The 144,179-nt window shown below is 34.5% G+C and overlaps 1 protein-coding gene across 2 annotated transcripts; it reads left to right on the top strand.

Moving 5' to 3' along the window:
• The first annotated feature begins 32,623 nt into the window (after positions 1 to 32,623).
• LOC145241528 (uncharacterized) lies at positions 32,624 to 129,025 on the top strand. Of its 2 annotated transcripts, XM_080104572.1 has the most exons (15): positions 32,624 to 33,865; positions 38,625 to 38,787; positions 40,315 to 40,402; positions 45,031 to 45,178; positions 56,890 to 57,015; positions 90,583 to 90,663; positions 91,248 to 91,362; positions 93,513 to 93,660; positions 100,973 to 101,110; positions 107,827 to 108,048; positions 111,548 to 111,618; positions 114,633 to 114,759; positions 117,825 to 117,974; positions 119,079 to 119,228; positions 128,667 to 129,025. In XM_080104572.1, exons 1-15 carry the CDS (start codon positions 33,810 to 33,812, stop codon positions 128,888 to 128,890), a joined length of 2,007 nt encoding a protein of 668 aa, XP_079960698.1. In that variant the 5' UTR covers positions 32,624 to 33,809; the 3' UTR covers positions 128,891 to 129,025. The 2 variants fall into 2 exon arrangements, with proteins under 2 accessions (XP_079960698.1, XP_079960699.1); XM_080104573.1 differs by lacking the exon at positions 119,079 to 119,228.
• The last annotated feature ends 15,154 nt before the right edge of the window (positions 129,026 to 144,179 follow it).

Here is a 144,179-nt window from a genome sequence, read left to right as displayed (position 1 = left end):
CTTGACATTTTAGATATAGGTTCCTCGGACATGGATCTAACTTAATAACTTGATTTGAGCTCAAAACAATAAGTTTTAAGGGATCATAATAAAGGTCAAGTTAAAAAATTGACCGTTTTTTTTTTTTTTTTTTTTTTTGCTCAGCATACACCTCCAAACACTCGGGCAACGCCGCGCCGAAATGCTAGTATATCTATAAAAGGGAACGTGTCTGGGTATCTGTGTGTCTGTCTGTGTGTGTGTGCGTCTGTCTGTGTGTCTGTGTGTCTGTGTACATTTCCCTACGCAATAATTCTGTCAATTTTTAGTCTACAGACTTGAAATTTTATATTCAGGTTACTGAGATTTGAGAAAATTTATGTGATCGGGTTTCGGCCAGAAATTTGGCTGTTTAGGTGTCAAAGTTCAACGATTTGACAGTTGAGAACTCTACCAAACGCCTCAGACAATTTGAGGTCTAAACACTTGAAATTTTAGATATAGGTTTCTTGGACATGGATCTAACTTAATAACTTGATTTGAGCCCGAAACAATAAATGTTAAGGGATCATAATAGGGGTAAAATTTTTAAAAAATTAATCTTTTTTTTTAATTAAAAATTTTTTTTTTTGCTCAGCATACACCTCCAAACACCCGGGCAACACCGAGAATCCATGCTAGTATATCTATTAAAGGTAACGTATCTGTGTATCTTTCTTTCTGTGGATCTATCGGTCTGTCTGTTTGTGTCTGTGTACATTTCCCTACGCAATAACTCTGTCAATTTTGTGTCTACAAACTCAAATTTTGATATACAGGATACTGAGATTTGGGAAAATCGATGTGTATGGTTTTCGGCCAGAAATTTGGCGATTAAGGGGTCAAAGTTCAACGTTTTTACATTTGAGAACTATACCAAACTCCTCCGACAATTTGGGTCTAAACACTTGAAATTTTAGATATAGATTCCTTCGACATGGATCTTGATTTGAGCCCGAAACAATAAATGTTAAGGGGTCATAATAGGGGTGAAATTAAAAATAATTGATCGTTTTTTTTTTTTGTTTTTTTTTTTGCCCATACACTTCCTAACATCCGGACAACGCCGGGCACCCACGCTAGTATATCTATAAAAATGAACGTGTCTGTGTGTGTGTGTGTACATTTCCCTACGCAATAACTCTGTCAATTTTTAGTCTACAGACTCGAAATTTGATATATAGGGTACTGAGATTTGGGAAAATCTACGTGATCCGTTTTCGGCCAGAAATTTGGCTGTTAAGTGATCACAGTTCAACGATTTGACCTTTGAGAAATCTACCAAACTCCTACGACAATTTGGGGTCTATACACTTGAAATTTTAGATATAGGTTTCTTGGACATGGATCTAACTTAATAACTTGATTTGAGCCCAAAACAATAAATTTTAAGGGGTCATAATAGGGGTCACAGTTGAAAAAAAATTGACCTCTGTGGTCTCTACCAAATTACTCAGATAATTTCTGGTCTAAACATTCGAAATTTGACATAAAGGGTATTCAGAGATAGGACAAGCATTTTAATCGGTTTGGATCGAAAATTTTTAGTTACCAATATATAAGTGTATTTATGTATGTACGCTTGCATGTGTGCCCTAAATTTTCGACAGAGGCAACGGATTTTATCAAGATCAGTATCGTTTTAAAGTCCGACCTTTCAAACGACTAATATCGAAAAATTGGCTAAAAACATTAATATATTCACCTTTAACTGGGAACTTTTCTACAGGGGGTCGCTTTTTTCGCCGATATTTTTTAAAGTCATCCTCTACTTTCGATTGTCTAGCCTTAATTTTAAAAAATGTCACTTCGGGTTTGGCGGTGGTTGTAACAACATAGACGCCAAGTTTTTTCGCCCGTTCTTTTCCTCCTTTGCGGTACGGATTCGAGCCTGCCTTCCTACTACCACTTTTTTTTTTTTTTTTTTTGCTCAACAGACATATCGAACATCCGGGCAACGCCGGGCTGAAATGCTAGTATATCTATAAAAGTGAACGTGTCTGTGTGTTTGTGTGTCTGTCTGTGTACATTTCCCTACGCTATAACTCTGTCAATTTTCAAACTCCTCCGACAATTTATATATATATATATATATATATATATATATATATATATATATATACATATATATATATATATATATATATATCAGTGCGACGAGTAGAGACAGCTATTATAATAGTGTACTAACAGTACGATAGACATGAATATCAAAATCACATGTGTAAAATAACTCGTTAAAGTCATATAAAGTTTAATGTAATACAAGATTAATTCACGTCTCCTCTGCCACACTGTAATGTCGATTTATTTGAAAGACGGATCCTTTGTGAAACGAAGTGTACGTTCCTTTGTTTATGCATCAAGCATAGAAAATATACAACTATTGATGCGATCGAATCTTGGGTAAACGAGCCTGTCAGTATGTAAATAGGCACTATTACGCATGCGCAGTAGCAACCGACATTGCATAAGAATGCGCAGATACGTGCGCAGTCTTGCATAACACGCGCGATGACACTTTTAGATCCACGGCTGTTCTCACTCTGACTGATCCTGAATCCATTCGCTGTTCCTTTTACCTTTTTTTTGGGGGGGGGGGGAATAAAACACGTCATCTCTCACCGATCATCTGTGTTTATCATCCTTCTTTGCTATTGCTGTTACATCTTTGTCTTGTGTTTATTTTATTAGTTGTACGGTAGATTGGCATCTTCACACCGCCTCTCGGCAACAGTATATCCTTCCACTATTCGTATTAACTCATAGAATTAAACCGTTAATTTATTTTAATATGTAGTCATTATTGTCATTGCTGATGAAATAAAGAAAATAAAACACGTGATTTTTATTTTATTTAGGGTAAGGAGTATTTTTCTGAATTAATTTTAGATGACGAGTTTGTCAATGTTGCTTTTTGCTTTTCAATATAAGTTCCTCTAATAATTTTATATTTCAATATAAGTTCCTCTAATAATTTTATATTTCAATATAAGTTCTTCTAATAATTTTATATTTCAATATAAGTTCCTCTAATAATTTTATATTTCAATATAAGTTCCTCTAATAATTTTATATTTCAATATAAGTTCCTCTAATAATTTTATATTTCAGTATAAGTTCCTCTAATAATTTTATATTTCAGTATAAGTTCCTCTAATAATTTTATATTTCAGTATAAGTTCCTCTAATAATTTTATATTTCAGTATAAGTTCCTCTAATAATTTTATATTTCAGTATAAATTTCTCTAATAATTTTATATTTCAATATAAGTTTCTCTAATAATTTTATATTTCAATATAAGTTCCTCTAATAATTTTATATTTCAGTATAAATTTCTCTAATAATTTTATATTTCAATATAAGTTTCTCTAATAATTTTATATTTCAATATAAGTTCCTCTAATAATTTTATATTTCAGTATAAATTTCTCTAATAATTTTATATTTCAGTATAAGTTCCTCTAATAATTTTATATTTCAATATAAGTTCCTCTAATAATTTTATATTTCAATATAAGTTCCTCTAATAATTTTATATTTCAGTATAAGTTCCTCTAATAATTTTATATTTCAATATAAGTTTCTCTAATAATTTTATATTTCAATATAAGTTCCTCTAATAATTTTATATTTCAATATAAGTTCCTCTAATAATTTTATATTTCAATATAAGTTCCTCTAATAATTTTATATTTCAATATAAGTTTCTCTAATAATTTTATATTTCAATATAAGTTCCTGTAATAATTTTATATTTCAATATAAGTTCCTCTAATAATTTTATATTTCAATATAAGTTCCTCTAATAATTTTATATTTCAATATAAGTTTCTCTAATAATTTTATATTTCAATATAAGTTCCTCTAATAATTTTATATTTCAGTATAAGTTTCTCTAATAATTTTATATTTCAATATAAGTTCCTCTAATAATTTTATATTTCAATATAAGTTCCTCTAATAATTTTATATTTCAGTATAAGTTCCTCTAATAATTTTATATTTCAATATAAGTTTCTCTAATAATTTTATATTTCAATATAAGTTCCTCTAATAATTTTATATTTCAATATAAGTTTCTCTAATAATTTTATATTTCAATATAAGTTCCTCTAATAATTTTATATTTCAATATAAGTTTCTCTAATAATTTTATATTTCAATATAAGTTCCTGTAATAATTTTATATTTCAATATAAGTTCCTCTAATAATTTTATATTTCAATATAAGTTCCTCTAATAATTTTATATTTCAATATAAGTTTCTCTAATAATTTTATATTTCAATATAAGTTCCTCTAATAATTTTATATTTCAGTATAAGTTTTTCTAATAATTTTATATTTCAATATAAGTTTCTCTAATAATTTTATATTTCAATATAAGTTTCTCTAATAATTTTATATTTCAATATAAGTTCCTCTAATAATTTTATATTTCAATATAAGTTTCTCTAATAATTTTATATTTCAATATAAGTTCCTGTAATAATTTTATATTTCAATATAAGTTCCTCTAATAATTTTATATTTCAATATAAGTTCCTCTAATAATTTTATATTTCAATATAAGTTTCTCTAATAATTTTATATTTCAATATAAGTTCCTCTAATAATTTTATATTTCAGTATAAGTTTTTCTAATAATTTTATATTTCAGTATAAGTTTTTCTAATAATTTTATATTTCAATATAAGTTCCTCTAATAATTTTATATTTCAATATAAGTTTCTCTAATAATTTTATATTTCAATATAAGTTCCTCTAATAATTTTATATTTCAATATAAATTTCTCTAATAATTTTATATTTCAATATAAGTTTCTCTAATAATTTTATATTTCAATATAAGTTCCTCTAATAATTTTATATTTCAGTATAAATTTCTCTAATAATTTTATATTTCAATATAAGTTTCTCTAATGATTTTATATTTCAATATAAGTTTCTCTAATAATTTTATATTTCAATATAAGTTCCTCTAATAATTTTATATTTCAATATAAATTTCTCTAATAATTTTATATTTCAATATAAGTTCCTCTAATAATTTTATATTTCAATATAAGTTTCTCTAATGATTTTATATTTCAATATAAGTTCCTCTAATAATTTTATATTTCAATATAAGTTTTTCTAATAATTTTATAGTTCAATATGCTACTACTGAATTATCGCAAGTTGAAAACAAATACGAGTCAGTTTTGATAATCTAAAAAAAAGAGGACACATCACTTGGTCTTACTTTTATTATGTTAGTACAAAAAAAATTTCGTTTTTTGACATTCAACTTCAAAAGACAATAATTCCTTCCATAATAAACTTTATTAATCGAAATAAGAACCATTAGAATCGACATATTTTTGTCAACGAGAAATAAGTTTATTGATACCATTAGCATAGAAATCCGGAGTTCTTGAAGTGATGAAGTCATTGAAGGCCAATTCGGCATCATCTCAGTTTTTGAAGCATTTTTCGCGCAGCAAGTTGTCGAGATGCTTGAAAAAGTGATAATCGCTGGGCGAGAGGTTCAGTGAATATGGCGGATGAGGCAGAGTCTCGTAGCCCAATTCGTTCAGCTTCTGCAGGGTCAGTTGAGCAACATGCAGGCGAACGTTATCATGGAGGAGAATTCGCCCGTTCATATTGACCAATCTAGAGCACATGCGTTGGAGTTTCTGTTGCATTTCGTTAATTTTGTCGGCAGTAATTCTCCGCCATAATCGTTTCGCCTAGATTCAAGAAGCTGTGATATGTGAGACCGGTCGCAGACCACCAAACAGTCACTATTACCTTTTTTGTGTAATTTCGGCTTCGGGAAGCGTTGTGGAGCTTCTCTAGCATCCAACCATTGTGCCGAACGTCGCCAGTTGTCATAGAGGATCCACTTCTCATCACACGTCACAATCCGCTCGAAAAATGCACCGTTTTTGTTACGCATAAGGAGCGTAGAAGACACCTCAAGATGACGATTTTTTTTAATTATCGTTCAATTCATGCGGAAACCATTTATCGAACTTTTTTGACTTCTTTATTTGCTTTAAATAGCGAATGACTGTTGAGTGGTCAACTTTGAGTTCAATAGCAACTTCTCCTGTGGTTTTGCGAGGATCGGCTTCAATTAAGGCTTTAAAATGTTCGTTATCAACCGCAGTCGGACTGCCGCGACCGTCTTCATCTTCGAGGCTCTCGTCACCATTGCAAAATTTCTTGAACCACCGTTGTGTCGCATGTTTGTTTGTGGTTCCTGGGCCAAACACATCATTGATATCACGATCTGTCTCGGCAGCTTTTCGGCCTAGTTTTAATTGGAACAAGAAAATCGTGCGGATTTGAATTTTGTCCATGCTTTCAAAAAGCCTGCAAATAAATGAATGAAGAGATTGTAGACGGTAACGAATAACACGATTCGATAGAGCGAAAGACGCACTTCCAAATGGTATATAACACGGCTATATATATATCCATGAATTAATTCAGAAATTATATATAAAGTAACATGTGTGAGAAAACGATATTGTTTTTACACTAACCTAATAATATTTTCTTCATTAAATGAGGTAGGGCGCGACTAGACATGAAAAGGAAAATAACGCCAGATTTTTAAAATATGCTTCGAATCTCCACTACTATCGATTACTATGATTCTGATACTGTACACTCTTTAGCCCTTATCCTCGAGTGGCCCCTGGGCCTTGATAAGTGGTGACTCCTGTGAAAAAAAAACAACAGAAGTCAAATGGTTTACAAAGAACAGTGGCTGCTCATATAAAAAACACACGAAAAAAACTAAGTGATAGAAAAGTGTTTTTTAAGCGAAACGTCTATATCGGTATGTATAAATAATGAACGATAAAGGAAGAAGCCGTTATAGAAACATATTTACTTTTATCTTATTCCTCAGGCAGTATTTTCTATTGCAGGACAGATATATATTTATAAATATTTACTCCATTATAGAAGAGATTGACTACTGCTGGCACACAATCCAAGCTGTCAGCTGCCCTGCGACTGCTTTTATTTGTTACTATTTCATCCATAATGAATAGTTTGTTACACGGTTTCAAACTTTAATGATATTTCCAAGATATAAGCTTCTTTTCAAGTTTCTCAATTTTAGATTAATGTGAATATTGTGTTCGGCCAAGGATAATTTTAATCTAAATTTGTACCTTTTCATTTGTAGTTTGTTTGAAGCATTGTGCATAACGTATAGATAGGTTTTATATTTTAGAAGACTAGCAATGCAAAAGTCAGAGCACTGGATGGAGTAAATTAATGGGTGAGAAAAATGAGTTATAAAAAATAATACAACAATGACATGTAATAATTTATTTTTTATTTATTTTTACAATTTTAACTTCGATCCATAGTAAATTACATGGTGTCAAAGTTTACTGATATATTGAGAAATAAACCGGGCTTCCCCACGTCTGGTTTATTCCAGCTGAAATTCGCAATAAACCCGAGAGACCAGAGGTTGCAGTGTCGACTCCAAGTTCATTTCTATCGGAGTGAGGTATGGATCCGCTTAATCCTAAGATATATCCACTCCCAGCCATTATCTTCTGTCTTTGATGAGGGGTTAGTTTGATGAGCTACTGTCGGAGAACGCGACGACTCTGTTCATATACTCAGTCAGTGTACGCGCTCAAGCGCACGGGTCTTTATCTTCTATACACTTGTCGGCCTTGTGATACGTTTTTCTCTTGTGGGCAGTGTAAATCCACCCATAAATATTGAATTCTGTTGGCACACCTCACAACAAATAATTTCAACGCGGACACATTATAATGGGAATTAGCTCATAATGCAGCGTTTTTTTTTTATAATGTTTTACATTTGTTTAACACAATAGCACATTTTGGTTTTATTTTTACTGATGAATCACCACTAATCAAGGCCCTGCGGCTGATCACACAATAGACAAAGGGTAAAGAGATCGCATTTTCCTGTAAGTAAGAAGAACATTAGATAAGTAGAAAATGAGATTAGGATAGACCGAGATTCGAACTTTGTTAGCAAGGTTCAGAAATAGATTCAGAAAATGGAATGTTAGAATTTCGCATTGTTAAATTTCATATAAAATAGTTTAGATATGTTTTTTTATTGTAAAAAAGTATTTAATTGTGCATACTTTTATGGAAAGTGAATTAAAAAGGTCAGCTAAAAAAATAATGAACAATGCAATTTAAAAACATATTGAAAAATAAGTTAGGTTGAAAAATAGGTTAGTGAGAATTCTTTGCTGCAGAAGCGTGTTTTGGAAATGTATGTTTAAGCCACGTGAGTCGATCACGTTTAGAGACACACATATGACGTCATGGCAGAAAGGGAATTTCTCAATATAGGAGCCAGGATTAGCAGATTAGTCAAAGATCGGAGGTAGTCGAGTCCGGATCGAATGCCAGCAGAGTCGGTCGGATAGAGCTGACATGATCAGAGGAGGGTCCCCTCAGAGGCGATGGGGTAGAACATTAAACATGTAGAAACGACTTTGAATTCCTTGACGTCATCATCATTCGACCGGTCGATCTGATAATTAAAAAAGTTATCGTCAGTTTTGTAAAACTGTGTCGTGTCATCGTTCAACAGCAAAAGGTAATGTGTAATCATTAATATGAACTTGTCTCCCTCATCGTTATTAGGAACTTTATGTAACTCTAACAAGAAATGTATCTCTCCTCCCCTCTTCCGTGTTATAAGAATTGATCACCCTCTCTCTCTCTCCTCGCTATATGTGTTAAGAAGAAACACTCCAGAACTGTATAAATGTATCTTCCCCTCATCAATATGAATGTCCCCATCCTATCGCTTAATATGAAACCCCGGCTATACAACAAGTATATGACTGGGGAGAACATCAAATAAGAGGAATTGATTTTCCAATAAAACGGCTTAACAAGTATTTGTTTACATTAGACTTGAGAACGACCATGCTGCTGTCAGTTGGTAAGCAGATTAGTGGTATCGTGTTCCATGGATGGAATGTTCTGAAAAAGAAATTTTGTTCGTGTGAGTTTCATTTGGTTTTTAATAGGTAAAGAGATAAGAAAATGCCTAGCTGCACTTGTGATTAGAGTGTTCTTACTGTGAGTGCTATACAGAGGAGGGGTGGTTATAGTTCAGTCGAGCACTTACCATGAATATAACGATACAGTATGAAGAGGCTGCCAACATCCCTGGGTTAAAGAGGCTATAAAGACGAAGCTTGGGATATCAATAACATGAGCACTAATTTGGAGGGGAATAGACAATTGTTTTATGACTTTGGTGTAAGCTAGTTAAAAATCAAAATGGCTGGTTGATGTAAAAAGAAAATTGGAGAAACCACAAAAGGTGATTAAGATACAAAATATATCTAACTATTACTATGCTGAATGTGAATTAATCACAGTTTGTTTGTTTCTTCAAGTCGTTTGCCCTGTGATTGTTGATTATAAATATACATGTTATATATGCGCTAGTTTTGAGCATTAAACTGTGTGACAGATAATTCTATTCTAATTAATTGTAATTTTTAGTTTGCTAAACAAGTTACCCACTTCTTTTTTTAATTACCTATTACGCACTTTATCTTTCTATGAGCATTTACAGAAGTGACTCTTGAGAAGGAGATTATATCTCTGAAATATAAATAAACTTTGACATCCGATAACATACTATTGATCGAAGATAAAACAGTAAGAAATAAACGGAAAATTGTACGTCTTTTTATATCTTTTAATCGACTTGTTCCTCATATATTATAGACAAGAGGTGGAAACAACACGAATTTTTTTTTTAATTTATCCTTTTTATCTTTTCGTTTTACTCCAATTCTTTCATTCACACAATACTCATGACTTTGCATTGCTATAACTTAATGAAATCTACTACATATCTCTACACTACGACACAATACTTCAAGAATGCTACAAACGAAACGACACAAATTAATATTAAACCTACTTCTGACTGACATACAATATGTACATTGTTCTGAAATAGAGATACCTTGAAAAGGAGGTTATATCATCGAAATATCAAATAAACGTGGATACACTATGGATCGAAGATAAAAGAATAAGGAATCTTTTAAATGTAGAATTTTTTTAGGTAAAACTAAATATCTTTTAAATTTGAAGAAAGTGAAGACACATTTTACTGCAGCATTAATATATTACCGAATTCCTATTCGAAGGATGAATAATTATAAAGTGAACTACACACACATTTATGATAGGTTTTCTTCCTTATATCGTAATAAAACGCCAGTCGAATAGATAAGGTGGTTGATTTGCATTCAAATCTTATTATCTACGTCTTAGTTTAAAGCTATTAGGAGCAATCTCTATTGGGCGATGTCTTACTTATCTCCCATAAATTATACTTAGTAACGGAAATACACTCCCCAGTTTTCAGAAATTAAACTATATAATTTCATCTCTGTGGAGAATATAGAATCCTAATTCATTATCTTTCTGTCTCGAAGGGCCTAGCAATAGGATAACTTTTGGCATACCAAGTACAAACCTTTTTCAAAAGTCATATTCACCCCACTTCTAACCGCAGCCAGAATTTTACCAAGAAAGTGAAAATCATTTTTCTTTTTACATTTTTACTTCATATATTTCTCTATTCTTTGACCCTAGTATTAAATGTTCTTTATCGATTGTGTTGGGCTGTTAGTACAGCTTTTCTTCTATTAAGTACATCTATGTTTTTGACCCGTTCATACTCAAATCATTTTTAATTGGATGGTTTAAAATTTTCGTTTTATCTTATTTATTTTTTTTTTTATATTTTATTTTTTGTTCAACCGTTATTTAATTAATAGTGAATAAAAATCTCTACTATTATATAAAGTTACTTTTTTATGTGTGTTAGTTCCTTCCTCATGGGTTCCGAAACGGCTGAGCGCATCTTTTGCAAATTTCACACAAAGGTAATTTATGCCTGGCAGTGTTCATTAATATGTTTCTTACAGAAATTCATCTGATAAGTATCGAAAATTGAAAAAATCTGATCCTAAAAATAGTTTTTCTTATAGATAAAAATAATTTTCATGGGGGAATATTTTACGTTACACCGGCCAGGGAGATAATAACATGTTAACAAATCAGTTCTTCTTAAAAAACATAGAATGATTGACATCTGGAAATATAGTTCAGTGGTAGAGCATTCAACTACAGATCGAATGATCACTTGTTCAAGCTCGGGTGTACCTTATCTTTTTATTTTTATTTTCCTTATTTATGAATTCAATTTACGATAGAAGAAGAGGTACCATTTAAAATCGCCGCAAATCATTTCTTTGTTTGCATATTTTAAAACTAAACATTAATCAGAAGTGACTTTTCAAGGAGTTCAGCGTCAAGTCCGAATATAAGCTGACGTGATATTGTAAACAAACACAGACGGAATTTGATGAACGGCATCATCATTATCATTTTGTAATTGTTTTTATTGCGAATTGTTCCACCGGGCAAATTATTCCCCTTGATTCAATAGAGGATTGATTCTATAATCATGATACATATGCCATCTGCATAAATTAAAATATTATGTTTAAGCGTATTATACGACCGGGCAACGCCTGACGTACAGCTAGCTAAAGTATAATTAAGAAAGTAACGTTGACACGGGAAATAAAGACACAGAAACACGCGAAGGATTCAAAATCTCACGGTGATTTTGAACACTTTTAAGTAATCACTCTTCTGCCATATCCAAGTTATCTCCTCTGGGTTATACTTTCTTGTTGAAGAATACACTCCTCTCTTTCTAGAAATCAAAAATATCTAATATCACTCATATGAGGAATAGACAAATCGGCTGCCGTTTCTGATTCACACACCCAAGCAATCAGATGTAATTGAAACAGCTGCTATCAAACAATGGTCAAGTCGTCTGCAAACTCTTTTTTCTAGTCTCAGAACATCATCAATAAAATGTAAGCTGCATTTATTTATACATTATTTATGCATATCATTCTCTAGTTCTTTACCCTGGCAGTACATGTTTTTCTTTTAGCAATTACGCCCATGCTTTTCATCTTTTTATGTAGAATGTATTGTATATAACTCTTACGTTTGTCAGTGTGTCAATGAGAGAATGAAGACATGTGTGTGTGTGTGTGTGTGTGTGTGTGTGTGTGTGTGTGTGTGTGTGTGTGTGTGCAAATGAAACTGTTTATTCTGACTCCTGTGTTTACAATACAACACACAAAATGGCGACCTCGTGTTAAAGATGCGGAAACACGTGTATCTCTGAAAGACGGTAAAGCAAGAATATCACATCTTGAATTCCTCCCTGTCGGTGTGCTTAACCAATTCCCGGACAGAAAAAGACGCGGTTGGAGTGTGCATAATCCTTCTTCGTTATGTATCATTTAACTTTTTTTATCTCGAACACCGGTGTTTGCGAAGTGATCTTATTTTAGTCTACAATCTCCTTAACAGCCATTGTGATACATCTCAGGACCTACTATTCAGTCCTGTAACAGAAGAGATTTGCACAAGTATTACCAAAAACTGTTTCCCTGCCGATTTCTCTTTTTTTTTTAATTACATTTTCACCCCAAACAAGGCACATTGCCACTCAGGTGTAGGGGGCTACTATCAGGGTCAGCAACTACGGGGGCACTATGTGGGGATTTGAGCAGCAAGATGTCGGTTCACGTTGCACTTGAACTTCTGCATGTCAGTACAGTTAGGGAAGCAGGATCCTGGAATGGAATTCCAGAGTCTAGCGGTTCTGGGGAAGAAACTACTGGAGTAGAAGGATCTTTGCATCTAGGGATCTCTACTGTGTGGGGGTGGGATTTAGCTGCCTGTCGGGTTTGTCGAGGGTGTCTGCGACGTGGGGGCACAAGTGTCTGCAGTTCGTCAGAGCAAAGCAGAGGGATGCAACGTTTCGTCGATGGGACAGAGGCTGAAGCTTAGATGCCAGTTCAGGGCCTATCAGATTGGCGATTCTTTTTTTAACCTTGTCTAGGAGTGAGAGACTAGTAGTAGACGCACCAGCCCAGATGTGACAACAATACTCCATACATGGGCGAATGGTGACCTTATAGAGATACAGGATACTTTCAGGTGTCAGTAGTTTTCTAGCACGGTAAAGAGAGCCTACCTTTTTTGCAGCGGCCCTGGCAATGTTTTCAATATAATTGTTCCAGCTCATGTTTCCTGTGAACGTTAGGCCAAGCAGTTTGAAAGATGTATCTCAGACAGGGAGTCACTGGCCATTGCTATTGGTGGCAGAGAAGGTTTCTTGTAGTTATTGAAGGAAACCAGTTTGGTTTTGGCAGCATTGAATGTGACCATCCATTTATGTCCCCATTCCACTACAGATTGGAGGTCATCCTCTAGTGTTTTTGCCATTTCTTTAGATATGTGTTCATTTGTTTTCCTGTCATGCCTTTTATAGAGTGTAGTGTCGTCAGCATATATACCCATCTCAGAGGCAGTTTTGTCGGGGAGGTCATTAATAAATATCAGGAACAATAGAGGTCCAAGAATAGACCCCTGAGGCACTCCCGCATTTATATCACACTGTTTAGATGTTCGACCGTCGAAAACAACCTTGATTTTTCTCTTGTCTAAGAAGGATTCAATTAAGCTAAGTATTCTACCAGTGATACCGTATGATTTAATTTTCCTGAGGAGACCCTTGTGCCATACCCTGTCAAAAGCCTTATATATATCTAGAGCTACCGCTCTGCCCTCCCCCGCTTTATCCAGTGAATGGTATATACGTTCAGAGATTACAGTGAGAATGTCAGCTGTGGAACGGGCTTGTCTAAATCCATATTGTTGGTCAGTCAGAAGTTTAGCATCTGTAAGGTGCCGGACTAGAGCATGGTTAATTATGGTCTCAAATATTTTGGCGAAAAGTAGGAAGAGGCTAATGGGGCGATAATTTGATGGGTCAGTTGTTTCGCCAGAATTCTTGAATATTGGTACCACAGAAGCGGTTTTCCAACAGCCTGGAAAGCATGATTCATTAAGGCATTTGTTGAAGAGTTTGGAGAGAACTGGAGCTATTTCGGCTGAGCACTTTTTTAATAGCACAGCTGGAATGAGATCAGGTCCGCATGCTTTGGAAGTGTCAAGATTTATTATGATAGCATGTGCCTGAGCAGGGGTGATTTTTAGATCGTCTAGCGTGGCGTCTGTCCGCAAATGAAATTCAGGTAGGGGGTGGTTGGTAGGGTCCAGTGTGGAGTTCGAGGCAAACCGGCTGGCAAGCATATTAGCTTTGTCCGTTGCTGAGCAAACAACCTCGTGATTGTTGGTTAGTGGGGGAATTGTTGATTGCCCATTGTTTACTACACTGTTGTAGATTTTCCAGAAGTCACGATTTCCTAATTTTTGTGCTTCGATGCGTTTTTCAGTGGTTTCAGTAAATTCTCTCTTAGCTGTCGCTATTTCTTTCTTAACGTTATTTCTCGCTTCTATGTACTTCTGTTTGTTTGAACTGGACTTATGTCGGTTAAATATGCGGTATGCATGCTGCCTTTGAGCAATGGCAGTTGCGCAAGTCGAAGTAAACCATTGGGGAGAGTGGGGCTTGTTATAAAATTTCCGCACGGGAACATGTGCTTCCATTGCTGTTTTGAACCATTCAGTGGTCTCATTTGCGCACTGTTCGGCAGGAAGAGAAAAAATATTTCCCCATGGGGCATCTCTGATAAGATCTCTGATGGCTTCCCAGTCAGCCTTTTTAAAATATCTCGTTGTTTTGAGCACTGGCTCTTCAGTTTTGGGTCTTGAATTTAGGGCGATTTCTACCATTATCACTGTATGGTCAGCGTTCCCGAGTGGGCTGTTAGCATTTGTTGTACAATCCTCTGGAACTGTAGTCAGAAACAGATCTAGAAGTGATGCTTGTTGTTCTTGCTGGTCAGGGAAACGGGTTGGAAACGTAACCATTTGTGATAGGGAGTGAGATATAGCAAAACTATGTGTTGTGCTGCCCGCTGCATCTGTGTGAGTAGAGAATCCAAGCCAGTTTTTGTGGTGAACATTAAAGTCGCCAAATACATGGACTTGGGCGCTATTGTCAAGGGAGAGTGCTGTGTCTATACTGTCGGAGACTTTGTTTATTATGGTGCAGTCCTGGGTCGAGGGAGAGCGGTAGAGAAAATAAAAGTAGCTAATTTCTATTGACCCGAAGCAAGGTTGCTTTCTTGGTCAGGATGTACGGACCTTGAAATGAAGTTCAAGTATATGCGCCAACAACGCAGCCAATGAAAGCGACATTTAACAGGTTCTGGATCACTATATCGACCTATGTAAACTTGTGACACCATCTTCTATAATATAAATCTTACCTGTCTGTTTAAATGTATGTATGTATGTTTGTATGTATGTCTAGCTAAAACGACAGAGGCGACGAATTTTCACGAGGTCGGTATCGTTTTGAAGTATGACAAATATCGAAACACTGCGTAAAAACATTAATTTCTTCACCCTTAACTGGACATTTTTCTATAGAAGGGATCGCTTTTTTCGCCAATATTTTCGAAAGTCATCCCCTCTTTTCGATTGTCTAGCCTTAATTTAAACCTACGTCACTTTCGGTTTGACGATGGAGGCAACAGCAAAGGCGTCACATTTTTTTTCATGTTCTTTTCCTCTTTCGCGGTACGAGTTCAAGCCTGTCTGTCTACTGCTAATTCTTTTTGCTCAACACACACCTCCAAACACCCGGGCAACGCCGGGCACCAGGCTAGTTTTCCGTACGTAGCAACTGAATCATGCTTGCTTTATTTTTTCTGCTAAATTTATTGAATCTGATTAAATTGTCGTAAAGCACAACCGCAGCAACAGGACGGGCGTAAAAGATATCGGAAAACGAAATCATCATAAATGATGCTCAGAACAACAAAAACATCATATAAAGCTTTTCAGTTAGTAAATATGCGAGCACGTCGGCTTATTATGTTAGCTTATTTCCTATATGACGGTTGCCATATAGGAAATAAGCCGGCATACATGCACACACTCTAAAAAATAAAGTACGCTTTTTATTCGTATTTCATGCATAATAGTAAATTGATTTTAACGCCAGTATGTTCAGCATGTCATAATCTTTGTTTTAGATAATATTTCTGAGTTTCTGTATAACTGATAAAATTACATGGGTCGGGCGACTTCACGTTTACCTTTTTGCTTTGGTTTGCTTAGTTCTAAAAACGTGTACGAAGTGTGGCAGTCATAATTTAGATCAAGTGCTAATATTAGTACACGCACACTTTGGATTGTAAATACTCACATTAAAGTATTTAGACTTTAGATAAGATAATAAACAGGAGATAAAATTTTCTACTGATCAGAATTTGATTGATATCGAAATATTAGAAGGGTTAGTGGGTTATAGTTTATTGATGTCAATCTGAAATCAAATGTATATCTATAAAAATTCATGTTTGCTGTGTGTTATAAAAACCGACAAACAAACAGAATATTCAAATAAATCTTACATTTTTTAAAACAACGTAAAAACATGATTGAAATTTTTCTTTCATTATATTTAGAGTCACTAGAGTCAATTAGTGGTTTAGTCTATAAAATAAGATAAATATATTATAACATAAAGAAACAAAATTCACATTTTTAAATAGATTTTCTTAAAAAGGCACCAGGTGCGCTTGAAATTACAACTACAACGTGTTGTAATTTGGTTTTCAAGCGCACCTGATGCGTTTTTTTTATTTTATTAAAATTAAATCAATGCTTCTATAGCGTAACACACACCTTTATTACAATGGCAGAAGTAATAGTCAATTATAAACGAACCATAAGCCTAGAAAAAAATTAATACTAATCTTTATATAAATAAAGTCGGCCTTTTTAGTACCTTTTCGCTCGTTATCATTCTTTAAACGTTCATTCCAGTCTTTCAAAACCTCAAGTTTGTTAAAATTTTAAAACTTTAGTTATTCATGATGATAACACTGCAGATACCACTTAAACAGTCCAAACACAAACTTATAAAAATATGTTCAAGTCAAAATGGTTTATTCCGAATTTCTCTCTAAAACCAAAACCAGCTATTTGCTAGGTTAAAATAAGAATGAAACAATATCACACATAATAATGCATAACTGGCTCATAAGACTAAAAACTTCATTTTAACACAAAACAACATTGACTGTAAGATATGGTCCCCCATAAAACAAGCAAATATGACTGACATGAAAGAAGAAATACGAAAGTTAGTAGACAAGAAGAAAAAGAAACGAAGAAGTGACTCACCGACTGAAATATCCTTTCTTTTTTTTTTTTAGTTTTCCACTCTCGGCTTTATTTTATGTCCATATATATATATATATATATATATATATATGTGTGTGTGTGTGTGTGTGTGTGTGTGTGTGTGTGTGTGTGTGTGTGTGTGTGTGTGTGTGTGTGTGTAATATATATATACACACCACTTTTTGCCGACTATAGAATGAAGGCTCGTTGGAAAAGTAATGAATTGAGTTGTGTAGTGAGCTATGTGACATTAGTCCTAAAGGAGGCATATTAAAGGATCATCAATCATCCAGAGCTTAAGTTTTTGCACCTTTTTACAGCCATAAAATCTTTCAATAAGTCATTTGTTTTCCTAGTTTTGCATAGGAATTAAAAAATATCTGATACTTCCCCAAAACCTTTGGCATTGATGGAGGTAAAACTAAAACTTGCTGTTATGATTTCAAATAATCTGAAGTAACAGCAAGGGGAAACTTGATTCCAAATATTTCTCATATATTATTTCGCCCCTCTCTGGTTTTCATACATAAAGAAAATTTAATAGTGTATAAGCCTTATTTGATACTCGAGATATTCATAATCGTGCCCTGTTTTCCAAAGGGGGTAGATATAATGATATATATATATATATATATATATATATATATATATATATATATATATATATATATATATATGATATATATGAAAAATATCTGGAACGTATGAGAAATATTTGGAATCAAGTCTCCCCTTGCTATTATTTCAGATCATTTGAAATCACGGCAGCACGTTTTAGTCTCCCCTACATGAACGCCAGAGGTTTGAAGGAAATTATATACAGATATTTTAAATAGTCTATTTGGTCTTATTGTATCTTTTATTTTATTTCCATAGCAATTGATTTTTACCTTTGCAGATGAATGTATCTTAAGATTTCTTATGTTGCATGTTTATATTATTTGTAGTAGTGACCCTGTTTCAATGTCGACTAGGTTAGCTAGTATAGATTTTGACATAGTTTATGCCATGATGACCCAAATTTGCAAAACATAATTATTCCTATGGTTGTAAAACAATTACTAGACGAAACTGTGACGAACAAGAGAAGTGGCGGCATCAGACAAGGACGATAAAAGACACAGGAATATATAACGAACACTGATTTTATTTATTGAAAACATAATCGTAATTCCCAATGTTATTATTTACATAACAAAATTTATTTTATTCTTAATTATTATCTACCTAATCTCATTATCTATATATTTTAAATATTTATTCCTTAACTTAATTTCTTTTTGCTTTTCTTTTTTTCATTTTAATTCAATACTCTGATTCTCTTAATTTATTGTCTTTTTAAAGTTGTAAATCTGTAACGTATTTCAACTTTTTTTAGCGTTCGACACCAGATGTTGTGTGTGATCTTATGTCAGAATTTTCAAATCATGCTACATTTCTTAATACTGGACTCAAACAGTATCAACACAAAAGTGATTAGTGATTGTGCAACTCTTGCTTCACAATTCACTGTGTGTCATCTATCATTCCCCTGGTATAATAAGATATTTACCGTTGTTCTGACCAGACGAACATCCCATAAGTGAATTCTACGAAGTGGTAAATTGTATGTGCTTAATTGCTGCGTGTTACGACGTTTTTTTTTTGGGGGGGGCACACTAAACAAGACATATTGCGAGTTGAAACGTAAGCGGCTACTATTTGGGATCGTGTCAAAAAGGTGACTGTGGCGAGTTGAGCAGCGACATGTCTGTTCACATGACATTTAAACTTCTGCAGGATAGTACAGTCAAGAAGTAGGAGACAGAGAGATAATTCTAAAGTCTAGCAGTTCGAGGGAAGAAATCTATTAGGGTAGACGGTTTTGCGACATTTGGGGGCCTCAACGGTTGAGGGATGTGATTTTGCTGCTTTTTAGGTTAATTGGAGATATTTACGTCGATAGGGCAGAAGTGCTAAGAGTTCATCGGGCCACATTCAATTAAAGTACTTGTAAAACAGGAACAAGAATGCGATGGAGGTTGGCCGACAGTAAGTGACCTATTAGATTTGAGACTTTTTTGGACCCTGTCAAAGAATAAAAGATTAATGGCAAATGCCCCAACCCAGATGCATGGGTGAATTATGGCTTTGTGAAGATATAGGATTCTCTCTGGTGTGAGTAATTTTCTTGCACAGTAGATGGAGCCCACCTTCTTTGCAGCAGCCTAGACAATGTCCTCAATATATTTGTTCTAATTCATGGTGTATGTAGATGTTAGGCTGAGCAGTTTGAAAGATGGACTCTCAGTTTATGACCTCTGTTTACGTGTGTATGTAAATAGCTTGGCATGTCATGTTATTTCGGCATGTGTATCTATGTGAGTTTCTTTTACTGGGGATAAATGCATAAGTTTTAAATGTATGAACTTATAGACTCTTGTCTCTTCATGTATGCTATGGAAGCCTGTAGTTTTCTAATATGTACGCATTGCACTTGAATATTGTTGGCATTTATTTTCAAAGATATTGAATACTTTCGGGACGGACCACGTGAAGGTTGCCAACATCCATAAGTGAAAGTGTTTCTCGTGAAACAAACCGGATTTGAACTTGGCACACCTAGGGTGTCAGCCAATGTCGTTAACCACTTAGCTACCGTCACTTCCCATCGTGAAGGATTGCGCCTGAGCATAGAGACATAAAGAATGTCAATACAATCAACAAATTATGTTATGCTGATTGACTGGGTGCAATTGTTTACGTCCGTTCTTTACTGAATCACATAGCAACGATTTATCAAGTCCGGCGGCTTGGGTGTGTCCAGCTCAATATTTATCCTAATTAAAAAACACATCAATTATAACATTATGCCGAGTATGCGTTATATCTGTTCATCGATTGTGATTCTTGTTTGCTGATTAGGCTTAGCTGATGCCGCCGTACTCCTTATCATATAACATGCAACTGCTTGACATGGGTTATATGGTACCAGTCACAACAAGCAAACTGCCAACTCACATATTTTTTCTGATTTGTGCAGTTTACGTATTGATATGTAATGTCTATATATATTATTTTTAATCACAAAATTACCAAATCCATTTTAACACTACAGTCAAATTAGAAGCTGAATAAAACGGATTTAGCATAACACTGTATATTACGTCCACACGAATGGCACGATTATTTAAAAAAGATATATTTTCGAATTGAGTTTCTCTCAGATATCAGAATCGTTTCCATGAGACACATAGTACACACACACCCACACACACACATATATATACACTATAATATAGACCAATATGGCTTTATAAATATAAAAATATACTTTTATACAGTCACTCAAAAGGTAGTGAGTGAAACACATGCTATTTTCTAGTCGCTGAATGACACCGTTTCCAGTGGTGATTGAAGCGAAAAGTAAATTGCATGTCAGATGACAACCTCAGATTTATTCCCCTGCTTAAAATAAATCGACAAATAAAATAACATAAAAGGTATTTAAAAAAAAATAACTATTACGTCAATGCACTATTCTCTCATGCATTAAAACATGACTATTCTTTTAACTTTTTAATTTATATAAACAGCATATTGCTTCTACAACTTATCCTTTTGATCAGGAAATTTATATTATTTTATGTGAGTACAGTAATGTCTTGCTACGATGTGCAGACCGTTTCGATCACAGTTGATCTCATCAGGCAAGAAAATTTAAAAATTAAAAAGGTTCAAGACCATTTTTAATTTTAGAGGAGAGAAAATATACTATGCCATGACTGGCGTGAAGCAAGGTTAATGTTCTTATGGATTTAAATTTAATTACAAAAATCAAATTTCAGTTAGAGAAGAGGGTGAAAGGATAGTCTTGGGGAAGGATTAGAGAGAGTGATAAGCAGAGAAAGTGTAACACAGAGATATAGAGGGATATGAATTCACTAAGAGGGAGAAATGGAGAAAGGAAAGGTAGGAAGGAGGACATACAAAAGAAAACAGTTGACACGTAAGGGCGAGGGTATCAGGAGGCGATATTTACTATTTTAAAATTCAAGTCATTTGAAAATGTCTCGACCATGGCAAATGGTTAACTGAATTGGGTCAAATTGTCTGTCTATAAAACACTACGTTTGTCGTTCAATTTTTTTAATTTATTATTTATTTTTATTTTTTTTAATTATATCTTTTGTTTTGACATTAACACTGACTTTTTAATATGAGATCAGATTTGGCTTTCCAAGTAGCCTGGGCTAGACTTAATTTTTTTATGTACTTTCCAATTATAACAAATTGAATATTTATTTCTTTAATTTATATCTTAATAACTTAATATAATTAAGTTTATCAAATGGTTGTTATTTCAATTTTTATTTTGTTTCTACATATACACATAGATATAAATACATACATACATAATACATACATACATAAATACACACATATAGACACGCACATAAACATTAATGTATTTATTATTATTTTTATTTATTAATTTTATTTTAATTCATAATTACTGATTTACTTATTCCTTTTCTTTTAAAAAACTTGTTTATTCATCTTTATAAATTCTTCTTAATATTTTGTATATCTTTGAAATTATGTAATTTAAATTATATTAGTGGGATTCTCTAGTTGGATATTTTCCAATATATGTTAGGGAATAGGTACAGTTAACTATTTAAATTGATATATTAAGTGCAGAAATAGCGATCAGATTTTGGGTATTTATTTTATTGGGGGTGTTCTAGTAATTTTGGTTGGCTTGGTGTAATTATGGAAATTGATATTTTAGGCTTATTTAGTTGTTAGTGGTGGATTCTTAATTTTTGGATATCTTTCTACCTGGAATGTCAGTCCCGTTAAGAAACTCGTTTCTTATCGTTAAGCACCTTCATTTGAGTTAAGTCGGTCAAGTTAGCTCTTATGCATAGATCACTATATAATGATTAAATCACTCTGACTGACATAAAACAACATTTAAAAATGAAAATGTTTCATTTCAACGTTATTTCACATTATTTCACGTTATTTCACGCGGGTAACGGTGGCCGAATGGATACGATCTCTGCTAATTAAGCCAGAGATGGCTTGTGTTACCGGGTTCGAATCTATCGATTAGTGCTGATCGTGACACTGAAGATTCCCAAAAGGATGGAACACTAGTATCTGTAGGTATTAAATTATTATAGTAAATAATTATATATATATATATATATATATATATACATATATATATACATATATATATATATACATATATATATATTCATGTTCAAAACTTGCTACCTAGTTCCACTTACATATCCAGCACTGCCAGAGTAAATAGTGAATATATTTACATAAAATTTTACGTAGATACATTATATATATATATATATATATATATATATATATATATATATATATATATATATATATATATATATGTATATAATTATGAAGATATATATGGCAATTAAGTTACACAGGGCATTCCACGTTTTATCCTTGGGATAATACGTAAAACTCATGCGAAAAGTTGTGGTTATCGCGCATTTTTCTATACGCACATGGTATTGATTTTTTAGTTAGTCAATCAGCTTCTTAATTGTAATCGCGCCCATCATAATCAGCCAATGAGTGAACACTTACAGGACAAACGTACAGTTGACCCCAGATTCACCCTTTTCCTTGATGTGTTTTTATGGGAAGGGTATATATTAGGCACCGCCAAAACTGGGGGGGGGGCAGGTCAGTACTTTTTGACGGACCGTCTTTTTAAAAATCTACCAAAAATCAGGTAATTATCCGATCAATACGAAATTTTCAGAGATTATTAGGAGAAGAATGAATTTATAACAGTGTACTTATTTTTCATAAACGATATTTATATATATTTATTTTTTTGCTTACAAAACCCCCCCTTGTTTTGAAGTGGGAACAAATATGCTTAAAATTATCATCTGAAACTGAACACAAGATATTGTGTTGTTGTAAGGGACAGAATTATAGATTAAAAAAAAATTGTTTGCATACCTTATTTTGACGTTTGAATATCAGAACTTCGATTGTGTTTAATTATCCCGCTTTTGAGTTTTGAAGTGTGAAATTCGGTGAATATGTTAAGTAAAATAATTAATTTAAGTTAAGCAAAACAAAAAACTTTTTTTTTTTAATATTTATACGAAAAAAGCCATTTTAAAATTTTTGATAAATAAATTAACAATTTTTTTTAGCGAGCCGAATAATGCATGACCATTATTAAACAGGGCATGCTTTGAATAATCGATACCAAAAAAAAATTGATAAATATTGTGCCCTTTGTGTTAAAAATAGCATCATTTTTTTCGATCCCGTTTGAAAACGTTTGCCGCCTTTCAACTACGGTGGACCAAACGCGCTGAAATAATTTTTTTTTTATTCTGCTTTAAATTGCCCGATCCCCCATTTTGGGGAGCCTGGCCCCCACACACATACACATTAAAAACCAAACTCATACAAATGGTCACCCATCTGGTACTGGCCAGCATCAGCTTAATAGTACATTGAAATTTTCGTCACTGAAAAATAAGTTTTTTTGGCCTGTTTGGTCTTCCATAGTTTTCTTCTTAGCAAACGTAAACAGTGTCGATTTAGACTCTAGATGGACGCGAAATATCTAGTTACCTATATGAATAAGTGGAATTATTTGAAATTCAGGTACTTATATTATAATATTTTTGCATATTCTCATAGAAAATCATCCTAAATCTTAGTTAGACAATAAATAAATAAATTAATTATTTCGAAAACCTTTTTTTTTTAAATATTTATGTACGTTTTTTGTGCAAGACAAAAAATGTCAATTGTTAACTTTTTGGGGAAAATTTAACATTTAAAATTTAATTAAAAATAGCAGAAAAAGTTTTACATTATTCTGTTTCCTATATGATAAAATTCAGGGTTTTATCTTTCTGGAAAAAAAAAAAGTTACTCAGAAATAATGGATTTTAATAAATGTAATTTCGTTTTAAAAAACAACAACAACTTGATTTTGCGGCCATTTTTGGCGGTGCCTAGTATATATCGTTTTGTGAGTAGTAAGCTGACCTACTTTCAACCTAGCTGTACTTAGATGTCATTTTGTGTTTTGGTTTATATTTCTGATATTATGTTTTTTTTGTTTTTTTTATATATATAAATTATGAATATGTATGTTTATTTTTATTTTTTTATTGTCAATTTAAAAAGTATTTTTTATCGCTATCCTAGGGTAAAGTTTATACTGTGCACACAGTTGTTTGCTAATTCTCTACTACAGTTTAATAAATATTGCGGTCTTTAAAGAATAGGATCGCAAATTTTTCATTCAGGCATAATCTACATGGATCGTCTACTTCCCTACATGTACTTGCTTGTCTTGGTATTTTTCATTTGAGTATCTACGAACGTCCACTTTGGTCAAAACGGACATCGTTCTTTAATCGATTTTTTTGGATTACCGATTTTCAATACTTATCAGACGCATTCCGATAAAAACCGACTTAGGAACTCTCCCAGAAATATAAAATACCTTCGTAAGAATTTAAAAAAAAATTGGGCCAGCTGCTACCGAGTCCATACGGAACTATCTATCTTTCACATACGCACAAACTTCTTTTATATATATATATATATATATATATATATATATATATATATATATATATATATATATATATATATATATATAAACTCAGCTAAAATTGAAAATTACACGACAAAAACTCATAAATATGGTATTTAACCTTATATTAAACATATTCAGCAAATAATTTTTGGGCGTCAACTGGCCACTTATATCATATTGTGTTATGAAGACATATAAACATACTTTAATGTTATTATGTCAAGGGAAGTAACTCTGATTTTTTCACAGGATCATTTATCATGTAAAATCGAGTTGTGTATATCCATAGAGAGAGAAAGGGGTTGGATGAAGCAGCTAGAGAGAGAGGGATAAAAGTTATATTACATTTTTGCTCTGAGCAATGCCAGGTAGCTCTGCTAGTATATATATATATATATATATATATATATATATATATATGTGTGTGTGTGTGTGTGTGTGTGTGTGTGTGTGTGTGTGTGTGTGTGTGTGTGTGTGTGTGTGTGTGTGTGTGTGTGTGTGTTTTAGATACGTATATGAATTCATGTTGTGATTTTTTTATAATAGAGTATTCAGAGGTTGGAGCTTAGTCAAGCAGTTGCAATGAAAATAATCATATGAAGAGGAATGATGTTTATAATGCCTATAGTACCAATTGATTTAATATATATAAGTTACAAAAGAAAATTCTTAATCACAGTTATTGCTACCGGAAAACGCCTAGAACAAAACATAATGACGTTGTTATAACAAGGGCTGGAATAGCAGAATATTCTTTTCATTGTTTTGACTCTCAAGTGTGTATCCGTTGATATCTTATATGCTTTTATATAGAGTGATGTGGTTCTCGGTTGATTAACTGTGTCTAACTGTGTCAAATATATACTCGAGAGTCAAAATAGTAAAAATAATATGCTTTTGTCGTAAGCCTTATAACAGTGAAACAAGATATTGGAGCTCAGTTAAACACTTATGAAAATAACAATAGTTTCAGGAAAGGCTAGCAAGGTTTCTCCTATGGAAAATTGTGTTCTGAGAGACACCGACAAAAATATAGCAGTAATACACCATCTTAGAACGTATTTGCTCTTATACAGGTAGATGATTACGTTAAGAGTCAAATACGGCCAGTATGCAAGTCTTCTAGACCTTTTCTCACAACTTGCCCTGAACTGTATTCAACTTCTGTCTCCACTTGGATCTTCCGACCACTCTGTAATATCAGTTAAGATAAATATGAAATGTAATAAGTCTTCAGATGTACCTCTCCATCGTACAGTATATCGATACTCTATGGCTGACTGGGATAGCTCCCGTACATTTACATCAGATCTACCTCTGCGTTCCATGTTTAAAAAGGATGTGTCCTCTATAGCATCAGACCTGACGGAATGGTTAATTGTAGATATAAACCGTTTCATACCCTCGAAAAAATTCCAACAAAAATCTAACAGCCAGCCGTGGTTCTCTCCAGAATGTGTTGCTGCCATTGCGCACAGAAATCACCATTGCTTCCAACGTAATAGATGTATTGAGACTAAAGCCGCTTTCAGGATTGCCAGAAATCATTGCAAGAAAGTAATAAAGAACGCAAGAGAGTTGTATGCTCAGTCCGTCAAGTCCAAAGTAGCTGAGCAGCGGCTTGGTTCCCACCAGTTTTGGCAAATAGCAAACAGAATCCTGAACAGAAGCGTGTGCTCTATCCCAACTATCATTAATGGACCTGAGGTAATCTCGTCGGCATCAGACAAAGGCAAACACTTTGCCAAGAACTTTGCAGCCAATTCTAACCTTTGTGACCAAGGCCATCAACCCCCAATATTTCCTCCTGTATCAGAAAACACGCTATGTGATATACAAATATCTGTACGTGATGTTGCCAAGCTAATCAAAAACCTTGATTCCAGTAAAGCAACCGGCCCTGATGGTATTCCAATTATAGTACTCAAAAAACTTCAACCAGAACTAGCGCCCATACTTACAAAACTGTTTAAACGTTGTCTTAAGGAGAATTGCTTCCCATCACCGTGGAAAATCTCATCAGTATGCCCTGTATTTAAGAATTCAGGTGATCGTTCATCCCCCTCTCAGTACAGGCCAATGTCTCCTATCCATCACGAGTAAGTTGCTGAAATCTGTGTTAAATAGAGAAGTAGTCAACCACCTCAGAAAAATAACCTTCTTAGTGACACGCAATATGGTTTCCGTTCTGCTAGATCTACAGCAGATGTGCTTACAGTTATATCTCATAGGATTAGCGAATCTCTCGACGGAGGATACCTTTCTAGGACAATTGCTCTTGACATATCAAAGGCCTTTGATAGAATATGGCATAAAGGTTTACTTCATAAGATCTTCAGCTACGGTATAGATGGAAATGTCTTTTCAATTATTAAATCATTTCTCTCTTATAGGTTCATAAGAGTAGTGATTGATGGGCAGAAATCAGAAGATCTCAGTATTAATGCTGGAGTCCCTCAGGGGTCCATCCTGGGCCCAACTCTCTTCCTGATCTGCATTAATTATCTTCCAAATCACATCCTGACATCATTCGTAGACATTTATGCTGATGACACTACTATATATGGTAGCACATCTAAGACCGTAAATAACCAAGTTCTCTCTGATTCTCTCTCCTCTGATCTTGAAGCAAGTAGTACAATGGGGAAAGAGGTGGCGTATTACTTTTAATGCATATAAAACCAAGCTTTTATCTTTACATCATCAACGCTCTGATCCCCATCTGGCATCAATTGAAATGAATGGCTCTCGTCTTGGGGAGGCCTCATGTTTTGACAAGTTTCTGAGCTTGACCTTTACTCCTGATCTTAAATGGAACACATACATTAAATCCGTTGCCATGTCCGCTGGAAAAATGGTGGGATCCTTCTATCCATCCAGTAGATATCTCACTGCTGATGCGATAAAAGCCAGGTACATCCAAGGATGTAGTACTGTTACCACATTTGGGCAGGAGTTGCTAGAAAGGACTTATCCTGCATTGATAGAGTTCAAAATAGACTTCGTAACCTCGTAGGGGATGTCCTTTTCTCTTCCCTGCAACCTCTTTCTCACAGAAGAGATGTTGCGACTTTGTCTGTGCTTTATCGTTATTTTCATGGCAAGCGCTCGACTAAGCTCCAATCTATGGTCCCCCCTCGCCAAACTTTCACAAGAAACACTCGTCTAGCTGTAAACACTATCAATAATTTCCCCCATTCTTTATCTATGCCTAAACCTAAACGTAGATTCCATGAGCAAAGCTTCGTTCTTAGAATTGCACGCCTATGGAATTGTCTTTCGTTTTCCTGCTTTCCAGCTGACTACAATATTTTTGTCTTCAAGTCTAACGTAAACAAGTTTTTGATGAACCGTTCCATATAAGTTAACAGATTTACCGAATTTCCATTACTAACGATTTCTATATTGTCCAATTTCTACTGTACACTCTTTCACCCTTATGTGGATAAAGAAGTGGCTTACCGTTAAAGCGGCTGCGCGTTTGTGTCTGCAGAGCACAAATTGAGAATCAAGATGGCGCCCGCAGGCTTTTATGTGGAAAAAAGTCTCGTGGAATCTCGGGGAATCTCGGAGAATCTCGTACCCTGGTTCCATAAATAACGAGGAAAGGAAAGCGGGAGGGCAGACGATTTTTAATCACTAAAGCGAACGGACGTGTGTAAAAGAAGAGGTTGAAGAAAAGAGTGTGGTGAACGAAACAAACAACGACTCGGTTGAAAGTAGAGTTGTAACGAACACACCTTATCCTCTAGCAGCCTCTTGGCCTTGATAAGTGGTGATGCCTATGTAAAAAAAATACTTTCTGAAGCGGCAACCTTGCAAAATTTTTGTTGTAAGTCTTCCATTATAGTTTGAGATTGAAAGTAAGTCCCTGTGTTAGATATTGACCGGGCCACGCCGAAAGGTGTGCTAGTTGATGATTATTATGATTATTTATATCTAAAAGTTTTGGCCGCTAAACTATGTTTTAGAATAATAAAAATATTTATAATTCATATTTATTTACATTAAATTATGAATGATAAATTAAAAATGTTATCATAACAATTTAGCTGATAACTTGGAAATAATGACGTAAAAACATCAGGTGATTATCTTAGTGACGTATACTAATGATGTCATTTGGAGAAAGAGATGGTCTTTTTGAGATACGTGGAAATTAATTAGAGAAAACAGTCGAAGTCGGGAGAGAAAGAGAGAGAAAGAGAGAGAGAAAGAGAGAGAAAGAGAGAAAGGGACAGAGAGATGATCGACAGATGTGATAGATGCGAACAGAGAATATTAGAAATGGCGAGAGTCAGAACGTAAGGGGGGAAAATACACTCTGGAATAAAAAGTTGTTAAGAATAAAACCCGAGGCTCTGTCATTCTTGGGCAAAATATTTATCGCATCTTTCCGTCAAGACAAGACTCAAGATGGACCAGATATGTTCCCGATTGGCCAGATGTTGGAACCCCAAATAAATGTTATTTGTTCTTTGTATTGTAAAGATATTTATGTATATAATTGTCCCGTCATGAATTGTATTTAAATGTACATACACACACAATGAACTTTATATAGATGGTCACACGTATATACGCATACTTGCATACAGTTGTAACACAAGACGATCATATATATATATATATATATATATATATATATATATATATATATATATATATATATATATATATATATATTCGTTTTTCTTTTGTGTGTATCGATATTCATATTGTATTTATTTGCTTCCCCCACCAGAGCAAATTAGGCACAAGGCCGTTTTTAATGTGGGGTAAAACCAGCTCTCCTAAAAGTAGGCAAAAAGGGGGCATTCTGGTTACCAAAAATAATAATTGTCCCAGTATAGAGGGTTTCCCCTCAATTGACTGGTACAAATTATCTCAAGTGCGGCATCTGCAGAACAGATACTACACTTTGATCTCGGCCCGAAGGCCAAGATATTTATTTGCTCCCCCACCGAGCAAATTAGGCACAAGGCCGATTTTTAATGTGAGGAGTGAAGGGGAAATGGGGACCAACTCCCCGGAGAGTAGGGAAGCTGGATAGTGACAATTAGTATGAAGGGTTGCCCCTACATTGACCAAGGTCTTATATGTGGGTTGCCCCCACATAGGGTCTTTGCTTGCAGTATCTGCCGGAACAGATACTACACTTTGATCCCAGTCCGAAGGCCAAGAACAATAGAAAAAAGGCAAGCCTCTTTTCTATTTATTTACAAAGAAAATACAATTTTTTTTATTCTTTTTTTTTTATGGGTTGTTAAATTGAATTCACTAGCAAAAGATCTAGCTAAATTGTATATTCGTTTAAATATTCATTTTAATTAATTCCCTATTAGTTGCTTCGCTTTTTAGTGGGATAATCATCTTTAGTTAATTATTATGTGTAATTATATCCATGCAGATATTCTACATGATTCATACTTGCATAAAAAGTTTATAGCAAACACAAAATTGTTTCCATATATATTTATGTATACGTATATATTTTTGTTTAACAAATTTTGCCTACCAAACTCCCCCTAGAGTTTTTGGTCTACAGACATGAAATTTCATATATAAGGTATTTGAATCCATGCAAAACTTTATATTTGGGCTTTAGCCCGGAAAAATCGATGCAAAAGTGTGAAAATTTTTAAAAAAAATGAAATTTGTCAGGTGAAGGTCGAACGCCGGCATTACGAATGCATAACGTAGTAACTATTGGTTGATGTTTTAATTTTTAGCCTTGCAGTAAAAATGTTTTCATAGATCAGTCATGGACGGCAGGGGCAAAATAAATCATGAGCTGAACGTTTTGGTTTCGATTCTCGGTGGTGGCGCATGAGTCTTTTTTTATATACTTTTTAAATCATTACTATATATGGCATCCAATCTATCTATGTATGTATGTATCTCTCTCTCTCTCTCTCTCTCTCTCTATATATATATATATATATATATATATATATATATATATATATATATAAGTGAAAATGTCTATCTGTCTTTTCTCTGTGGTTGTTAAGGAAGACTATTATACAGAGAGGCATTACTTTACATATTCACACTTTTTAATATACATATGCACATAAACTTATGAACAGTACATAGGGCCCGAGCAAAGCCGGGCGGAACTGCTAGTATATATATAAAAGTGAACGTGTCTGTGTATCTGTGTGTGTCTGTGTGTCTGTGTGTGTACATTTCCCTACAAAATAACTCTCTCAATTTTAAGTATACAGACTCGAAATTAAAGGTACTGAGATTTGAGAAAATCTTTGGGATCGGTTTTCGGCCAGAAATTTGGCTGTTAAGGGGTCAAAGTTCAACGATTTGACCTTTGAAAACTCTACAAAACTCCTCCGCCAATTTTGGGTCTAAACACTTGAAATTTTAGATATAGGTTCCTTGGATATGATCTGACTTAATAACTTGATTTGAGCCCCAAACAATAAATGTTAAGGGGTCATTACAGGGGTCAGTTTTAATTTAAAAATGACCTCTGCAGTCTCTACCAAATTACTCAGACAATTTCTGGTCTAAACATATGAAATTTTACATAAACGGTATTCAGAGATAGGGCAAGCTTTTTAATCGGTTTGGGTCGAAAATTTGAGCTACCGATATATAAATGTATGTTTGTATGTTTACATGTCTGCCTAAAACTTTCGTTTTGAAGATCGACCCTTCAGACGACAGATACCGAAAAATTGGCTAAAAACATTAATTTATTCACCCTCAACTGGGCACTTTTCTACAGGGAGGGGTCACTTTTTTTCGCCGATATTTTCGGAAGTCCTCATCTCTTTTCGATTGTTAAGCCTTAATTAAAACCTACGTCACTTCCGGTTTGGCGGTGGTCGTAACAGCAAAGACGTCAGGTTTTTTCCCTGCTCTTTTCCTCCTTCACGGTACGGGTTCGAGCCTTCCTTCCTACTACCATTTTTTTTTCTTTGCTCAACACACACCGCTAAACACCCGGGCAACGCCGGGCACTCATGCTAGTATATATATATATATATATATATATATATATATATATATATATATATATATATATATATATATATATATATACTCGTTATACAACCAGGAGGCTATGAAAGGTAGGAGCTTCATAAATACGAGATCCATGGAGTTCCAACTACGTAGCGGTCACATGTTAATTGATTTAATCACGTGGTCATCAATATAAAAAGCGTGACTCGGTACACACTCCCAATTTCCTTTCTTTCGTTCCTTTTTGGTCGTCTTCAAATGCCATGTTAACAACTTGTCATAAACCGTCCTCATAAGTAATTAATTTTTTATTATCTTCAGTCCTCTCGTAATATTCTTCATCACTCAACTGTTAATCTATCCAGATCATTAATCTTTATCTTCGAATGGTGACTTATTCGTATGTTTTTGGCCACTCGTTGTTTGTAATACAAAAAAATGACGTTTATGCAAGAATTGACCACCATTTATTTTTATTACTCACGCCATAAACAATATTGATTATTGATTTCCTCCACTGAACTCAGATCGATAATCATCAAAGGTGAACAGTTATTTGCGCAGAGAACCTGCTATTCGAGACTTCAGTGGGTCGCTTAATAGAAAAGGAAATCATATTTGAGGGTCTGAGTTCATTTGAAATTACACTCAGTGGAACAGAACTTAATGGCCAGTTGCCGACAAAATAAGCGAATGAATGTTTTAGTCACATGTTGATCGTTGGATCAGTGCGCGGCGTCAAAATATACAAGCACGTTAATTACCAATTATGCATTTCTGATGAGTGAATTGTATCAGAATCCGAGAACGAAAGCCTGAAACTATGTGCTGATGCACGGAGAGTGATTTCTGGCGTTTCAGATAGAAAGAACAAAAGCAGATAAGAAAGGTTATTTTATAGAAGAGTCCCTCTAATCTGAGCGTGGAGCGATGACAATGCTATGCAGATGGGCAGACAGGACATCTTTTTTTAAATACATGAAAATGCCATTTTAAAAGTTAGCTTGACCCAGGTAGACTAACGGAAATTCTATTTCAAACTTAAGCTTGACAAACCAACGAAAATTCTATTTCAAGACCGACGGATATTTTATTTCCACTTGAAATGGCAAATTAAACATAGACATAACACATCAAAGAAAATTGTTTTGTTTTTTACATTAAGCGTGACAGATCGAAGGATGGCTGCATCCATTTATAAAGATGATCTTGTGTATAAAAGTTGAATGTAACAAACCAACAAAAATCATATTTAAAAAGAAGCCGACAAAAACATAAATGCCATAGACGAAAGAGAATCCTATTTTCAATTTAAGCATGACAGATCGACTGACCAACTGACCGACTGAGTAACAAGAGACCGATCGAACATTTTACACATTTATAAAAAGAATCAAATAGAACCTAACGAAGAAGTTCCAAAACGGATTCTTGTGAATAAACAACTAAATGAAGAGTTCTATCTTTACAAGCATAAACTGGAGAGTTACATACCAAGGGAGGTAATTTATTTAATATAACACGAATCGAATTATGAAAACAGAGTTTAACAACAAAATAACAAACTAATGGAATAGCAGCTAAAACGGGCCAAGATGATCTGAAAAAAACACACATAAAAAATGTACCGCTCTACCAAAAAATGACTTGCTTAACTGAATTTTCCCAATGCTAATCAAGAGTGATAAAGATTTTAGACTATTGCAAAATAACTTATAAAATCTTTCAATATGGAAATTGAAGTTTTTTACAGCAAAATTGATAATAATGATAAAAAATCATCATCATCAACAGCAGCAGCAGAACCAGCAGAATCAGAAGCAGCAGCCGAATCAATATCATCAAGCTATTAAAGATTGGAGATTGTTTTGAAAAAAAAGGAGAAAAACACAATAGAGAGGGGTAATAAAATCTTTATAGCTGGATCGTCTATACTAAGGAATTTAATATGGATGCCATTTTAAAGAGGGACTTGCCACACGCGGAACGTGGAATTTCATACAGGTTAGATATTTTCATTTTTTAAAACATATATATATATATATATATATATATATATATATATATATTTATATATATATATTGTTTCTTTAATATAAATATCCACCATATTAATATATATATGTATTAATATATATATATATAAATATATATATATGAATATATATATATAAATATATATGTATATATATGTGTGTGTGTGTGTGTGTGTGTGTGTGTGTGTGTGTGTGTGTGTGTGTGTGTGTGTGTGTGTGTGTGTGTGTGTGTGTGTGTGTGTGTGTGTGTGTGTGTAAACATGGAAAAACCTAGGTTGGATCTTTTTTTTTTTTTTTTTTTTTTTTAATTCTTTGTTAAAATACAATCCGGTTGAAAACAGAATTCCACATGGCAGACGAATGAGTTTCCTGTAATTACCGGAGATTTATTTATTTATTTATTTTTTGTTTATTTTTTATTTATTTATTTATTTATTTTATTTATTTATTTTGTTTGTTTGTTTATTTTTTTATTTTTTATTTTATTTATTTATTTATTTATTATTTATTTTTTTATTTTTTTATTTTTTATTTATTTTTTATTTATTTATTTATTTATTTATATATTTATTTGTCTCTTTAGATGAAAAAACAAGCCAACAAAAACAAAACAAATATACAATATATAACTATTCTAAACGCAATAAACTTTACTTTTCTGTCTAATTGAAATGAGAAATGTACAACAAAAATTTAGTTATTAGAGTTCGATGATTCAGGACTAAGTCATATTAAATTTTGGTTGTAACCAAATCGTTTTGTAAAAAAGAAAATGAAATTAAAATAAAAATGGTTTTAAAGATTTAAAAAACTAAAATCATTACTTAGGTAGGTAGAAAAGTAACTTTTATTGCGTTTGATAACAGTTATTTGTTGTTTTTTGCTCTTTTTTGGTTTTTTTTTTCTTTTTTTTCTCTCATTTTTTCTTGTGAACCACGTTGCAAAATCGCCGTCCATTCAAAACAAGATATCGTTTTACAACTTAAATCACTGTGTGTAAATTGTCGAAATGTCATTCATAAATTTGGTTCATTCATGCGTATCACTTATTACCACATGTTATCGAGATATGATCGCAATGTTTTGTATATGGATATTTGATTTCAGAATGCGTATTTTAGCATATAACTGCGACCCCCCCCCCAATTCCTCCAAATGACCGTTGCTTGTCTCAAAACAGCGTATTATAATAAATGATTTAGATTCTTTGGACTACTGTTCTTATTTTCACTTTCAATTAATGTAACCTCCGACTTTCTTCAAGAGTGTCTTGCCGAATTCGGAAGTATTTCTACTGAGTAGAAGTTATAAGTAATTCGCAATTGTAATTTGGATTATTACCCGCATTAAAGATTGAACCTTCAACCTTCAAAAGAATGTAACTTGCAATTAAATTTTATCAAGTAATAAGAGCCAGGTACGTCCAAGGATGGAGTATTGCTGTCACATCTGGACAGGAGTTGCTAGGAAGATATTATCCTGCATCGACAGAGTTCAGAATAGACTTGGTAGCCTAGCGGGGGATGTCCTTTTCTCTTCCCTACAACCTCTTTCTCACAGACGAGATGTTGCGGGGCTGTCTTTGTTTTATCATTATTATCCTGGCAAGTGCTCGTCTGGGCGCCAATCTATACTCCCCGCCCTTACCAAACTTTCACAAGAAACACTCATTTGACTGAAAACATTATCAATAATTTCCCCCACTCTTTATCTGTGCCTAAACCTAAACGTAGATTCCATGAACAAAGTTTCTTTCTTAGAACTGCACGCCTGTGGAACTGTTTTCCATTTACCTGTTCTCCAGCTGACTACAATATGGCCATCTTCAAGTCCAACGTAAACAAGTTCTTGATGAGCCGTTCCTATTAAGTAATCCAATTTACACTTCTAACAATTACTATGGTATTGTCCTTTTGACCACTCTACACTCTTTAACCCTTATCCTCGAGTGGCCTTTGGGCCTTGGTAAGTAGTGATTCCTTTGTAAAAAAAAGTACTTTTTGGAATAGTTCAGTTCACAGTTCAATTGTGACTTACTTAGGACGGCTGAGAGAAGACGAACATGCTACGCTTATGCATTAAATAAAAGTTATGTGCGAAATGCAGATTTCTAAGTGCGACAAAAAGATTCCCATTTTTTTTGTTTGTTTTTGTATATGTAAATCGCATCAGACAAAGCATGAAGCTTAAACATGGATTCCATGAAAAAAGCTTTTTTCCTAGAACTGCTCGCATGTGGAACTGTTCCGCTGATCTGCGTTCTAGCTGACTACAATAACATTATCTTCAAGTCCAACGTAAACAAGTTATTGTTCAGCCGTCCTCATAAATAATCTAATTATACCAAATTACTTATACAAACGATTATTGGGCCACTGTTCCAATGACACATTAAGTTTTATCCTCGAGTGTCCATCAGGCCTTGATATGTGGTTACCTCTTTGTAAAAACATTATATATAAAGAGCTAAAAAAACATCTAAAGATTAAAAACTAGCCAGTATTATTATGGATAGATTCCGACACAGAAAACAGCAATTCTTGCCTCTTTGTCCGGTACATCATTCATGGAATGTGAGGACTAAAGAACAAAAAAGGGAAGCGAAAGTTATGAGTTGGAAACAAAACTGAATGCTGCAAGTGGAGAATCTAATAATGACGTCTAATATAAAGTCAAGAAATGAAGGCAACATACAAACCACGAATGAGAAAAGTGTTAACGGTGTCAACGTGTCAATATTTATTCACAGAATTATCAATATCATTTTTTTACGCATGAAGAAGGTCGGAGGCGACATCAACCGAAGTGTTGTGAAAATATCACTCAATATGAGAATAGTAGTCCAACGAATCGAAATAATGCGAATTTTCAATCCTCATCTCAAAAATTAAAAAACATAAATACATCTTTATAGTACAAGATGGAACGATAAAGTTGTCGCCCTAAAGAAAACAACACTGCAGCTTTATTTTAACACTTTTGTTGAAAAAATACATTCAAGTAACTTGATTATGCAGACGAACTGACATCTATTAAATGTAGCCGCCTTCAGCCTCAATCACCACCTCGATACATGTCCGGGAATGGGAGCATGCCTTTTCCATAAGCGCTGGTGGGAGCTCGGCGAGCACTCAGCAGATGGTGGCGATCAGGCTGGCTTTGGTGTTGTGGGAGGTCATGTTGGTGATGTTCTCGACGTATGACTAAACGAAGTAGTCCAACGGATTCAGGTCGAGGAGTGAACGGTACAAAATCGTAGCACTCCTGCTGAAGCCAGACCTTAGTCTCTTCGAACTTGCCACGCCCAGGGTCTGCCAGCTCTCACGTGATTGCACCAGAGGATCACCACACTCTTCAGCATGTGCAGGTACACTTTGGTGACTTTCAAACCTACTTCGGAGATGTGAGGTGACATGGCCCTCACTTGAAATCACACCAAAGACCATAACCATGGCTGGAAACTGTTTTCAGCACCCTGAGAACATCCCTGTTATTCGTGGCAATCCAGCGATGCATTTGGGATGCTGGCAATGGTCCTGTTGTCATAATTTGGATCGGTAGAGAGTAAAAGTTATACAGCAGCGCATCTCCGATCTCGCTCGTTGAATATTGTGTCACTTTCAGACATGATAGAAGGCTCCTATCGCTTTTAGTATTTGCACATAACTGGCCAACTAGTAGACGATCTGCAACAAAAAAAAGAAAAACGGTTTTCATCAAACGGAAATGGAATCATATCGTCTTTTTTAGGGCGACAATGTTATTTTTCTACTCTGTATATAAGGTTCCTTCCTTTATTTCCTGAAATAGATTATCTCCCTGAAATCACTGAAACGTAAGGGTTTACTGTAATAGGGACAAGAATTATAAGGGGAACATTTGGTCAGCAATGTGTTGGTCATATTATATTTAAATTTATGTACGTTGGTATGGTCGGGGAAACAGAGGGCAAAGAGAGAATTCCAAAAGCAAGCGATAGGAGCAATCTAGTATCTGGGGATCTCTACAGTGAAGGTGTTGGATTTTGCTGTTAGTCGAGTGGGTTGAGGATATTTTAGTTGAGGGAGGGTTAGGGTTAGGTTTAGGTTCATTGGGACAAATTTCATGGGAGTACTTGCGAAATCAGCATAGGAACTCAACACTGCGGACATGCGATAAGAATGGCGATTGAAACGCTATTGGATTAACATTTTTTACCTCATGTTTTGACTTCTAAAATAGACTTATTTTATTGGATAAGACCATTCTTACTGACCAGACATGTTATTTTGGCGGGATAAAGGCAAGCAGCCTTCTCATACGAACAAGACGTGTTTGCCGAGCCATCCCGTCCTATCGTTAAAAACGAACCTCATTTCTCAAGTATCATCAAACTTAATCGGATATGTAAGTGCGGTATCAGATGAGTTGATCTTTTAATTAAGCATCAAATATTTTGTTTAAGATAACTCCACCGATTTAAACAACAGATGAAAAAAGGGTGGTAATAGAACAATATCTACACCTGCGAGATTCTGAAAGTTTGACTGCTTTTATCATTTCAAAATTGATTTTAAAAAGGATACTTTATTAAACAGGCCTTATGATAAATTTAATTTCTAGTCAGCTTGACAATTATTGGACGTTTGCGTGGGTATCCACTCTCTAAATGCTATTATTTATTTTTTTAATAATTCGTTTTCGTATGATTTCTTTCTTTTTTTTTTTTTTTTTTTTTTTTTTTGAAGGCGTTTTCAAAGACCTGAATACGATGTCTTCCGGCGATATGTATTCTACCAAACATCGTGGCCACTATTTCGTTGCCAACACGACCAAACGACCCCTTGCCTTCCGCTCGAATTTGCAAAGATTCAACGGGATGAGGTTCTTCGAAGAAGATACTATTACCAAGTAAACCTATTTTGTAATATCAATATCAATATGCCATTTGGTTTTCTTTTGCACACATATCATTCCAATTTTTCAATGTAAACAAAAATACCACCAACATCATAAAACAATAAAAAATTTAACCAATTATGTTTACGTCAATATTTTTTATATAATATTGAAGTGCGGGTGTGTCAAAATAAGATTACACTGGGCATTTTCCACGTAAGGTTAAAATTTTCCACTGAGTAGAGCTAAAACTACCTTTCTCGACAGTTACGTCACAGACAGAAAGTCGTTAATGCAACGTGGAGAATAAGAAGTTGAGATCTATCTCTTTTTCACTGATTCGACAGACAGAGAGAGAAAGAAAAAGAGAGAGAGAGAAGGGAATCGTTGGGTATTCACTGTGGTTAATATGTGTGTATACATCTATACTATAAAAAAAATCAATGAGATATTCACAGTCAAGCAAAAGAAAGTCACGGAGCAAGAGTGATAGAATAAGAGTATATATATATATATATATATATATATATATATATATATATATATATATATATATATATATATATATCATAATTTAGGAATTTAAAATTTGTGATTTGAAAAAGTTAAATTTAAAATAGAGAAATTTTATTGTATGCAAGACAAAGAATACAGTATAGTAAAATATATTTCCTTAACCCATGAGTTTTCGATGTTTATACACATCCTCGGAGGAATATAATAGCAAATATTATAAAAGGTTTGCACCTAATTTGCTAATGGTAATAAACATAGAAAATTAAATTAAATGTTTTTAAAGTTTTTAAATCATTTTAACTACATAGAATAAGGGAAACTAGATATTGATACAGCAAAAAACAAAAGGATATTGAACTTCAAATCGAAAGTGTATGCTAAATCCTGTAATGGAAGCTCTTGGTATTCGGCAGGTAAAAAGATCCAACGCGTATTGTAATGAATCCAAGAAAGAGAGAGAGAGAGAGAGAGAGAGTAAGAGAGAGAAAGAGAGAGAGAGAAAGAGAATGAACAAAGGGAAAGTCACGGAAGCAAGAGTGATAGACATAGTATAGAATATGAGTATGTGGTATCAAAGTACATATAGCGATAGATAATGAGAGCGATAGGGCTTTAGTAAAGAATAGACCATGTGCTGCGTTAATGGTTAATAACTTGTTACATTCTATCGAACATAAATATCCTAATTCATATCCGACTTTCAAAAGGTTTTAATACAAAATGTAAGTTTTCAACTTGAAAATAGAATTTTATTTACCTTTGTCAATTTGTTTGGTTATTTTGTTTTACAGTATATCAACCTTTTTCACGTGACTTAATGCCAAATTCATTCATTCTTATACAAGTCTTTCCGTATATAGATCTTAATATAGTTGCACGTATTCAATGTGTTTGCTTTACTAACCTATGTAATATGGACATATAACTGTACACAACTAGCTGCAGTTTCATGCTATATCCAGAATTGGTTCTATTTAACTAATAGAGAAGATTTTTATGAAGGCCTTGCTTTCCAATTTTCAGAAACGACTTGATGAAGAGAGATCTGAGAGAAAACTACACGAAAAGACAACCAAGTGTGAAAATCGTGCAGTTTCGACTTCAAAAGATGGTACGTTTCATCTTATTTTATTTTAATTTCTCATTGAAATAGCTCCAGACAATGTATAAAGCCTCATGATGTTAGGAGTTAACAAGAAGAAAAGATGATCATCGCAAATACCGAAGATGCCTAAGGACCTTGTTCTTTGCAAAATCAAAGCTGTAGTAGAAGGAAAGGGTTACTACTGGAATAGGAAGCTGTATTACAATGAGAAAATAATGTATGTGTAAAATATAAGTTGTAGTTGTGAATTTCTTCGGGGGAAAAACTGTGTTCAATTTCAGGACAGCACGACAAAGAACAAATCAAAAGGCATGTGTCCCTTTTGGCTGATGCCAAGCAGACGAAGGTGTTTCGTCTCTTTATAAAGCCACTGTCGATGAACTGTTGTGGGTCCTGTTTGATCAAATGTGTCTGTCTGTGTAATTGTATATGTGTAAACACTCTCAGGCAGCCGGTCGCTTAATGAACATTATACACACAGAAATGGGTGAACATTATACGTACAGAAATGGGTGAACATTATACACACAGAAATAGTTGAACATTATACGTACAGAAAAAGAACATTGCAATACAAACTGATAAGTATATACACTCATATACAATTACATCCACTAGACGACACGGGCCGCTAAACACACACACACACACATACATACATACATATACACATTATATTTGTACATACGTACATTCCAGAGACACTCGTTATATAGAAACTATATTACAATAGTAAAACGCGAGCATGAAAAATAATAAGGTTAAGCTTAAACATGGAAAAGTAAAGGACTAGTTGTTAAAACCGGAAAAGAAAAAGACATGATGCTCTAGTAATAAAATATAATAAATTTGTAACTTAAAATATTGCAGCATGAAGAATTGATTATATAATGTTATGAATTGAATTTTAAAAAAATCTTATATCTGCAATACTTTAAGTTATAAATTGATTATATTTTTACTAGAATATCTTGTCCTTTTCTTTTTCAGTTTTAACAACTAGTCCTTTGCTTTTTCATGTTTAAGCTTAACCATATTACTTTTCATGCTCGCATTTTCGCATTGTAATCTATGATTTTTCCTTGCTTCCAGTAAATTCACTTGTTCTTTGTTTAATTTCAGTCTTATCTCTTTTTACCCCCATAAACATAACATACACATATATAAGGCACTCGTCTGCTTTCAATAAAATCCCCCAATTATCTGCCTTTCATTCTTTCATTCTCTCTGTTTCATTTATTACTTATCTTTTCGCGAAAGCGGCGAATTGATAGCAACAGTAGTCGCTGAAGCGACGTGGTTGCTATGGAAACCAGTCATAAAAAGCGTCGCTCACCTCCTTGCGTCTTGTTACGATTTTGAACATCAGTAAATTCATCATAACTTTTGTTTTACTGAATGAAAATTGAAAAAAAAAATTCACAATAAAGCTGAGAAGGTGATTTATAAACTGTACTAATTGTTTGAAATTTGATCGAAAAATGAATGAGCGGTGAAGCTTTAAGTTAGTTCTAAATGACTAAAACTGCCACTTAACCATATATTCAAACACTACCGGGTTTGAATGATAATATCTACAACTTATCAAGAACCATCAAATTAAAATAGAAATTCACTCGTCGAAATATGACAACGGTACATACAGTAGATTTGAATAGATGACGTAGAGCAGAAAAAATTGTGAAGCCAATATGGAATCAATACTTTAGTCAGTTTTTGTGATTATATATATGTTAGCCCAAATGTAACGATATCATCTATTCCAAACAGACTCTCATAGTTGACTTTACATGGTAGTATATATATTTTTATCTCTTGGACTAACGTACTTTGTATAGGGATCGTTATTATAGGCTCCCTCCAATAGAGCTACGTGTGTGATCTAATACCAATGTCGGCATGCGTTCCGATCGATTGCTCTGTCAATTGTTCTACGTTGTGTTTTAAACAACAACAAAACGTTGGTGTTGAAGCAACTTGGATACTTGTGTAAATGGTGGTTTCACTCAGCAACCCATAAACAAAAAAAAAACGCACTGAAAAACAGAAAACATTTATTGGAAAGCGGCTGTGTAAATATAATAAAACGAAAAGTTATTTTGAACATTTTTCACTAATGTGTCAACACATATCATGTCCGAGTGCCACTCGAGGATACAGGTTACAGAGATGGTCAGTTCGACTATGATATCCTTTACGAGAAAGCCGGAAATAATGAGTTGAATGGGTGTGACGTGACCGTCCCAGGAAGTAGTTAAGCTCTCCACTGGGGGGAGACTGAGATTTCTGAAGTACTGGAGAAAGCCGGGCAAATATGATATTTTAATTCTTTAATTATCATCGGTGTGCCCGGGCGACAGCGAAAACCCCTGCTGAGAGAAAAAAATAAGGTTTGTGATTTTCATTGTTATGAAAATCGCAACAATGTCATTTTTTGAAATTTGTACTCCGAAACTGGAATGACTCAGGGTTCTAGACTGAGGATGTTTATAATTTAACCGCAGTGCGCCGACGTAGAGGGTTACGGAGATGACCTCACGGGGTTATGAGAACGTTTTCAAATCCACAAGTGCACTCGCGGGAGGGAGAACCTCCCCTGGGGTTACATAGTTGGGTACGATTAGTTCAGGGAACAACCCCGGTCTCACCCACCCCCCTGAGTATATGAACGGGGCGCACAGTCGAAACCGTCAGTTGTTGAGAGTTGAGACAGAACAACTTATAGAGAATCGCCACACGCTCCCCCATCTTCCCACATCAACCCTAACCCTAACCCTAACCTCCCCCCTCTTCCCACATCAACCCTAACCCTAACCCTAACCTCCCCCCTCTTCCCACATCAACCTTACCGCTATATCGAAGAGAGTAGTGAAATCTACTCATAGACTCAGTAAAGTCTGACAATCGAACATTGAGCTGTAAGACAATTGCACATAATTATATATTGTATATCATTTTCTGGAATTTAAACAATTAGACTAGAGCACTGGGTTGTTTTTCTTTTGTGTGCATGAAATTGCTTTCCTTCCGGGGCGACAGAACGCTGAGGCGATAGCATATCAACCAAATCGATCAACGGGGTTTTGCCACACGTAGAAATTACATCGTCGCTGGCGACTAGGAAACGACACTTACGTAACCAGGTATTCCTTGGCAAAGGATCCTATCACATGGGCAGGTTACATAAAAGGAATGGATTATCCAAGAAGACGATGCAATAAGTATTTTTCATATTTTACTTCTAGTTGATTAAGAATCAGAACTGTTATTGTTGTCTTGTTACACAGATGAGATGTTCTAAGGAAAAAACTTTGTTCATGGAAGTTTCGTTTGTTTGTTTTTATGAAGGAAAAAGAGAAGTTCTTTGCTGTGATTATTACTAGATGCGTTCTTGCTGTGAACGTTTCAAATGTGTCACCAATGATTAGATATGCTTAGCACCTACTGTAAAAATAACGAAACAGTAAAGAGCCGCTAGCAACATATCTCATGTAGAAGTGTGAAAGAGAAATCATTTATTATTAGAATTGTAAAGTCGATTTGATACTCTGTCAAGTCATAAAAGGTGACGAAAGCCGTACCTCGCTATCTTTGACAGTGTTCTACTTTATGGCGTACTTTGCTCTTATGTGTGTAGAAAATTGTTTCGGGGGTGATGTACTTTCTGAGGTGGTAGAATGATCTTCGTGCTTTTGTTTCTTAGAGGGGGTCGAATTTTGAAAAAAAAAATCCCCTTAGTCCTGTTTTTTATTGATCGTCGATGTTGTCCCCCTCTTTCTTTCTTTCTCTCTCTCTCTCTCTCTCTCTCTCTCTCTCTCTCTCTCTCTCTCTCTCTCGGAATAACCGGTTGTCTTCTGCCGAGCTTTCCGAGCGTCAGTCTCTTTATTGAGAAATCTCACTTGAGACGAGCCTTGTGATTAACTAACCAATCACAAATCGTATCGCATTTTCTGCTCACCTACAACTGGCCGGATAATGAGCATTTGCTTCATACCAAAAAGCGGATTCATAAGTTAGAACAAATAATCAGTCAATTACAGATAAAGCTTGTAAGTTTGAACCTCACCCAAGGCATAATTATTTTAAATCTGATTTGCTTAAAAAAAAAACTTAAACAATATTAAGATATTTTAATTTACTTGACTTTTTTCTATCTTCTGTAATCTATAAAAGGTAGCTTTTATGAAATAATCAGTTGAAAGATAGAATATATAAAAATATTTCCTGAGCCTTTTCAATCATTTACATTATTTTTATTTTATTTTTTTAATTATAATTGTCTAACTGTACCTAAACGCCATTGCCTGGAATGCAATTAAGTCATTTTAGTTTTTAATCTTTATTTTTTTATTAAACTTATACAAAAAAAATGAAATCAAATTTCAGTTGTAAGGGAGACAACTGTTACTATATTCTTTCATTAAAAATATTAAAGTTAAAATTACAATATGTGGCAGATTGTTTAGATTTATTTTTATTTGTTTCTGTAATTTACGCGATTTATGGAAACTGGAATCCCGGGTAACGACGGGTAACCATCTAATTTTTATATAATTTGTGAAGAATTTAGATGTTAAATACGTCAGTTTATATATGTGTACATCTATTCATGAATCTGTTTCATATAATTTTAGGCCGAAACAGGAACAGATCCAGTGCTAAAAAGATTGATGATAAAGATCGGATCAAATCTGCGAATTTCTTGCATCTATTGGAACCCGACAAATGGACATGCAGTCCTTACCGATACACGACACCTTACGGATGCATATACGAACTACGGTATGTTGCCACCACTCAAGCCATGGTATTTTATCAACTAAACACCTGTTTAAAAATGCTATAGTAAATCCTTAAATTTAATTAATTTAATTCAAGGTTCAAGCAGTTTGATTGAAGCATTGTTTAATGTGTATATAAGAAAGAATTAAAGTTTATAGAAGGCAGAACAATGTAAAGTTGTGAAAGATAGACTCGAACTGACGCAACTTATGATATAATGGTGAAAATGGTTTGCAAGTCGAACACACATCTGATGAAGGGAAGGCATCCGGAAATATAGTATCACAGACACACCGCCTTACCATCTGGCGCAAGTAAAAACATCCTACATAAAATAGTGTGTATAACAAACACACACACACACACACACACACACATATATATATATATATATATATATATATATATATATATTTAGTGGAGATAGTAATTAATAAAAACTGAAGAAAGTGCTCAATACTGTTGTAGAGCAAATATGCGTTTTATTTTTTTATTACCGTATCTTTCTGTTAAGTTACATTATTGTTTCGGCTACTTGGCCGTTTTTTTTTTTTTTGCCGTCTGTAAAGTCTGAGGAAGCTACAGACGGCCAAAAAAAAAATAAATAGGTATATATATATATATATATATATATATATATATATATATATATATATATATATATATATATATATACGTTTTGTTTTTTATTACCGTATCTTTCTGTTAAGTTACATTATTGTTTCGGCTACACGGCCGTTTTTTTTCGTGTAGTCGAAACAATAATATAACTTAACAGAAAGATACGGTAATAAAAAACAAAACGTATATATATATATATATATATATATATATATATATTTACCTATTTATTCATTTTTGCCATTTTTACCAGTGCCATTTTTACCGGTTCTATTTTTACTGGTTCTATTTTTACCGGTGTCATTTTTTACCGTGCCATTTTTCCGATGCCATTTTTGCCGATCCCATTTTTCCTGAACACCTTGTAAAACAAGCATAGGGATACAACATTGTTGCCATGAGAAAGGGACTTTATTTTCCTACGTCAGAATATTTTTGCAATTAGAAAAGGAAAGCAAGATGGCCAACATAAAAAATAACATGTCTTTTTCCCCTTTATATTTTTCTGTTAGTATCTGTTCTGATGCCGCAGCTGTCGTTGTTGTTGTTGAGCATCATTTATTCATTTCGTTATGAATCAGATGATTATTGTTGGTATTCATTTCAATGATATCTATCGAAACAAACATAATATAAAGAATACCCGAAAAGACTGAAACGAAAAATCACAATACTAAAATCCAAGAATCTAAAAAATAAATATCAAAATAGAATGAAAGCACCCCTACCCTTATTTCAGAAGAGTTGGTTCCCCCCGACCTCCTCACACATACACATTAGTAACGACCTTGTATAACAGTCACCTTCCGAGGGAAGCAAATAATCTCATAATACTATAAAACAGTACACACATTCTCAAACCAATAAAAGAAAACACACACACACACACATACACCCTACCCTAAAGGAAAAGGGAAAAAACACAAGCAGAAAGAGAGAGAGAGAGAAACACCACACGAGAGTGACTACAGCCGAGGTCAGCGCCCCCCCCCCGACAAGCCCAATAAAAGAGTAATAAAAATTGAACATGCCAATGAATAATAGACACTTTCACGCCTCCACCCCTTGGAAACACTTCAAATGAACCACGAAAATGCCATTTTTACATCTCCAACACATTTGAAAATAATTTCTGACGAGGACGCTTCACAGAACGTCTGAAACGCGTAAAAACGATTTCAATGATTTAAAAACATTATTACAATGATCCAAACATAATTCTCAATGAAAAACCAAGACACGGAATAATAAAATAATGTTAAAAAAATACACATTGTTGGTGACTACACCCTTATTTAAATATACATCTTTCTTTCGTTGGAATTTCTTAACCCATTTTATATATATATATATATATATATATATATATATATATATATATATATATATATATATATATATATATATATATAATACCATAATATTCAAGAAAAAATATATATCCCATAATAGTAAAGAAAAATATCTATCTATAATTTTCGGGATCCTTTAGAAAAGTATTGATAAGTTGTGTTATTTAAATTATTAAAACTACTTTTCTCATCTTGAGTCTTGTTCTACTTAATATTTCTACCTGGCAATAGCTGATGGAACGAGAGCAAACCACCACCGCAGATTAAATAAAGAGTTCCGTTTGAAATTCCGTGCAGATTCCCGAATTCGACTGAATAAGGTCGGATATTACATAGGCTGAAACGATGTTAAAATACCACCCGAGATGAGAGCAGTAGCCCGAATAATCCAGAAAATAAAAAATATCCCATAATAGTTAAGAAAAGATTGCTATCTCATAATAATTAAGAAAACATCGATGTCTCGTCATAAGACATTGCTATCCCATAATAGTAAAAGAAGGATATATACCACATAATATAAAAAGAAGATTGCTATCCCATAATAATCAAGAAAATATCAGTATCCCATAATAGTCAAGGCAAAATTGTTATCCATAATAGTCAAGAAACAAACCGTGTCTAATTTTTGTTTTTGCGTATTGATATTTAATAACGTTATGTGTTGCTGAATAAATGACTTTTTAATTATGCAAGTTGATCCGGTTATCAAAGGAAAACACGCATTTCTCGTTCGTCATCCAAAAGGTTATAAAAGAAGAAACGAGAAAATAATTTAGTTTTAATGCAACAAGCTGATAAATCTAATTTTAGTGAATTAAAAAGTGCTGAAATTTTTTTAATCATAATCTATTTCCAAAGAATAGATGTGGCTTTTATTTCTATCTATCTGAGTTAATCAACATTTGTTTCCCTATGGTCCTTTTTTTCTATATATTTTAATTGCACAAATGTATACTAGAATATTCTTTAGTTTTGGGATTGAATTATATTTTAGCCTTAATTTTCAAATAACTTAGAAAGGGACCCATATCTAACTTTCTGTCTATCACTCTCGCCCTTTCTCACTGTATGTTGTTTGACCGCCCATTCTTATTTTATGCGTCATTTATCACTGTAATTCCTTACAGAATGGATGAGAGAGGTTGGAGAGTAGATGCAGACCAAGGGAAATATGTGAGGGGGTGATAAAGATGGACTTGGGATTAAGGAGAATAAACAGTAATCTGACTAAAGATAGATTAACTTCGAAGTCCATTTCTAAAAGCCGCCCAACATAAAACGAATGTTAAACAGAGGCTGTCGTTGCTGCTGATGATAATGATGATAATGACCATCATCATCATCATTATTATGATCGTTTACCTCTTAGAGCGCCTACAGCTAATAAGGAAGAGAAAAGGCATTTCCAATACGTCGGATGTATAAGACACCCATTATAGAATAGCCCTGCCACTAATAAATAATTGAATAATTGAAGAGGAAAAACGGGTAGGGGTGTATAGTGATCAGAAAAAGATTTTAGACGTTGTTTTTTTTGTTTTTTTTCACGTGTATCTGGCTTTGCAAACTCACTTTTTTCCTCAAGAAATTTAACCTGAGCTCTATGGGTGACCCAATAGGTCACATATTTTCTAGTTTATTAATAAATGAATATTAATGTAAAGACTATTTTGTTTTATGTAAAAACATTATAGATATTTAGATAATTGAAATTTCCACCGCCTTTCATTTCAAGAATAAAATACGTTTAATATACTTTGTAGTCCAGACTTAGAGAATAACTTTACGACAGGAGCATACCATGAAGGAACAAAAAATATTGAAAATCAAATCTTCGTAGAAAATGAACTTTCAAATTGGAAATTTAAATGTAAAAAACGAACAAAAACGTAAACATAAACTCGATATGTTTAAACACCTTTTAAAAATCATTTGTATTTTTAAGTTTCAAAGATGATGACGGGGTTTGAACTACGAATGTAACAATACGTATCTTGGGCGGTAGTCTAAATTGTCTTAACTTCTTAACTCCGGTTTCTGTTGTCTGTTTGTTTGGATGATTGGACGTGGTCAAGTGGACAAGAAAGCCATTCTTAACATGGGGAAGTGAGACTTTCACGTTATCTGAGAGAAAGATAATCATTAATCAAGATAAACTAAGTGGCTGACTATAGTCGAGGATGACCTAAAGGCTCACTTTGCATGAGCTTTTACGGCGAGATGAAAAGGGGACACCACTTTATTCCCAACATTACTCCACTTGCTCTTAATGTCCCCCTTATAATACGAAATGTTTAGCAAGGGGACATCAAGTACCACTTTCTAAGTCTTTGGTAGTGAGTATTAAATTTCAGTTTCATGGCCTGTTGCTAAAACCTTTGTACCAAATGAGCGGGGAAGGATATCTTTCTTGTCACCGTCGTCCTGTCTATGGAGCAAAAACCAGCAGTCAAAATGAGCAAACAATCTTGACTTTAAATCGTATTTTCTTTTGGAAAACAAAGGGAACAAGGTAATTTTAATCTATATATTTATAAAAGTAAAAGTGTCTGTCTGTCTGTGTACATTTCCCTACCCAATAATTCTGTCAATTTTCAGTCTACAGACTCGAAAATTAGATATGCAGGGTAGTGAGATTTGGGAAAATCTTTGTAATCCGTTTTCGGCCAGAAATTTGGCTGTTAAGGGGTCAAAGTTCACCGATTTGACCTTTGAGAACTCTACCAAACTCCTCCGCCAATTTTGGGTCTAAACACTTGAAATTTTAGATGTAGGTTCCTTGGACGAATCTAACTTAATAACTTGATTTGAGCCTAAAACAATAAATGTTAAGGTGTCATAAAAGGAGTCAAAGTTTTTTAAAAGATTGACCTCTGCAGTCTTATCAAATTACTCAGACAATTTCTGGTCTCAACATTTTAAATTTTACATAAAGGGTATTCAGAGATAGAGCAAGCTTTTTAATTGGTTTGGGTAAAATTTGAGCTACCAATATATAAATGTATGTATGTATGTTTGCATGTCTGCCTAAAACTTTCGACGGATTTTCACAAGATCAGTATCGTTTTGAAGCTCGATCCTTCAGTCGACAAATACCGAAAAATTGGCTAAAAACATTAATTTCTTCACCCTCAACTGAGCACTTTTCAACAGGGAGGGGTCCCTTTTATCGCCGATATTTTCGAAAGTCATCCCCTCTTTTCGATTGCCTAGCCTTAATTTAAACCTACATCACTTCCGGTTTGGCGGTCGTCGTAAAAGCAAAGACGTCAGGTTTTTCCCCCGTTCTTTTCCTCCTGACCGTACGGGTTCGAGCCTGCCTTCCTACTATCACTTTTATTTTTTTTATTTTATTTATTTTTTTGCTCAACACACACCTCTAAACACCCGGGCAACGCCGGACTGAAATGCTAGTAGCTTAGAAATCTTAAAAAATAAATAAATAAATAAAAAGAAATGTAATAAAATAAATACTTTATTCGTATTATTTTGATTTTTCGGACTACTGTTTTCATCTTCAGTGTTATTCCCACAACGTTTTGGTCGATCTAAATTTCGGCATTTTTCAGGTGTATCTTGTCCAAGTCGAAAATATTTTGTCGAACTCGAGAATCTTTCTGTCGAACTCGAGAATTGGTACGGAAATTTGCAAGGGCCCGTGGCGTATTCGATAAGGTTCTTAGTAGAATTCAGTTGTAAGTTACGCTCTCTTGGAGGTTAAAGGTTCAATCCTCAGTGCAGGTTACACTCAAAATACAATTGCAAATTACTTAGGACTTCTAAGTCGATAGAACGATAACATGCAAACCCTGTAGATGAAATAAACAGTTCGGTTTGAAATCCGTTAAAATTTCCGAGTTCAATAGAAAGATTCCCGAGTTGGATGATACACTGGAAGAAAGTCGGAGGTTACATCGACTTGAACGGACCAGGACGGAGTAGTGATGACAGATTTCCTGGCAAAGGTACCACAATTACAGGAGCCTATTATGCTTCACTTTTTAGGAAATTAAGGGAAGCTATCAAAATAAAGAGGTGGAGCAAGATCAGCAAATATAACCTCCTCCTGCGGGACAACGCTCCGGTCCACAACTCGCATGTCGCCAGATCAGAAGCACGGGCGGGTGGTTATGAAATCCTCCCCCATCCTCCCTACTCTCTTGACCTTGCACCCTCTGACTTTCACCTCTTCCCAGCCATGAAGTTGTTTTTGAAAGGAAAGCGTTTCCCAGATGATGCAACCTTGATTTCTGCAGTCACGTCATGGTTGGCGGACTAACCTGGGGTGTTCTACAAAAACGGTCTCCAAAGCTGCATCAAACGATGGGAGAAATGCATAACTCTGGATGGTTCCTATGTAGAGAAAGACTAATAACTGTGTCAAGTTTCGTTGCTCTACTCTATGGGAAGTGGGCCAGGGGCATTACTTATTGCACACCCCTCGTAAATGGATAAATACTGATTTATCTCATTATATGATGAAATAATTTTGGTGATTTTTTTTTAATTTCAATCTGAGGCAAAAAATTATTTTTGGATAAAAACTAAATTAGTTTTACTTTCGTTGCGCGTCTCTAGTTTAATTGGTTTCGAATGGCAGGTTTGTTCTTTTGTTGTTGCTGCTGTTGTTGTTGTTGTTGTTGTTGTTGTTGTTAAGATTGTTACATTTACCAGTCGGAAGAAAGCGTCTGTTTGTTGAAACAGGTGTAAAGAGCGGTGAAAACGGAGGAGGGAGGTGGAGAGTAAAAATGAACGAAATGAACAGCAACGACATTCAGGCGCCGACTATTTCTGGCTCTTTCCTATTTTTTTATTTTTGCGTGTTGCTCAGGGTATTCAGACTTTCATGCAGATGTACCAGTGTGCATCTAATTGTGTACGTGCACATTTGCACATATGCATATGAGATTATTTGTCACCAGAAGAAAAATTAATCCGTTGGATCATCTATTCAGCTCGAGTTAAATTGTCTGAATAAGGAATAAAGCGAGTGTATAAAGCCCCAAATTTATAGGAGTATAGGGCGCGGTTTAACAATTTATCCCTGTGCAAAGGGAGGCTACTCTCGTTTACTAAGAGATTATTCGTTCATTTTTTTCATCTCATTATTTAGGACGCGATATTTATTTTAACTAAAATATTAAGAAAAGAAAGCTGCGACGATTTATTTAATGTAACAAAGTTTATAACGTTGATAATAAAAAATGTAGTCTTTACGCGACTATTAAGAGAAAACCAACAAATCCACGATATTTTCATTAGATGAAACATTTTTTTAAAAAGTTTGGCAACTTTTTTTTTCTTAATTAAAAAGTAAATGTTATGGCAAGGTTTTTTTTTTAAGAAATTAGTCTTTAACCGTAAAAAAATGCAAAGAATGAAACTCTTTAATAGCCACTAATATATATATATATATATATATATATATATATATATATATATATATATATATATACACACACATATATATATATATATATAAACACACACACACACACATATATATATATATATATATATATATATATATATATATATATATATATATATATATATCCAGTTTGTCCTCGTCGGTCGTACATCTAAACAATATAATATAAATGATGCGGGCGTACCTCAAGGGTCTATCCTTGTACCTTTATTATTCCTAATATTCATAAATGACCTCACTCGTAAAATTGTCTCTGAGGTGGGTATATTTACTGATTACACCATACTCTATAACATGCATGAGGGGAAAACAAATGAGCACAAGGAAATGGCAAAAACACCAGAGGATGACCTCCAATCTGTTGTGGAATGGGTACAAAAACGGATGGTTACATTTAATGCTGCCAAGACTACGCTTGTTTTATTCAATAATTACAAGAAACCTTCTCTATCACTAATAGGTATGGCTCAAGATACATTGCCTGAAAGTACTTCTTTTAAACTCTTCAGTTTAACGTTCACAGGGAACATAAGTTGGAACAGATGCATTAAGAGCATTGCCAGGGTTGCTGTAGGTGGCTCTCTCTCTACCGTGCTAGAAAGTTATCTACGCCTGAAAGTATCCTGTGCCTCTGCAAGGCCGCCATTCGACCATGTATGGAGGATTGTTGTCACATTTGGGCTAGTGCATCTGCTAATAGTCTCTCGCTCCTGGACAGACTCCAAAAGAGAGTCGCCAACCTTATAGGTCCTGGACTGTCATCTAGGCTTCATCCTCTGTCCCATCGATGAAATGTTGCAACCCTCTGCCTGTTCTACAAGTATTTTAATGGTAGATGCTCCGACGAACTACAAGCCCCTGTACCCCCTCGATGTAAATACCCCTGACAAACCTGAGAAGCAGGAAAATCCCACCTCTACATAGTAGAGATCTCTAGGTGTAAGAAAGCCTTTTACTCTAATAGTTTCTTCCCCAGAACTGTTAGACTTTGGAACTCCCTTTCAGATTCCTACTTTCCTAATTGTACTGACATGCAAAAGTTCAGGTGTAATGTAATTAGACATCTTGCTGCTCAACTATCTACATAGTACCCCAGCAACTTATGACCCAGATAGTAGCCCCCTACATCAAAGTTGCACTGTACCTTCTATGGGGTGAAAATGGAATATATATATATATATATATATATATATATATATATATATATATATATATATTATATATATGTAATTATTATTATTATTATTATTATAATTATTAATAATAATAATAATATTGTTATTATTATTATTATTATTATTATTATTATTATTATTATTATTAATATTAATATTATTTCATGTATATACACATATCTCTACTTATAAGAGGTACTTTATCTGCATGCGTCAGTGTGTGTCTGTGTGTGAGTTCGTTCTCTGTGGATTCTGAAACGGCTGAGCCCATTTTTCATCACACGGAAATGTATTTTATGTATTTGGGAGTGTTCTTAGATAGATTTTGTATCGGAATGCCTCCGATAAGTATCCAAAATCAATAATCAAAAAATCTGATTAAAGAAGGAACAGTCCGATTTTTATCAAAGTTAACAGCTTTATACCGCCTAACATCACAAGTGCATTTTGAGAAGTTCTATCGCTGTAAAAGCAGAAGAGCCCGGCGTATAAAATTAACAGTAGAGACTTTGATAAGATAGGGTCGCGTGCTAAATGAATGATTCTGTTTAGAGCACAACTGAACCATGATACTTGACTTTTGCATTGTAAACCTTAATTCATGTCATTATATAAGAATAATTTTATAAAATCAACAGTAAGTTCTCTACAATGTAATGTAGACGATAATATATTGTGGACTAAGTCATTGCGGGAAGGCACGTGAAGCTTTATCCCGTTGCACTGCGGCACGTCTCTGACTAGAGCAGGCAATCAATCGGTTTGATTCCATAATGGGTGGTTTCCCCGATTTCGATGACAATAAAAGTATTGGAAATGTTGAACATTCATTGATCCGCATTCAATTCCGGGCAACTTCGGGTCTCCCTGATAGTAATATTACAAAGTTATATAACGCATTATATGTATAGATTAACAATATGAACTTCAACTATGCTCAATACGTGAGAAGAACTTAGTAAAGTATGAGGTTATGTTTATGGCAAGTAAGCTACTCAGATGCACCTGCGTACACACATTTGTATTAGTTTCATTTGCATGACTTTGTTAAAACAGAGTCAGCATGACTTGATAATAATTGAGCCGTTATAGTCAGCTAACATACTTCCTAGTTTCCGGTGTAGCGCTACCGGAAGCGGTGACAAGGCAGATCAGTTCCTTCGCTTTTTTCTCTTACGTCTATATCCCCCGTGTGTATGTACTCTTTTTTATTACGTTTTTCCGATATTTCATTTATATTTAATAATCATTGAAATTTAAATAAAAAACTTTTGAATGAAATAAATGTGCATCAGGTGCGCTTGAAAGCCAAATCACAACGCAATTTTACGAAAATAAACAAATATTTTACTTGCTTGAAATTTATAATTTAAATATATTTCTCCACCCTCAGTGTTTTGTTTATTTCTTCTTCTTTTTCTTCTTCTTCTTCTTCTTTGCTATTGTGTAAAGTTGGAGAAAGGAAAGTCAGTAGTAAAGATCCGCGCGTTGTCTCTCAGCGGTTGTATTTTGAAATGTCGGGAACGGTGCGTTGGCTACGCGAGATTCACGTCAGGGGTGTGAGTTCCATTATAGAAGCGTTGATTTAATTTGAATGAAATAAAATGTGCATCAAGTGCGCTTGAAAGCCAAATTGCAACGCAATTTTACAAAAATAAACACATTTTACTCGTTTTGAATTTATAATTTAAATATATTTCGAAATGTCGGGCACGGTGAGATATTTAAAATACATAAACAAGTAAAATAGTTGTTTTCGTAAAATTACGTTGTGATTTGGTTTTTAAGCGCACTTGATGCGTATTTTATTTTATTCAAATTAAATCAACGTTTCTATAACGGAACTCACGTAGACAACGCACTGTCCCGACACTTCAAAATTCTAGATATTTTTTATGCCTCCTTCACTGTGCACTCTCGCGCTTCATTTATTTAATTTGGAAATTGCTATAAAATGCAAAGAAATGAAATTTGGTATAACACTGGAAGAGCATAACAAGATGTCTTATTTCCATATTTTTTGTGGAATTTGAACAATTATTTTGTAAGTTATGCTAATTTTCCTATTTCTGGTAATTTGAAGTCTGGAGTCCTCATGGATTCCCTACCCCCTCATCGATGTCGTCAACAGGAAAGTAGGCGTGTTATGTTTTTGGCTGGAATAATCTGCGATGAACAAATTCGACTATTTCAAGTGCCAGAAGGTGTCAAATTGACAAACCAATCTTATATTTTATTTTTAAATACCATGGTTTGATGACCTTCCATTGACGCGTCACCGCAAATTGATTTTTATGCACGACAATGCGCCATCCCACTCAGCCAAGGCTACGGCATCCTATCTTAAGTCATTAGGCATTAGTGGAGAAAGTTTGATGACATGGCCACCTTGTTCTCCAGATATAAACCCAATTGAGCAGCTCTGGCCAATAATAAAAAGTGAAAATTTATGAAGGTGTTCAATTTTCGTCGAAGGGTGAACTTTGGAGGAAAATGTTGGAAGTTTCCTATAGCATCATTAGTTGACAAGAGGCTATTCAAAGTGATTTTCAAGCATGGGAGTTTTGATAAATAAAAAATCTCCTTAAACCAAATAATGTGAAATTCGTTCTTGATTTTGGTTAATATTGTTACTGGATATGTTCTTTACTTCATATAAATAGAAATATGAAGTTAGATTATTGTTTTATTACCGAAAATATACATTTTTATATACTTGCAATAAAGTGATACACACTTAAAATTACCAGAAAATATAACAATTAGCATAACTTTCAAAATATTTGTTCAAATTCTACAAAAATCAGGGAAATAAGACACCTTGTTATGCTCTTCCAGTGTTATACCAAATTTCACTTCTCTGCGTTTCATAGCAATTCCAAAATTAAAAATTATTGACCTGCAATAAAGCGATACACAGTTAGCTTTTTATCAAAAAACGACATTATTTTTGCACCAACCTAATATAATTACCCGTTTTGATGATAATAGACGATTTATCCGTTTAAATGTTTGTTTTTATTTAAACAAATGTTATTGAAATTTGAAATGAGGTTATTGAATAATAAATAACTTGTCCCAAAAAATATTTTTAAATAAATAAATTATTTACATTTTTTTTCATTTTAGGAAAAATGTTGACAGCCTTCCAGGTGAGAAAGTCCCATCTGTTTGGCTTTGGGAAGATGATTATTTGAGATGGCTTGAAAAGAAAGACGTCAAAGATCCATCTTTATTTGTTGCGGAAGATTCAAGGTAAACCTTCATCATAAACGTATTTCAAACGTATAGCGTAATGGTGATAAGTCTTGACTGTCGTACAGGCGGTCGGATTTCCATCCTGGCTTGAGGTAGGTGCCTGTCTAGATGCACTGATGGGATGTGATACAGCGAAACACTACTGTATGTGGATGACTATATATATATATGTATATATATAGAAATGTATATATATATACATATATATATGCCCGGTATATATATATATATATATATATATATATATATATATATATATATATATATATGTATATGTGTGTGCGTGTGTGTGTGCGTGCGTGTGTGTATTAATGGAAGAAAACCGAATTCCAAAGATGATCTTCTACAGGGGAACTGGAAAATGGAACCCGCAAGTTAGGAAGTCAGAAGCTCCGCTCCAAAGAAGTAACAAAGCGGCACTTGAAGACAATGAACATCAATGTTGAGAGTTGGGATGAACAAGTAAAAGAAAGGAGTGGTTGGCGGAACAGTATCCACAAAGGAAAGAAAGAAATAGAGAGAAAGATTGGAGAAGCCTTAGAGCTGAGACACTATAGACGACACAACCCCAGCACCCACATATTCAGTGCCTGTGACCGGATGTTTTACACAGAAAGAGGCCTATGCCAACACCGAAGGATAGAGCACTGATGCCCCGACTAGTCATCGTCAAGACTGACGGACAGCATAATGATGATATATATATATTGTTACATATGCGATAAAAGGGGTGGTAAGGCAATTTATAACGTAGGGGTATGAACGGAAACTTAATGATAAAAGCAAATATCGTTTACCTTTGTAACACGTTGCCAAAAGGGGGGGGGTATAAGGGAATGTACGGGAAAGCAAAAACCCAAGTATTTTTCTCTTTATCGCATATGTGACACAGCAAAAAAAAAAGTGGATAGAGATACAAAGACGAACACGATAAAAACGCGATGAAAAAAACAGGTAACAGACACTTTTCCGAATGATATAAAAATAGATTTATTTAAGATAAAAAAAAAGGAAGAGTTTAACGAAAGAAAAAGAAATGTATTCAAAGTTATGGAATTTGGAGTATATCTACGCGTTTTGAAATGAGCGAAAGTCTTTAGGGGGTAATCAAAGTCTTTGCACTTACAAGTCTCTTTTGTTTCCCCCCTTTTTTTTCTTTTGTTGGTGTGTTTCACAACTCGTCAACGACGCAATTAATCCAAGATATTTCCTTCGGTGGAGAAAAAGTTCGAATAGCACATTCACGTGTTCTCCTTTCTTGCTCGCACTTTCTGTCTCTTTCGTGAGAGATAAGAGATCACATCGTCCTCATCCAGTACATTCACATCTCCTTCGCATGATGGGGAAAAAGTCATCGTCTCTTTCGTGAGAAAGTAAATTAATTGCATTCTCTCGCATGACTGGAGAAGAGGATCGCGTTGTTCACGTGTCGTGTATCCGTATCTCCTTTTCACACGAGGGGAAGAAGTCGACCCCCCTCCTCCCACGATGAGAGAGACCTCTTAACAAGTCGGCGACCCAAACCGAAAAGAGAGATTTCTGCCAGTGTCCAGTTAGAAAGGGAAAGAGAAAGCGATACCACTTCCGGTTCCTTCTCTTCCTCTCTGCTTCACACTCTAAAAATAGACTTGACAAAATCTCTAGCCGGTAAAGTCTTTGTAAGTTTTAAAAAGGGGTACATTAGTAGATTTTCGCTCAGTTCAAAACAACTACTGTATTCGCCTATCTTGTGGGAATTGTGTTTTATTATACCCCGGCAACTAAATACAAAAACAAAAAAAAACAATATATCTCTTCAGCCTCAAATTAAATATTTAAATTTTGATTTAAATACATCATCCAATTTAAAGATTAAGTCACTATATATATATATATATATATATATATATATATATATATATATATATATATATATATATATATATAATCTTTTTCACGCCCAAATACGGTATGTTACCACTTGGATGCAAGGGCTACTCTCTGAAATCATGTCTAACAGGAAACTGTTGAGAATTAGAAAACTTAATGTCCGTTAACACAGTCAATGAAGCAGAAAACAGTAAGGGAATTCCTGAATCGAGCTGCAGTTTCACCTCTTGATTTCTGATTCTCACTGATTTCCTTATGTTCTCTGTTGGTGAAAGGTTCATTTTTGCAGTTTTTACGTAGCTCTTTTTGTTACTTTTGCTCTGCAATATAGGGTCTTGTGCCGTGCTCGCTTGCATAGGTCACATGTTATTTTCGTTTGGTACTGACATGCATTATACCCATGAGGTCCTCCACATTTGCTACAAGGGATTCTAGGATTTTGTCTATCCTGATAATTTAGTGAAAGGTTCTTTTTGCCTCTTGGTTAGGAATTGCTGGCGGGCGGGTGTCCTTTATTTTTGAAGCGTATTTTTTTTAATGTGAGCAATTCCTGCTTCCTCTATGTTTCTGGAATCTTGTTTCATTGCCACGAACCGCTAACAATCTTTAGCCAGAATCTGGAGCGGTAAATCAGGTTGTAATTCCAATTTATTTAGAGCACGACGTCTTATATCGGCGTCTTTTGTGGCTATCAACCTTGTGTGAATATTCGTAATCCAGTTGTTGTAACCAATTGTTGTAGATTGATCCGGGAAGTTCTTGAATCATCCTCGTCAGCCAGTTATTGTAGACCCGTGCTAGGAGTTACAAATGAAAGAAACCACAAGTAGTGTAAAGTATATAAATATAATATGTATTCATCATAAAAAATACAAGAGCCTTTAAAGTGGTGTGAAGTGAACGTGTTCGTAGCATGCGGTTACACATGGTATAAATATCTCTATTTAGTCTCTGAAACCAATGGTATTCATAGAACTGGTTGATTCCACGTATTTCTCAATTTGTACCCCACAACAGTAATGATTGATTTTTTTTTTTTTTTTGCATGAAATAAAGAAATAAAATATTAATTGTTAAAAAGAATTACTTCGGCAACATTTTACATAAAATCTGCGTGTATTATATGTGTTAGAGGTGTTTTTAATAATATATTTCAATAATACAAAACAAATTTATTCTATTTTCATAAAAGAACGATTTCTTCTACTTTTTCTAAAAAGAAAATGACTTGACCTTTACTACTGATCTGAAATGGAACACATACATTAAATCCGTTCCCAAGGTTGCTGTAAAAATGGTTGAATCCTTCTATCGATCCAGTAGATATCTCACTGTTGATGCAATTCTCTACTTATATAAGAGCCAGGTACGTCCAAAGATGGATACTGTTGCAACATCTGGGCAGGAGCTGCTAGGAAGGACTTATCTTGCCTTGATAGAATTCAAAATAGACTTCGTACCCTCGTAGGGAATGCCCTTTTCTCTTCCCTGCAACTTATTTCTCATGGAAGAGATGTTGCGAGTCTGTCTCTGCTTTATCGTTATTTTCATGACAAGTGCTCGTCTGAGCTCCAATCTATGGTCACCCCTCGCCAAACTTTCCTCGAGACTGTATTAAGCATAACACTAAACTACAGTTGCATTGTTGAATGCATATATAATTTTCTAGCTTGCACTTTTCAAATGCTAGCTAAAACCATATATTCACCTAACAATTCTTTTGTCGTTATTCCCCAAATCAACACAGAAACGAATTTATCAGTATAAGTTTTGTTTACAGTTAAGCTTTTCCTCGTCGACAAAGAAAGAGAGACGTTAGTGTAGGGACTGGTTGTGTGTGACACGGTGACACAACGACGGAGAGATGTCAATCACACTCGACGGCTGTCAGTCTGCTCTCTTCTATCTCCTTTCTTATATAAACATCAAATGACATTCCTGTGAATATAAATTCTAAGCTATTACATGTTCTTTTTTATTTTCCTTTTCACAATTAATAACCTCCCGACCTGGAATGTAAACATTTCTTTGTTTTCGTGATAATTACAATTCCGGTCATTTTTATGGGACACAAGAATGTAGACCAAATCCATCTGGAATGTGCGTGTGTTCACACTTTTGCTTTTAATATCCAACACTATACTACTTCACTATCGCCACCATTATCACCCTGAATACCCATCTTTTTCAGACCTTTCTACCTTTTCGTGCCTACCTAATTTTCCAACCTTATAAACTACTTAAACTTTCACTAACCGTCTCGCGTCCGACACAAAATTGCATCCCGTTGTGATTTGAGAGCTTTGGGAAGTGTGCAGTCACTCCATTACGTTTTGGTTTGCTCGGGTCCGAAACGGAAGTACTTACGAATTAAATAGAAACAGCCAGTTAAGAGAGAAATTAATTACGGTTTCCGGTTTTTAGATAAGAAATTGACGACGCTGTTTAACTAAAATAGTCCCTCATCATTTTAGACAGCTTAGATTTTGACAGGATTTTTCATTCCATTAATTTGCACACGTATGACAACATTTGAAGAAGTAATTTCACAATTAGACCTTCGTTTGTTTTGCTTTATTTTAATTATTTCAACTCAACAATCCACACAATCTATGTAGAAGGAACCCGGTGTTATTGCAAAATCTAATTCTACCCAAGTCGAGGGACTAGCGCTTAAATATAATATTTTAATTTATGCAGATTTAATATTTATTATTATAGATCCAATAATCTATTGGTTATTATATTGTACCCAATATATAGTAACGATTTCAGCAGTTTAAAATATTATTCATTATTATCTGAGCTAAATCCATACACATATAAAACTTTAAAAGAAACGTTGCTAAAGGTATAAATGTATATTCACGCATTTAGTTGACTTACGCCTGCCAAATTCCAAGAGCGAAAGGTATAAATACAAAAATATTTCATTTCTATTGGCAGCTAATTAAGATAAAAAATAGAGTTATTAATGAATGTTCCAAAACGCTCTTGGTGGAGAAAGAGAATTTGAGTAGATGTGCTCATTTCGGCCAGCGCCATGTGAGTTTATGTGTGTGCCTTAGCTTGCCTCTGTTTTACAAGAAAGGGAGTACGTGTACGAATTTGTGTGTGAGAGAGTAGTTCATGAATGTGTCGTTGAGTCTGCCGGGGTTTTCAGTCCCAAAGGCCTGGGCTGAATTTGTAATGTACGCAAGGGTTTGTTTATTTGTTTGTTTGTTTGTTTGTTTGTTTGTTTGGTTGGTTGGTTGTTTGGTTGGTTGGTGTTGTTGTTGCTGTTGTCTGAAAGAAAAATAGCGACATTTCAGCAACGAATATCCTCGCGCCTGTACTTGGCTGAAAGAAACTGCTAATTAAAGATTTTTGTCCAATCAAGAGTCGATTCGTAAAAAACAACATTCGCTGCTGCTGCCATAGATTCACATAACGAAGGTAGAAGCTCACATCGATCGTAACGTTTTAAAAAATAACTAAGATGAGAACAGTAAAGTAACTTTGCTTTTTTATTTATATTCACAAAAATAATTCATTTTGATTTCTATAACTTCATTCCATCTATCGACGAACTTATAACTTGCGAATTCTTTAGGTTTTGATATGAAAAAATGAATCTAACTCATATTCAATTTTTTCTTGTGATATTAATCTAAAGCCATCAGAATGGTTTTGCAATCTTCGAAATAAGTGATAACTAGGGCTAGAACAACAGCATATTCTTTTCATTGTTTTGACTCTCGAGTGTGTATCCGTTGATATTTTATATGCTTTTACATAGAGTGATGTGGTTCTCGATTGATTAACTGTGTCGGATATATACTTGAGAGTCAAAACAATGAAAAGCATATTATCTTGTCATAGCCCTAGTTATAACCAAATGTCAAAGGTCAGTAGAATATGTAGGATGGATCAAGATATTCCAACCAAATTCTCATAGTCAGTAGTGTGTAAAGACGAGCATTATCATGATGGAAGGTGACTTCCTTTCTGTTGACTAAAGAAGGTCGTTTTCAGGTCAACATGAATGATAATACTGCAAACAAATATGAATGATGCTTCAATAGTTTTTTCTAATAAATAAATCATGATGATATGTTTAAGTAATAACAATATACATGAAATCAATTACAATATTTTAGAATGACTCTTCTACAACCCGGCAAAAACTTTTGCACCGACCTGATACAAAATAAATATGAAGTTATAGATTAATACCCATTTTATAAATGGTATTGTTTAGCTGAATCAATATTTGTTCGCGCAATTTTTTTACGACGAGTTTTATCATGAAAATCATCTTAGAACGTTCGTGCAGCGCGGCTTCATTGGTGCCTTGATGAATTCACAGCACAGACGCCATTAGCATCTCGCTTTGTCTTCCTCTTTTTCCTCCGAACACTTATCTCATCATCTTCTCCATTTGTTCCTCGTTAAACCAATGAACATACAGTTTTATTATCTTATTGCAGCCACATGACGACGTCTTTGCACGCAGCCTTCGCTTATCCGCCTTGCCTATGAAGACAAGGTGTAATCACTCAAAATCATCTCAGATTTTATAAACACTTTTTCGTATTTCGTCTGCATTGATAGTTGCAGATTTTTCTTGCAACTTATTAGTAACAACACGGGTTGACAAAGTGTCATGGTGGATTTGAATTAACTATATTTCCCACAATGCAATAGACGGTGTTTATATCGACCGGTGTGCAACATATAACAGTCTACTATAAATATTTATACTTTTTGTAATGTTTGACAGAAAATGGTTATTAAAAGAATAATTTAACGGAAAAAAGACATGAGAATATGTATATACACGAAATAGTAGTACCATGTTTCTGAATACTGATAAAAATCAGATTAATATTGTGAATCTATTATTATTATTATTATTATTATTATTATCATTATTATTATTATTATTATTTAATAGTAGTCCCAACTTTTGGATGATTTTAGTTGAGTTTTTTGTTTTTAATTCAGGTCAATTCCTTTTACTTAAGTCATTCAAACTGTACCTTAACATTTTTGGTGTTCCGAACAAAATTACAAAATTGGAAAAGATCCCTATTCTTCTTATTATTATTATTATTATTATTATTATTATTATTATTATTATTATTATTGGATTCGTTAAATTCATATTGCTGTGATGTTTTACACCAGGTTTTTTTTTTCACTCAAGAGTGGACTTTTATACCACGCTAGTAAGCATAGTAAAACAGTCAATTAGATGAAAAGCATTTGGCGTATGATGTTTGCTGTGCCAAGCAGAACTGACTTCTGGAGTATGGTGATGTTGTAAGTACAACATCACCGTACTCCAAAAGTCAGTTCAACTTCATCTGGAATTGAGCCAAACGCACCTATGATTATTGGTATGATGGAAGTTTCCTTATTCCACAACTTAGCAATCTCCACCTTCAGTTTCTGATAGTTCCATAGTTTCTCATTCTTTTTTCCTGCTAAGTTAATGTCATTCGATCAAGCCACATCAATAATTTGGCATTCATGGTCTTTTTGTTCGCAACTACAATATCCGGTTTCGTGTGAGTTATTCTCGGTCACACTGAATCATGAAAATCTCAGAGAATCTTAATGTCCTCATTTCCACTACTACTTCTGGGTGATGTTGGAACCACTTGTCTGTCACTTGGACTCCAAACTTTTGGCATAAATTCCAATGCAGATTTGTACATACTTTGTCATGGCGACATTTGTACTCTTTTTGGGCAAGTATAGAATATGCATTAACAATGTGTGACGCTATTTCAAGAGTAACACCAAACAACCTGCACTTATCAGAACAATCCTTCCTAATGTTTCTATTGATTGTATTTGTATTTAGTTCCTGAGCAGCAAATATTAGATTTTCTGTATCTCTTTTCAAGTCACGTTTAGGCAGAAAATTCTGTCCTGACATTTTAGTGCCTTGGTATCTCGATCGAAATGGCCATGAAGTTTTATTCTTGCCAACTCGGTCACCTTTTCTGAAACAATCGAAGCAGAAAAGATTCCAAAGAGAGTACCAGAAAAAGACACGACCGCATGGGACTCCGGATATATTGGGAGGTCTGTAAGAAGGTTGGGGTGAAGTGTGCTGGAAAGTGGTTTGAGGAGGTGCCTGATGAAGTGAGAACAAGTGAGGATGGTAAGGTAGAGGTATGGTGGGACAAATGTGTCATAACGACCAAGCAATTGGAACATAATCGTCCGGATTTGGTCGTTATTGACAAGGTCTCAAAAACTGGCAAATCGTAGACTTCTCAGTACCCTGGGACAGAAATGTGAGAGAGAAAGAGAACGAGAAGTGGAGCAATTATGCTCCATTGGCCTTGGAGATAAGGCATATACACGGGGTTAAAACACAAATAATCCCTGTCGTAGTTGGTACGCTAGGAGTAGTAGCAAGTCGTCTGGAAGAACAATTGAAAAAAAACCCTACGAATCCCTAATGTTTTAGAATGTCCTTCAGACCTTTGCTATTATAAGTACCACCAACATCCTTAGGAAAATCCCTCGTCTTTGAAGCTCTTGGTTTGGAGCCGGGATTGAGGGAATGCCTCTGGAAATGAACCCCATCTCTTTTCAGGGAGACGTTGATAAACGAAATCAGAATTATTATTATTATTATTATTATTATTATTATTATTATTATTATTATTATTATTATTATACAGCTGGGTTAATTAACGTCGCATGACGAAGGCAGGAGCAACGTTATGAAAATAACCAAGACGAGAACAATAGAGCGAATAATCCAAATAATATAAACATCAGTAACAGTAAATAATGCTGAGAGATGAGGAAAAGCACCATGGAACTTCAACACGGCACGATTAGTTTTTGTTCAGCACTATCGGGTAATTTTGTTTGTATATAACAATATTTTTCCTGTAGATTTTAATTACACAAAGTACATACTAAAATATTCAGAATTCTGTAGTTGAGTTATTGTTGAAAAAAACATTTTGATTATTCTTATTAGCCGTACTAGTATTTCCCCATAGATTGAATATGTATGCAAAATAGAATAACAGGAAAACTTTATGATGTACTTACTTGCGAGGGAAAATAACATTCACCAAAAATCAAGGAAATTCATCCATTAGTTTTGTTTTTACAAAACAAATTTAATGTCGCCGCTATCATCGGATATTCAAGGGAGAATTTTTTTTTTTCACATTAAAATTTTTTTTCAGATTAAAATTTTTTTTCACATTTAAATTTTGCTCTCTAAAGGCGGGAATATTGCTTGTTCGACTAACATCCTTAAGTATTCGGCCACCGTATGTAAAATGTGAGAGAAATAAACAGTATGTGTATTTACGAACATAGAAAGTCTCAGAAACATATGTCTATGTGTGTGTTTCTTGATAGAAGCGTTGATTGAATTTGAATAAAATAAAATAAGTATTAGATACGTTTGAAGCCAAAAACAACGCATTATTATGAAAATAAACCGCTATTCATTTTTGTTTGAAATTTATGAATTTATTTCGAAGTAAAACTTCATCCTCAGTATTTATTTTCCTTTTTGTTTGCCATGTTTTTGTTGGAACAGAGAATCAGTAAGTAGAAGTCCGTTTGTTGTTTTTCACAGTAGTATTTTCAAATGTCGGAACGATGCATTGGTCACGCGGTATTCATGTTAGGAGTGTGTGTTCATTGATGAAAGCGTTGATTGAGTTTGAATAAAATAAGATACTTATTAGATACGTTTGAAGCCAAAAACAACGCATTATTGTTTGGCTTCAAGCGTATCTAATACGTTAATCAAAAGAAAGAGAAAATAAAGAAATACTGACGATGAAGTTTAACTTCGAAATATATTTATAAATTTCAAACAAAATAAATAACTGTTTATTTCGTAAATATGGCGTTGTTTTTGGCTTTAAACGTATCTAATACATATTTTATTTTATTAATTCTCTTGTGATCCATCTTTTCCATTTGGCGGGCCAATGTTCAAACGTTCTGTGCGAGCGTAAAAAGAAATTCACCATAGTCACGAACGTTTTATACTTCTATGAGTCGTTTTCAGGCGATTGATGAATTTAAAACTTGCGTTTAGTTAATTTAGTAAATATACACACAAGAAAACACACATACAGACATGTATGTGTGTGTGTGTGTGTGTGTGTGTTTCATTATGCGTGTATTTATATATTCGCACACTTCTATCCATCCACCACATTTTCCCATTCATCTGTGGAAAATTCCCACCTTACCACGCAAATTCACAAACCAGTCGCCATTTTGTCCCAACGCCTAAAACAGACGTCAATGAAATTTGCAGCTGCCAGTTCTTTAATTAAAGCCAAAGCGTCCAAACCACAATTTGCCCAATCGCAAATCCCTTCATTAGTCATTCGCTTCCCCCAATGCGATTCTTATCAACAACGAATAATATTACGCAATTTCATCGGAAGAAGAAAACCGTCAAATGAATGAGCGCGCTTGAATGGTACAATTTCAACCTTATATACAACATTCAAGATTTGAGTTATAATTCTCCATTGCCGAAGGATTCTCCATTACCGTAAGGATTTTATTTTATTTCTCTATTTCATAGATTAATAGGAGTGTCACCTTATTATTATATTAAAACTGAGTTAATCCTATGAGGCGTATATATATATATATATATATATATATATATATATATATATATATATATATATATATATATAACTATTTCATTTATTCACATAAATTTACTATACGAAAGTATAGATTTATGCGTAAATTTTAAGTATTTACTTCAAAAGTGCTCAATACGTAGGTAGAGCTAGTTAGTAATTTATAAAATATATATGGCGATTAAGCTACACTGAATATTCTGCGTTTCATCCAACTATAGGATTCGTCAGGCTTATGCGCGAATTCGGTAGGAAGGGGTGCGGTGGATACTAGAAAGCTGAGTGGCCAACTAGTAATCCTCAACATGTATAAAAACAAGAAGCAACGACAGAATTCGCGCATAAGCCTGACGAATCCTATAGTTAGATGAAACGCAGAATATTCAGTGTAGCTTAATCGCCATATATATTTTATAAATTACTATATATATATATATATATATATATATATATATATATATATATTTGTGTGTGTGTTTTCGCAGCAAGTCGGTATCAAGCCACGTTTGATTAAATACGACAAAGTTTTCTTTCTTCTTTATTTTTCTGTTTATTTTCTCGATCTGCCGAGCATTTTTTCTCGTTTCAGTTGGTAAGTTGTGTCTTAGATTGCCGAGTGATTTTTTGTCAGCCATTTTCCTCGACCACTTTCGATCCTTGAGCTATTTTGTTGTTGTTAAAGAGGCTTTTTTTCTGCTGCCTTTTTATATGTAATGAAATTTATTTGGGTTTTTATTTATTGGTTGAATTTTATTTAGTTATTTTTATTTAAGTCGTCTGTTAAAAAGAAAAGGGTGTGATGGTTTTCTTTTTAACTATATGTTAATATATCTATTTAGTTACGAATATATATATATTAATTGTTAAATATACTTTGACCCCTTGACAGCCAAATTTCTGGCCGAAAACCGATTAAAAACATTTTCCCAAATCTCAATACCCTTTATGTCAAATCTCGAGTCTGTAGACTAAAAATTGACAGAGTCATTTGGTAGGGAAATGTACACACACGCGCGCGCGCGCGCGAGCGCACACACGCACACACAATTTCACTTATATAGATATATAGATTTTGATTTAAGTTGACTGTTAAGGAGAGAAGGGTGTGGTGATTTTTTTAAACTTTAAGTCAATGTATATATATTTAGTCACGAATATATATATATATATATATATATATATATATATATATATATATATATATATATTAATTGTTAAATATATTTATATGTTAGTACTGTTTTTAAAAGCTATTTTGTAAATGTTGGGGTGTATTTTTTAATTAATATTGTTTCCAGCAATTTTAATCTTTGTGTGCAATTATTTCGATATTTAATTGTCGTGTTAGTAGTTAATATATTTCTTATATCAGTTGACTTTAGTTTGTTATTGTTAGCGGTAATATGGCGTTGAATGATACCGCTCTCTGAGAGGAGATATGTGAGGCGTCTGGAGAGGGTTGTCGTTGTATGGCCAATATATGTATTATATGATTTCGTAGTTTTCCTAGGAAGATATTCTCCGAATGGAGAGGAAAACTTATATATTACATTTGTTTGGTTCAATATGAGATTAATGGTATTATTGTTTTTAGTTATTAAGTTGGAATTTTTTAAATTCGTATAATATATTATTAGCTTAATCTTTTTATTTTGTTCTATAGGTTTAGTATATACTTATTTTAAGTTCGTCATTAGTTTGTTCGTCGAGTTTATGGTTAGAATAAAATTGATTTTTGTAATAAATCTGAAAGTTATCTTTTTTGTGAATGTTTGAGTTCATATTCTATGTATGTATGTATGTATGTATGTATGTATGTATGTATGTACAAAAAAATTGTGTTGATCGACTCTTTTGTTCGGAAAATTGTTGTTTATTAGAGTCTGTTTTATCGTAGATAATTCGTTATAGAATATTTTCTTGGTAATATTATATGCTCGTTGGATTTGATTTTTTTATTAGTGCTGTTTTGTATATTTCAGGGCATTCGTTTTTATAGTAAAGGAGGTTAGAGTTTATTTTAATGAGTTTTTTTTATATGTAAGTCATATATTGTGTAGAATTGTTGGGGTCGATTAAATATATAGGAAGGATATTTTATTATTAATGTTAAGTTCTTGTGTGAAAGTAAGAATGGGGATGGTTTCGAGGTTGTTTTTTTAATGACGTCGTACGATTCTATGGCAATGAATATATGAAAGTATCGTCGACGTACCGGTCGTATATATTGGGTTTGTTACTGGGATCAGAAAAGATTTTATTTTCGAGGTTAGTTAGCGCTCGAGAAAAATGGTTGAAAAAATCACTCGGGAACTTATTAACTGAAACGAGAAAAAATGCTCGGCAGATTGAGAAAATCATCAGAAAAACAAAGAAAACTCTGTCGTATTTAATCAAACGTGACTTGATATATATATATATATATATATATATATATATATATATATATATATATATATATATATATATATATGCTAGCATGGGTGTCCGCCGTTGCCTAGGTGTTTGGAGGTTTATGCTGAGCAAAAAAAAAACGGTCGATTTTTTTAACTTTGACCCCTATTATGACCCCTTAATATTTATTGTTTTGGGCTCAAATTAACTTATTAAGTTAGATCCATGTCCAAGGAACCAATATCTAAAATTTCAAGTGCTTAGACCCAAAATTATTGGAGTCGTTTGGTAGAGTTCTCAAAGGTCAAATCGTTGAACTTTGACCCCCTAATCACCAAATTTCTGGCCGACACCCGATCACATCGATTTTCCCAAGTCTCAGTACCCTGTATATCAAATTTCGAGTCTGTAGACTTAAAATTGACAGAGTTATTGCGTAGGGAAATGTACACAGACACACAGACACAGACACGTTCACTTTTATATATATATATATATATATATATATATATATATATATATATATAACGATTTGATCACTGTCTGTCTGACGTAATGAACATTTAAATTAAAATGTTTAAAATTCAACGCTATTTCACACGATTAATGGTAGCCGAATGGATACGGCCTCCGCTAATCGAGCCAGAGATGTCTCGTGTCGCGGGGTTCGAATCGTTCGACTGGTAGTAATCGTGACACCCTGCACTGAAGAATCCCGAAAGGATGAAACACTAGTGTATGTAGGTATTTAATTATTATAGTAAAAAAAATAATTTTATATATATATATATATATATATATATATCATGATTTTCTTGGGGGTACAAAACTTTATTAAGGCAATCATGAAGGGAAGACGTATTCCTTCGGAATTCATTTTATATTAAAAAAAAAAAGACTGAGGAGAAAAGGAAAATGGATAGCGACTAAAAAATAAAAGTAGGGAAATAGAAAAAAAAGAAGAAAAAAAATCAAAACGAGTCAATTGACATGTTTCGCCCTCCCTCATCAAAATTGGAATAGAGGGATTTATTTTTTAGTAATTTGTTTTTCTTAATAATCAAATCTAAAAAAAGAGTCGGGAGCAAGAGCAATCGTATGGGGATGAATTTTAGAGGCTGATAACGTTCAAACCCAACAAGCAGCCCTTTTGCTTACATATATATATATATATATATATATATATATATATATATATATATATATATGGTCATCCACATACAGTACTGTTCCGCTATTTCACAGCTCATCAGTGCGTCTAGACAGGCAACTACTTCAAGCCATATATATATATATAGTTGCCTGTCTAGACGCACTGATGAGCTGTGAAACAGCGGAACAGTACTGTATGTGGATGAACATATATATATATATATATATATATATTTGTGTGTGTGCTATAAAAGGTCAGCACTCTCTTCAGCCTCTGTTTATATAAACAAATATAAACAGAGGCCGGAGAAAGTCTGATATAGGCGACCAGATATTGGTCCCCTTTGTTTTAGATTTGAAACTGGCGGTACCGATGTTTTTTCTGATCTTCTGTAACAAAAATATTAATATATATTACGCCTTTATTTTGAGATTTTCTTTACATCCGAACATTTTGCTGTCTCTCTCCCACGAACCTTACATAAGTATATATATATATATATATATATATATATATATATATATATATATATATAAACGAATAAAGAAAAGTTATAAGCTTTTATACTTTTCGCATTCTTTTTTATTCATATATATATATATATATATATATATATATATATATATATATATATATATATATATATATATATATAATTATTGCAATTATAAAGGGAAAACAAGTTTTTGTATTCATGGTTAAACGTATAGAGAGAAAAATAAATACTTAAAAATGAAAACCCAGCTGACCAGCTACGGCATTAATTCTCACTTTCATTTCAATTTCTATTATTTTCCAGTTTTCGCAACTACTCATAGCATTCCTACTGTTATTTTTTATGTTCCATATTTCTTTGAGCTCTCTTGCTTTTGTTTAGGGTTTTTCTGTATTCTTGATATTAACTCTGCCAGACCTGGGCTACTGAACTTAATTTGTTCCTCTGTCTGGCCTCCTAGCCAAAATTGTGAAAAAAATTTAAATTTAAATTTAAAGTAATTTTTTGCCTTTCATCTAATGCCAGAATTCAGTCTTCGTGTGCCAGTCTCCCCAACGGGTCGAGTCCTCCTTGATGCACAGGTATTTCCTGTAGTGGGTACACCAGAACCTTGTCTTTTGGAGATTGTTTTTTTTTTAAGATACTGCAGGGTGCTGTCTGTTGTATCTTAAGTATTTCCCCATGCACAGCACAGATGTGGTCAGATGAGGTGCCAGTGGAAATTTCAAGAAAGTGGTTGCCTAGCTTCAGGCGTTGAGCACAGAGTTCTTGTTGTCCTCTGCAAACGACTGTAGAACAGTAGTTTCCTACCAGTTTCAGACAGTGTTTACATGTATCTTGAAAAGTGCAGAGGTTTTCTAGAAGCATCTTGTGTAGAAAGGTACACCACATGAAGAATTCGATGAGGGGGCGTCGAGGCCAACGGTAGTGGCGTCGTTAACGGTGAAGGCGAGTCATCTGGTCGTTCTTGTCGCAACCGTTCATGTAGTGGTTGTAGTCCAAGACAAGCTGTGGATAGCTCACTTCAGTGAAAGTACCATCCTTCTTGATAGTTCCCGTCTTTACATGATCATGGTAGTTGGAGATGAGGGTGATGGGCTTGTTGTCCTGCCATAACATACTTGTGACGCTGTCCTGACACAAGTAGCGACTTTCACTTCGAGGGAGTTTCTTATCTGCCTTGAGACTTTGGAAAGAAATTTCTTCTGTTCTGCAGGAGAGTTCCAACAACCTCCAGCTTGTAAGTGGTCACAGCATATTTGGCCATGACCAGAATGTGTGAGCTGCCCTCCATCCCAGCCGACGTCAAGAGACGGACAACAGTATTCCCGACCGCACCCACTTCTTGAACTGGCATTGTAGCTGCCCCGGTGTAGACTTCTGCATCGAGAATATATCCAGTCTTCGCTTTACAAAGAAGAAATGATTTGATGCCCCATTTTGTGGGCTTGTCTTTTATGTACTGTTTGTCACTTTATCCAACACCGTGAAACTCTTTAGTCTTGCTCTTTTACATGTCAAAGTGCTTGGTTCGTCACTAGCTCGCTTCATGGCTACTTCAGTCTACTAGCTCGCTTCATGGCTACTTCAGTCTACTAGCTCGCTTCATGGCTACTTCAGTCTACTAGCTCGCTTCATGGCTACTTCAGTCTGCAAAACAACTCACAACTCCGCCAAAACAAAGGAAGTCATTTGCAGAACATGAGGCTTGCTCCTTGAGAACACAAAAACACGTGGTCGGAAAAATACTAGTTTAGTTGTAACTCGGTATATAGCATTTTCGGAAATTATAGGTATATCGATATTTCGGTCTGGTAGGACTAATTCTGATTTGATGGCATTGCGAAATCTATCGCTTAGGGAAGGATTTTCTTAATGCTTATTTATTTACAATAAAAAAAATAAATAAGTGTCGATATACATACGTGCGGGTCTGTTTATGCGCTTTCCGCTTTTCTCATCGTCGTCGTTTTGTCATGTGATTATTATAGAAATAAGTTTCTTTTCATGAAGAAATAAGACACAATAAGACGTTTGCTGAGAGTTTTCGTAAATGGTTTTAATTTAAGAGAACTGGTACAAGAGAGAGAGAGAGAAAGAGAGAGAGGGAGAGAGAGAATAAAAGAAAGAGAGAAAGAGACTTATGTTCCCTTAGCTAAATATTTTTCTTGCTTTCTAATTATAGGTACAGAGACTTTAGGTAACATTCCGCTTAGATTATTCTACATTGTTGGCGATGTCTTCCAGAGAAAGACTAACTTGCAAAAATTGTTGATCTTAGCACGAAAACGTGACGTCATTCATCATCGTTGAACTTTGTTTTCTCTATCATTTGTCCTGTTGCTCCCTGTCTTAGCTTTATATCACTCATTTTCTATTCGACCCTCATGACAATTATGTTCTATAGATCTGGGTTATCATGCACTCAGTATGACCCTTGTCAAAATTTACACTAGCTAATTTAATCGTCGCTGACACGGTGTCAATAATAATAATAATAATAATAATAATAATAATAATAATAATAATAATAATAATCAAACTGACTATGTAGGTGAAGTTCTTAACTATAGCTATTTCTTTTCGGTAGATAAAAACGGTTATAGATGGCTGATGTGTTCCAAAGAGCATATTGTTAGTTTTATTAGTATTGATATATAGACACCAATGCTTTAACTTTGTTGTCGACATCCCCAAGATTATTGTTATTCTACTTAAACTTCTTCCCATTTCATCAATGCTGGGTACATTTTCTGCTCCTTTTCAAAAACCGAATGTTATAAAATAAAAAAAAGTAAGAATATAAAAAGGTAACACGGTGTTATGGGCTGAGCAAACAGGCATCCTCATTCATACCGGGCAATTCCAGATCTTCATGCTAGTATCGTAATATAAGTAAAAAAAATCTTTTTAAATCGGTGCAAAGGAATGAATGTTTTGAAATTAGGCAGACTTTTCGAATTTTTCTTTATTTTAATTCTTTTAAAACCGTCTTATAAAAAATTCAGTTCACATAGTGGAATTTAATAATGGCACAAGAAAATATCACACAGTAAAAATTACACAGGCAAAAACGACACAGGTAAGAATGGCACACGTTGATTAAGAAGAAAAATTTGTACCTGGGGAAAACATCGATGAAAATCTCACATTTAGTTTAACAAAATACAATACATAAAACGGAAAGATTTTTTTAAAAAAGTTTGTTAAATAAAAAAGAAACGTATCCTCCTTTAAAAGTGAAAAATCAAAACAATTTTTCCAAAATCCGCCTTTAGATGTATTTATTATGCCTGTCTCTTACTTATATAGTCAACACTAGTAATATACAGTCAACAATAATAATATACAGTCAACACTAGTAATATACAGTCGACACCAGTAATATACAGTCGACACTAGTAATATACAGTCGACACTAGTAATATACAGTCGACACTAGTAATATACAGTCGACACTAGTAATATACTGTCAACACTAGTAATAAACAGTCAACACGTGTAATATACAGTCGACACTAGTAATATACAGTCAACACTAGTAATATACAGTCGACACTAGTAATATACAGTCAACAATAATAATATACAGTCGACACTAGTAATATACAGTCAACACTAGTAATATACAGTCGACACTAGTAATATACTGTCAACACTAGTAATAAACAGTCAACACGTGTAATATACAGTCGACACTAGTAATATACAGTCAACACTAGTAATATACAGTTAACACTAGTAATATACAGTCGACACTAGTAATATACAGTCGACACTAGTAATATACAGTCAACAATAATAATATACAGTCGACACTAGTAATATACAGTCAACACTAGTAATATACAGTCGACACTAGTAATATACAGTCAACAATAATAATATACAGTCGACACTAGTAATATACAGTCAACAATAATAATATACAGTCGACACTAGTAATATACAGTCAACACTAGTAATATACAGTCGACACTAGTAATATACAGTCAACAATAATAATATACAGTCAACACTAGTAATATACAGTCAACAATAATAATATACAGTCGACACTAGTAATATACAGTCAACACTAGTAATATACAGTCGACACTAGTAATATACAGTCAACAATAATAATATACAGTCGACACTAGTAATATACAGTCAACAATAATAATATACAGTCGACACTAGTAATATACAGTCAACAATAATAATATACAGTCGACACTAGTAATATACAGTTAACACTAGTAATATACAGTCGACACTAGTAATATACAGTCGACGCTAGTAATATACAATCAACAATAATAATATACAGTCGACACTAGTAATATACAGTCAACAATAATAATATACAGTCAACAATAATAATATACAGTCGACACTAGTAATATACAGTTAACACTAGTAATATACAGTGGCGATCATAATACAAGGAACAGAAACAACAAAGATTTAAATATCAGGTTCAGAAGGAAGTTCTTACGATTTTTAACTTTTACATTCAGATGAACATATCTCGATTCAAGCAGAAAATTATTGATTGAAATAAGCACTATCAGAATCAACACACTTTTGCCAACGCAAAACAAGTGTACTTATGTCATTAATGTAAAATAATCTTGCGTTTTGGTCTCGATGAAGTCGCTGAAGGTGTTTTTTATATCGCTTAGGTTTTTGAAACATTTCTCACGCAGAAAGTTGTAGAAATTCTTTGAAAAGTGGTAGTCGGCTGGTGAGAGGTCTAGAGAGTATGGCGGATTAGGAAGTGTTTCGTAGTCTAATTCGTTCAATTTCTTCAAGGTCGGTTTAGCAACGTTCGGTCGGGCATTGCTGTGAACGAGAAATTGAGCATTTTCTGTTGATTAATGCTGGGTATTGTTGTCGAAGTTTCTAATGCATTTTATCCATTTATTGACAGTATTTCACCGCTGTAATGGTTTCGCTTGCATTCAAAATCTATAACGGATTAGATCGGTAGCAGACTACCAAACAGCCAGCATGGCCTTTTTTCGGATCAACTCTGGTTTAGGGAAGTGTTGTGGAGCTTTATCGGTGTCTAACCACTGAAATGAGCGTTGGTGGTTGTCGTAAAGAACCCACTTTTCATCGCAAGTTACAATCTGACCGAGAAACGGGTTGTTCTTGTTGCGTAAAAGAAGGGAAGATGGCACTTCATAACGGCGTTTCTTTTGGTTGTCATCCACTTTGTGAGGCACCCATTTATAAAATGTTTTTATCTTTCCAATCTCTCTCAAGTGGTTGGAAATCGTCGTATACGTTACGTCTAATTCGGAAGCAAGTTCTCGAAAAGTTTGCGTGGTTTGGCTTCGATTAAGGCTCTTAATTGATCGTTGCCAACATCTGATGGTCAACCACTACGCTAATCATCTTCAATATTTACGTCGCCGCCACGAAATTTCTTAAATCATCATTTTGCTGTGTGTTCAATAGTGTTTCCTGGGCCAAACGCTTCGTTGATATCGCGAGCTGTTTCAGTAGCTTTTCGGTCTAGCTTGAATTGAAATGAGAAATTTTTTTTCCATCTTGTATTCAACGTTGTGAAAAGAGGACATAATTGTTTTAAAACGCTTCTTATATAAACGATTAGATAGAGCGGAAAGCGCTCTTAAATATGATATTTAAAGTAAAGGCATTATAACGAAAACTTATTTCCTTCTCAACCTAATATATGTGTTATTTAAAAAGTAATGCGTAATTAGCAATAAAATTTTACCGAATAAAGATTACGGTATAATGCATAAGTGTTATACAAAGTTACAAAATTTCAGGTAATAGTGTTTTTTTTAATAAAGATTATATGAAACAAAAGATATAAACAAAAGTTAAGCAATAATGCTAATGATTTGCAAAAACTTTAATTTACGCTAGTAAAAACACTCGACAATAAATGAAATTTCATTTATCACGAGTAAATATATCCGTTCAGTGTATAAGTTGAGAAGTGTCCTCACCCACTCTCACTTTTATAGATGTTCTGTCTGTATCAATAACAACACGAACGCAGAAAGTAAAGGTAAAACAAATATATTAAAAATATATTAAGACGAAAATATAATACATATTTACAAAGGTGCAGTTGTACTGCAGTTGGAAGATTGTCCGGCAGAGGGCGTGTTAAAGTCTTTCATTGAGCAACCGGCACATGCGTCTTGCCTATCCGGCGTTCGAACACAGCTCCCCGGTCTTGCTGACTTGATACCTTTATCTATACCTTGTTCACCCACGTATGCTAATTAGTGGGCGTCTCCACAACACCCCTCTCCCCAGATTTGAAGTCGAGTAGATTTCAATATCTTTTCCTTTTGGCGTTCAGTATCATTGGGTCTATAGCCTTTCTTTTCCTTCCCGATCACCTCGGTTCGGACATGGTCTGTGGTGGTTCAATATTAAACGTTTCGTATACTATATCAATTGGATGTTCCTGTTCCTCAGGTTTGTCCTGTTCGTTGTCCTTCCTATGACGTTTTCTCAATTGATTTTGGTGTATTTTGTGTATCCCTTTTGGACCTTTTATCATGTAGACCAAGTCGCCGATACATTTATCTACCGTACCCGACTCCCTATATGACATATTATTTTTAAAACATTTAAAATATACCTGATCACCAGGTTTAAACCTTTTACGTGATGTGTGTGTCGTTTTATATATGACTGCTTGCTTTGGTATTAATTTATCAAATGGTGATTTTATTTTTCTCGCAAACATTAATTCTGCTGGCGATAATTACGACGGTGTATTTGGGTTCTCAGTCATCCTGTATATTAGCAGGAACTGTTGTAATGCTTTATCCGTCGGTGTCCCGATCGATTTTCTAAGGGCACGCTTTATCGTATCTACGAACCTTTCCGCTAATCCATTTGATTTCATGCAGAAACCTTATTGTGTTATCTGTCGTTGGGTTTTTTACCGCTTTACTTCCGGTCATCTGGAAAAACTATCTACTATGATTAGGTAGTATTGTCCCTCGATCGGTCCAGAAAAGTCTAGATGAATGGGTATCATGGATGGTCAGTTTTTTCCAAGGTTTATGAACTATCGGTGGTGTCTTAGCGGCTAACGCACAACCTTTACATTTGTTTACTATTAATGCAATATCCACATCCATATTACGCCAGTAAATATAACTCCTCATAAGTGTCTTCCTCCTATTTATACCCGGGTGTCCTGTATGAAAATCACGTAAGATTTTTTTCTGCAAGGTTTTCGGTACAACCACTCTTTCACTATATAATAATACCTCATTGCATAAGGAAAATATACTTTGCGTTTTTCCGTCATTTCCCCTTAATTTTTTCTTTATGTCTTTGATGACGTCGTCATTTTCAGCCTCCCTTTTTATATCGGTAAGCGTGACTGGTAATTCTCTTATTATATTCGCCACCATGTTTTTTCCTCATAATTGGAACGTATAGCTGCAATTACTGACTCTTCAAAGGTTTCATCCCTTTTCGGTATAAGCCTTGACAATCCATCCGCATGACCTATTTTTCCCGAACGTAGATGTTTTATTTGAAAATCATAATTTAGCAAGATCGTACCCCAACGGAGTAACCGATTTGCCGTATATACTGGTAAGCCCTTTTTTGAGCCGAAAATAGTCACTAGGGGCTTGTGGTCTGTTTCCAGTATAAAATGTCTTCCGTACAGATAACGGTGGAATTTCGTCACCGTGGAAATAATGCTTAATGCTTCCTTTTCTATTTGGGAGTAAGCCTTCTCTGACGGAATTAGGGTCCTTGAAGCGTGCACTATAGGTTTCTTCGTTCCATCTGGCATGATATGCTGTATACATGCTCCTATACCATACGAGCTCGCGTAACTCGCAACAATTATTTGTAATTTTGGGTCGTAATAAGTTAAGGATAAATCTGACGTCAAAGTCTTTTTAATTTCCTCAAATGAGTCTTGACATTTTTTTGTCCATATCCATGGTGTTTCTTTCTTCAATAATTCATTCAGCGGAGCTCTTAGGTCGTGCATGCCTTTGATAAATACTTGGTAGTAGTTCGCGAGGCCTAAGAAGCTCTGTAAAGTCGTCACGTTATGTGGTGCTGGCATGTTCCTAATTGCTATCGCTCTTTTTGGATCCAGGCGTCGACCATCTTTACTTATTATTTGTCCTAAATACTTGATTTCGTCTAGACAAAACTCACATTTGTTTTCTTTCACCTTGAATCCGTACTCGTTTATTCTTGTGAACACTTGTTTTAAATGCTCTATATGTTCACTTATGGATGCGCTCCTTATGATTATGTCATCCAGGTATGCACAAGCACAATCTAAACCGTTCGACATTGTGTCCATCGCTTGCTGGAATATCGCCGGCGCGACTTTTATCCCGAACGGTAATCGGTTATCCTTGAATAACCCTTTGTGTGTGTTAAAGCATAAAATCTTTGAGCATTTTTCTTCTATCGGAATTTGCAAATAGGCGTCGGACAAATCTACTTTTGAAAAAATCTTCCCACCATTTAGTTTGGCAAAAATCTTTTTCGGGCTTGGTAAAGGGTAATGGTGATCTTGTAGCATATTATTTAACCCGGTTGAAAAATCTCCGCAGACTTGAATTTGTTCCGATTTCTTCTTTACGTACACCGTAGGCGCTGCCCAAACGCTAGTTTCGATTTTCGATAAAATGCCCGTTCTTTCAAGTCTTTCTAATTCGCTATCTATTTTGTCTAATCCGGCGAAAGGCACGTTCCGTTTTTTCTTAAATACTGGTGTTGCATCCTTTTTTAGCTCGAACGAAGCTTTAAATTTATTACATCTTCCCAGTCCCATAGTAAATATTTCTGGGAATTAGTTCTTTAGTTCATTTTTAATATTTTCTGATGTTGTGGTGCAGCTGGTTATTTTTTTACAAAAAGCGTTCATCGGTTTATCCCAAAGGTTGAATTTTTCAATAAAATCTGTTCCCAATAAATCCTCGCTTTCTTTAATTACGAAGATTTTCAATTTCTTCGTCGTGCCATTTAAATTAATGGGCAGGCCGACTTCTCTTTCAAATTTGATTTCGTCTCCTGTCACCGTTCTAGCACCCTTACTTGACTTTTTCAGAGTCAGTTTATCCAGTTTTTTCCAAGTGCTAACGTTTATTACCGACAAATCTGCTCCAGAATCAAGTTGAAATTTTATTTGTTTGCCGAAAATATTAACCAACATATATTTTCGTAAATTGTCTTTCTCTTTGTCCTTTGTTCTCATTTGATGTACTCTGTATTTTGTTCTGCAACAAATACTCTTATGTCCGACTTTGTCGCAATCGAAGCATCTGGTATTTTTGTAAGGACAATCCTTTCCCCAATGTTTTTCATTACATCTTCCGCAATTATTACTTGGTCCCGATTTTCTATAGTTCCTTTGACTTGAATCATAATTTCGTTTTCTGTAATTAGAGTTTGAGTATTTATAACTCGCGTAATCTTTTGGATTTTGACGAGTCTCACACTTCTTTGCCCTGCGTTTCTGCCAGATTTTTTAATCTTCCTTATGTACGACACTCCTGCTTCTTCTATATCTCTGGAGTCTTTTTTTTAGTGATACTGCCCTTTGACAGTCTTCTGTTAACTTTTGCAGTGTCAGACCTTGTTCTGTCTCTAATTTTAAGAGAACGCGTCTTCGGATCTCTGAATTTTTTGGAGAAACTAGCCCTTGTGCAAAAATTAAACATTTGAAGTCGTTCACCGTAAGTTCCGATAATTTAAAATTGTCGCAGTGTTTATTCACTACTGACGCATATGTCAGGTAGTCCTGCTCCTCCGTTTTCTTAAGGTTCATACACGACCATCTCTTGTGAAAAAGAGACATGTTCGGTCCGAATAACTCCTTAAGAAGTTTTACGGTCTCCGCGAAGTCTAACTGATTCGTTCTCCTTGGCAATATGAAATCAACAAATTTGCAATGTTCACTGGTACCAAGCTTTCGAAGTAATAAACTTACTTTCTTTGCGTTTGACCAGCTTTCGCAATCTGTTTCGAAAATATCTTCATACCTCTTAAAGTATGCCTCAAAAGTTTTATCCTCTTCCGGTAGGTACGTGAACACATCTATGCTATTCACAATTGTTGTGTTGGAAAAAGTCGTATTGCTTTCCTGTGCAGAATTAGTCGTTAATCTTTCCAACAAATCTTTTTGACCAAGTTGCATTTGCTCTATACATTTAAGAAGCCGTTCATTTTGTCTTTCGTCTCTTTCTTGTAGTTATTTTTTCTGTAATTCGTCTCTGTCTTGTAGACGCCTTCTCTGTACTTCGTCTCTTTCTTGTTGACGCATTTGCATTTCCGCGAATAACTTGATAAGATCCTACATTTTGTTTTTCAAATTAGTAAATCAGTCACTTTTACAATTTTCTTTCTTTAGTAACTACGAACAACCGATTTCTTTTGTTACGTTATTAATTACGTACAAGAAAGAAAAAAATCCCTTCTTAGCACACTGAGAAAAAAAAATCACTTTTTCTTTAAAAACCGTCTACCTAATAAGTTCACGGTATCCTAGCGAAACACTTTTTTGTGCACTTTGCAGAAAAGGTTACTGCAACTTTCAAGTTTTTTTTTTTCTCGTAGGCACTTTGAAATAAAGTGCTTGCTGTTTTATTTTTTTTTCAAGTGTCCCGGGTTTTGAATTTCCTTTTCAAGTAGTCACAAAAAAATCTTGGTGTTTTGCAAGTATATCGCATTCGACAATTTCGTAGTTGCTGCGTTTTAAACATTGAATTCCCGAGTTAATTTTTTTCAATCTTTGACAAGTAAGTATTTTCCGAATACAACTGTTGAGTTTGATAGTGTATTTTCTCACGCATAAATCTTTTTTCGAAATCCCGTCGCCACTGTTGTGTCTGTATCAATAGCAACACGAACGCAGAAAGTAAAGGTAAAACAAATATATTAAGACGAAAATATAATACATATTTACAAAGGTGCAATTGTACTGCAGTTGTAAGATTGTTCGGCAGAGGGCGTGTTAAAGTCTTTCATGGAGCAACTGGCACATGCGTCTTGCCTATCCGGCGTTCGAACACAGCTCCCCGGTCTTGCTGACTTGATACCTTTATCTATACCTAGTTCACCCACGTATGCTAATTAGTGGGCGTCTCCACAACAATAGATATATAAATTAGAGCTTTATTTTAAGCAATATGGCTAATTCTACACGCAAAACGCTCTCGTTTGAAGGTAAAAATGGCATTAATCTTAACTGTGGAGGAAAAAGTAAATTTCAGAAATAGCTGATGTTAATCATAATTCTAAAATTTTCGTTCATGATATAATTAGCTGGTATAAGGTAAAAAAAAACGTTAGATACAAAAATCGGCACACCTCCAAGAACATCGCAAAAGGAAGATCAAAGAATTGTCTGCAAAATACCGTTTTCAAATGTCGACACCAATTGCCCATAAATTTAATGAAAAAACATACGAGGTGCCTTCAATAAGTTTCCAGATTTTTTTCGTATGGACATTTTTATTGATATTAGACACATAAAAATCTAGTCCCCTCTAGTAATCTCATCCGGCTGCAATGCACTTGTACCCTTTCAACAACTTCAGGAAGGCTCTTGTGTAAGCATGTCAATAACCATCATCACAGCCTCTTTCGTCTACTCAATTGTCTCATAGCAACAGCCTGTAAGGTTTTTCTTAGGGAATAACCAATAGTCTCAGAGAGCAAGGTCTAGATTATAGGGAGGGTGAGGGGCTGTCTTGATGCCCATGTTGGCCAAATAGTCTGTGACAAATCTTCCGCATCTTCAGTTCCTCCCAAATAATTGTGATTTTACAGTTTCTACATTCGTATCAAACTGTGCACTTATTCTCTATATAAACACACGACGGTCTTTACCAATGAAATTCTTTATTTGGCCAATCAACTCTGATGTTCTGACTTCTTCACGACTCCCAAACCTCCCATCATCGCTTACAGACTCCCTGTCTATCTTGATCTCTTATGCCACCCAAAAACTGATGATAGATTCATGCAAGATGGTTCAAAAGCTGAAGTATTCCATACATTTCTATAGCATTTTTCAAGTTTAAAACGTAATTTTATTGCCTATCATTCTTCTAAAAATCACGTCCAGATTGCATTTTTGCAATTAATCAATTGTGACAATCATGCTTTAGTATGGTGTATTCCAATTCCTGCTGTAGCTGTTCTTTGGAACTTGAAATCATAAATACTGGCCAGTCATCTTATAAGATGTATAACAATAACATACTGAATTTTCAAAAGTCTACAACAATTTGAAATGCCTGTACAAAATGTCTGAAAACTTATAGAAGGCGCCTCGTCAAATAAGATTTTAAGGAAAACGGTTGTTAGCAAGCTAAAAATTGCATGAGTGTATGCCCATATTCCAGCTTTGAAGCCTTTCATACGATACGAAACGGCATACCTGGAGTATGCAAGAGAACATGTTGTTTGGATGGACGCACATAGGGATACAGTTCGTTTCAGTGACAAGTCCGAGTTTAATATATTTGGTTCTGAGGGCAAATCGTACGTATGGCGTGGAACAGCTGAAAGACTGTCTTCTCACTATGTCAAGAAACCGTAAAGTTTGGTGGCGGCAGTGTGATGGTGTGGAGAATTATTTCATTTTCATGACAATTTAAATGCTAAGATTTACAAAAGATTTCTTCAGCATCGTGGGGTACCAAAATTACGCCATATTTTTATGAATCTCCTATGTTCATGCAGGCCAACCAAGCACTTAGCTAAAAAGCTCAAAAGATTATTGATTTTATTTGAAGAAGAAATAATCGGCCTAATGAAGATGCGAGCTCAGGGCCCCGATCTGACTCTAATAGAAAATGTTTTGGAAAAGCATTGGCGAAAAAAAAAAAAGAAACCAGGACCACATATGAGTGTCATTGAAAAACGAATGGGAAAGATTACTGCTGATTTCTACAATAAATTAATTAAATAATGTGGTCGACGATGCAGAGAAATCAATGAGGATAAGAGGATGTTTACCTAAAATATAATTTTGATGATATTTTGTTCACCGTCAAATATTAACAAGGTCGTTCTATAACTTTTGTCCAGTTGTCTATTTCCTTTGTTCCATTTAAATTTTATTCGCACAAAAAATATCATGTACATTTTTCTAACTTGATATAATATTTATGTATTACACCTTAAGCTTTATTAAGTAAAAATTCCATTGCTAATCGCACTTTACTTTTTAAGTAATACATATATTAATGTCTTTGTTGTTTTTGTTCCTTATATTATGTATAGTAACACACATATGCAGCTTAAATTAATAAGGCTACCTTCATGTACTGAGGAGCATGATTGGAGTCATCTGAGAAACTGGTTTGGTAGCACGGTTCTATGTTCTTGCTTTGTGTTATTTTTTTTTCTATTTATTCATTTGCGATATTTTTATCGGTGTCGCAGGGCTAGCAGCAGTAGCCATATGCAAATGATCAAGCCGGCTGCACGATGTGACGTCACAGCAGAGACATAAGGGCACACGTCACAGATTCGAGGGGTGTTCGGAGTAAAGAAGATTCAAATTGTTCGAGACACGAGAGAGTGAAATGACGTGTTCGAGATACGAGTGTTAGGAGAAGTGGGATTCGAGACGTGTTCGAGACGCATGGGTAGGGTCAGAGCAGAGGCGAGAAGTCACATGCGGCCGGAGAAGGAAATTAGCTGTGTAAATATATTTTTAATGCGTACTTAGAAATACCAGGTATAAAGGCTTTTGTTAAAAAAACAAGTGCGTTGAGTTTTTTCTTTATACTGCTTCTTTGCGACGGAGTTTACAACGTGTTGAGTCTGTTAAAATATAACGAGACAGTTTAAAAAGTGTACAACGTTATAATTTTACCTGTACCATTTTTTATTTTGCCATTTATGTATAAGTAATATAACGCATATAAGTAATATATATGTGTGTGTGTGTGTGTGTGTGTGTGTGTGTGTGTGTGTGTGTGTGTGTGAATATGCATATACATAGTAATATATGTAATTAATTTATAAATAGCAATATAAGTAATATACGTTCATAATATTAGTTACTAGTTATACCAAACCGAAGCTGCCCGGGATTTACTTTCAATTCTGTTTCGTTTTATCTTTTTATTTAAGACATTTTTAAGTTGTAAACTTGAAGTTATCTCCCTTCTATCCACCATATATATATATATATATATATATATATATATATATATATATATATATATATATATATACGTAAATGATTTTTAATATAATTCTGGTTTTCTATTGTTTGGGCTTAAATTATTGTACCTTTAAAATTGGTTTCTAGGAGAGCATGAACGACAGAAACACTTATTTCTTTATTATCATTATCATTATCATTGTTGTTGTTGTTGCTGTGATGATGATGATGATGATGATGATGATGATGATGATAGTAGTAGTAGTAGTAGTAGTAGTAGTAGTAGTAGTAGTAGTAGTAGTAGTAGTAGTAGTTAAGCTATAATATTAGACAGGTTTATATTCTATGTTCCTCAAGATTAGTAACGCATCGATAGAAATTTGTGGTAACGGTGTAGAGACTGTAGAGATATCTAGAAATAAGTGCCGACGGTTAACATGTAGGGAAGCGGTAGCGCGCCAACCTGGAACTTTTCAAATACAAGAATGACGTAATTATTCAAATTTAGGTTTTTTTTACGAATACAATGTGATAGAATAAAAGACGGAGTTTTTGTTCGAAATAGTTTGTTTTTTTTTTTGTCGTTTGGACGCCACTTCCTCCGTCGCTTGTGATTTTATTGCTGGTAAGAGAAAAGGGTGAAAAGAAGAACTGCTGCTGCTTATGTGAAAAACGAAAGTTTTTTTGTCGTGAGGAAGAATAATACAAAATAATCCGACTCGAATTTTTGTTTCATTTTCAATTCGAAATAATTTACCTGACTCAAATATATATTTCAGTCACCTAAATTATGAATAATGTTTCAGAATTTAAATTAATTATATCTTGAATGTGAAGAAATACGTATTGTGTTGACTATATACTCGTGTAAAGAGTGAAATAATGAAATAAAGTTTGTAGTAGGCAAACATTTCATTTATTAATAGTTTGCCTTCGACAAAGTATAAATAGTAAAACGAGACAAGTAACCTAAGATTAAACGCACATAATTCATGATACTAATATGATAAAAATTCTCTCAAGTTATTCATGTTAAATGTTATAAATTGGGTTTCTAAGCCAGTAAGTAAAGATTGTGTAAACTAGTATGAATTTCGGCGATGGTTGCATGTCAGGATAACCTGGCAGCAAACGGAAATAAATTCAGCTTCAGGTGGAGTGATTGAAACAAGGTTAAGAGGTTACCTCCCTTGCCAAAATGCTATACAAATGCAAGTGTTGGATGATATTACCTAGAAAAAAAAACGTTATGTGATTGGAGGACAGAATAGAGTTTTAAAATAGTCGGATTCGGGAAGCGAGAGAGGTGATATGCGTCCGAAAATGTGGAGAGAATCTAAACATATGTCTCCCTGATATCTACCGTCTGGTCTCTCAATCCTTATCTTAAAAATAAAACAAGTAATCAGAATTAGATTGGTCTCTCCTCGTGTAAACAATCCTTCTTTAAATAAAACCTTTCAAAGTCTCCATTATGTTTTCACACTTGAGTTTTATTAGACTAATTCAAATAGTCAATGACGTATGACTAGACGACGCAACCACTCAGAAAATGAACAATTATGAACGAAATAAAAAGAGACGATAAAAAGAATGAAAGATCAGTGACCGCGTATGTATGTAAAAAGACGTTTCTTTATGGATCATTTCTTGATCGCTCACTGGCGACAATAGAGATTTTTCAAATAAGATAATGATGAATCTCGATTTTTCTTCTCATTTAAAAAGGCTTTATTCGGTTATTTTTATAAAACTAATTTGAAAAGGCCTTTTTGGGTTGAAATAAATTTATAATGAGATCGGGCTAAGTTTTTGGTTGTTTCTTTTTCTTTTAACTTTTACTTTTGCTCAGTTACGTATTTAGCTTTACACTTAAGATTTCCTACAGAAATTGCGCTATTCTTTGCGTATATAACATTCTCTCTCGCGCGCTCTCTGCATATATATATATATATATATATATATATATATATATATATATATATATATATATATATATATATATTGCATCTATATGTGTGTATAAACTGCGTCTAGTAATTATATGCAAAAGATGTATTGCCAAATAGTTTATGTAAAATTCATAGCTGTGTTATTCCTTTTGAATAAAATAATTTTTAAAAGTAAATCCCTAACATCTTAATTCATAATTTTTTTTTATAAAACTAAATAAAAATTAAAGTGCTGTGTATAATTATTTAAAAAATAAAAACTATTTCGTTTTATTTCGTTTCATTTTCACTTCCGCTTTTTGCATAAACTTTAGTCATGCGGCCCATCGACGCTCTCAGTAAAGATTACCTATTTTATGTACATTTGATCAAACATTAAAACAAATTATTAATTCAAGTCAAGTTGCATCTTGTTTGGATTTGGCTTGCATATATTATTATTTATGAACGGATATCTATATTTATTACCTGGAAACATTGACGAAATTTATAATTTATTTATTAAAAGAAATAATTCAGCTAATTGATTGATGTTTTCATTTTGCTTGTTTATTATTTTTTTATTATTTACTAGCAGGGGTGCCCGGCGTTGCTCGGGTGTTTGGAGGTGTATGCTGTGCAAAAAAAGCAAAAAAAAACAAAAAACATGGTTAATTTTTTAAAACTTTGACCCCTATTATGACCCCTTAAAATTTATTGTTTCCGGCTCAAATCATTTTATTAAGTTAGATCCAGGTTCAAGGAACCTATATCTAAAATTTCAAGTGTCAAACCCAAAATTGTCGGAGGAGTTTGATAGAGTTCTTAAAGGTCAAATCGTTGAAATTTGACCCCTTAACAGCCAAATTTCTGGCTGACACCCGTCACATCGATTTTCCCAAATCTCAGTACCCGGTATTTCAAATTTCGAGTCTATAGACTAAAAATTGACAGAGTTATTGCGTAGGGAAATGTATACAGACAGACAGACACACAGACAGACAGACAGACAGACAGACAGACACGTTCACTTTTATAGATATATAGATTATAAACCTATAATGTGAAAACTTATTGTGTTGAATTAAAAATCCCGTTGTTTTTTTTTTAATTGTAAAACCTCATTTTTATTATTCCATGTTTTGTTTTTGTATTATTGTTTATTATATTTGTCTGTCATTAATGTAAATAACTGAAGCGTGAATAGTCATGAAAATAATGATTTAAAACAGTAATATTTTCACTTTTCTAATCAAAATTTTATGCGTAACGAAGAAATATCGGTGACGATGAACGCAAAACGAAGGAAGGTAGATGCTGAATGCCGACTTTTAAAAAGCACTTGGACATTATTTCTTTCATCGAGCGCAGTGGAAAGACGATTTGTCTCAAATATCAAGAAAGCTTTTCTGTGAATAAAGTAGCAAATATAAGGCAACATTACAAGACGAACTTTACTCCGCAATAAAACAAAGATAAAGTTAAGCAATTAAAGTTTCGATTTGAAAAACAAACTTCTTTTTTTATGACAAATAAAATTACCAGCTATGAATTTACTAAACGCATCGCTGAAAAAAATGGTCATTTTTTAGAGAACGGAGTTTTATACATCGTTTGTTCAGAAAAAAATCTTTATTTGAAACCATCAACCTTTTTCCGAGGACGGTCATGTGGCGTATTGAAGAAATGTCAGCAGACGTTTAAGATCAAATAATGTATACCCCCAGCAATGTGCAATATGTTTTCATTGCAGTCGATGGGAGCACGGACTCAAGTGACACTAAATAACTTGCTGTCTTTATGCAAGGAGTGACTTCTACTTTTCATATTTTGTTCATTCATTCGAAGCAGATATTTTTGAAGCTTTGTTATAAATGATGCCGGAATGAAATTTGATTTCTGGAAGCTTATGGTATCACAATTAATGGTACTCTATCGATGGTAGGAAAAGGGGCTTTGTTACACCACTAAAATAACATATGGAAAGCCTTGGAATCTAAATATTAATTAACTTAGACGTCCGGTGTCACAAAAAAACATCGCGAAAATTAATTAATGAGAAACGAATTACCTCCCTTAATAGTCGCTCTTTATCAGTTAAAAATCATTAAAACCATTTCCTCTTCAAGGAAAAGTGTGTGTGTGTGTGTGTGTGTGTGTGTGTGTGTGTGTGCGTGTGTGCGTGTGTGTGTGCATGGCAACACACCAAATAACGCATCAAAGTTTACTAAATCCTGGTTGAAAGAAAAGGGATTCGTTGAAGATTCTCTTATACCTTCAAATAACTTTGACTTGAATCTCATTGAGAACCTATGGAGCATACTCAAAGGAGTTATTTATTCTAATGAAAGAAAATTTAATAGCAAGTGTGATTTCTTTGAGGCAGTTACTGTTGATGTAAACAACTTACCATCAGCAAAATGTTTACAATAAGCTGAAAAAAAAATGAGCAGTTGTGTAATAAATTTTACTTCTTATAATTTCTTTAAAATATCTTTTATTTTAAAAATAAACTGTTTTCTTTTATATTTCCTGTAAGAAATTGACGAATTTCACAATTTTACATAAGTTTTACAAGGTATAATAATGTAAAAGTATTAAAAATAAATAGTTGTAAATGAACTACTCACAGTCAAATTAGTCTGTTTTCTGAACTTAGGAATTTTTCCCATAAAACTCATTTAAAATTCTCCAAAGAAACTGAAATATGGTGACATATTTTAGGGAGAGAGAGCGGGAAAATGGTTTACACATTCCAGGTTTGGATTTGGATTTTTCGTACTCAGTGATTCGCAATTGCATTTTGAGTGTCCCACGCATTAAATCAACCTCCACACGAGTGTAGCTTACAATTTTTTTCTATATTCATAGTTTTTAAAATATCATTCTTCATCAGTTTCTTTATCAGTTTCCCTCTCATTCAGGAACCTGAAAATGCCTCGGACAAGCAAATTATCAAATCAGAAAACTCCTGGGAAACCACGACCGCACGCAGATGTCTACGCGTGAGTAGTCTTGCATGACATAATAGATTGAATTTCATTCTTCGATTCGTTTCTATTTCGTGAGTGACTGATGATTTAAATGGATTTTTAACAGCTTTTTAAATGGTAAAAAGTCAAACCATGCCATTGAAACCATGGTATGTCTCTGAAATGTGTAATATACAGTTTTTAAATAAATAATTTGTTTATTAGCCCTCACTTTTGCGATTGAACACTTTAATGATTTATTTTTAACAAATCTCGACACCCTATACACACACACACCTCCCGACACACACACACACACGCACACACACATATATACGCGCGTGTGTGTGTGTGTGTGTGTGTGTGTGTGTGTGTGTGTGTGTGTGTGTGTGTGTGTGTGTGCGTGCGTGTTTGGGAGGTATCACTCCGGTTGTTCTATACTCCTTAGCCCTTCACGACAACTTTTTGTGGTCCCAACTGTCCGTTCCTACCATTCTTTGATGGGGGATATTGATGTCAGTTTATGTAAAAAGGAGATTTTCTATTCAACATTTTAATTGGATTCATCACATTCATTGTTTCTGTAGATGCATGTTATTTTCTCCTTTATTTTACAGGAAATTCTTTGAGAAAAACATCGCAAAGCAAAAACAGAAGCAAATAACATTAACCGTTCAAAAAATAGCTCGTGGTTGGCTCACACGAGTCATCTTGAAACGTCTCAGCAGAAAGGTAACATTCATCTATCTATCTCTCTATCTATCTCTCTATCTCTCTATCTATATATATATATATATATATATATATATATATATATATATATATATATACATATATATATATATATATATATATATATACGATAAAGACTATGCGAAACAAAATCTATGTTCCTCTCCAACATTTCATTATATCTAACTCCAATGCAAGTCCAAGGTTCAACCTAATTATAAAAGCAAAAATCCTTATGATGTACGAATATGTACTCACCACAAAAAGAAAATATCATATTCCAAAATATCACGTAAAATGATCAAGTAATTTTTTTCGAGTTTTAACGATTTTAATTCTAAATCGTAGCCATTACAATGTTGATTTTGATCTCGCTAACTCGAATTGAGTTGTTTCCCTTTTGTTTATTAAATATGGCGGATCAAGACATATCGTTGTCGTTTGCATATAATATTTGATTTTCTTTATATAAAAAATGCTTGATCAGTTTACGTAATTTTTGGAATGTGATATTTTCGTTACATAACGGGTACGTATACCATAAAGATGTTTTTATTTTTTTTTTAATAGGTTGTACCCAGGGCTTGCATCCTGACTTCTCATACGAAAGACGAACTATTACTAGCGTAGCGGTCTCCTTCAGTCAGCTAGAAAGCTTTTTAACCCACAAGTCAAATCAGCTAGATGTAAATTCATAATTTCGTCTATGTAATGCAAAACACTCCACATTCCACAAACCCCTAAATTGCGGCAAAATATTGGATGGGAATTGATTACCATCATCATCATCATCATCATCACCATCATCATCATGTTTACAACCACTTTAAAGAATTTTCCTTTTTCCTCAGTATACTTAAAACTAAACGGAACTATCATGAACGAAGTTTCTTTTCAAGAACTTCCTCTCTTTGGAATGGGGCTGCTTTCCAACTTCCCATGCTATTTTCGGGCGCGACCCTCTTTTTCGCTCTTAGCCGGTAACGGTTGAACTAGAAAATACTTTTTTGCGCGGTGTCCCTAAAACGAGGCAGCACGCGTCGGGCGACTTATGTAATGAAATCTCTCTCTCTCTCTCTCTCTCTCTCTATATATATATATATATATATATATATATATATATATATATATATATATATATATATATATCACTCTCTCTCTCACACACACACACACACACACATCACGCTCACACACACACACACACACACAAACATCACACATACACAACTATAACTTTTAGTCTCAAATCCTTCTTTAAAAAATTCTATTGCAATCACTGTATTAGTATTAGTCAGTTTCCAAAATTCTATGCTAGTCTTAATATTTTGTAGGAGTCATCAGTTTTTTACCATGGAAACTGGTTCGGTGAGTTAATATATATATATATATATATATATATATATATATATATATATATATATATATATATATAAACTATGTTTCAAATAGCAATTTAGGGAGTGGGCAAAATATAATATTACCCTTTTTGTGCTCATAAGTAAAATACTTTTTTAACATTTAAAGCCGATCACGGGTACACTGATAATTATCTTATCTTATTATACATAGCTGAGATACAAGATGCTTCCCCCACCTGCCTCCGATGAAATTGTGAATTACACTCAGAATCGTTGGACATTTTGATCATATGATTTAACGGCGATTAAATAAAGACTGCTGGACATTCATGACGCCAACTTGGGCTCAGGCATAAATAAGAGTTTGGGTTATAGAAAGAGTTCTGATTTTTTAATGTAATTCGTAAGTGACATTTAAGGAGGTGGGCGTTACTCCGTAGTAAAACATTTATTTGTATTAACTATTTGTGCGAGAGGTGACAGTGGTTAGCGACACGGACTGACGACCTGGATGTCCTAAGTTCGAATCCAGTTTGTTCCACAAAAACACTTTCACTTAGGATGTTGGCAACCTTCACGTGGTCCCTCCCGTAATCCCCGATGTTTGTCTAGAAAGAATTTCGACTAGAAAAATATCCAGAAAACCAATGACAACAATGGAATCTTCATTCATACGTGATGATGATGATGATGATGATGATGATGATGATGATGATGATGCACTATTTGTGCGTTTTAATGCACTAACTTGTTTGATGATTTTATTTCCATGAGATAACACTATTTCAGGCACAAATTCATCATAAACAAACGTTGGCTGGATTAATGCTCGAATACAACGATTTGATTGGTCGACTCCGACAGCGATGTGACCTTCCGGTAAACGATTACAATTTGAACCTGAACAACATTGAAGATTACGTGAACCGCAAGTTAAGTAAGAATACCAATTTATTTTCCTTGATTTAATTTATGAGGGAGGTTCCAAAAGTAATGCCTCTTATTTTTCATTCCACCCGAACGGACCAGAGAGGATTGCAAATTACATTGTTGTAAAGACTGAACTCATCCATTTATGACCTAAAAGTTTCATCTCTCTGTTGCAGATATTAACGATGTGTCATTGAATTCCTTCATGCAGAAAAACTTAAACTGATCAACATTCATTGGCGCCTGTTGAACGTTTACGAAGCCGATGTAGTTGATGCTAGCACAGTTAAAAGATGGGTTCGTCTATTTCAGAGTAGCGACAGAGATGTGAGTGACAAAGCGCTCTCCGGACGCCCATACACAGCCACTACCCCAGATCGACAGATAACAGTGAATGAAATGCGTGTCGAGTTGAATATACGTGTTAGTGTATTGGAAAAGATGTTTTCATCTCTAGGATACGGCAAAATGTGTGCTAGATGGATTCCACCGTTGCTCACGGCGTTGATGTCAGCAAAGTTACGAACTGAGTTCATTGATGGTGACACAGGTGTGAATGACGGAGCGAACTCTGAACTAGTACAACCGATGCATCAAAAGAGGCTGTCAAAGGTGCATTGAGAATGGTGATGACTATGTAGAAATATAAATTATGGAGTACATAAGCTTGCTCGTTTTAATGGTGTCACTCCTGTCTTTGTAGCTCTTCAACTTTTTCAATTAAAAAAAAAAGGTTTTACATGCGGAACGACCCTCATATTTTTGTTGCTGCGTTGCTTTAAACATAGAATACTAAAAGTAAACTTTATACAATTTAGAAAAATAATAACTGAAAAAAAAATAAAATGAAGTTTCGCTAAATGTTCAGTTTGATTAAAGTTTTACATGGAAAATATGCTTTTTCTGTAGTTTTATACAGACTTGAATGTGTCAAATCCGACTGTAAAATAATGTCAGAAAAGTAGAACTATTCTAAAGTCACATTATGCATTTAATTAGGCATCGCCAAAACTGGGGGGGGGGGGCAGGTAAGTACTTTTTGACGGACCGTCTTTTTAAAAATCTACCAAATATCAGGTAATTATCCAATTAATACGAAATTTTCAGCGATTATTAAGAGAAGAATGAACTTTATAACAGTGTACTTATTTTTCCTAAACGATATTTATATATGTTTCTTTTTTGCTTACAACCCCCCCCCTTGTTTTGAGGGGGTTCCAAATATGCCTAAAATAATCATCTGAAACTGAACAAAACATATTGTGTTGTTGTAAGGGACAGGATTATAGATTAAAAAAAAAACTTGTTTGCATACTTTATTTTGACGTCTGAATATCAGCACTTCGATTGTGTTTAATTATCCCGCTTTTGAGTTTTGAAGTGTGAAATTCGATGAATATGTTAAGTAAAATAATTGATTTAAGTTAAGCAAAACAAAAAAAAATTTTTTAATATTTATACGAAAAAAGCCATTTTAAAATCTTTGATAAATAAATTAACAATTTTTTTTAGCGAGCCGAATAATGCATGGCCATTATTAAAGAGGGCATGCTTTGAAGAATCGATGCAAAAGAAAAATCGATAAATATTATGTCCTTTGTGTTACAAATATTTTTTCGATCCCGTTTGAAAACGTTTGCCGCCTTTCGACTACGGTGGACCAAACGCGCTGAAATAATTTTTTTTATTTTGCTTTAAATTGTGGCCCTCCCCCCATTTTGGGGAGCCTGGCCCCCACACACATACACATTAAAAACCAAACTCATACAAATGGTCACCTATCTGGTACTTGCCAGGCTCAGCGTTAATAATACATTGAAATTTTCGTCAGTGAAAAATAATTTTTTTTTGGCTTGTTTGATCTTCCGTAGTTTGCTTTTTATCAAGTACAAATGTAAACATTGTAATCAAATCGACGCGAAGTAACTGGTTGCCTATATGAATAAGCGGAATTATTTGAAATCCGGGTACTTATATTATAATATTTTTGCATATTCTCATAGAAAATCACCCTAAATCTTAGACAAGAAATAAACACATTAATTCTTTCAAAAACCTCTTTGTTAAACTATTTATGTACGTTTTTTGTGCAAAATAAAAAAATGCAATTGTTAACTTTTGGGGAAAATTTAACATTTAAAATTTAATTAAAAATAGTAGAAAATGTTTTACATTATTCTGCTTTCTATATGATAAAATTCAGGGTTTTTATCTTTCTGGAAAAAAAAAAGTTACTCTTTTTTTTATTTTTATTTTTTTACGAGGTGGTCGCCACTTATCAAGGCCCGGAAGCTACTCAGGGATAAGGGTTATTGTAAGTACAGTACGTTAGTGTGGATATTTAAAGTGTCTATTTAAGGGGGCGGTTCATCAGGAATTTGTTTACGTTGGACTTGAAGACATCTAAGTTGTAGTCAGGAGGGGAGCAGGCAGACGAAACAGAGTTCCACGGGCGTGCAGTTCTAAGAAAGAAGCTTTGTTCATGGAATCTACGTTTTGATTTAGGCACAGATAAAGAGTGGGGAAAGTTTTTGACAGTGGATTCAGCTAGACGGGTGTTTTTTTGTTTTTTTTTGTAAAAGATTGGCGAGGGGGACCGGAGATTGGAGTTCAGACGAGCACATGCCATGGAAATAACGATAAAACAAAGATAGGCTTGCAACGTCTCTTCTGTGGGAGAGAGGTTGCAGGGAAGAGAAAAGGGCATCTCCCACTAAGTCACGAAGTCTATTTTGTACTCTGTCAAGGCAGGATAGTCTGTTTTTAGCAGCTCCTGCCCAGATACGGCAGCAGTACTCCATCCTTGGACGTACTTGGCTTTTATATAGATAGAGAAATGCATCAGTAGTGAGATATTTTCTGGAGCGGTAGAAGGATCCTACCATCTTTCCAGCGACCTTGGCAACAGACTTGATGTACGAGTTCCATTTCAGATCAGGAGTGAAGGTCAAGCCCAGAAGCTTGTCAAAACATAGAGGTTCTCCTAGACGAGAGCCATCCATTTCAGTTGATGCCAGATGGGGATCAGAGCGTTGATGATGTAAAGATAGGAGTTTGGTATTAAATGCATTAAAGGTAACCAGCCACGTCTTCCCCTACTGAACCACTCGTTCGAGATCAGAGGAGAGAGAATCAGAGAGAGCTTTGTCATTTACAGCTTTAGATGTGTTGTTGTAGATGTTGTGTCATCAGCATAGATGTCAACGAATGATTTAAGTATGTGTTTAGGGAGATCATTGATGTAGATCAAGAAGAGAGTTGGGCCCAGGGTGGACGCTTGCATTAATACTGTGGGCCTCTGATTTTTGTCCATCAACCACTACTCTTATGAGCCTATCAGAGAGAAATGATTTAATGATAGAGAGAATATTCCAGTATACCGCAGCTGGAGATCTTGTACAGTAGGCCTTTATGCCATACCTTGTCGAAGGCCTTTGATATGTCAAGAGCAATTGCCCTGGAAAGGAAACCTTTGTCAAGAGATTCACTAATCCTATGAGATATAACCGTTAGCACATCTGCGGTAGATCTTGCAGAGCGGAAACCATATTGCGTGTCACTAAGAAGGTTATTTCTGCTGAGGTGGTTGACTATTTCTCTATTTAATATGGATTCCAGCAACTTACTCATAACACACAGGAGACTTATTGGTCTGTACTGAGAGGGAGATGACTTTTCACCTGAGTTCTTAAATACAGGGCATACTGATGACGTTTTCCAGGGTGTTGGAAAGCACTTCTCCTTAAGGCAACGTTTAAACAGTTTCGTAAGTATGAGAGCAAGTTCTGGTTGAAGCTTTTTTAACACTATAATTGGGATGCCGTCAGGGTCAGTAGCTTTACTGGAATCAAGGTCCCAAAGGAATCGCGTAACTGGAAGATGAAACTTGGATTAGAAGTTTTTAATTCGACCGTGTGTGGATTTTACTATTCTTCGATTTTTTACCCTTCACCGGACTATCCATTCATGTGAAATCTATTTATCATTTTTTCTTTTACCTCCTATTCCCCTTACCTCACCCCTTTTTTTTAACCAAGTAAGGTCTGTGACTTACTTGTGGTTTCATTAAATACTTTTACATGCAAAATCCGATCCCGCATTTTGCTAATTCCTGCCCTCTGATGAGAAGTAGAGTATTTCTTCGAAACTCCGCGGATTAAGGACTATCCACTTATCTTGTGCTTCCTTTTTAAAATTAAATATGTTTTTAACTCTTTTTCAAGATGTTTTTTTTAACATTTTTTATTAATCATTTGTTCATATTATATATATATATATATATATATATATATATATATATATATATATATATATATATATATATATATATAATATGAACAAATGATTAATAAAAATATATATATACCATTGATAAATATTTAATTGATAAAAATTGAATTTTTCAAAACAGAATTTTTTTTTTTCAGAAAAATTCAGAAAATGGGTCAAGGGACAATCTCTGAATTGTATTCTTTGTCCAAACAATAAATTTTCGTATTGAAAAAATAAATTTTTCGGAGTGAAATTTAAATAAAAATACTACACACACACACACACACACACACACACACACACACACACATATATATATATATATATATATATATATATATATATATATATATATAGAGAGAGAGAGAGAGAGAGAGAGAGAGAGAGAGAGACAATGACTAGTAATTATAATTTCGCATACCCATCTTAGCAGCAGACAAATGGCGTAACGATTAGAAGCACTGACTGTTTCCTCGGGAGTCGAATTTCAATCCTGGCTTGAGGTAATTGCTAGTCTGCGATACAGCAAAACAGCCTGCCTTTGGATTTATATATATATATATATATATATATATATATATATATATATATATATTGAATATAAAAACTAGTGACTACACATATGCAAATATGTTTCAGTTACCACCCTGCTAGGGAAAATCACATCATCAGGCCAAGAATATCTCCGAAAGTATCAGTCAAAAACATTACTTTTTTATTTTAAAACCAACCTATAGGATTATATCATGTGTATATATATATATATATATATATATATATATATATATATATATATATATATATATATATATATGTTTGCGTTTATATTTATATATGTATGATTTTATCTCAACTTAAATGTTAAAAACGTTAATAATCAATTTTAATGTAACGAACGTTAATAATTGTTTTTGCACTGGTATAAGACTTATTCTTCTAAAATCCGTATTCCTTAAATAACCACTAAAAGTAGAGCCAGATGTTTAATGCTAACTAATAGCATAACTATAAAATCATATATTGGGAAATCCCACATCAATTTGTATAATGTGATCACTTATTTTATCTGGTTACCCTTTTACCCTTGGCAATGATATAATCCTATAGATTGGTTTTATTATTTATTCATATCGCTCTGTCTAAACATTGAGCACTCTTTGGTTTGACACATTGTGTTTTGTTTAAAAACTAAACAATAGTACCAATAATATATATATATATATATATATATATATATATATATATATATATCCGGCATGATCGTTTTGTAGTGTAATTCAAATCTTGTCGGTAACTGAATACTTGATGCTTCGCCAGGGTTATCGAGGTCTATTTTTATCATGACGCCATCACTAGACGGGGTGCCTACCACAGCCTAAGAGAGGCCCATCTACCCTCGAGAGAAGGATAGATTGCGCCAGTTCCTCAACCTGGTGTTTTACCTGCGGCACATACAGCGCCTCGCCTTCCGAAATGGTCACCCATCTGGTACTGACCAGGGTCAACGTTGCTTAACTCTGGTGATCTGGCGAAAACGAGTGTGTCAACCTCATTGTCCTGTATTTAAATACGACACAATCATGTAGACACACCGGTATATATATATATATATATATATATATATATATATATATATATATATATATATATATATATATATATATATATATATATATATATATATATATATATATATATATAAAGAATCATTGAATGACAAAAGTTTATATTCCAAATTTTATTATGTTGACCATCTTACAATTCATTCCTTTAATTCATTTGTGATATTTAATTCTTGACAGTATCCGTTTCGTAGCACAAAATCAATCACTTAATTATTATATCAATCAGTGAATTTATTTCGCCCTTATCTCATCAGAAGAAATTTATTGCTTCTCGTTCCCTTCCCCTCTCTTTCTATATTGACAGAATGATACGACAAGGGAAACAATATCATTACACTCATACCTATGAAGATTATATATATCTTCCGAGCTACGGGTTTCTGTCAATATAGAAAGAGAGGGGGGGGAGAATGAGAAGCAATAAATAATTAAATAAAGCTATGATAAGAGAAAAGTTATTACATTCGACTATGTTAAATTTTCAAGAGCTAATAAAACAGTTCATTAAGGATATGTCCGATCATGTATCGCCTTGTTTGACGTGTTTTATGGGTTCCCGTCGATTGTCTCGTCTGTTTAACTAACAGGAAAGAATGGAATTTGATCAAAATTGGAATAAGAATTCTAGACATAACATTATATCTTAATTTTAATCTTCAGAAAGGGACACGAACTGTTCTGTTGAGGTAATTAGTTTTAAACGTCATGGAAGTAGTTTTTATTAACTGTACAATGATACTAAAACATATTTTGGATTCCTCTGTTACACTGGATTAGTAGTAGTAGTAGTAGTAGTAGTAGTAGTAGTAGTAGTAGTAGTAGTATATACTCACAAGTCCTATCTGTTTTTATATTTATTTGGGACTAGTTTGCAGAATTCACCTACCATGTTGTTTATTGTTTCGTCTTTGGGTCAGAGAGTGTATTTTGGTTTTAATGTTGCTTGTTTGGTCGCGTCGCATTCTTAGGCTGTTAGTAACGATTCTGTTTCTCTATTAAAGTGTCCTTTTGGTGGCCATAGCCATGTTTTTTCGTGCAATATTTCTTTAGTCATATTATAAATTGCCTTTCTTGTATTTTCATTTTCTGTCTTCTGTATTTTTTTTTATCTTGTTAGGGTTTTTTTTTTGTTGTTGTTTTGTTTTTCTTTTGGGGGCAGTAAATCATCCTTTCTGTGTATTTTGTTATATATTTTTCTAGTCTTTTATCACATCGCAAACGAAGTCCTCCTTCCTCTTCTTCTATTTTTACATAGAGTTTAGCAGTATTATTATGGGTCGGATAAATGTTCATTAGTTTCCTATTCCAGTTCTTATTTCCCATTTTATGAATTGTTCGTACATGTTGCAAGTATAAATATTCCTACGCAATGTCGGCTCTATACTGCTAGTTTCCAATAATTAAACACCATATTTATTTCAGCGTACAATATTGCATTCAGTAAAGTAGCGGATGACGACAAGAAAATTTCGCTACAAAATATCAAAAGTTTCTTCTGGGATTGTCGACTTTATCCAACCAACAAGGAAATTCAAATGGCCATCAAGAAAGTCAGTCAAAGTAAGTATTCATAAAATTTACGTTTTCATTTCTATTTGATGATCGCATGAGTTTATTTATTTCATGGAAATCAACATTTAGATGCAGGTGTGTGAAAATATGGTTTTTCCACATAAGGTTAAAATTAAGTATAACGTGGAATTTTTAATTGAAAGTCCAGTTAGGGATAGAGCTACGTGTATATGATGTTACATCACAGACGGAAAATGGATGGTCAGATGTGGCGAATAAAATGATTAGGTCTCTTTTTTCCTCTTTCTGGTATACAAAAGAATGTGATCGAGATCTCGAATAGTTGTTCTCATTCCGTTTAAAGTGATGGATTGGGCATTATCTATTTAAACATGTTTATAAGAAAATAAAAAAATGTAAAAGAATTGTTCAACCCTATCGTTTTGTACTGTTCTTGATTAATAACGTTTATTAGATAATAGCCGGATAGAAGCATTTAATTGTCTGTTATCTATCTATCTATTTATCGATATATATATATAGGTCAATCTATCTATCTATCTATTTATTTATCGATATATATATGTATATATATATATATAGGTCAATCTATCTATCTATCTATCTATCTATCTATCTAGTCATCGAGCGATGAGTGGGCAACAGAGATTTAATGCGTTATTTTTGGACAACATATCAAACTTTGTGATCCGGTGGGTTTGCACCGGAAGTATGCAAGCGGGTACCGCACTACCGTGTTCCGGTTTGCGCAAGCATAGTTTTAGTTGGGTCCAAGACGCCGAGAAAGATGGATCGACTAAAACGTGTCTCCTCATGAGAGAAGGGGACGGTTTCAGAATGAAGATACTGAAACCCCCACAAGCCAAGAGTTCATCGATCACTCCCCTTCTGCTATGACGAATACCTGGGAGTAAATAAAATATGAAAAATCCTACAACGTCTGGGCCTATGTCTTGTGAAGCATCTTTCTTAAAGCAGGTTCGGCTCCCCAAGATGGTTAAAGAAGCTCCCAGAAGCAACCAGCAGAAACAGGTATGTCGTCCACATTATATGTTTGACACACAAACACGCACCAACAACACTAGTCGAGTCACGGGCCGTTAAGATAGAAATTTAGGACTCGAGGACAATAGTCCTTAATAGCACAAACACAGCGTATATACATATTGTCCGTTATTGTCCGATAAGAACACAACAGATATTTATTTAGTGTCACGTACGCACACAACACACGTACGATTCAACACTATATGCAACATATGGTAATTTGGTTTACGACTGTTGTTATTAAGAAGAAGAAGAAGAAGAAGAAGAGAATATTGAATGAATTCTTATCGTGTGTTATCTACACCACAAACTCCAGCTGTTTGCGTGATAAAGTGCAAAACCGCCATCCGTTTAACAAGGGGAACTATTTTGCATAATGATTGAATACTTAATTCGTGTTTAATACGCTAATTCTAAATCTTTTTTTTTCTCGTCAACTCTTTGTTAGAGTTCATACATTGATCCGTTGCTCTTTCTGCTTCTTGTTAAGACGGTTCTCGCTTCAAATCTGATGTTATTCTCTATCGCTACACGTCTACTATCAGACCATGTATGGAGTATCGCTGTCATTTTGTGGATAGTTAATCGTTATTGCATTTGAGGGTTCTTGATAAGGTGTAGAAAACGTATCTGTAATTCGCTCTTCTCTGTACTTTCTCTTTTATAGACGTGGTGTTGCTAATCTCAGTCTTTTCTATATAAATACTATTGTGACGTGTTTCTTTAAATTTTTCTGATCTATTCTTTGCTTCCTTCGTTCCAGATTATTTGATTCGTTTGTCTAGTGATCTTCTCAAATCGTTATTTCATCTGTAGCTTATTCCCAAGAACTGCAGGCTTATAGCATTCTTTTCCTGTTGACTTTTTTTCTCCTATCATTAGTCTTGGTTCTTTGAATGTCAATAGACATCTCTTGTCTTTCCTATAATCACGTTTTGTTCTCTTTATCTCCTTACATCAAGTGGATTTATGTCATGTCTAGAGCTATTTCCATAAAAAATGTTGGTTTTCATTTAAAAGCTTATTAAATAACTTAAAAGAAGAACAATTTTCTAAATATTTTTATCAATAGGGTTTGCAAAAAATGTACTCACCGAATGTTATGAAAAGGGACAGACCCGAGTAAGTAAGAAAGCAAAACTAGATAAGTTTGAAAATGAAATTAGGAAAAGACTAGAATCGAACCCAGTAGGCAAGTGTTAAAAAGTAATAGATATTGAAATCCTAGGAATGCAGAACGATTTTCATTGTTCTCGCAAATAACTAAATCTTATTTATGTCAGAGAAAGATATTTAATTTCTCAAAACATTTTATTATTCATTCTTTAATAAGTAACTGGATATTAAATATATCAGTTAATGAACGATACGAGTTTTAGAAATAATTAACAAAATAGTTTAAAAGAGATACAATTAAATTCAGGAATTTCTTTTGTTTATCAGAAGTGTATAGGTACATGCGCAAAATGCACAGGAAAATTGAAACGTGATCAAGTCACATTGGCTGACCATACTTCTGACGTCATAAAGAAAGGAGATTCTCAATATATTGAGAGAGGGTTCGAAGTTAGAAAAAGAGTTGGAGTTAGTCAGTTAGCTTACGATAGCCGGGCAGTGACTTAGTGAGAGCTGATGCCCCTTGGATGTAGGGGGGGATAGAACAATGTAATTGAAAAGACTTGAATCCCTGACAATCATCATCCAGCTGGCATGAATAAAGTATCATCCAATATTTGTAAAGTTGTCTCGTCGCCATCGTCATTACAACTAAAACGTAAATATGTTTTGTCTGTCATCTCTTAAATGAACTTGGTATAACCCCCTTCCAAGTAAATTGCATCCCCCGTCATCAGTAATGATTCTCCCCCTCTGATGTAAAAGAACTGTATTACACATTCCTTCAGTAATGAATTCGTATTTCCCCTCGATACGTCTTAACAAAAACTGTTGCAAAAATGTCTCTCCCGCCGTATTAATAATCTTGTCTCATCTCGTGATGTACCAAAAATATAAATGTCTCTCCCTCAGTAATGTCATTATCATCTCTGTTCAGAGTCCCCGAAATATGTACCCTGACTATTCAAAACGAAAACACAAAGCGAAATATTATCATATGATGATTATTTCCAAAGGAAACAATTATATATTATTTACAGTTTGTATTAATAATAACTAGCGGTGGTGCCCGGCGTTGCCCGCGTGTTTGGAGTTTTAAAAGAAGGAGGGGGAAAATTTTGGTAGGAAGGTAGGCTCGAACCCGAAGTACTTTTTCTTCAGGACTTATGTTCTGTCTTGATATTTTATGTTGTGTACAACGTTACATGTTGCATAACTTTCCTAACGTTTGCCATATAGTTACGTGCTTCAGCCTCTAAATGGTCCACGGCAGCAGAACCCGTTTAAAACTTCAGATAAGTATGTCCTATTTTAATTTTAAGGAAGTTTTCTAACATTATAGCTATTTCTGGCTATATTGGGGGGAGCAGATTAACAGTAAAATCAAAGAAAGTAATATGGTGTTATGTGCAAAGTAAAAACGTATGTAGTAGTGTCCTCATTCAATGCCGTGCTACGTCGGGCTTTTCATGCTAGTAAGTAATAAAATAAAGTATATAAGGTTTCGTTTGATTCTGTCCCGTGAGCTTCAACAGTATTACACTGGACAAATCAAATTGTCGGGAAGACAATGGAAGTGATTTAATTAAGTTATGATAAAAAAAATAGCAATTGATGGCAACAATTCACTCGAAAGCAGTACTGAAGAAGAACACATTACAATTTACTTGTGTAAAAGGTCAGATATAATCCCAGTAATTTTTTCCACTAATCCAGCGGAGGTCTATTTAGTGCTCTTCTTCCTTGGTCTTTCAATCTTCCTTGACCCTTAATAACTATTTTGTGCGAAATCAACCGAGGTTGGTGCCTTCGAGGGCACGTTTTATACGATGCATCGTAGTTTCAGTTCTCTTGTGTTCATCTGGTGTTAATGCCATTTATTTTTATTATATTTTTACTGCAGTTTTTATGTGACTAATAAACAGTGTTTGAAGTTGTCGTGGCCCGGAAATGGCCACTAAGGAAAAACAGAGACATGGATCTGGGTTACAAAGGTAATTTGTATTGAAAGAAAACAGAATGTTCAGAGAGCGACAATCGTAGCACATAACAACAAGATGGCGTACTATGAAAGCACACAGGCCATGATATTTACCTCTCTCCCACTGCGAGAAGGTGTGACACAAAATCAGAACCTGCAAAAATTGGTCCGCGCCCCAAGAATTGGAGCACTCTGGCCCTTTAAAAATAAGTTTGAGTAACCCGTCGGCATTCCCCGGTGAAAGTGCCTCAGACAACAGATGATAAACCTGCTCCTTTAGAAAGCCAGAAGGCAATGTTTGTGAAAGAGGACTTTGTATGGCTACCTAGAACATTTGAATCCATTCCAGAGCAAAAAAAAAAGGCTAACGAAATGGACCAGTTTTTGTCATACTGACTGTCGAGGTTTCTAGTGATCCTGCAATTATTTGTATTATGTTGCTTTCTTCATGGTCCATATTTCTTTTCTAGCATCTTTCGTGTATCTGTTTCGTTTTTCTCTCTCTTTCATCTTTACTCTTTGGCTGCTGGGACGGCAAAATCTACAATTTTCAAATTATTTCCTTCTTGTTAATTATTATGACGTCCGGTCTCCTTGCTTGGATGAATTTATCTGTTTGTACGTCAAAGTCCCAAAAGATTTTGGGTCTTCGTTTTTCAATACTGTCTTTGGTTTGTACGTGTACTATTTGTCTCCATGTTCAAAATGCTGTTGTTTGCAAGGTTTCTATTGTAGGTCTTTCCCATGCAGCTGTGCTTGTTTTCGTATTCTTTTGAGGCTAGCTTTCTGCATTCATTTATTACGTAGTTTATCAATTCGTTTCTTTGTACACTAAGTCTACATTTACTGTTTTCCTGGATTTTATCCATTTTAGTTTTAATGCAGTTAGTTCTAATCACATTGTTTTGTGCATCTGTCAGTAGCGATTACGTTTCTCCATTGAGGATTCCATTCCATTCAAGTGTTCTTTTCTTAGTAATGTCCAAGTGTTTTTGTGATTCTCTTCTATTATCATTCTAATCAATCGTTCATGTAGCTGTTTCTCTTCTAATTTTTCTTTTCTGGTCTTTTAGTTTCTGGTTTGGCTGTTTTCTGTATTGTTCATTTTGACTGTGCCTCTTGCTACGGTCAGTTTCTCTGTGGTTTGAGTTATGTATTTTGTAACATAGCGCGAAATGACGCCACCATTAAGGAAAAATAAAAGCTTTAAAACGGAGATCATTTTAGAGACGTAAAGAACATTCGAGATCACGTGAGAGACGTGGAGCACGACATAACGTTCCAGGCGTGAAGAACGTTCAAGATCAAGTTAGAGGCGTAAATGACGCTCGAAAGACGATCACGTGGGTGAGGTCACAGCCGTAACAATTAGGAAATAAAGGTTGTTGTTACAAAGAAAAAGCGAGTTGAAATTCTTTTTTATTTTTTGTCTACTTTGCGACTGAGATATACATATATATGTTGGTTCCGGACGACGTTATATTTTCCAAATCTTTTTTCTGTCTTCTTCACATTTTTCTCTATTTGTGGATATATGCATTTCTATTGAGTAGTTTGGGATCTGCGTCTAGAAAACAGTGTGTCACTGTTACGTAATAGCTCTGGCTGGTTGTTCAAAATCCCTTTGTCCAGTTTATACAATGTTTATATGTACTTTCGTTGCTGGCACAAGCATATACACACACTGACAGTGAAGTAAAAATCACAACACAGTTGATCTACAAAAATATATTATAGTTTGTATTTCACTTCGAGAATCAGCTTTACTGTGACAAATTGTTATTGTTGTTTTGATATTTACTGAAAGGTGCGGGGAGCGTGGTTAGATGGTTATCTGGTGGTGAAGTGATGATGACAGGTGCCGCATCTCTTTCTCTCTCAATCTTTTTGACTGACTGTTTCTCTGTGACGAAACACATTATTTCCCATTTGAATTTCTAGTATTTCCTTTTTGTATTGTCTCAATTATTTGACCGATATCTGCTCAAATATTTCTGGGTCAAATTATGCATTCTGTTAGACAATGATAGAAATACCGAATGCTTAAATTTGAATCCATTTGCATGTGTGTAACCCATTGAATGTTTTTCTTCCCAGTGTTACCTGCCAATATTTCACATTATTTGCACATACTTTATGTCATAATTTTTGGTTTAACATCTGTTTTACATGCTGACATGTGTTGGTTGACCTCAAGACTAACTCATCTTCATCCGTATCTTTATTTTCTTATATTATCTTTTTTCTCTCAATTCTATCTTATAACTTTCTTCCATATTTTTCTTGGCATTCTCCTGTAAACTAAAACTACCACAACCGAAGGACTCTCATCTATTCTTTCAACATGATTCCTGTTCTGCACACATCTCTCTAAAGAATAAAAATCGTTATGAGCTCATCAGATTTAAAACCCTCTTTAAGACTCATATTGTACATCTATCGTATCATTCTCATCATTTTTCTCCATGCAACGCATGTCTTCAATCCTCGTTAGTCATATATTTTTACACTGCGTATGAATGTCTGATAGGTACTTACCTTAATTTTCAGTATAGAAGTGTTTTTAAAGCAATGATTCAATATTTTGTTTTTATTTCAGGTGCGAAGCATCGTTACGATCTGATGGTTCTTCTAGAGAATTCTAATCGTCTGTCAGAAAAGACATTAAGTGAAACCAGGGAACTTTTGGAAATGTTAGTGTCGTCATTGGATCTGAAGCGTTTTCGAACTCGGATTGGAATTGCTACGTACACAGGCAGCCTCGACATGATTAGCGGACTCGGCCAGACGAGAGATAACAAAAAGATACTCGAAGAAATCGGTAAGATAACATATTTATTTTCAAGCGTAACACGTGTTATCGCGAATTAGGAAATCAAAAATCGCAACCTTAGAAGTCAGTTGATCGAAAACGAAGGGGATGATTTGTTTTCATTCAAAAGTCTAGCCACGTTATAAAATAAAAACATTAGTAAAATGCTTTCTTTTTTTTTTTTTTCGAGGAGGGTGTACATATTGACTTGTTAGCTTGGTCGTAGTGTGTATATGTTTAGGGTGTCTTACTTTTTATTGTGCAATACAACAAACGAATATAATTTGATTTTGTACCTCACCCTGCTCGACCTACTGCTGTGCCGCTATCCTTGTCGCAGGTCACCAAAGTGTGACCTCTGATCTCGTCCGAGTCACTATTCTGATCGACAATGACCAGATGTGATCTTTCAATGCAGTAGGACCTGTTAGTTGCACTGGACAGTCTTACATTCGCTGCCGGTGCTTTTTAGTTCCTCTCGCTGGTCGGTCGCCCGCTAAGGAAAAAGAAACAGTAATTCACAATTCGCCTTCCGACAGGAACTCAATTCACAAAGAAAGGAAAATAAACTCATCTTTCTAGTCTACTGATTAATTTTCATACAAAATATCTATATAAATATATGTACAATTGCTCTTTACACTTTCAGAAGTAATGAGTTTATATACGTCGACAATTAGTCTTTAGGCCTCTCCCTTTCTTTCTTTTTCAACGAAATCACTGACTGACTGTCTCTCTTACTCTCTGACTGACTGACATTTTTAGGCTCTGCACATGATTATATAATGCAGGGCGATGATTCCCCCAACCAATCAACAACGACAGTGTCACTTCTGCCATGTCTAGATTAGCCCCCTTTTAGAATTCCCACACAATCGTACCTACAAAGGTTATGAGCTGTTTATCAGACCTTCGGAGTCACACTCGTGATCCTTAGATCAGATGACGTTCCTCAAGGTGTAAACATTCATTCTCCAATATATGAATTCAAATTATTTGCACCAATTCACCGCATATGTTTTCGCTCAACTTTTAAAGTGACATAGTTTTTGACGGATAAACCCAAGCTAAATATAACACAATCATTTATTATTTTGTTATTTTCTCTCGGCAGGGATTTTTTTGTTGTCGCCTGGGCGCACCATATTTAATGAACAGTTATGTTTACCCCTTTTTTATAGTGAATTTTAAGATTTAGCTCCCCCCATTGGGAGCCCAACCGTCCTTTGGGTCATGTCACACTGTTAAATCTCACTCCTTCAGTGTAGAGATCTCTAGAGGCGGGAAAATATTCTATTCTGATAATGTCTTTCCTCGGATCGCTTACCTTTGAAACTTTCATTCTGCTCCCTGTTTCTCCAACAGTATTAATACGTCGAAATTTAAATGTAACGTGAACAAGTATCTTACTGTCCAACTTCCAAAAGCTAATTCCATAGTCCCCTTACATCTGTAGGATAGATTATCGAGGACGTATCCACGACTGGTACAGATACACTTTCATAAATTTATCCAGAAGCTCAATCAAGCTCCAACCCTGTCTCATCGCCGTATTGTTGCATCTGTGCTTTTTATGCACTTTAATGGAATGTGCTCTGACGAACTCAAAGCATTTGTGATCCCTCGACATAAATACTCCCTACAACTAACTCGACAAGCAGCAAAATCCCACTCCTTCAATGTAGAGATCCGTTGATGCCGGAAAAATTCCTACTCTAATACTTTCCTCCCTCGAACTACTAGTCTTTGGAATTCCATGCCTGTTTCCTGTTTTCCTAGCTGTACTAACATACAGAAATTAAAATGTAATTCGAACAGACATCTCGCTGCTCAACTCCTAACTTAGAATGTTCATGTAGTCATGGTCACTAATAGTAGCCCATTATGTGCCAGTGACAATTTGCCTTGTCTTGGGTGAATAAGAGTGATCAAAATAAAATAAACTTTCACTACGTGAGATTTATAAATTGCTAGCAGGCCGCCCGGCGTTGCCCGGTCGTAAAATACGCATAAATATTATAGTTTAATTCATACAGAAACTGAGACATGTGCATGCGAGTATTATTTTTTTTAATTATTTCTAAACAGTTCACTTCTTGTAAGTAAAAAAGAAATACTCGAGCTGAGATCGAAACCAAAATCTAAAGATAGTGAGTCAAGTACGATAACTATTAGGCTAGCTTGACACGACGATTAAAGGGTATTTTCAAACCTTCTTATTCTTAACATATGGAATCTGTAATGAGAACGATTCGCGTATACACATTCGTGACAAACAGACAAAAATTGAACAGCCCTCACGTACCAATTTTTCAATTCTTACCCCTTAGCAGCCCGTTTTTCCAGGTGAAAACTGATTGAAAAGTTTTACATGTCTGAATACTCTATGTACCAAATATCAAGTCTGTAGATAAAAAATTGGTTGAGTATATAGGTTGAGAAGTGTTCACACACATATTCTCACTCATATATATATGGTCATTCACATACAGTACTGTTTCGCTGTATCACAGCTCATCAGTGCGGCTAGACAAGCAACTACCTCAAGCCAGGATCCAAACTAACCGTTGCGCTAATTATTTCTTTTTCGTGTTGTTTTTTTTTCTACAATAGATGAAATGGAACTCCACATTTAGCATTATTACATAATCGTTTGCCGGGGAGGATGACTTGATTTGTTTGCACCGTGTGGACATTTATGGAATGGCTTTATGTCCTAGCACGGCAATCATCTCCACAGGTGTTACGCACGGTAAAACAATAGGGATTTCCTTTACATCAATGGGTTAATATGACGTCTGTTGCGTCTTTTTTCAAGTTTTCGAATGTATTAGTGGGAACGTTTTCATCGTCATTAAATCTCTCCTGAGTATTAATAATCTAGGCTGACACTTTTGGTGCTAGAATTGAATACCGTATAAAATAAGTTTAACATGGATGTTTTTTTATAAAAAAATATCCTTTCACTTTAACATTTAAGAAACAGTATTTTAGAACTCGAAATTAGTATACTATTATCCGCAGCGAATTGCGCTTCCAAACATTTTACGATCGCCGTTAACAGGGTCCCGCTTCCAACTTTTTGCAACGGCGTTCAAATTTCAACTGATCAGCAAATCTTATCTGGTTGTGATGATAACGAGAAAGAAAGAGAGACAAGGAGAGAGAGAGAGAGAGAAAGAGAGAGAGACATGCATACATATTAAGAACGAAGAGACTGAGATATTGTTATTTTGCAAGCAAAGCCAACCGTTCTCTCCCGCTGAAAAAAAAAAAAAAAAAAACGAGGAAAGATATGATCAGCATGTTACCCACGGATCACTTTGGACTTCCTTTTGTGACACAACTTCCTGTATATGTTACTCTAATTTATCATTCCCCGCTTAATATTAATATAAGGTGGAAAATTTTTCTATTCTGATGTTTTTTAACACACTTGCATCAAAATATACCTGCAAATGTTAAATTTATACGGTGTTAAAAGCCGAAATAACTTCATTTCTTTCAGCACAAATGAAGCCTAAAAGTGGACATCCATACATGAACCAAGCATTTCGACTGATAGAAACGACAATGCAGGTAAGTACCCTCCTCCTCCTCATCATCATCATCATCATCATCAGCAGCAGCAGCAGCAGCAGCAGCAGCAGCAGCAACAACAACAGCATCCATGGAGTTCATTGTCATATTCTTCTTCTGCGTTTATTGTGCAAAGAAAGGTTTCTAGCCACTATATATATATATGGTTAAAGGGTTAGTCAATATGAAGTCTTTTTTTCCGTTGCTGTCTTCTTTTTCTCACCTTTCTACTTTTCGCCTTTCTTCTCGTCTTTCTCTTCCACTTCTTCTTCTCGTCTTTCTCTTCTTCCACTTCTTCTTCTTGCCTTTCTTGTTCTTGTTCTACTTAATAACAGGCGGTTGTAAACGTTATTAATGGCGAACAGCACACAATTATTTGTTATTTAGCAATCATTTGGAGATGAAGGCTATTTTTTAGAGTATATGTTCATGCACATGCAACAGAACCAACCCAACTTCCATGGAGAATAGGGTCGTTGTTACGAAACCGATCACTCATTCATCGTCATATTCTTTCTACATTAATCCCAGGTTTCTCCTGCCAGCAGATACGGTCTAAGATTTGGTTACGATGAAGTCTAGCCGTTTTCAGATTTTAATGGAGACTATCAAAGCCGATGTTTTAGGTGGCCTTCAGACTTCTGTTATTGTAGGTACCACATCCTTAGGAAAACCCTTGATCTTTGAAGCTCCTGGTTTGGAGCCAGGATTGAAGGAAATTCTCTGGAAATGAATCGCATCCCTTTCCAAGGAGACGTTGATAAACGAAATCAGAATTGTTATTATTATTATTATTACTATTATTATTATTATTATTATTGTTATTATTATTATTATTATTATTATTATTATTATTGTTATTATTATTATTATTATTATTATTACTACCCGTTGTATTTTTTTAGCTATCCCTCTACTATTGATGGTGTTATCTGGACTTTTTTCATCTTCCATATTTCTTTTTCAGCTCTCTGGCTAGTTCCGTGTATTTGTTCCGCTTCTCCGTCTCCTTGATCTTCACTCTGTACGCTGCTGGGACGGCAAAATCTACAATCTAGCAGGACTTTTCTTTCTTATCAACAATTATGACATCCGGTCTTTTTGCATGTATGGGTTTATCCGTTTGTATATTCATGTCTCCTAGGATTTTTTTTTACTTTTATTTTCAAGTACTGCTGCCGATTTGTGCATTTGTCTGGGTGTTCAAGATTCAGTTGTTTCCCTTCCTCACTTGATCATGTCTACTTTTTATATTCTTTTTTGGGTGATCGTGTCTATTATCATTATTATTATTATTATTATTAGTAGTAGTAGTAGTAGTAGTAGTAGTAGTAGTAGTAGTAGTAGTAGTAGTAGTAGTAGTTTCAACTTTTGAATTTTTTAAGTTGAATTTTTTTCTTGGACATCAGGTCAATTCCTTTGACTTTGGACATTGAAGCTGATCCTTAACACTTTCCGCCGCTCGGGATCAACTTAACTTCTTTACTTTTCCATAGTCTAATTCCCATTTCAGATTTTTTTCATGTTCTTTGTCTTGCATCCTCGTATCAAAACGGCAGGCTATGTCAATGATTGAGCAAGTTTCTTGTTTTTGTTTAGAAAAATATGTCAGATTCGGAATGTTCAAGAACCTTATCTATACACATGTCTCAAAAAGTTTGACATTGTCGTTTTCTTGTACACACACACACATACATGCGCGTGCACACACACACACACACACACACACACATATATATATACATATATATATATATATATATATATATATATATCCTTATCGTCATATTTAGCATTCATAGAAACCAATTTGTTGCAAGGGCAATTCACTCTTTATCGATATTTCTCTCGCCGATATTGGTTTTAGAGTCAATCCGAACAAATCCAAAAAGATAAATTTGAACTCTTCTACTGAAGAATTTCAGCGTTAACTCTGACAGTTTCCATAACAGAAGTCGACGACACTATAATTCTGTTTGCCTATCAGTTCAAATGAAGTAGTTTAATCTCTATGTGCAATCCATGGCAAAACAGCTCAACATGAATGATGCGCATCCAACAGAGGTCAATGGATGTAATTTGAGTTCTCAATTCTGACGGTTTAGCATCAATTCTAGAACTAATCTGCCTAGACAAAGACGATGCTTTCGAGCGAGAAAGAAACTGATATGCGGCTTCACTTTCTTCAACTGCTTCATGCGGTCAATAATTATGTAAATCAGTTGTCGATGTAGGTTCAGTTCGTCAAAACCGAAGGAAAATGACAATTACAGCTTCCTAACCGAATATATTATCTTTCCGCATATCTCAGTCGATAGAGGTTTTCATCAAAGCCACCCAAGTCTAGGCCATTGTTTAGATTGTTCCTGTTGGCTGAGGTATTTCTTAATCCTGTGCAGTTCTAGGGGTGCCCAACCTCTCGGGTTTTAATTTCTTACTCATTGTGAAGGGTATTAGTTTTTGTATATCGCTTGAGGCGCCATTACCAGGAAATGCAGACAGAACTGCCGAAGCTTTTTTTTTTTTTTTTTTGCAGGCAAGAGTACTCCTCTACAGCGCATACTTTTCAAATTCCGCTTTCATGACCTTGTGTCACATCTTTTTGCCGTGGGATACTGGTAAATAACTTTAGCATAATTGATTGCGATAATTCACGAGTCATGTGAGACATTGAACGGATGCACTTGTAGGAACGAGACCCATGCACTTGTAGGAACGAGACCCAATAACCGCTTGGAGGTTCGAAATAATCATCCGAGACAACGCCATGTTCATTATGACGTCATCTAACTATGTCTAATCTTGATGAGAAATAAAACAAATTACCGTCGTGTGGAGGTAAATTGAAACTTATTTAAACAAACCATTTTATACTTAATACTTGGCTCTATCGTTTCTAAAAGGTACCATTAATAATAAAAGGAGTAGAAATAAAAATTACATAATAATGAAATCAATTTAAATAAAAGTTATTTTTTACATCTGCATATAATAAAACGATCTTCTGTTGACAGGAATTCCCTCGTCCATGGTGTCAACAGACGTGTCTCATTGTCTCTGGTGGGCGCGGACTGAACCGAGAAGACGTCCGAGAATCAGCAATGAAAATCAGACAAAATGGCACCAACATAATAATCATAGGTACGTGAAACACATTCCTTTCAATAAATCGATCCATACAGTTCTAAAAGAAACAGCAACTTTGTAGCAGTCACCATAACAAACTATTTTCTCTGAATCCCCCCAGGCTGTGACTACTTCACTGAAGACCTCCATTGGACAACTTGGGGACACTTAAAGTTTCTGCCTCCCGACACAAGAACATACGAAAACTTTCTATCCCTCTTCTTTCTTTCACCTCAGACAGAGTCTGTTTTCTTTCGTTGTTTTATTCTAAAAAGAGTTGTTGATTAATTACTCCGCGCTTTGGTGTTGCAAATTAATCTCTTTTTAGGAGTTTTATGCACTTACGCACAAAATTTACCTAAAAAATACTTTGTGGTATTGGCTCCTCGCGTTGTTAGGGTAAAACCGACGCTTGCGTCTTTAGAAACGTGTAAAGAACTATGCGGACACTGAATAAAATGTTTTAAAATGGTTATAAAATAAAATTAAAAAAAACGGATAAACATCTTTCGGAATATTTTATATGACGGCAGATGATTTGGATTAATTGGATTAATCGAACTACTGTTCTTATATTGGGTGTAATCCTCATATTTCACCTAACAAAGAAGAACGTTGGTGGGGAGTAAAACGACGAAAAGAAACGGCGCATATATCGGGTGACAATGATATCCTAAGGAGACCTAGTATTTAACTTAGTATTAAACCTAGTATTTAACTTAGTATTCAGAATTTAACATAATAGGAAACGTAACTTATAAATAATAGATTAGAGCACTATTAATTATATTATATGTGTGTGTATTCATTTTCTATTCATTACATAATTAAGTAATGTATTATAATTAATACTAAACTAAACACTTAAAGCAACAATAAATTTATCCGCTTATATATTTGACTGTCTACAAAGCGATGGCTTCAAATAAGACAGACATGTTAATACATTGTCAATGGGTTAAATAAAATAATTATATGCAGACAGAACTGAGAAACCAAAATCTGTTTAAAGTATACATATAGTGTAAAAAGTAGTTAGATATGCACAGTTTAACACACACACACACACACACACACACACACACACATATATATATATATATATATATATATATATATATATATATATATATATATATATACAGGATGACCCCCCCAAAAAAAAAGGCGCCAAATCTAATTAGCCCCGCGTATTTTAGTGTTTTGTCTGATTAAAATGAAACTTTGGCCATAACTAATTTATTATATTTAAAACATCACATCAAAACATCAGGGTCTTTGGCCTTTTTTTCTCCGTTCTACAGCATATGTTCTAGATAGCCTCCATTTAGCTTTTGTTTTTTTGGGGGGTAATCCTGTATATATATATATATATATATATATACATATATATATATATATATATATATATATATATATATATATATATATATATATATATAGTATTGCCGAAATAATCATGTCAGCCCATTCAATACTCGGTTCTTATTGTTGAGCACTTTACAGTTGAAGTGAAAGACGGTCACTTAAGCTCGTAGATTATGATATTATAATCATTAGATCACCTTGGACGGATGTCTCCACATTTAAAAATAAATGTTTAAATTTCAACGATATTTCTCGCCATTAAAGTTGGCGGTGTTGGTTTGCTCCTTGCTAATTGAGTCAGAGATGGCTTCGTGACCAGGTTTGAATCTCCCGACCGGCAGTAATCGTGGCACTACACTGATGATTCCCGAAAGGATGAAACACTAGTGTCTGTAGGCATGTAAAAATTATTATAATAATATATATATATATATATATATATATATATATATATATATATATATATATATATATATATATATATACTAGCAAAAGCACCCGTCGTTGACTGGGTTCAAAAACAGCCTGCAGAAAATGGACTGATTTATTAAAGTATGATAGGTTATGGAAAGGAAGGGTTGTAAAGAGATAGCTTCGAATTCGGGGGTATCAAAACCAAAGCAAAATATGATGAAAGTAAAAATAAAATAGATAAGCCCCATAATTCATTCTACCATACCGGTTTACATTGAAACACTTATCACAATATTCTGTGGATCTATATTAAAAGACCTTGTTAAACTTTGTGACATATTTCCATTCTATGGAGGTCAGATGCGAACGAACACCTTATAATTTTATTATACCTTATTTCTTCAAACTGAAACATAATTATCAAAGTATACTTACGCAGATCGATATGAAAAGTCTTTATTAAAGTTTGTGCCTACTTCCATTCTATGGAGGCCAGGCGCGAACGCAGACCACACAATTTTATTATATCATCCCTATTTAAGTTAAAACATACTTATCAACGTATTCTTATGTACATCTATATCAAAAAAACTTGTAAAGGTTTTTTATTTTTTATTTTTTTTATTTCTATACTTTGTGGACCAGGCGCGAACGCAGACCCCACAATTTTAATGAACTACCGTTCTGCAGGATCAAACATACCCATTCCTGTGTCTCGATACATCTTCTATCATTATATGTAATCAGTTTTTCAAAATAGTCAACTATATAAGAGCCTATTCGTGACCAAACACACACACACACATTCAGCTTTATATTATATATATATATATATATATATATATATATATATATATATATACACCTCAAACATGAAACATAGCTACTGATACGCTATTTGTATTATAGCGTGGTTTTCGTAATTGTAGGTCTTTCCACTAAAAATCACGTGACCTGCTGACATCATAGATGAAGTTTTACGGTCACGAACGTAGAGTACTGACTAATATGAAGGATGGTTATTTAAACTTATGAACCATAAAAAGGTGCCAGTGTTTATTGAAAGTTATAGTTTAAGGTCGATAAGCGTCCTAATTCCAAAATGGTGGATTGGAAGATCGCTACTAAACGATCGATTATCATCCTTATACTCCTGATCAAACGAGAGTCCAAGAATGCCAACTTGTATTGAGCAACACTTCACCTATGTGACATAAGTAGTTGAACAGATAGTTCACTTGGCAAAAAAATAAATCAAGGGTGGTGTTTTATTTCTGGATTCGTTTTTGTTCTTTCAGGTGCTAGTGATAATGTGAAAACCGAGGAAAGTCAGCAACTGGCCGGTTGTCGTGAGCATGACTTCCGGTTGACAAATTACGAAAGCGTTCAAGATTTAATGAATGAATTATGGCAACGACTTTTCCCCGTAAAAATTGGACCTGATATTGGTAAGTTGTTTATATTATTTCCAGTCAACCAATCAGTATTTAGCCGAAGAAGTTTTTAATCAACTAATCAGACTTATATCAGATTCAGCCGGAAATTTTTCCCTCGGGATCAAAATATATACAGAGTCTATACCATTTTTGAAATGATATTTTCCCTGATGATTGAGGTATGTTATCCGATATGTGCAATTCCAGGCGGTCCACATTCCCAGGTTTTGCCTTTTCTCTTTGAGAAGGGGGTTAGTTTATTGTTAATCGTATGAGACGCCTTTATCGGGGAATGCCGACTGGGCTACCTCGGCACCTTTTTTTTTCAGGCTAGAGTACTCCTCCTCTGGAGTGCTGGTTCTTCAAATTCACTTTCTGGCCCTAGTGTCACATAGGCGAAAGATAACTACTCAGTATTATACAGGGTGTTTAATATTGAACTGTGGATTTTTATAGGTTCTCGTTTTCAAAGTCGAATTTGCTGTTTAGCGGATCCTTTTATGAATTTGCAACAAAAATAGCCTCATGAGTTCATCACGCGTTAGGTCGGAATGCTCCCGTTTCAAATAGAAAATCAATATTGCTTGCTATTTGTTGCAAATTGACAGCACTTTAAAAAAAGTCACCTCGAAGATCTTGTAGTGGTTGAACTCCAGAGAGTGTGAAATATTATGTTATTCCTACAAGTTCAGCTCGCAAACATGTTTTTGTCTTGGAATTGTCTGATCAAACAGTTGAAAGGATTTTACTCACTTACTCTGTGTGTCTGTGTGTCTGTGTGTGTGTGTCTGTGTAATTATGACAATCTGTGCTTGAGTTGAGTGCGTTGAGAATTGTAGCACATAATGGGCTACGCATAGTTTTACTGTTCGCACTATCTTTGCTTATTTTGTCTCAACTGTTTATTAAAGGAAGAATTTGGCTTTTCGTGGATCCAGAAGCCATTTAAAATAAATTCAGATAATTCTCTGATTGGTCCAAATTATTGCCATTTGTTTTTATTAATTAATAATGCATGCGCGAATTCGGTTGCGCAGAAAGGAGTTTAAGCATTTTCATTTTACACACTTCGCCGCTACACAATTTATGTATATATAATTTTTATATATATTATAGAATGTTGTCAGAATGAACGTTTAAGTAGAAGTGATATGCTGGAAGTGTTGTGGACGATCTACCCACCCAAGGGTGTCGGCTTGACTGGGATAAAGAAATCCCGTTGGATTCGACCGGTTATTGATGGAGAAGAAGCTTGGTCACTGTTGGGTAAGGGAAAGAATTGTACACATTATATTCGAAAATATTTCTATGTGTATTCTGTTTTTTTTTTTCTAATATTTCAACAGTATGGTCTCAGCATTAGGGATGAGGTGGAGGGGCGTTATTCGCTAAGCTCATGTTCAAAAAAAGAAGTTGTGTGTATATTAAATTCAAATTTTTTGCCAGATTCACAAACTGAATAATTTTGCTAATTTAAAGAAATATATAAATACTAATATTTATAGGAATATTAACTAGTTGAAAAAGATCAATATTTGATATAGAGCATTGATATAAGAATTTCAGTTTAAACTATGTAAATTAGAATATACAGCAAGTTTATTATTCGACAAGCAATATTCCATGGAGTTTCAAAAAATGGCTCTTATCCATATAGAAAAGTAGTGAGTAAAATGATGAGGTTATTAGGTTTGCTAGTAAGCATATTAATTGAAAACTACAAATTATTAAAGAAGTTATATTTGAAAGAAAGTTTATAATATTGCATAAATGCATGGGTTAGAAGGATATTCAAAAGGAAATTCTGGTTCGATGAAAAAAGCGAAACAATGGGGTATAATACAAAGAACAAGTTGATTGGTTAGATGTATAATTAATTGGTTAGATGTATAGATGTTTGGTTAGATGTATTAATGATTGGTTAGATGTATAGTTGATTGGTTAGATATATAGATGATTGGTTAGATGTATAGTTGATTGGTTAGATATATAGATGTTTTGTTAGATATATAATTGATTGCTTAGATGTATAGATGTTTTTAGATGTATAGATGATTAGTTAGATGTTAGATGATTGGAGGATTGGTTAGATGTATAGATGTCTGGTTATATGTATAGGTGTTTGCTTAGATGTATAGTTGATTGATTAGATTTATAGTTGATTGGTTAGATGTATAGTTTATTGGTTAGATATATAGTTGATTGGTTAGATTATAGATGATAGGTTAGATGTATAGTTGATTGGTTAGATGTATAGTTGATTGGTTATATGTATAGATGATTTGTTAGATGTATAGATGTTTGTTAGATGTATAGTTGATTGGTTAGATGTATAGTTGATTGGTTAGATGTATAGTTGATTGGTTAGATGTATAGTTGATTGGTTGGATTATAGATGATAGGTTAGATGTATAGATGATTGGTTAGATGTATAGTTGATTGGTTATATGTATAGATGATTGGTTAGATGCATACATGATTGGTTAGATGTATAGTTCATTGGTTAGATGTATAGATGATTGGTTAAATGTATAGTTGATTGGTTAGATGTATAGTCTATTGGTTACATGTATAATTGATTGGTTAGATGTATAGTCTATTGGTTAGATGTATAGTTGATTGGTTAGATGTATAGATGATTGGTTAGATGTATAGTCTATTGGTTAGATGTATAGATGATTGGTTAAATGTATAGTTGATTGGTTAGATGTATAGTCTATTGGTTACATGTATACTTGATTGGTTAGATGTATAGATGATTGGTTAGATGTATATGAAAATGTCCAAGAGAAATTGTAATAATCCAAGTGGTTGAAAGGTAATTCCAAAGTGAAGATGTCATCCTAAATTGTGAGAGAAATTTTTCCTCTGTAAAAGATATATATACATATATATATATATATATATATATATATATATATATATATATATATATATATATATAACTACTTCATGTACTCATATAAAATTAATATACAAAAGTATAAATTTAGGTGCAAACTTTAAGTATTTACTTCAAAAGTGCTCCATACGTAGGTATATATATATATATATATATATATATATATATATATATATATATATATATATATATACCTACGTATGGAGCACTTTTGAAGTAAATACTTAAAGTTTGCACATAAATTTATACTTTTGTATATTAATTTTATATGAGTACATGAAGTAGTTATATATATATATATATATATATATATATATATATATATATATATATATATACAGTAGCGTCCTAGGGACAAAATTTTAAAACCTAATATTTGTTAAAAATAACAACTGTGAAAATCTGAAATTTTGACACCTGGTAGCCGTTATCATCAATGAAAACATACTAAAATTGAAATCATTTGCAAAGAATAGAAATAGAATTATAACAATATTTGTTTGAATAGGGGCGTCCAAAAGTAAGGGACAAAATTGAGAAAAACAATGTAAACAGCCAAAAAACAATAAAAATACATGTACAATCAATATTTAGTAAATGAGCCCTTGCTCTCAATGATAGCTGCACATCTTCGACTACAATAACGAATCAAATTTTAATAATCCTCCATACTAATTTTAGACCATTCTTCTTGAAGATTCATCCACAAATCCTCCGTGTTAGTGGGATTTCTTTCCATAACTCTCACTCCTAAGATTTTCCAAAGATGTTTTATTGGATTTAAGTCAGGACTTTGTGGCGGCCAATCCATAATTTCGAAATCTTGCTCGCTAAGGTAACTCATTACAACCTTTGCATTGTGACATGGGGCATTATCTTGCGTAAAGGTAGCCTTATCGAAACCGGAATTCTGTATGATTAGCACAACATGATCTTGAACAATGTTTTTATAGATCTTCGTGTTTACACGAGTTTGTAACCGGACAAGAGGCGTTGTACCTTGGCTAGAAAACATTCCAAATACCATGACGTTTCCGCCCCCAAACTTGACAGTTTTCTTAGTACAATTTGCACTTAATTTTTCACCAATACGTCTCTTTACATTGTTTTTTCCATCATTTCCAAATCAATTGAACTTGCTTTCATCACTGAAAAATACTTTTGCCCAATTTTCATATGTCCAAATTACATACCTGTTTGCAAACTCTAATCTCTTCTTCTTATTCTTCGAACTAACAAGTGGTTTCTCCCCTGGGGTTCGATTAAACAGGCCTATTTCTTGAAGTCGTCTAGAAGCAGTCTGTCTTGACACATTAACACATGAGGTACAATTCATAACCCTTTTAATTTCTGTGCAAGAGTTAAAACGCTCCTTTAATTTAAGCTGCATTATTCGATCTTCTCTTGCAGAAGTTTTGCGGGTTCTGTCAGTTTTAAAAGCACTAACTTTTTTGCCAGTATTTTTGTAGGATTTAACAACCCTGCCTACAACACTCTGTGAACGTTTCACTTGCTCTGAAATCTCTCTAATTGTGTGCTTTTTCTTCTGTAGCTTCACAATAGCTTGTCTCACAGAGTAATCAAGTTTTTGCCGTTTCGCCATGGTGCCGGTTGATGCAACGTTTACAAATGACTAAGTAAGACTTATTCTTCAGAGGAAATCAAAAAATTTGAATATAGCATACCGTTCACATTGTTTTTCTCAATTTTGTCACTTACTTTTGGACGTTCCTATTTTGAAAATAAATAATTGTTATAATTCTTTTTCTATCCTTTGCAATCATTCAAATTTTAGTATGTTATTATGAATGATAACGGCTAACACTTGTCAAAATTTCAGCTTTTCACAGTTGCTATTTCTAACAAATATTAGGTGTTAAAATTTTGTATTCAAGCACGTCTAGTTGGACACGACAAATTTATTCTTCCGATTTTACTGGATATCTTTTCCATTCGCTGAGCAGTCTTTTTTATTTCAGCTGGTATGTTGTATAAAATGGCGCCCAAAAGTTGTTGTTCAGCCATATTCTTCTCAATCACTTTCTATTGGTGCATCCGATTTTCATCCGGAGCGATTGTTGTTGTTAATATTTTTTATGAAAAAATAAATTTTAACATAAAGTGTGGCACGAGGCCGAAAAGGGGGCTGGGTGTTAATGTGGACCTAACTGACATATTAACTAACTAGACTCTTTACCATAATACTAGATTCAGTCCATGAAAGACTTAATTAGACCCGAAATTATAATTTATATATATAATGTTGGGAGTTTGGAATAAAAATTTTATATGCAAAATAAATGATATATTTACAATGAATAAGTGGTTGTTAGTAAAAGAACCCCCCCCCACTATTAATTGTGGCAGATAAGTAGTTTTGTCAGTCGAAAAAGGTGTAGGTCTCCATGAAAACTGACTTTATTTAAACACCACGTAAGTCGGCCAACATCACTGACAAAACAACCGATCTGTCACCTAAATGGGGTCGGGAATAGGGATTATCGAACCAAACAGATGGGGACAAAAAAGGGGAGCAGGGACAAAATTAAAAAGGAAGAGGTCTTATAACGACATGCATACTTCAGCTAAGTTAAACTTAGAAAAAATCCTGACACTAACTAATTCTATTCTAAATGGCCCGATATGTTCGACAGTTCAGAACACCGAAAACTCTCCCCCTAATTTATATTTAAAAAAAAAAAAAAAAGACATCGGCACCATTTACTCTGCACACGCGCGAAACTTTCACCCATTTTTCGTTGAAATTTGCTGAAGAAAGTTTCACCTTCTCTAGCTGAATGCGCATTTTCAAGCGGTATTTGAAAATGAGGACCAGCTAGGGAGCAGTGAACGTCTCATCTCTGTAAACCTTCTTCTGTCATGTCGACCAAATCACGCCTCTCATAACTGCTAGCAAGCAAAGAAAAACAGCGTTTTTCTTTCTTCATGGTCGGTGCCCAATTGCACACGGGGAAACCGTATCCAGTACAAAAAATCTTCCATCTAGCATGCGAACCGTGAAGCCTTCAACTAACCCTAACCCAACGGTCGAACGATAGCGCAGTGGAATAAAGCGTGATCGAGATCTTTCTCCAAGTCACCGCATCCGACACAACTAGGACGCAAAGCTTCCCTTCCGAATCTGCAAATACTGGGGCAAACAACGCATTAAGAGTGCGCTTAGCTAGTCAGGTGAGCCCCCTTGAGCGGGCATCAAAATACGCTGAATAGAGTTGAAAGTCTCTACGGAGCACGCCCTGATAATCACTAGGAATAAAGTGGGTCTCCTATAAACAACATATCCACTCTGAGGCGTTGAAGGTCGCGTGTAACTCGAAATTTGCCAAAAACGCCCTTCAATCCCAGGGCATTTAAATTCGCTAATCTCAAGGCCATTGTGATAACTTAAGGTTGAGAATCCTGAACGAACATTGACGATGTCAAGACATCGACGGCTGTCCCCATGGATCCAGTAGTCGTTTCATTGGTAATGCTCCCGTCCACGGTCATGCCACCGATGTCAAGGGGATATATTAATTTAATTGCTCTATAAACGGATGGGTGTATCCTAATGGGGACCCTTCAAATACAAGATTTTTAAGTTCAGATAGTTCTTTGTCGTTAAAGAATGCAAGAGGAGGCGTTATTTTAAAAGCAGTATTAGCCTCATCCATCATATTCTATAGTTCTGTTGCCTCTTTCCTCGATCTGACCACAGTCAAAAGTCTTTGTGTTTGAGGGAAGTTTTCAGGGTTTCTGACCTCTCGCTTGCTAATTGTTTTAAGTGAGGAGATTTCATTGTATCTCAGTCTCTGGAGTAAGTTTGCACACATCCTTCCCTATGTAATAGGCAGGACGATTTTTTCGTGCCTCCCTCCCTAGTAAAGGGCTTCCCTAGCGTTTTTGAGAAGGGGTTGGGGAGGCATGTCTGTTTTCATTGGAGACTGGTGTATTCAGGGGTGTATTATAGTGAGTGGAGAAGGAGAAAGTCTGAGAGAAGGAGTTTGAATTTTAGTGCTGTCGTTTTGGTGTATGGGAGGAGGAAGGGAGTTTACCGGGGAGGTTCTAGGGAAAGACTTCTTATTTTTTGGTGTGGGGTTCTAGGGGATCAATTTATATTCTCTTTGTGGTAGAGAAGCAGTTACTGGGGACAGCTTTTGGTCGGGGATTTCTTTGTTTAACTGGAGAAGAGGACGTACTTTATGTTGAAGGTACGGATTCAATTTTTTCATTAATTTTTCGTTGTTCGTCGAGTTTATTTTTTTAATTTTATCAAGTCTTTGTACTTCTGTCCCCCTCTGGGTCTTTACTCGATCTAATTTCGATTTTTTCTTCTTCGGTGAGCATTTTTGCGTAAGATTTCGGGGAGTCAGCTTTTTCCCACTTACTTTTATACTTAACTTTCCAATCATCCTTTGAGGGGGGCACAAGTGCTGTTATATGTTTGTTCGTATTCGTCCGGAGTCATAGTCTTTTGGGGAGCTTTTGAAGGGGAGCTATTCGGGGTGTCTTCGCTATTAGGGATTGTATGTCCAACTTTAAGGGCTAAGTGTTCTAACACACGATTTGGGGGATTAGGTGCAACTGGGTTTCTTTTCAGACACACAGATCCAACAAGCTGGACATCACCCAGCAACAACAACTGGACTTTTTTCACCCTCAGCTTCAATGTAATGGGGTATTTTGTTGAATACCTCCTTATTTAATAGTATTTCGAAGCTCCATACTCCATTATAATTGTCGACGTCGATTGTCGTGATATTATCATATTTTAACAAAAAAGCGGTGATGTACTCACCAGGTACAACACCAGGTACTTCAAATACTGATATTGTTGTTTTTCGTAATGATTCTTTTTTGACAGTTATTTACATACCTCCTCAATTAAAAACAAAAAACGCGGCATTTTGTAATTCGTCCAGGTTGCGGTTAACAAATTTAATATACTTTAAGAATTAAACTTACCAAAAAGATTGTTGTTGTTGTTGTTGTTGTTGTTGTTGTTGTTGTTGTTGTTGTTGTTGGTGTTGTTGTCGTTGTTGTTGTTGTTGTTGGTGTTGTTGCTGCTGCTGCTGCTGCTGCTGCTGTTGTCGTCGTCGTCGTCGTCGTCGTCGTCTTTGGGGCTTGGTATATTTATATATTTTTTTTTCATTGGTTATAAAGGTGGGTGTAGGATAGGGGCGAATTATTTTATTTTTAATTTCGATTTTTTTATTTTATAATTTATTTAATTAGTTTTTTTTTGTTAGTTATTAAATACTGTTAGTATATTTGTTTCGTTGTTAAATGAGATCCGATTAAAAAAGGGGATGTAGTTTTTTATAAGTATGGCTTCTAATAATTTTAGTCGTCGTGTGCAATTGTTAAGGTATCGAATGTTAGTATTGTTAGTTAAGATATTTCTTATGTCGGACGACTGTAGGTTTTTATCATGGAATGTTAGGTGTTGTTTTATGGCGCTATTGTCAGCTAAATTATAGGCTAGTCGTTGGGAGAGTGTTGTATGTATGCATTGTATGAGTTTTTAGAGTGAGTTCGGAGACAAATAAAATTCATACACTACATTAGTTTGGTTTAGTGTGGTGTTAGTATTAGTACTGTTTTTGATTATTAAATTATAGGTTTTAAATTTAGGATAATATATTATTGTTACGTGGTGGGTGTTATTATTAGAAGTATCAAATATGTGCGTATGTTATATATACTAGGTGTTATTATTAAGATGACGTATATTCTGTATTGTTGCTGTTGTTCGTCTTAGGAAGAGTCTTAGTGTTTTATCTAGAGACAGTCTTAGGAGTGTCCATATGTCTTAAGATGTTCCTGTTTGTTGTGCATGTTAATACAAGAGAGCCGACGGCTTGTAATACACAATGAGAGGAGATTTGATATATAGATAGATAGACCGAGAGATTGACATTTATACTTTTGACATTTCTGTATGAACGGGAGTGTTTCTATAAATATTGATACATATATTTCTTACCTATTTTTGAGATGATGATTTTCACAAAGTTCTTATAATATAAATGGACAATACCTTTTCTGTTGAATCACAACACGAAGATTCAAAGTTTCTTTACATGGCTTTTTCTTCTCTAACCTTTCGCTTCCAAGGTTTGACGTCAACAGCCGTATCTGACCCCCCTCTCTCTCTCTCTCTCTCTCTCTCTCTCTCTCTCTCTCTCTCTCTCTCTCTCTCTCTCTCTCGGCTCCCTTTCCCCGACTCTTCTCCTCTTCTCCCAGACTGCATCTAAAACTCTACCTATATTGAGAACTCGTCACGTCATCGCATGATTAAACATGTGCTCATAAAGCACGTTGGCGACCTGCGTCACGTTGCCAAACTTGACATGAACCCGAGTTCAGTAACCTATTTTTCAATTAACCTCTTTACAAAATATGTTTACAAGTTCAATTGACGATTAAATTCCTTATTTTAATTTTCACTGAAGTTCATCATTACATTCCTTTTCTAATAACAGATATGTAAGCTAAACAATTGTAATTCCACATTCCTTATTTCAATAACATTCTGTATTTATTTTAACTTATGATTGGAATTTTCAATTCCAAATCTAGCTTCGCAAGTTCGAATCCTTGACTAACCTATTTCATATTTACATTTAACTAATTCCCTATGTTTTTTTACTTACATGAAAAGGGGGCAGTCCTTTATCATGTAACATTATTAGTTTGATCTTCTTGTTCTGGTTGGTGGGTCTGGTGTATCTTTTAACTAGTTTTAATTTGTTATTATTTTTCATCTCTTTTGTAGTCAGTGTGTAGTTGGCTTTTATAGCATACTTTGTTAGAGTTAATGTTTTATTGTGGACTGAGTTTAAATAGAGTTTTCTGTGCTTATCAACGATTTTATTGGGAAAATTATGGTGTATTAGGGTTTGTTTTATGTTTGTTAGTTCTTTGTAAAATATTTGTCGGGTTGATGCTATATTGTATGAGGGTGAATCAAATTTTTATAAGGGCAGTTTTATATTTTTCTGGGCATTTACGGTGATAATTTAAGAGTATTTCATTATTATTGGTAGTTTTCTTTTTTTTTTGTATGTTGAAGTTATGTATTTGGTAGGGTGGATTGAATCTACTAAAACGTCGAGGAATGGTATTTTGTTATTTATGTTTGGTTCGTGTGTAAATTTGAGGACGGAGTATGTTTCTAGATTTAGTTTGAGTTTTTTAATGCCTTGTGCAGATTCGGCTGCAATGAATATCTCGTCGACATATTGGGCATATGTAGTTAGGTTATTTTTTTGATCTGAGAAAATTCTGTTTTCGAGGTGGGTCAAAAAATTTCTATTAAATTAAATGTTTACTATTGAAAAGTTACTATTAAAAATCTACCACACAAGTTCCCTTCACTGACCCTAATGGTAAAACATACATCAAAATAGATGGCGTCTCAATGGGATCACCTCTAGGCCCAACATTCGCAGAATACTATATGACCCAGCTCGAAAACAGAAGATACTCAAAGAAGAGAGATACTTAAATACATGGTCGCCACACAAACATACAAATCAAAATTATTGATATTTCTAATTTTATACAAATATTTACAAATCTTGATCTGAAGACAAATAATTTTACAAATAACCCACTTGTATTTGATAACAATTGTTGGATAACAAATAACTAAGGGTTCAGTTGTCAGTAAAGGAAATGAACTTTCAACCTGTTGACCTGAGGTCGTTCCAGTTTATTATTATATAACAGCAACTTTTGACTGTACTATTTCTTATCTACTAATCTTGTGTCTTTTATCTTTATTTCTTCCAAATCAGATGACGAAATCCTGAAAAAGACCGATTTAAAATCATGTCTTCGCCTCGTCGTCAAAGCAACTCTGGATCGAGAAGGCTTCATATCGATCCCATCTGATGACCTTGCTGGAGTGACAAAGGTCACTGACCTGGAGACGGCCTTGAAGCTAATGGAATGTTACATTCAAGACAAGAAGAAAGAAAGTCGGCAAAAGAGTAGGGTTTCCCCAAATGATCGTGACTGAGAAAGAAAAGGAGGGGCAATGGATGTGTGTGTACTTGCGTGGAAATATGTTTCACCTTTTATTTATAACAAATCTTTTAATTTATGACGCGCGATGTAACAAATAAATGACAAAAGTTTATATTAAAAATTTCAAGATGCTGACCATCTTACCATTTATTCCTTTAAGTATGTTGGCAAGCACAATTTTTGATAGCACCTGCTTCGTAGCGCAAAATTATTCATTTAATTATTATATCAACCCATGAATCTATTTCGCCCTTAACTCATCAAAAGAAAAATCACTTATCAATTTTAAAAGGAATAAAAAGCATATGGAGATGATTTCAAAATCCGAAAATTGGGAAAAAAGTACACACACACACGCACACACACACACACACACACACATATATATATATATAAACGTTGATGGCGATGTCGTCCATCTAAGATCCATCCCTTTCTCCAGCCATCTGGGCCATCAAGAGTGACACGCACTTTATACGTGAACAAAACGTTGGAAAATCCATTTTTATGTTGTCTTCTGCCCATTTCAATCGGTTTTCTACGTGATGTTGCTTTAATGGAGGCTTTGTAACAGGCTTAACAGACGTTACCACTTCTTTCAGAAGGCGACATCGAGTACTTTTTGAGACATTCTTCAATCCGGCTTGGACAAAGACTTCTCGACTTGTCTGCCCAGGGTTCTTATCAAGTTCATGTTTCATTTGGAAAGTAGAGAACGGCGTGAAACAACTCTAGATTCACCTTTATCAGCTCTCTTACATATCTTTAAAAAGTTCTTTACAGTTTAGTGATACCTTCCTATAATTTTGAGGGTAGTTTTACTATTTGCTAGCTGTTCTGTAATAGTATGCTTTTCAGAACTACTCAAACCACCTTTACAACAATTTTACTGACGAAATAAACTGCTTTGTTAATAATTTGACACACCTCAAATACCGTGGATTCAGCAATTACAAGTTGTTTACATTGCGCGGAACAGTACGAAAATTTCGCAGTACGCGCAGCTCAGCATTGCCAAAGTTTCAGAAGCTTTTGATACGAAACTCCTGGTAAGTTTCTAAAAATGGTAAAAAAAAAAATGGTTTCTCGTTAATAATTTGACACGCAGTATATATATATATATATATATATATATATATATATATATATATATATATATATATATTTACATGGGGATCACCACTTATCAAGGTCCGGAAGACACTCGGGGATAAGGGTTATTTTGTGTACAATAATCAATGGGGTAATATCGTAGTAATAGTTGGTATTGGGGATTTGATAAAGTGTTTTTCTTAAGGGGGCGATTAATCAGGAATTTGTTTATGTTGGACTTGACGACATCCAAGTTGTAGTTAGGTGAAAAACAGGCAAACGGAAGAGAATTCCACAGGCGTGCACTTCTCAGAAAAAAGCTAAGTTCATGGAATCTACATTTTTGATTTAGCCACGGATAAAGAGTGGGGGAAATTACTGACACTGGTTTTAGCTAGATGGGTGTTTATCATGAAGGATTGGCGATGGGGGGGGCAAGAGATTGAGCTCGGACAAGCACTTGCCATGGAAATAACGATAAAACAAAGATAGGCTCGCAACGTCTCTTCTGTGGTAGAGAGGTTGCAGGGAAGAGAAGAGAACATTCCCCACTATCCACGAAGTTTATTTTATACTTTGTCAAGGCAGAATAGGCTGTTTTTTGAAGTTCCAGTCCAGATGTGGCAGCAGTACTCCATCTTCGGACGTACTTAGCTTTTATAGAGATAGAGAATTGCATCAGTAGTGAGATATCTTCTGGAGCGGTAGAAGGATTCCACCATTTTCCCAGCGGCTCGGGCAACATACTTGATATACGTGTTCCATTTCAGATCAGGAGTAAAGGTCAAACCCAGGATCTTGTCAAAACATGAAGCCTCCCTAAGACGAGAGCCATCCATTTCAATTGATGCTAGATGAGGAACAGAGCGTTGATGATGTAAAGTTAGGAGCTTGGTTTTAGATGTATTAAAAGTAACCAGCCATCTCTTCCCCCACTGAACCACGCGCTCAAAATCAGAGGAGCGGGAATCAGAGAGAGCTTTGTCATTTACGGCCTTTGATATGTTGCCATAGATGGTCGTGTCATCAGCATAGATGTCAACGAATGAATTATTAAGTATGCGTTTTTGGAGATCATTCATGTAAATCAGGAAGAGAGTTGGGCCCAGGGTGGACCCCTGGGGGACTCTAGCATTAATACTGTTGGCCTCTGACCATCAACCACTACTCTTATGAATCTATCAGAGAGAAATGATTTAATTATTGAGAAAACATTTCCAGTAATACCGTAGCTGGAAATCTTGTGAATTAGGCCCTTATGCCAAACCTTATCGAAGGCCTTTGATATGTCAAGAGCAATTGCTCTAGAAAGGAAGCCTTTGTTAAGAGATTCACTAATCCTATAGGATATAACTGTTAGCACATCAGCTGTAGATCTAGCAGAACGGAAATAATATTGCATGTCACTAAGGAGGTTATTTCTTCTTAGGTGGTTGACTACTTCCAGTAACTTACTCATGACACACAAGAGACTTATTGGTCTGTACTGAGAGAGAGATGACTTATCACCTGAGTTCTTAAATACAGGGCATACTGACGAGGTTTTCCAGGGTGTTGGAAAGCACTTCTCCTTAAGGCAACGCTTAAAGTTTTGTAAGTATGGGAGCAAGTTCTGGTTGAAGCTTTTTCAACACTATAATTGGAATTGTGCCAGTTGCTTTACTGGAATCAAGGTTCTTGATTAGTTTGGCGACGTCGTGTACAGATACTTATATGTTGGATAGTGTGTTGTCTTTTGTAGGAGGAAATACGGGGAGTTGATGCCCTTCGTCGCAGAGGGTAGAGTTAGCTGCAAAGTTCTTGGCGAATAGTTTGGCCTTGTTTGATGCTGATGAGATGACCTAAGGTCCATTGATGATAGTTGGGATAGGACGCACGCATCTGTTCAGGATCCTATTTGCTATTTGCCAAAACTGGTGGGAACCAAGTCGCTGCTCAGCTACTTTAGATTTGACGGACTGAGCATATAGCTCTCTTGCATTTTTTATTACTCTTTTACAGTGGTTGCTTGCAGTCCTGAAAGCAGCTTTAGTCTCAGTACATCTATTACGTTGGTAGCTATGGAAAAAGTGATTTCTGTGCGCAATGGCAGCAGCACATTCTGGGGAGAACCATGGCTGGCTGTTGGGTTTTTGTTGGAATTTTTTGGATGGTATGAATCAGTCTATGCCTACCATTCTGTCAGGTCTGATACTATAGAGGAAACATCCTTTTTAAACATGGAATGCAGAGGTAGATCAGATATGAATGTACGGAAGCTATCCCAGTCAGCCATTGAGTATCGACATACAGCACGGTGGAGAGGTACATCTGAAGACTTATTTTATTTCATTTTTATCTTAACTGATACAACTGTGTGATCGAAGGATCCCAGGGGAGATAGAACGGACCATGAGCATAGCTCAGGGGAAGTTGTGTGAAAAAGGTCTAGAAATATATATATATATATATATATATATATATATATATATATATATATATATATAGAGAGAGAGAGAGAGAGAGAGAGAGAGAGAGAGAGAGAGATTTTTTTTTTTTACAAAGGCATCACCACATTATCAAGGCCCAGAGGCCACTCAAGGATGAGGGTTAAAGAGTGTACAGTAGAAGTTGGTCAATATAGTAATCATTAGTAATGAAAATTTGGTAAATTTAATAACTTATATGGAACGGCTCATCAAGAACTTATTTACTTTAGACTTGAACACAACCATATTGTAGTCAGCCGGAAAGCAGGAAAACGGAAGACAATTCCACAGGCGTGCAGTTCTAAGAAAGAAGCTTTGTTCATGGAATCTACGTTTAGGTTTAGGCACAGATAAAGAGTGGGGGAATTATTGATAGTGTTTACAGCTAGACGAGTGTTTCTTGTGAAAGTTTGGCGAGGGGGGACCATAGATTGAAGCTCAGTTGAACACTTTCCATGAAAATAACGATACATCAGAGACAAACTCGCAACATCTCTTCTGTGAGATAGAGGTTGCAAGGAGGAGAAAAGGACATCTCCTACGAGGCTACGAAGTCTATTTTGAACTCTATCAAGGCAGGACAAGTCCTCTCTAGCAGCTCCTGCCCAGATGTGGCAACTGTATTCCATCCTTGGACGTACCTGGCTCTTATATAGATAGAGAATAGCATCAGCAGTGAGATATCTACTGGATCGATAGAAAGATCCCACCATTTTTCCAGCGGCCTTGGCAACAGATTTGATATACGTATTCCATTTAAGATCAGGAGTAATGGTCAAGCCCAGAAGCTTGTCAAAACTTGAGGCCTCCTGAAGACGAGATAGAGAGAGAGAGAGAGAGAGAGAGAGAGAGAGAGAGAGAGATTGTGTACAAGTGTGTACGACATAATCACATTGACATACCGGTTCTCGTTAGATAACTGTAGTTAAGTAATAATAAGACTAGCCAGTAACACGTGGGTGACCATTGGGAATGTTGTATAGATTGCGCCACAGTGTAAAAATTTCCAGGTTTGTATCTGAGGGTGCGCGTTTAAACCCACTGGGAGAGCTACATCTTCAGCCTTCATTAAGACATCCATTTAGAAGCTCATATGAATCATTGAGTCAGCCTCAGCAACAAATTGCTTTAGGTTATCTACAAGGCGCAACTTTGTGTCAGACACTATCTGCTGCGACAAACATGTGCTTAACAGGCAGGTTTAGAAAGGCATCTTGCAGTAGGTTGCCGGTAAACCATTACGTGGAGTACCGCCTTGTCACCTAATAGCCAGGGCGAGTTTATTCGGGGGTGTATCTCTCCCAGTGAATTTATATATATATATATATATATATATATATATATATATATATATATATATATATATGGGTAGTTTTTTGTTTGTATCCGTTAGAAGCGTTGAGTGAAATTTGAAGAATAAAACATGTATAAATACATTTGAAGCCAAAACTGCAACGCGAAATTTTTTTGTTTATTTTTAAAGAAATTTCTTCCAGATTTTCAAAATGCGCGACCACGCGTCACATATCCGGCTTCATAAAAACTCGTAGTTAACAACATCACGTGGAGTCTTCATCGAACTACCTTCCACTACATTACGTCGAGGGAGAAGAGGAAAAAAATGATTGACAAAGGAGTCTTACTCCGAAATATATTTCTTTAAAAATAAACAAAAAAATTTCGCTTTGCAGTTTTGACTTCAAATGTATTTATACATGTTATATATATATATATACACACACACACATATATATATATATATATATATATATATATATATATATATATATATATATATATATATTAAATTTGTCTTTATGTAAGCAGTAATTTGTTGCTAAACAGTCATGAGCCTGTTTCGGTCTTCTAGTATTTAGTAACTAAAGACCTCTTCAGATATAATTTCCTGAGGTATTACGGTCTGTGAATTTTTGATTATGAAATTAATATATATATATATATATATATATATATATATATATATATATATATACATTGTATTTACGAAGATATATAGACCTTGGCTTTCTTTAAAATCGCAACTGAATTATATATATATATATATATATATATATATATATATATATATATATATATATATATACTCGCAAACGTATCTGTCGTTTACTTGGTTAAAAAAAAAGCCTACAGAAAATGGGTTCTAATTTATAAAAGTATGATGGAGTATGAAAAGGAAGGGTTGTAAATTTGGGTTGAATTTGGGGGTATCAAAACCAAAGCAAAATATGATGAAAGTAAAAATAAAATAGATAAACTCCATAATTTATTATACCATACATGTTCACACTGAAACACTTATCACAATATTCTGTGGATCTATATTAAAAAACCTTGTTAAACTTTGTGACATATTTCCATTCTATGGAAGTCAGGTGCGAACGAACACCCCATAATTTTATTATACCATATTTCTTCAAACTGAAACATAATTATCAAAGTATACTTACGCAGATAGATATGAAAAGTCTTTATTAAAGTTTGTGCCTACTTTCATTCTATGGAGGCCAGGCGGTAATGCAGACCCCACAATTTATCATATCATCTCTATTTAAGTTAAAACATACTTATCAAAGTATTCTTATGTACATCTATCTCAAAAACACTTGTAAACGTTTTATTTTAATTTTGTAATTTTTTATTCCCATACTTTGTGGACCAGGCGCGAACGCAGACCCCACAATTTTAATGAACCACCGTTCTGCCATATCAAATATACCCATTCCTGTGTCTCGATACATCTTCTATAATTATATGTAATCAGTTTTTTACAATAGTAAACCATATATGGACCTATTCGTGACCATACACACACACACACAGACATTCAGCTTTATATATATATATATATATATATTTACACGGTGGTCACCACTTATCACGACCCGGAAGCCACTCAGGGATAAAGGTTATTGCAAGTACAATACGTTAGTGTGGAGATTTATTGAAGTATTTACTTGAGATGGCGCTTCATTAGGATTTTGTTTACGTTGGACTTGAAGAAATCCAGGTTGTAGTCAGGTAGGAAGCAGGCAGACGGAACAGAATTCAACAGGCGTACAGTTCTAAGAAAGAAGCTTTTTTCATGGAATCTACGTTTTGATTTAGGCACAGATAAAGAGTGGGGAAAAGTTTTGCCTGTGGATTCAGCTAGACGGGTGTTTTTCGTGAAGGATTGGCGAGGGAGGGACCAGAGATTGGAGTTCAGACGAGCACCTGCCATGGAAATAACGATAAAACAAGGATAGGCTCGCAACGTCTCTTCTGTGGGAGAGAGGTTGCAGGGAAGAGAAAAGGGCATCCCCACTAAGCAACGAAGTCTATTTTGTACTCTGTCAAGGCAGGATAGGCTGTTTTTAGCAGCTCCTGCCCAGATATGGTAACAGTATTCCATCCTTTGACGTACTTGGCTTTTATATAGATAGAGAATTGCATCAGTAGTGAGATATCTTCTGGAGCGGTAGAAGGATCCCGCCATCTTTCCAGCGACCTTGGCAACAGACTTGATGTACGTGTTCCATTTCAGATCAGGAGTAAAGGACAAACCCAGAAGCTTGTCAAAACATGGGGCTTCTCCTAGACGAGAGCCATCTATTTCAATTGATGTCAGATGGGGATCAGAGCGTTGATGAAGTAAAGATAGGAGTTTGGTTTTAGATGCATATATATATATATATATATATATATATATATATATACATACATACATACATACAACATATATATAGATAGATAGATAGATAAATATATATATATATATATATATTACTTGGTTGCAACGATCAGAGTATGTTCTCAGCTGCCTTTAACAAATAAAAATAACTTTATATAAAAAATAATTAACTTTTAGGTATTATTAGAAAATTTTATTTTAATATCTCGAACGATCCTTCATCCTTTATCCCAAATGTACTTTCCGACACAAATTGACTTGACATGAAACTTTTTTGTAAAGTTGAACATTTTCCTCGGTGTCCTTTTTAATTTGATAAATTTTTAATGTTTTCTCTTTACGTATTATACCTAAGATTTTGATAAATTTACTGTGAAATTTTCTATCGTTATTTACCACGTGTGCCATTTTTTCCTATTTATCCACTCGGTGTCATTTTCACCAACGCTTTTTATGTCTTCATTTTTTAACCCGAGTTCGTTATTATGATTCATAGTTTATACTTTCACTAGTTGTTGAAATGTAATAAACATTTCTCACTCGATCAGTAAAAAAAAAAAAAAGAAATGTTTCAATTATTTCCCTTTCGAGGGAGGGATAGATTAGAGATTAGAATGAAGTTGGGTATTTTTCCGATTTCGATAATCCAAAATGATCTAATGTTTGTTATTCTCGTTAATGTTTCAACACTAATAAATATGGGTACAATTATCTTGTTGTTAATATCATTAAGAATTCAAATTATATAATTTTACAAATAAAATTACATTTTAACAAACGATGGATGACCGTTAGAAATATTCAAATTAAAAATTTTAATAACAAGTTTTTAATTTTTTCGATTGGGTTATTGTTTTCTAAAATGGTGCTGTGTCAAGAAAACGATTTAAACATTGTTCTTCGTTATTCTTTGATTTTATAAGATTGATATTATCTAAATCGTAAATATTTATTGACTGTCGGCGTTAGCGAAAACACACACGCCTCTCTACAAAACCCTCTAAAAATCAATTCTGCTCACAGTGAGATATTGAGAAAAAAATAAAACCAAACGTTCATGTGAAGTGTTAGTGTACTGCGTCGCATGGGTTGGAAATATCGTATCAAAACTTCTCCGCTCAATTATATGAATTATATTTTCTTAATTAAAAGTTATTAAAGAAAATGTTCATTGCTTTTTATATTATCTATATATCTATCTATATATCTATAAAAGTGAAAGTGCCTGTGTGTTTGTGTGTCTGTGTACATTTCCCTACACAACTCTGTTAATTTTCAGTCTACAGACTCGAAATTTTATATACAGAGTACTTAGATTTGGGAAAATCTTTGTAATTGGTTTCCAGCCAGAAATTTGGCTGTTAAGGGGTCAAAGTTCAACGATTTGACCTTTGAGAACTCTACCAACTCCTCCGCCAATTTTGGGTATAAACAATTGAAATTTTAGTCATAAGTCCCTTCGGCATGGATCTAATCATATTATTTGATTTGAGCCCAAAACAATAAATGTTAAGGGGTCAAAATTGGGGTTAAATTTTTAAAACAATTGAACCCTGTGGTCTCTACCAACTTTTCTCTATGGTAATTAAGGAAGTCCATTATATAGCAAGGCATTACTGTACATATTCACACTTTTTAATATATACATATGCACATAAAGTTATGAACAGTACATAGCAAAGCTGGGCTGAACTGCTATTTAGAAAGAAATTGAAAGAATGTTTAAATGGTGTGTGTGTGTGTGTGTGTGTGTGTGTGTGTGTGTGTGTGTGTGTGTGTGTGTGTGTTTTAAATTGCGATGGATCTTAGTCATCTTTTTAGCGCCAACAGGCCCCCGATGAGGGACTGTTGCACGCGTGTTGTCAGCTTTGGACTCAAGTACGGAGAAAGTGAAAAGAGAGCGAAATATTCGTGTTCACCTTTCTGGGTTTTTTTTTTTTTTACTTTGCCACGCGCTCAACTCTCCTGAGATATGACGTATGTTTGGGCAAGTCAGAAGGTAAGCTGCATGCCTATGCTAATCAGCTTTGAGCTTGTAAATGTAAGCTATTTAGCTATTTAATCAAGGAAACAACTTCGCTGGAGTCGCCACACTTTAAACATATTTAAAACCATCAACAACAAATGAAGTTCGACCATGGAGAAATCAACATACAGTGGACATTCTGGCGTTCTAGAAGAAGAAAAGAAGAAGAAAAGACAAATTAATTTAGTAGAAAATGATTAAACCGTGAAAACCTTGAATTGAAGAGTAACATTTTTTTTTTTTATCTTGGATAAGCTCTTAGAGCTGACTTTCAATCCAAATCTAAAGTGGAAGACTTACATCCAACCTGTTACTAAGATTACTGTGAAAAAAATTGAACATTCTATCCCTCCAGAAAATCTTTGACTCCTGTCATATACGTCTTAAAACAGTGTGCTGCTACTCCCTATGAGTAGGTGCGGCTCAGGAGATTCTTTCTTGCGTGGCCAGCATTAAATATTGACTTTGCAATCTAATAAGATTTTGTTTGTTCTTTCTCGTAAAATAGACGTTTCTAGAATTTCTCTACTCTATCGTTATTTCAATGAAAAGTGCTCAACTTAACTTGAATTTTTTATTCTTTTTTGTAAAACATTCACACCTAGAACTCGCCTTATTACCACCACTATAAAGAACTTTGTTTTCTTCCTCCGTGTGCCTGGCATGAAGCGGAATTTCCAATAACAGAGTTTGTCTTGAATTGGGAGCCATGTTTAATTTCAGAAGAGTTTCCGATGGTTAGTTATTCTTTACAAGTCCTGGAGATGAATGAACTTTCCGTGGGGAGCTGTTCTGCACAGGTCCTGGACTTTATAATTTTTAACTGTTAAGCATTGTAAAGGGCTGATAGTTATCTAAACCATACCCACCATCTTTTATTTTGCATAACAGCTTCAGGATACCCACGGTAAGGTGGTTGGGGATTGAGCCATTCTTCAACCATCAGTTAAATAAAACTGCCAACAAGGAAACAACGATGTACGGCAGGTCATCAATACCCGGAGACTTGTTAAAACCAACCTGCTTGAATGCCTCATTGACCTCATCATCCATTATACTACCTAGCCGCTTCGGTCGCTGAAAAGCAAGGCGAGGCGGCTAAATGGGTGTCAAACTGTTCCAATGACAGACCGGATTCCCTGGTAAAAAGCTCATGTAAGTGAGACCTACACGCCTCGAGGACGCCTTCGGTTGTGGTCACAGTACGTCCATCTGGCAATGTGACATATGCGATGTGCTGATCAGTTGCTTGTCGAAACTCCTCTGCACACAATTTAGTGGCCATGTTTGTTGCCTCCTAGGTAATCCCTTTTAACCTAGCCCTAATCGCTAAAGCTTGGTGCTTCTTTTCTTTCAAGTTAGCCAGCTGGGCCTTAATTATGTTTACATTAGCACTATCCCCCTCCTCCACCACCCAATCTAAACTAGACTCTAATGTCGCTTTAGATTCTTGGTTGAGTTTTTTTGCTAAAATTACCTAATAGCATCCTCAAAATTGGCCTACCACTTATTCTCAATTACAGCTCCATCAATTCCAGTCGTAGAGTTAGTAGTAACCCGTCCTGGTAGCTCTGTATATCGAACAACGACATGTTGAGCTTCCAATAACTGGCCAACTTAGATTTATGTCTATTTACGTTTAACCAAAGTCGGTGGTCTGAGTAAACTGTTATGAAAACTTTGACAATCTAATACTCCTACATTGACTCTTCTAAGAACCAGTCGATATAACTCGAAAGTGATACCGCACCAGAGCCATGGCTATCTGTCCAAGTCCACACTACATCACGGTCTTTCATTTCGAAACTAATCTAACTTATCAAGAAACTCGCGAAAATAAAAGGCATCCCGATTCTTCTTAGTGCCTTTAGATGTCAAGTGATCTAAATCGTGATGCAGGATCGTGATCCAGAATTGTGTTCCAGTCTCCCGCTAAGATAATCATTCAGGAAGTACTCATAAACTGTTCAATTCGACGAAAGAAAAGCTGCAAATTCATCATGACTTTTAGGTGCATAAACACCGATAAAAGGAAAAACACTGCCTTTTATGGTAACGTCCAGAATGCACAGTCTTCCTTCCAAACCCATTAAGCACAGGTCACATTATTATTATTTCATTAGCCAAGAAACACCTCTTGAGCGAGAATTAAAGTATGCTGAGTCAGCACAATAGCTCCTAGACAGCGCACTCAACTGGTCACCTGGAATGAGATGAGTTTCTTCAAAACAACAGACATCCATTCCAAAGTGTTCCAGATCTAATTTCAGCCGAAATTTGTGCGAGTCAGCCCTCAGTCCTCGAACAATTATGCTTGCAAGTGGCAGGCTTTTCAATATTACTAGAGGTGTGAGCCATCGGCAGGGACTTTGTGGGGGATGCATGCAGAGTATTTAAAGGAACTACAAAAATTTTCGAAACAATTGAAGAGTCGGATTTTATTTTTTTGACTCTACTAAGGGGGATTCATTTAGGTAGCTTCTGGGATACAGGAGCCATGATAGGAGGAGACCTAACCCTTGTAGGTGATCAGGGTCCTCCGGAGGAGTGTCCTCTTTAGCAGTTTCTTGAGGGGAGTGGGCAGTGTTCGCTCACAGACAGGGAAACTCCTAAGTGTTGTTTCACTCTTGTGTTCGGGTTTGGTCGAGGTCTCCTTTGAGAGCACTTCATAATGACAGGCCTTATCTCACCACACACCCAACAAAGCAGCTGCCTACCCACAATGATGATGGGAAGTTTCTCGTCACCCACTTCCAAGTGATAAGAGATTTTAGTAAATCCAACTTTATCAAGTAAAATGTCGAATGTCCAGATGCCTTGGTATTCCTTATTTGAAACGGCCACTATTTCACATCAAATTGAAGGCGGAAAGCACCACGAAGATGGCAAGGCTTTTTTCTTAATGCTCTCCAGTTTTGGTAAGTCGACAAGCAATCCGTTGTCCAGCGTGAGGTGTCCGTATTCTTTAGCCTTTTCAACAAATTCTGTAACATTTATCATTACTTTCGGCGGCTTGTTCCATTTCAAAATGGTTGGGGTGATATGTGTAACCTCCAACCCTGTTTCATTAGTTTCCATTGCGGGCGGTGTACAATCTGCCACAGCCATAGCTAAACACGTCAAATAGCAGACATGATCGAATGTTCGCGAGCAAACTTTTTTTCTATTTACGCAAAACTTTTTGTGTAACAAAACGAATGTAAATTTAACAAAATATATTAAAATAAATGGGTGTCTTTCTGTGTGCGGTTTTTAGTATATTTACAGAACTTTAATAAAACTAATAATAATAATTCTCATTATAATAAAAATAAAAAAAATAAAAAGAATGAACTATATTAATTACAAAACATTAGAAACTGAAAATTTCGGACGCTAAACTTACATGTACTTAATTTGTCTTTATGGAGAAATAAGCAAATAGCAAGTTTTTTTTTTTTTTGAAAATTATAAAAAGATTTGTATCTTGTGGTTCTACACTTCATCTTTATAAAACTAAAAGTTATAAAAGATATGTGAATAAAATAGATTTCTTTTAATCTCGATTGTTTATACTTGTGATTTTATCATGCATAAAAATTTACTCTGTCTAGAAGGATTTCTCCTTCACTGACCACCTACATACATCGCACTTTAAATAAATATTGAATTGTATTAAAAACGCACAAAGAAAGAAAAAAAACTGTACATAAAAATTAATCTTGGTCGCAAAAATTCGAACAAGTCAGTTATTTTATATTTGTTTCTGCCATTAAAACGTTTTGTTATAATAATTTTATTTAATTCTTTTTTTAAATTATGTATTTTTCAATTGACATCATCCGAAATTCTCAGTTATAACGTTGGTTTATTTATTTATTTGGTATTTTTTGACGACCTGCCCCAGCGTAATATACACACCCCCAACCACCCCATGTTAAGAACGGCCTTTGAGGTTGGGGGTGCTTATTCCGAAAGCTGTTCTTAACATAGGGAGGTTGGAGTGTTTATGATATACTGGGGCACGTCGTAAAAATTTACCATTTATTATTATTATTATTATTATTATTATTATTATCATCATTATTATTATTATTATTATTATTATTAATAATAATAGTTTTATTAAAAAGTTCTGTAAATATATAAAAAGAACGCACTGAGAAAGACACCCATTTATTTTAATATATTTTGTTTAAATACGTTCGTTTTATTACTTACATTAAAAAGTTTTGCCTAAATAGAAAAAAGGTTTTTTATCCTTAAAAGTTTTGTAAATATTTAATATTAAAGAAAATGTTTTGTAAATATATATTTTTTCTCTAAATCTTTAAAAGTTTTTAAAATATATTTTTTAAAAAAACTTGCTCGCAAACATTCGACTATGTTTGCTATTTGACAACCAACGGCAATGTCAAGGTCGAACAACCGGTGTCACTTGAAATGTTCGCCAATCTTTGTCTTCTGCTACGGGGTATCTAATCTTTACTTGATCCAAAATAATTTTAACAATAACAGTCGATATATAAATAGAAAAAAAACAACAACCTCTATCTCACAAAGGAGATGTTGAGAGTTTGTCTCTGCTATATCGTTATTTTCATGGCAAGTGCTCGACTGACCTTCAATCTATGGTCCCTCCTCGCCAAACTTTCACAAGAAACACTCGTCTAGCTGAAAACACTATCAATAATTCCCTCCACTCTTTATCTGTGTCTAAACCTAAACGTAGATTCCATGAAAAAAACTTCTTCCTTAGAACTGCATGCCTGTGGAACTGTCTTTCGTTTTCCTGCTTTCCAGCTGACTACAATCTGATTGTCTTCAAGTCCAACGTAAACAAGTTCTTGGTGAGCCGTTCACTTAAGTTAACAAATTTACCGAATTTCCATTACTAACGATTACTATATTGTTCAATTGACTACTGTGCACTCTTAACCCTTATCCTCGAGTGGTCTTTTGGCCTTGATAAATAGTGATTTCTATGTAAAAAAAAATAAAAATAAAAAAATAAAAACAATAACGACGGCGACGTCAAATAAAGTTTACTTTTCATTAAATAATTCACTAGCAATGGTGAGCAACGTAAAAGACACGAAAAAAAATGTGCTGAAATGCTAAAAGATTTCATTCTCGTTTCTGATTGGTTGATAGCAATTAATGTGATTCGTCAGTTCCTATCAGCAAAGTTTATAAATAGAATCTCTCAACTTTCAAACAGCATACTCCCATAACTATATAAAAAATAATGCAACAGTTTCTTTCCTAGAACGTCCCATTTGTGGAACACGATGCAACAAGATTGCTTCGCTGAGATCTGCAACATGGTTCTCTTTAAATGTAATGTTAATAACCCCACTTATGATTATACTTCCTAATAAATCATAAAATTTTATTCATTAATAACATCCTCTCTTAATTGAAAATCGATCCATGTCATTAACATTTGTGGCTTAAACCTTGATAAGTATTTTCAATAAGTTTCCAGACTTTTTGTACATGCATTTAAAATTGTCATAGACTCTTGAAAATTCAATATGTTTTTGCTATATATCTTATGGGATGCCTGTCCAATTTTTATGACTTCAGGTTTAAATAAACAGCTACAGCAGGAATTGAAATACACCCTACTAAAGAATGATTGTCACAACTGGTGAATTTCAAAAATGCAATCTGGACATGAGCACACTTTAGAAGAACGATATGCAATAAAATTCTGTTTTAAACTTGGAATAAATGCCACAGAAACGTATGGAATGCTTCAGACTGCTTTTGGACCATATTGCATGAATTAAGCATCAGTTTTGTAGGGGCATAAGAGATTTAAGCAAGGCATAGAGTCTGTGTGGGAAGATGATAGGTGTGGGAGGAGTAAAGAAGTCAGAACACCAAAGTTGATTGGTCAAATAAAGAATTTCATGGATAAGAACTGTCGTGTGTCTATAGAGACAATAAGTGCGCAGTTTGATGTTAGTGTGGGAATTGTACACAATTATTCACGAGGAACTGAAGATGTGGAAGATTT

Source organism: Euprymna scolopes, chromosome 20 (genome assembly GCF_053919585.1).
Source record: "Euprymna scolopes isolate OS-2025 chromosome 20, ASM5391958v1, whole genome shotgun sequence".
NCBI classification, from domain to species: Eukaryota; Metazoa; Mollusca; class Cephalopoda; order Sepiida; family Sepiolidae; genus Euprymna; species Euprymna scolopes.
This window is presented reverse-complemented; position numbering and strand designations above follow the sequence as displayed.

Bases quoted from the DNA above. Each gene is read 5' to 3' on its own strand.
- LOC145241528 (XM_080104572.1), top strand. From the start codon at position 33,810: ATGGATGCCATTTTAAAGAGGGACTTGCCACACGCGGAACGTGGAATT. The intron at 38,788-40,314 runs GTAAACCTATTT...TCCAATTTTCAG, and splicing joins GAAGAAGATACTATTACCAA to AAACGACTTGATGAAGAGAG. The intron at 119,229-128,666 runs GTAAGGGAAAGA...CTTCCAAATCAG, and splicing joins AGAAGCTTGGTCACTGTTGG to ATGACGAAATCCTGAAAAAG.